The sequence below is a fragment of the Xiphophorus maculatus genome, chromosome 5 (genome assembly GCF_002775205.1).
Source record: "Xiphophorus maculatus strain JP 163 A chromosome 5, X_maculatus-5.0-male, whole genome shotgun sequence".
NCBI classification, from domain to species: Eukaryota; Metazoa; Chordata; class Actinopteri; order Cyprinodontiformes; family Poeciliidae; genus Xiphophorus; species Xiphophorus maculatus.
The window spans coordinates 4,619,488-4,761,339 of NC_036447.1; the positions used below are offsets into that span (position 1 = coordinate 4,619,488).

The 141,852-nt window shown below is 36.9% G+C and overlaps 1 protein-coding gene across 1 annotated transcript; it reads right to left on the reverse strand.

Annotated features, from left to right (window-relative positions):
* Window positions 1-4,222: 4,222 nt before the first annotated feature.
* Window positions 4,223-107,347, reverse strand: nr3c2 (nuclear receptor subfamily 3 group C member 2). Its single transcript, XM_005810711.2, has 9 exons — window positions 106,932-107,347; window positions 102,604-104,427; window positions 52,045-52,172; window positions 41,671-41,787; window positions 37,867-38,208; window positions 31,223-31,367; window positions 25,335-25,465; window positions 13,338-13,495; window positions 4,223-10,963 (listed from the first exon to the last, which is right to left on the reverse strand). The coding sequence occupies exons 2-9, from the start codon at window positions 104,406-104,408 to the stop codon at window positions 10,808-10,810; spliced, it is 2,982 nt and encodes a 993-aa protein (XP_005810768.1). The 5' UTR covers window positions 104,409-104,427; window positions 106,932-107,347; the 3' UTR covers window positions 4,223-10,807.
* Between the last annotated feature and the right edge of the window lie 34,505 nt (window positions 107,348-141,852).

Below are 141,852 nucleotides of genomic sequence, written 5' to 3' on the forward strand. Positions count from 1 at the left end.
TAAAGGTAGTACAAAGGCTCTTTTCCAAAACCGAGGAATAGTATTGCTTTGAATAAAAATATGTGACACTGGATGAGCTGAGACCTGCAGCGAGGAGCGAGGTTATCAGGACAGGCTGATTTCTATAAAACTTCACAGACAGAAATGATCGAGTTAACTACACAGTAATAAGTCGGTTTGTGATGACTCATTCGTTGCATCACCTAAGAGGCTGATTTACAGCTACACTGAGCCAGCTATGAAGTGAAATGCAAGTCTTACTTTTTAATGTCCAAACACATAAAGGCTCAATCCAAAAAAAAAAAAAACTCTCCGTAAAAGGATTAAAATTAGATGAGAAATCACTAATTCTCTCCTCAGTGAAACAAAACACCCATCCATGTTAATTCTTACGCTTCATGTTTGTAATTAACACAGCGAATGGCCTCCTTTCACAGTGCTTTGACCTTTGTTACATAATTACCAGGAGGCAGTGATTTTTAATGGACCTCCTCTATTTGGTTACATAATCACACACGTAGCGTTTCAATGTGAGGAGTTACCAGCTACCTGAGGAAACTGCGACGAGAACGTAATGAAATGAGGCAGGGCTAATGAGACGGGCAAAGTATTCCTCCACACCGCCCACCCCACGGGGCCCTTCATCATCTCCCCTCTGCCAGGATGTTGCTGAATCATAAAGACGTCCACCCCGCCTGCCTCTCACTTCGCTTTGGACTGAAAGCATGCCACGTCTCTGTCTGTCCTCATTTCTCCCGTTTCCTCTGCCTACCTGCCTATCGCTATGTAGTATTTATCCTCCTTTTTTTCTGAACTAGCTCTCATTTCTTCACCTTCCTGCTGCTCTTGTAGACACTTTGACTTGAATTTTGTTCATTCACTTCTCCTTGTGAGTTTTGGGAAGTGAGTGATAGTGGTACTTCAAATAATTCAGCTCCACTTTTTAAGCTTTTGAAGTGAAATCACTTAACGCTGTTGAATCCATGCTGATTTTTATGACCTTTGCATGCCTTATTCCAGATTTACCACACGTCTTTCATGTCAAAGCTCTGTACTTTTTCAAGTTGAAATTTCCAAACTTACTAGTCATATTGTTGAGCCCTTTTTAGAGAACAAATGCATCACAACAATTTGAAAGGTTGATGTATGCATTAATAACGGTTGGATAAATAATACATTCATTTGCAGATGGATGGACAGTTTGTTGAAAATATAAAATAATTGACAGGTTGATGGATAAACAATATTTATACAGTTTAATGCAATGAAGAAATTGAAAGATGGGTGTATAGTTAAATATATGTGGTTGGATTAACAACTATACAGTTGGAAAAACAATGAATAAATAACAAATGCACAATATTAATGAAATTATATAAAAAAGATAAAAAGATGGATGGTCAGAAAAATGAAAGGAAAGTATTGGTCAAATAGATGGATGTATAAATGGACAAAACGGTGGATGATTGGTTTGATAAATGGATGATAGAAAGGAAGAAGACCAGATAAATTGATGAATGGAGTAAAATAATAATGCACAGATGGAAGGATGATTGGATAAAAAATGAAGGGGTGCATGGATGGAACAACAGACAGATGAATAAATGGAAAGTAGATTTGATTGAAAAATAAAAGGATGGATGGATATATGGATAAACAGGATAGAATGAGATGGTTGGATGTATAAATGGAGTGGGTGTTTAGTTTGATAAATGGTTTAAAAGATTCATAAATAATGAATGGCTGAATGAAGTTAAAGAGTGATGGGCAGATATGATGATTATTATTTTCATTCTGCTCCTCTAAGTTCCAGTGAAAGAACCTTTTTATGCTCATGAGAAAAATAAGACATACTGGTAACATTGAACATCTTTGACATTGAAAGAACTGTAAAAAGCTCTCTCACTTTTTTAGCAACTTAACTACTTATCTTTAGAAATGCATATTTCTCACATAAACAGTGAGACAGAAATAACAATCTAAATATGCAGACATGTTTCCATAATACATTTCCTTTCCCCTGCATACTCAGTCTTCAGCTCTTTACTCTTCATGACTGTGAAGGAAGCCTGTATATACAGTATTATGTGTTGATTAGATGTAGGTGTGTTTGCGTGAAACTCTCCAGAGTCTTGTTCATCTCCCGCTTCCTGGTTCTGGCCACGTTCCAGCTGTCCTCTGCTTCCCGTGATGCAGTGTCCTTCAGCCTTAAAACACACTGTGACTCAGCTTGGATCAAAGATTCGGAATCCTATATCTGCTACTGTGAGAAAATGACGCAACTGGACAATATGTCTGAATTTCTCCAAATGCAACTGCAGAGCTAACGCTAACTTAATACTTTCTGGTGTCTCCCTGCGTTTCCTTCAGGGAGCAAAGCTCAAATATAATCATAGTAAGACTTGATGTATTATTGAGGATGAAAACTCAGCGGGAATTCGCAGAAAAGTGAATTTCATACATAAAGGAGAGAGTGTAGAGAGGAGGGAAGGGAAAAAAAAGCCTCGGCTCAGAAAGTGGGCCACAGAAGCTGCCATGTGCGCGGGTGCAGCCGTGAAATCAGCCTGATCCAATAGATTCTGTTTATCTGGCACGACTACAAGTGAAAGCAATTGGAAATCTGGGGGAGATTTGGAGAAGGCTGTGATTCAGAGAGAGGGGGGGTGAATGAGCAAAAAAGTAATACTGTCTGCTCTCCAGTCTGGCAGAGCAGGCGTTTGTTCAGATCAGACCTTAACAAGGTTAATGGTGATTTTTCTCCACAGGTTCATTTTAACTGTAAAAGCCTCCTGCCTTTCTTTTCCTTCCCTCTTTGTTCCTCTTACTCCAGTTCCTTTAAGCTGCCGTACCTGCTGCTGCTCCTCATCACATCCTTTCTGTTCTACCATGGTTCGCTATTTTCCTCCAGGCACTAAATGCAGCTGTTTAGAATCTACATAAAACAGGGTTATATATATATATATATATATATATATATATATATATATATATATATATATATATATATATATATATAAATTGCATTCAATGACTTTCATCTTCAAAAATTAGTCAGCCTCATAACACCTTAAAAATGTATTCAAAGAAGTGAATACCTTCTTTTAAGTGAACAATCATTTTTACGTTAAAAGCAAAAAGATTTTTCTATATTTCAAACTTGGAATAAAGGCAAAGATGATGCAATGAAAAGATTAGCAAATACTGATGTCTAAAATCAAGAATCAAATATATTATTAATGAAACAATATCTGTTCATACCTGAATAACTAAGAAGTCAACACACTTATTATCATAAGGGGATTTATTTTGCACAGAAAACAAATGTTCATTTTCCCCATGTTTGGTTACCTGCTAAAAGCAAAAATCTTTATAAAACTAGATGGCGCCAGCAGGTTCATTTGTGTGTACAGAGAGATAGCTTGAACTACTTTTAAGTACCGTATTCGCATATAAAGTCAAGTTAAAACACGACACAATGTCGATTGGGAGTCAGTATGTGGATATATTGGCGCATTGTTTGTCGCAGACGTTAATGCACAGGACCCTAATCCCAATTTACCCATATTTTCTCAAATCTCCACTTTTGTCGAGGTTTCTATAATCGTTTGAAAGGCCAAAGCGCATAAAAATGTATTTGTTTTCTTAGATATATAGCAACATGAGGCATCAGCGTTTGAAATAAGCAAAATAATATTTATAGAAGAACATACATTGACAGACTATGAGCATAACAACCAACAAAATCATCTTCATGGTTTTTCACCTGCATAGTTAAGGATTTACTTTGACTTGAAAAACAACCGAAGATTTGTGGTCAGTGAAAGTTCATCAGTAATATTCAATAAATATGTTTGTCTGAGGCTCGTTTGTTAGATGTTTTGAAAATAACAACCTTTAAAGAAATTAAAAATACTTTTTATTAAGCCCAGACTTCTGTATTTGTTGTTGTTTTTTATTGGTCTGATGTAATACTCTAATAACAAATGTCATGTTTTCTTGAGCTGTAAGCAGAAAATCACAATGGACAGAAATAAAGTCTTTACAATTAATTAATTAAGTCATATAATGTGCTTTGCGGAGTGAATTAGGTCGATGAAATAAGTTAACTTTTCAAATGTGTTCTTATTTATTGAATATGACTGTGCATTAACTGTTGGGTAGGCTGTAGGTTTCTGTTTTCTAAAGTAAACAACACACATAAATAATCAGATCACATCAATCAGTCAGTGTAATGGTTTTATTAGAATCTTGCAATATTTCTGCAAACACAAGTATGGCAATATCTGCATTAAGATATACAGTAGTATCTGGTTTCAAAAATTGCTGAAGGAGGTTTGGTGAAGGAGGTTCACTGTATGTTTGCTAAGAAAACTTGTACTGAGTAAAAAGGTATTTTTGGATCTGGAAAAAAAGCATTTCTGTATATTTTTATATATATATATTTATATATTTATTAATAAATAATGCACTGCCATGGCCGTGGAGATATGGCTTAGACTGTCTACACCCGATTCACAACTCTGAAAAACGGCAATGACATGACTCCATACACACAATGACGTAATAGTGTCAGGAACAGCAGTTAGACTAATCGTGAGACAAACAAGCCAAAAAAGGAGAGTGAATTTAGAAGAGGACTGTTCAGAAGACAATGCAGCTCCCTGGAGTTTTGGGAAAGTTTTATAGCTGGCAGTAGGTAATGACTGATGACCAAAAAATAAACTGTACATTAATCAGCTTCCCTCTCTTGGAACTAGTCTGACAGTTGTGAATATTCTTGTTTACTTTTTGCTGGAAGTTGAATGAGAGTGTCAATACAGCTCACGGGTCCGTCTGCTGACAGAGAATTGCACTTACTTGCAGAAGATTTTCTTTTCTCTCACTTTGTTAAAGTGACAGTTGGAAATATTGAATTACTAACAATGCAGCTTGAGCACAGATAGATTTCCATGCTCACTTATTTCCAACACTCCCCGTGTTCCCGGTTCAATACTTTGCTGTCACACTTTAATCCCCCCACTGTTTGTAGCTCATATTTTGCCAGTAAAAATGTAAAGAATAGTTTGGGAAAAATTTGAAGTGTGGATTTTGTGGATTTGTCATTAGTCAGTATGTTACCTGCTGAAAGCTTTCAGAACTATCTCAGTTTGGGGAAACAGAAGTTCCCATGAAAGAGTCCTACTAATGGCTAGTCCAGATTGAATTTCTGCTCCAATCTTTGTGCTTTAAAATTGTTGTTTACTCTGAGATGTTCAAGTATTTGTATTGAACCACAACTATGTAGTTTTCACAGTCTGGGGTAAACAAATTTAGAAAACAGTCAGGAGCAATCACAACTTTTTACCTGTTGTTCAGTAACAAAGCTTTGACATCTCAACATCCATTGATGCAAAACATATAAATGAAATTATTTCTAAAGTACTCTACACCAAAGCAATGCAAAATATCTATAAATTATGTTACACAGGAACTTGAAATTCTGTGTTTTACCCAGCAGAGTGAATTGGTTTGAAGTTGTTTTTGTCCTGCTTTGAAGCTTCAAATAAATGTGGCTGAATAAGCAATTCCAGATACAAAATGAATCGCTTCACATTATTGCATTTGACATTTTAATGGTTGTTTTATAACTTTGCTTTGCATTGTATTTTTAAATTTCAATGAAATTATGGCAAAATCAATAAAACAAACTGTATTTTACTGTATTAATATAAACAGGAACAATATGTGGTTCAAATTGGACGACATTTCCTTTAAGTGTTTTAAAGTTAGTAGATACTTCCTGCCTGTCTTTAAAAGAACTGATTATGTTCAAATCTCATGTTGTGAAGCATCCATCGCTCAGTCAGTAAAATGTGTTTCTTGAAAACATTACATGGTCATTTGAAATCTATATGTTCCTTAAAAGTTGTTTTTGAATCCACTTTCAGACTCTTTACTTAAGAAATTAGCTTAAGTTTCTCCCAACAGAGATTATCCAGATTACTGTCTGCTGAAGGTAGATACTGACTATAACTCCACAGACATAAAAACATAAAAAAAATAACTAAAAAAATCACAGTTTTCCCTTTCACGTTTTCAAATAGCCTAATTTACAGTGTGAAGATAATTTTGTGAACACAATGGAACCAAACATAAAATTTATTTTATTAGTTTGTTTTTTCTTAAGTTTACTCACAGCTCATAAACATGTCCTATAATGAGACATCCAGTCTCGCTTGGAGAGGTTGCAGAAGTTTCAACATCCTGCATCTACCTTTCTTTATGTCAAATTATTTTCTTTGATGGCCAAACCTTCATGCACATTTCTTTTCAATTGATAATTTGCAATAAAATAAAATAAATAATAATAACGCCAGCACAAACTTATGTTGAAGTCAGTGATTCTGTGTTAATGTGTTCACCTGTTTATATTTCAGTGCTAAAAAGTCAATAACTTCCTTTAACATGTCCCAGTTTCAACAGTATGTGACTCCTTGGTTTTTATTATTATAGTGCTTGTCATCTTTGTCACCATGGTTACGATATCAGATCAACAGCAAAGAGGATCCCTTTCTTAATACAGCTTGTTACAAAATTTTTAAAAAAGTGCTTTTGATTTTTTTTTTTATTTGTTTAAGGAAACAATAATGAAGAAAATAAAAAAAGCAAAATAAAAAATGTCCTCAGTGAGTAGATAATAAATGTACTCTCTCTAACATTCAGGTAGTATGCGCCATAAGTCTCTCACAATATATGATACATTCATTTCACTGTGCCAACCCTTACTCTGCGAGCCAACAAACAGAACATGGCGAGTGGGAAACACATTTTTTTTTCCAACTGTTTAACAAGATGGTTAAAGTAGAAATGTTTTATACTACACTCAACATAAAGACTTGCCTTATTATTTACAATATATACTGTAAAACTGTAAATCAGGTGAGATAAAAAGGCACAAGTTTCCCTTTTTTTAAGTACATGTAAACATCTCATCAAAAAGCATGCAATAACATTTTGTATTACAAAAAGGATACCATTTTTAGACAAAGTACTTAAATATTGTTTTCCTGCAAAATATAATTCTCTCAAAAATACTTTCCCATTCATTCTATGAACTGTTAGACATTTTTTATTCTTTAAAAAGGACAACAAAAGGGGGGCAAAATAAAGGATTAAATGAAGCCTTTCTGGAAAGGCGCTGAAAATTATTGCAGTGGAGAAAAAACATTGAAATAATATTTCTGTAGAGTATAATGAAAGGGGGGAAGTTAGCCCCACATTCTTACCCAATATATTTTTTTCCCATAATTTATGGAGAAAAAAACCCAACAGGATGACAAAATTTGACACATCCACCTCTGATCTCCCAATTTGACAATAATAAGAAATAAAATACACAACCCTCTCCCTTTTCTGATCCCCATCATTAAAACTATATTTACTACACCTCCAAAGACAAACAAATTCTGGCTTCTGTTTGCCTGAAGATGAACTTCAACTCAGAACAGAGCTAAAAGTCTGGTGGAACGGTTCCAGAGCCGACCCAAGATTATGTGGGGCCAGAAGCAGAATTAAATTTGGGGCCCCAAATTAATTTGTCTGGCATCTTCATTTGGTTAGGCAGCTGCCAGAATCCTGCATTAAGTGAAGGTTCATTGTTATTTATTTATTTACAGCTACAGTGTTGATGAAAGGTGATTCCCACACAGACACAAGCAGGAGAAATGACTGAACTATGGTAACTTCAGTCACGCTCTTCAAAACTATCAAATTTTATTATTTTGATAGAACATATTCATATGTCAAATTAAATTAAAATGAAACATTTTAGTTCGAGTAGAGATGCACCGATCAGATTTTTGTGGCCAATTACAAGTTTTTGTGAAGCTCTGACCTTTCGGATACAATTTTAATTGATTTTGGTTTCTATTGGATAAACTTAATCACCACTCATTAATTATTTACCTTAAGAGCAAAGCAACCACCTCAATAGTTGAGAGGGCAGTTGCCCTAAACCTGATTTTTAAGATACAGATTTAATTTTAGCCTCCTAAATGTACGATTATCAGTTTGCTTTGTAACAACAGCTTCCATGTGTATTCCCTAAAATGTGGATTATTTCAAAAGCCGACATTTCCAAAACTCACTATGTTCCATGATAGAGGCTGAAAGCTACAAAGGATAATAAATCAGAGCAACTTGGCTACAACACAATCAGTCTTCCTGTTATCTGTTTAAATTGCTCTACTCGTTTAAATTAGAATTATGCCTAACATTATTGACATTCTTATCTTTAAAGTGAAACATTTCAATGTTACCTATATTTTTCTTCTAGCTGATGAAGTGTAAGAAACATTTTGAAGTGGCCCAGTCAAAGTCCAAACATGAACCTGATAGAGTTAGCTAGAGATTAGGGTGATGGCAAAGCTGCCTTCCAACCTCAAAAGACACTGAGCATCAAAGAGAAATTTTTATTTATTTTTTTAAGTATACTCATTTGACAATGTTTCGAATATTTTGTGAGATACCCATCTAATTTCCAAACATTTAAAATGCCCGTTGTGCTTCTTTAAACTACTACAAAATGCTAATGTTGAGTTTTCTGTCCTTAGTACACCCTTCCACACCAAAGGGTGTTGTAGCTTGCGCAGTCCAGTAGCATAGCATGTTTGCTGACCCAAAAATGATCTGATGTTTTAGTTTCCTGATTATGTCCTGTCAAGTTAAAACTCAGCTGATGGTCGGTGCATCCCTTTAGTGAATTAAGTCACTGATATTGGGGGCTGCTTAGCTTGCTAAGCCTTGGGCCGGCTTTGAGAGGTGCTGGTGCTCTAATGCAGCACACCAGCACCAGGCTAAGTGGCTAATATTATGCTGTCTGATTTTAGGCTAGGTGACCATGCTGAAATCTCTCCCTCTGTTATGAGAGTTGCTTAAAGGAACAAACAGTCCCTGCTAGCTGCGCTAATGTATCATTTCACATTGTTCCTCCTCTGTGCAAATCTAAATGTGGAAACAGGATATGGTTAAAATCTATGACATGTGTGCATAATAACCTACACTGAAAGAGCAGATAAACTATTCACATGCTGTCTGAGAGAGAGAGATAAAAAAAAATACACACAAACTTCATACACACATGTAAATACACACTTACAGGGCACAATAACTGGATAACAATCACACCTCCCCACACACTTGTTACCTTCTCTGTCGCTTTTCAGTAGCATCATTGTAGTTTTCCACAACCATCCAGAAACCAGTGGGGTGTGAGACTATTAAATGGCCCAGAAGACCGTAGTGAAAGTAATACGACTTGGCCCAAATATAGGAGGAAAAAAAGAGGAATCTACATTGGGAAAATTGACCGTTTGAGCAGAATAATCTGTTCTTCATTAACACGTACCTTAAAACATCTTCTGTACATCAACTGAGGAGAATGGTGTTAATACCTGTACAAACTCGCTCGGTATTGATGTGTTAGCTGTAAGCAGAGTAATGCTCCACGTTGGATAATATAAACTTTACAGAGTATGTGTGTTCAGACTTTGAGTCCATATATATTGTAGTGTCTGGGCTGTCTATTTGTTACTGTACATGTTACGTCTCGCCTCGCTTTGTAGAAATGAAGCACCTTAATGTAAAATGACTGGCTTGTCAAAAAAAAACGAACCCTTCTATAAAATGCTTTTTTATTGTCTCTGGGAAGAGTAGATAAGTGTTGGTTCACAAAGGGCTGGTTTAGCTTCATTGTGGGTAAAAACAGACATTTGGACAGCTGCTCTGGAGATAACACAAATGACAGCTATTACTGTAGATTCACCTCAGTCAAATCCATTATCAGTCGACTCTTACTGAAATTGTTTCTGTAAATGCATTATTTCATCCTGCAAAAATTTTTTTTAACTTTGTTTATTTTTTTTCTGCAGAAAAGGTAAAGTGTTGCATCAATATATAACACAATGTCTCTGAAGTAGTCACGGGAGTTTCATGTTCAAGCTTTCTTCACACTTGAGAGATATATTCATTTCAAAACAGCTCAAGCTTTGGACTTTTGCATAATAGTCTTGATTGTTTCACTACAAATATTTAAACTTGTGTATGTGTCGATGTCATTAATGGCCGTCACGATGCAGACTTGTGAACCAAACTTGGACTTGTTAGATCTGATGTCGTCATTTAGCTTATGATGATACCTGTATAGCCCTTGGGTTATCTTCACAGAGGCCTGCAGCCTCCACATGAAGTCCTTTGCTGCTACACGCAGAGCTAACTTACTAGTCTAAGCAGGATATTTCCAAGTGTAATTATTCTTTTTAAGATTGCATAAGCTAGATTTAATATTTGCAATTTAAGAAAAACAACAACTTTTCAGTGGATTTGTAAGGGAATCTCAATATAGTGCAGGTGGAGGGCATTTACGGGAAGGCATGTAAGTGTGTTAATTTTCCATCTACTCCTGTGTGAATATATTCTAGGTGATGTATGGCTTTATCTCCACAGAATACTGTTTTCATCTTTGGGGCAGGGTTGCATGGGTGTACATCAGGGTGTTTTCGTCAGGTTTGTCAAAAGTCAATTTCGGCGTGTCGTGCTCGATGTCTCAAACTATTCACAGCTCTAAGATGCTTATGGCGACTTCAGGATCAAATCCTTCTCCTCACCACTCCACTCGACTGCGATCCGAGGCGAGGACGCCACCTCAGAGGGCGGCAGGGTGAGGGGCCGACAGATCAGGCCTTTCTTGCGCACATTCCCTTCCCTGAACCTCGTTTTCTTCTTTCTTTCTCGGTTCTTAATGCCACTTCTGCTCCGGCTTTGCAGCGAGTCACTTCTTGTGGAAGTAGATAGTGTGAGTAAGGCCCGACTCCACCTTTGGTATCTGGTCACTGATGATCTCAACCAACATTTCGGGGAACTCCACCTTCAGGGCCTGCGACTCACGAAAGGTGTAGAAGCAGAAGTCCAGCAAGTTCCCAACGAGCTGCACATCACAAACACAAAACTTAATGAAAACAGAACTCACTTTCATAAACTGGCCTTGCAAAGATCTTATTACTGCTTAGATTTTTTTTAACATTGTACAACCCAAAAATTTGTTATAAATTTAACACAAAATGAAGTGTAATGATACTTCATGCAGAAAATTTTGTAAATTTTTCAAATCTCTTATAAAAGTTAAAATGTGTGGCATGCGTTGCCATAATTATGATAATAAAGTTATAATATTACAAAAATAAAGTCTTATGATAACAAAGTCTAAATAACATGAGAATAAAGTCAGAACAATAGGAAAATACAGTCATATCACCAAAATACAGTTTGAATATTAAAAGAATGAAGTTTTAATTTTCTGAGATATTCTACACAAAAAAATATTAAAAATATAAATGTGGAATGTTTGTAAAGCTTTGCTTTGGAATCGGTTTTCCAGTTAGGAAATACATATTAGCATTAAATTACTGCCACCAGCATGACTTTAAAATGGTTGTGCATACATTGAAGAGAGAACAAGATGGACTTGCCAAGTACGTCACATCACATCCTGATTATTTTATTTTTCACCTTAAAACAATTTTTTTCTTACACTTTTACGCTTTTCTTCTGGCAATATTCTATTTTTATTTTGCTAATAGTAAGAGTTTATTCTCATAATATTATGATTTCACTCTTGTAATGTAAAAAAAAAATATATCTTAATCTGGTCCTGATACCCCTCTGTACTCTAACACCCTTAATTAAATGCTGATATTCTGTAGGATTTCCCAAACTAGTAAAAATCTGCCTGTGTGTAATTTAACCTCAGCATGAACCCAGCTGTTCTGCGTTAGAGAGAATTAGTAAACAAACAGCAGCATGAGGGCAAGTAACACAGCGGGCAGGTCAGGAGGAAAGTTGTGGAAAAGTTTAAAGCAGAGTCAGGATAGAAAACAATATCCAAACGTTGAACATCTCACAGAAACGGAGAGGCAGACAACTCAGACTGCACATCATATACACTGCAAAAACACAAAATCTTCCCACGGATTTTTGTCAAGTTTCCACTGCAAATATTTTAGTACACTTGAAATAAGACAAAGCAAACTTACAAGTTACTTTAGCAATAAGTAGGAGATTGCCTCAAGTCAATAATTTGTTAATATTAATAAAAAATATGTTCTAATCCAACTTGGTGAATTATTTCACTTATAAGAAAATTGTCTCATGTTAAAAGTGAAATAATCTACCAATGAAACTAGTACTTTTTCAACAATATTAAGGAATTACTGACTTACAATAAGCTCCTATATCTTGCTGAAAAGTTACTTGCAAGTTAGTTTTGTTGTATTTTATGCACACTAAGATATATAAATAGAAACTATCAAAAAAATACTTGGTGAGATTCTATGATTTTACAGTGTACAAACCTTACGGTAAAACATGGAGGTGGCAGTGTCATGCCATGGGCATGGTTTTGACCTTTCAGCAGGACAACGATTCTGAATTAGATGTGCAAGGCAGGTAGGGATGTGACGTGCAGCTGCAGTTACAGCAAAATCTGGTTCTCCTAAATGTTGACTCAGTTTGGCTAAACTTAAAAAATCTGATTTTTTCTTTTGTTAAAAAAAAGGAAATTATAGTTGATTGATTCTCTATTCCTCGATTACATGCTACCTTATTTCTGTCTATCACATAAAATCCCAGTAACTTGACAAAATGGGGAAACATTTAAATGGTCTGAACACTGTTGCAGGGCAGCTTCTTGTCTTCATTCGAAAACAGGAACATTTTATTTTATTTCTCCCCGTTCAGGAAAATTTCCTTCATTGCTCTATTCTGTTGACCACTTGGGGGCAGCACGTTTTTTATTTTTTTTCTCTACCCAGCTCTCCCTGAGAGAAAGGTCATTCTGTCAGCACAAACCCCAATTACTTAATCATAAGGCTGAATTAATTCTGGTCAGTTATTTTCATGACTTCCCGCTTGCTGATCTTCACCTCCAGGCTTTGCTTTTGCGCCAGCCGACCCCGTGCATAGAAACGTGACTGTCATTTAGCACATTTCCCACAGTGACACCTCAGCGCCCTGATCCAATAAACCGGGAGCAGGTATCGATTCTCCTCTGTTCCATTCACCAATACAGCGTGGCCACTGCCTCTTCCAAAATAACTCCGCCTTCCCCCTCAGGGATGCAATTATCCTCACTTCAAACCACACAATGCTATTGAACCGCTAACTAAAGCATTAACCAAAATCCACTATGTTGCCATTTTACTCAACTTTTCCGCTAAGAGCAGAAGCCCGAAGTGGCAGCAGTTCAGAAAAGAGGGGCTTTGCAGGGAAGCGTGTGCGGCGTGGACTGGGTCAGGGGAACTTACATCATGCATGGCGTCCAGCAGCTTGGTGAGCTGGAAGAAGCGCTGCCAGGTTTGGCCGGAGTTGTTGGTCGCCTTTCCCACAGAACGCCGCAGCTCCTTGATGTAATTAACCCTCATCTCCTCGAATGCAGCCTGGTTCTTCAGACCCTCTTTGGGAACTGGAATAGGAATATTATTTGGACTTAGTAAAAAAAGCAAAAGAAAAAAAGATAACACTTCCATACTGCAGCATTTTAATAATAATGAAAAAAGCCTTAATCTGTACGTTGTTGTTTGACGTGTGTCAGGATTACTTTTTTATCAAATAGCTAAAAAAATTATACTTTCAAAAATTTGTTTGGTCAAAAAACAGACATTTGATATTTTTACCTGTCATCTCTGGTAAAACAAATATTGTCAAAAAGAGTACAGCCAAGTATATATTCAATGGAAGCTGAGTGGAAGAAAAAAGTGTATAAAAAGCAAAAAGAAAAAGAACTAGACTGGTGCTTAGTGGTGCGACAGACTGGCGACCTGTCCAGGGTGACCCCGCCTCTCACCCGAAACATTCGCTGGAGATGGGCACCAGCACAACCTCCCGACCCCACTAGGGACAAGGGTGTTACAAAATGGATGGATGGATGGTGCTTAGTGGTTGGAAATCCTCTATTCAGGTGAAAATTAGGCATTTCGAGAGGAAGTCAAGATCTCAGAGTGTAGAGGAAAAGAATAGAAGTTGACTGAGGTTCAGTGTGAAGTTCGTACAGTCAGTGATGACATGGGGAGCCAGTCATCCACTATGTTTTCTCAAGTCTCAGGTCTAAAGGTAACCTTAGAGCACATCCTTCCTCCCTCTGCTGTTGAGGTTAATGGGCTTTCAGACGTCATTTTCCAGCAGGACTTGGAACCGGCTGCCAGAAGAACCAGTACCTGCTTTAATGACCGAAGTATCACTGTGTTTGATTTGCCAGCAAACTGGCCTGACCTAAACCCCATCGAGAGCCCATCTGCGCACAAGATGATAGGAGAAACTAAACCCAACAATCCAGACGAGCTGAACCCGAGCTTCTTCAACATCTCAGTAAATTCACATTTCTGTAATAAACACAGAGATTTTTTTTCAATTCAAAAACACTTGAGTGTTATTTTAATCTGTTTCCCTCATAGAACAGGTTCAAAACTTCACAAATTCAGACATTCAGAGTTTGGAGAGACCCACTGCTTCAACCCTCAGCTCCTTAAGATGTCTTCAGATTACAAAAAAGAAAACATTCACATTTGAACATCCAAATTTTAAACAACATGGAGTAAGCTTGATACAGCTTAGAATTGGCTGGCAAGCATTCGCTTAACACGATTTGCAGAAAACGGGCCAAGACATATGCAGCCACCAGTGTGCTCCTTTAATGGCGGGATGTGGAACTGCGTAAAGGGTAATTAGAGGTGCTTGGTGAATTAGGCTTCAACTCCCACACGCAAGCCTGATTTAGGGGGCATTTTCTCTCTGTTGGTGATTTAAGCCTTTTTAGCAACTCCCTATTATCACATGCACCATTTCAAGCTGTAATTAGTTCTCCAGTTTACATTTATGAACAAATTCATTCACTGAAAGTTCTCAGAAAACAATTATGTAAATCTAACTGTAAATCTTTTTGAACTTAGGCTCAGTTAGTGAACAAACAACTGCAACCTTCGCACTAAGGTTATTGGCTCAGTGCAAATAATGTATTTACATTTAATCAGCTTTAAAACAGGACAAATTCACTGCAAAAACACAAAATCTTACCAAGTTTTTTGGTCTAGCTTCTAGTGTGAATATCTTAGTACTCTTGAAGTAAGTAACTTTTCAGTAACATATATTAGCTTATTTTAAGTTAATTACTTAATATTGATGAAAAAGTGCTAAGATTCACTGGCAGATTATTTTACATTTAATATTTCCCATGTTATTTTGTTTACAGAGACTTCATAATTCATTTGATTTGTTGTTTCTTTTCTTTTGTTAATCTATTTTGGATATTTTAAATGTGGTAAATGTTCATAAGAATTAAAAGTTTATTGATCTTTCAGAATGTGATCTTGCATTATTATGCAAATACCATTACATCACTTGTAAATGGTCTCAAAACAACAATATTATTGTTTATCGCAATAACTTCTGGGATCATTTATTGTCCAGCAAAATTTGTTATCATGAAAGACCAAGTGGAAATCTTGACTTCTTAATTGGAATGTTATTAGGTCAGTCTGTTGTCTCACCCAGCGTTCCGATTTCCAAGGTAACTTGAACGCAGCGTTAGTCCCTGCTGGTCCAACACTGGATTGCCTGATCGGCATGCAGCCAAGTTCTCCGGAGTCCTGCTAATGACCTCGTTATTTGATTCAGGTGTTGAAGCAGAGACATATCTGAAAACTGTGGGACACCTGCTCTCGAGGTTTGGAATCTGACACATATTCAGCTTCTCATATGAGACCCACATATGTTCACATGTTGGCTGAGGCAGAGAAGGCAAAAACTGAAACCATCCACCAAGATGCAACAGGAAGTAAACACAACGCACCGAGACAAACGCTCAAACTGAAACCTACAAACCCGTGGCAATTGTGTTTTGCACAGTAGACTGCACTATTCTCAGCTCTAATGGGTTGAAAGAATCGACCCCAACACACACACACCCAGTCACAGACAGTGTTAAATTGGATTATATTCTTCTGTACTTGTAAGTATCCCGTGAACCTCGGGTGAACTAACACTGCTTGTAGAAGAATTTACAAAATAACACAACCGAAAGGACGTGTTTGAATTGCAAGTCTCAGAGGATAAAACACTGTAACTGTGAAGATGTGTGCTCTGTTGCCTTCTTCCCTCGCTGTGTTATCCTTTTCACTGTTTCTTTAACACACAGACACCTCCAGGCCTAATGTACATGGAGCTGAGAGCAGATAGAAAAACAGATTGTTCTCCTCTGCAGAGGCTGGGAGTCCTGCGCTACATTTCATGGCTGACATGATGAGAACGTGCTAAAACTGAGGGTCACATTCGGACCTTTTGTTTGTCTCTCACTGACCCAAATGGACCTTGCTGTGAAAATGGACTGGCATTCACAGGGTTTCTCCACATGTGGCCCAAAAATAGGGCATTTGTATAATTTGGTAGTAAATGGATTTTTGTTTCTGCATTACGCCTTCAACAAGGCTGTAGTTCTTATTTATCGACATTCCTGTAGGTCCAGTGAATTGCTTACTGGTTTTCATAATGGGCATAAAGGCCATTAATTTGGGTTTTTAATGATTTCTTTCAATGAGCAGTGATCAAAGTTGCAGGGTGTCTGAATGTGACAGAGCCGGGGCCTTTTAACTTTTAGTATGTGATTAGGATTGACTGCTGCTGGTGGTTTCTATTTATCAGAGTAAGAAGGATTTGTTTGACAGCACTCATTTGGATTTATCACTCAAAGCAATAAAAGCACAAAGAACCACAGTGTAGATCTAATAAAGAGAATTTTATATTTACACAAGATGGAAAAGCCATCTGAACTGCAAGTTAATTGGATGTGATATTATTTGGCAAAGCTTTATGCTGAACTCTAGAACTGTGCGTTTCATAGTGGCAGCTCTGATTTGTTCTTTTTGTAACTTTAATACATTATTTTTGGTAGAGCCATTGGTTTTATGGACAAATTTTTCCTTTGGTTTTGGATACTGTGAGCTGGATGGATTTTTACTCTTACTTGTTGTTATGATGCGTAACTGTGGCAACAAAGTGTTTCTTTTAACTTTTTTTTTTTAATTATTATTATTTACAACCGGAGCAGGTGGTTAGCATCTCAAAAGCTCAAATAATACCTGAACTACGACCCCAGATCCCAGAAGAGTCTAAAAGGACGTTTTGAGGATGCAGAGCAGAGAGAGAGGGAGGAGGTTCAAAGAGGAGGAAGTTCTTACATCGATCATGTCCCAAACTCTTACGTCTCTCTGTCTGGCATTCTAACCAGACGACCAGACAGAGTTAAAGTGGAGCAGCAAAAGCAAATGAGAAGGATTAGGAGTGTTTGCTAATAACCAGTGGTGTCATCCAGGACATTTTACTGTGTAATATCATCTTTTTTCCTGTCATGATAGTCATAATACTGTCATTCAGTCAGTGTCTTCCTGCACACACCATTACCGTCCGCAAACACTCTTTTAGATGACACGACTAACAACAACATTTTATTTTCCTTTGGGATAAATATTATTTTCAAATTGAACTGAGTTAAACTAAATTTCTTTAGAAGAAAGGATATTGGTTGGGATATTGTGAAACACCTGCATGATTCGCCTCTGGGAAGTCAGTTTTAAATCATTGTGGACCAAATCATTACCAGTTAAGAAATGAAGCTGCTCAAAAATTTACACCTTCAAGCACAAGTAACATTTGTTGCTATCCACAAGGAAAAGCTAAATGTTTCTACCCGAGTCATGTGCTGGTTAAGGCCATACAGAAGACAAGTGAAACTCCTCAAAAAACAAAAATGTATTAAAAACACTAAAAAACCCCCCAAAAATAGTCGTACTTAGAGTACATAGCAATACTTCATTCTGCAAACACTGAAAAACCTACCATGATTTCTAGTAAGATGTACAGAATAGAGAAGTTGCTTCTTTTTTTTTAAAGGGTGATTTTCTTCTCAGTTTAATTACTATTTAAATGGAAACAGATTAAAAAACTGGCTGTGATTGTTCACTCCATACTATGTGATTTTGAGTGATTTTATTAGCAGGATTGTTTAAAGATCAAGGTTAGAAACCTAATGGAAAACAAACTATTTTAATCAATACCAAAGAAAAGGTTAGTCAATTATCCAGACAGAATGCATTCAGAGTCAAGGGCATCTTCATAAAATATGTTTAAACAAACGTCAGTTGGATTGTAAAAATCAAATTAAAACTTCTGGGGGACAAAACTATTGTTTGTTTGAGGTTAATGCAGCTTTTTGTTGCATTATTATTCCACTCAGGAGAAAGAACAGTTCAAATAAAACATTAAAAGCCAGCAATTAATACAACATTCATGGTGACGATGACTTGTTGTAAACCTTTGACCTTCAGACTGTATGTGCACCTGAAGCAAAGGAAGAAATGTTCATTTGTAAACAGAATAAGGCTGCAGTGTAATGCATGTAAGAGACAAGATCAGCTGTGTTCAGCAGTGAATGTGTGATGATCAAAGCTCTGTTGAGTCCAGTAAAGTGCCTGAACACCTGACCCACCTGCTCTTAGCCTGATTAGTAAAAAGCACAAATTCAAGCACACGAACAAACCAAATGAATAAAGAGAATACTTTAAATGCAGACCCTCTGTGTTTGTGAGGAGACGAGGAGCTTAACTGGTTTGAACAGGCCACTGCTTTTGTACCAAATCCAAATAGGGTCATAAGACACCGCAGGCTCAGTGAAACCTTAGCCAAGGTCACAGAGAAATAACAGCCCTTGTCTCTTTTCTCTTTATCCCACTTTTCCTCTTTGTGTTTCGCTCGTTCACCTTATGTAGCATACAAATGTACTTTTACAAGCCCGCCCAAAGGCACACACACCAGCCCTGACTGTAGTGCGTCCTCAGCTGACGGGTTTTGACACCTCCTCTGTAAACAATGTCCAGCTATCACATTTGAACAAGGGCTTCCTACAATGCCTGCAGGGGAACCAAGCCAAACTCCTCTCCAGTACCAGCACTTCGTCATGCGGGCTTTGGACCATCGCAGGATGATTATTTTCCTCATCTTAATCCCTCAGATTTCACAGTTTTATGATGACTAAATTTGAAATCACAAGTAGGGCTGGAACGATTCGGCAAATTATTCGAGTATCTCAAGCATTAAAATTTCTTGTGAAATTTTACTAAATTAGCTCACTGTGTTCCAGCCAGATGTTTTTTGGGTTGCACAACACTCTCACTTCCACCAATGAGCTGTTGATGAATGCTAAGTGCTATTAGCAGCTAGCTACGGAACAAATGGAGAGGGAAAGAGAGCAGCGGCATCAAGAAAGAGGCAAAAAGTGCAATGTAAAATTTTGTCATTGGGCATGATAATTTGTTTTAATTTTACTTTTTATTGTTTTCAATTTTTGTCTGTTCGAAATAAATAACCTAAATTATATTAAAATGTTAATTAACAATAAAAAAAAAACTGGTACCAGTTTAAAACACTTCCAGACCTCTGGCTTTGCTGTCTGCATGCTTCATAATGTAACTGTCTTTCCTTTTTTTTTAGTATTTTCTTAATATATTTTAGCTCTATTTTGTTGCTTGTTGAACTTCCTTATGAAGAAAAGTAATGGCGTGGAAAAACATAGTAGATTAGAAATATCAATTTTATAACAAAGCTCTTTCATACTTCAAACTTTAGGCTGAAATTGTGTAATATAAAAGACTGTTTACTAATTCCTAATTTTATTGTTTGTTTTTAATTGTAAAAGTTAATGTGAAATGTTTAACCTTTTGTTGTTTTTGCACTTTAAAATACTTTTTTATACTCAAAGCCCGAGACTAAAATGGCTGTTTGAATGTTTTATTTTAAGCAATAAATGTGTTCTTGTTTAAAAAAGGAACCAAATTGTTTACTTACCAGCGTTTTCTCTATTATGTAATCGTTTACTAGCATAAGTAGCTACTGCAGATTATTCAATTTGTCATCAGAATAATCAATAGATACTCAATTACTAAAATAATCTTTTACAGCAGCCCTAATCTGAAGTAAAATTAACCGTCTGTGAAGCACCTCCAATCCCCCGTTTTTATTCTGCATCCACGCCTCTTTTATCTCCACTCGCTCTTACAGAACTCCAGTCGGGGTTTTAAGGAAGTGCAGAAAAATAGCAGGTCTTGGAGCTTTGCCTGGCGCTTGACTGGCCTTTATTAAGTGCAGCGGGGCTTTCTGGAAAACCTCCAGAGAACCAGTGAGGAGAGGAGAGGGAGGCCACGGCAACAGAAGGAGCCGTTCTGCCATCCCGCTGCACTCATAGTCTTTTCTTTCTTCCTCCCAGTTCATGTGCACCTGTTCTCATTTACTAACACTAACTCATCTTCTGAACCGGTGTTATTTTTCATGTTTATATATTTTAGCTCCTTAGTTTCTTTCTCCTAATTAATCTCTCCCAAAACTTAGCACTTGTGGTTCAGTAAAGGCCACATGCTACCATGACCAGCTATAAATGGATAAAAAAGATGTTACATTCAAATATGGCAAGTCTGTAACTAAAACTAAAAAATATTCAAACATGGGGATGCTGTGGTGGCGTAGGGGCAAAGCACGACCCACGTTTTGAGGCCTTAGTCCTCGTGGTGATGGTCGCAAGTTTGATTCCTGATTTCCCATCAAACTACTTTCAAACAAAGGCCACTACAGCCAACAAAACCTTTTAAAAAATATTCAAACATGATATTTTGGGAAGAAAATGAAAATACAGCAAATATAACTGGATGAAATGAAAATGCTCTTAAGGTATTTAAGATTTTGAAAAGAAATGGGAGTCATGACAACAGAAAAATAATAGTCAAAGCAAGTAAAGGTAAAATACTCCACAGCAATAAAGGACACTCATCCCAGGATCAATGATGTTGATTAGGTTGTACAATAAAGTGATAAAATAAATACAACAAAAACTGAAGAAATTGTTTCAGGAACACTATTGGATTCTCATAAAGTTCCCATTAACATTTATAATGAAAAAAATCTATCACTCTTCTCATGGAAAAAACATACTGAACCTGTCTGTGAAAAGACAAAACAATGGTTATGTTTCCCTTAATAAAGAAATTATTCCTTTGTTTTATACCTTGGTGATAATGAGTGTTTATCCATTTTGTAATACCATAGAAAACCATAAAAGTCTGAAAAACTGCTCCACCAAATGAAAATTTGTTCTACATTATAGGTATTATTATAGTACAATTCATACAGTTAAACTGTGAATACTATAATAATATTGTGAGATTAGACAAACACCTCAGCCATGCTATGAACCATGAATACCGACAAAGAAACAGTTCAATTAAGTGAGAATGCCATGATCTGCTCATCTTACATGTCTATTTTTTATGCTGTTGGTGTGTAAATGCCATCTTCATTCATATATCTGCACTGATCACCGATCTTTAAAAAGTTTGACCTGCCGACTAAAATTTTGTAGCTCAGATTTGCTCCAAACAGGGGGAATAACGACATATTCCCCCTGTTGCACATTAGTTTACATTCATTCAAAAGGACAAAAACCCACACAGTATTTAGGCTACTATGAGAAAAACAGGACAAAAACTCACGTTTAGCCTTCTGTATTTCTGTCTTAAATATACTGAGGAGAAAAGTGAAATACCTGGACTAATTGTCACCCTAAATCTTGTACCTGACATTAACACATTGTGGCTTCTGCAGGTGAGATCTAACAGCACAAAGTTTGCCTAATTTACATCTTGAAATCACAAAGTAGGAGCAGTGTTAGTGAGAGGGAAGGAATTTGTGCCAAAACTTCTCTTAGCTTCAGGCTAAAGCAGACGCAGATAATGAAGGACCAAGTTCAACATAACTCCCAAAAAGTTCTAAAAAGAATATAGAAAACTATTGGAAATGGTTACATTGTTATTCTGTGATAAAAAATGTACAAAGATGTGCAGTTTGGCACATTTAGCAGCAGTAAGCATTGTCACTTGAAAGCTTCAAACCTCTTGTGTTAGATTGATTTTAACAAAGTGCTCTAGTGTTAATAGTTAATGACCTGCATCAGACTATCCACAGATTTGCTCACCTTTTTGCACTCATAGATTGTTTTACTGTTGATTTAAAATGAGAAGGACGAGAGTGCTTATAAACCAGTGCAGTGTTGAAGGATCGTTCTTTGAAATATTACCCTCAATCAATTAAAAAATATAAATACCACACAAACTATAAAAGCTTAAAAAAATAAAATAAAGTAAAAAAGTCAGGGTCCTGACAAAATTTCAGTCTGTATTTGTACAGACATGTAGCAAATAACATGAGGCTTGCAGCACAAATGGTTCAACAAATTGCAAACTCAGTAAAGCTGAATGCAAAATGCACTTTACACATATTTATTTGTGAAAATTGTTGGAAAACCTCAAATCATTTTGCTTTCACCTCCCAGCTATGCATCTTTTTGTCTGTCACAAAAAAATCAAATTTTACATCTTGAACTTTGTGCTTCTAATGTGGCAAAAATATGTAGAAAAGGCACAGTAACTAAAACTCTTTCTTTTTTTTTGCCATTTAAGACATATTTATCTATTATAATTAAAATGACAATAACAGTCACAAAAGAAGAAACTTTATCTGAACAACTCTGTTCAAATATGGCTTCAGAGTTTGTAGGTGCACTTTGGCAGGATGTGGCATCAGGATGAGGCTTTCTGTTGGTTAAAATCAAACAAGAGCAGAAATCCTTTCCGTCACAGAGTGGCAAAATGTCGCCCTTTCCTTTGCAAATAGCTAACGTTTCTCTGCAACATCAGCTCTGTTTTCACAGGTTGGATCTTTGTTAACGGATTACTACGAATGAGATTAAAGTGTGACCTCACAGACTTTATAAAAGCATGATAGTGGGTGCAAGAAGAGCTGCTCCTGCCAAAACTGTCTCAGGTGTGCGCTGGAGCAGAACACCAAACACCTTATCAGTACACTTCCTATGTGAACAGCAGCCTTTTGGTAAAAGCAAGGTGGGAGTTTTTTTTTTAACACAGACATCCAAATTATAACTGCTCTAATTTTATTCATAAAGTTGAGAATTTTTTTTATAAAGAATTATGCATAAATTACATACAGAGACATTTTTAGGCATGATTCTGCTAAAACAAATTTAACTTGTTTCATATTCAACATTGTGATTTTTCTTCTTTTTCTATTTTGGTAAAGTGGGATACACTTGAAGCATACACCAGAGAGAAAACAATTTCTTTTTTCTGAAAGCATAATTTCTTCCACCAATGAAAAAACTGCAGACGATCCTCGTGTTAGACCATATGTACACTGTATCGCTGAAAACATTCACTAACCAGTCCAAATGATTGACCTCAGGTGTTCCAATCCCTTCCATTATGGCAGGTGTGTGACATCCAGCATAGGGCTGCGATTATTTAAGTAATCATTTATTCTACAGATTTTTCATTCAACCACTTAATCTTTTTTATACAACATTACAAATACTTTAAAAGTTGCAAATAAACAATTCAGTTCATTTTTAAAATAAGAAAATAAACATTTTGTTGTCTAAAAAGCCAAAACAGAATTTCTTTAATGAATTTGAACTGGCTGAAGCTGAAACTATGTCTCTTAAGGAGTTTTGGGCAAGCATCTTTACAGACAAAGGACTTTTTATCTTAAGTGCGAAATGTATATACATATATATTTTATACAGGCTGAATATGTCATGATTTTTCAGCAAATGGACCCTTTTCTGAGTCTGTATACTACAGTTAACAATAAATCAATTAACACATTATGTCACCTTTCTAAAATAATGGTCAAAAGAGAATTTGGCAAAACAAATCAACACCTCTTTTTTGCCAAAAGATGATTTAGTCAAAAAGTAAAAACACTTCAGGCAAAAAAAATAAAAAAAATGTCTCAGGCCATTATCTTGGGAAGGTGGTGATTATTTCAATAATTGTCATGATTAATCCGATAATCATTTCAGTCCTATTACAGCACCTTTCAAGTAGAGATGTAGATTGTTTCAACAAACTTGTCTGAAATACTGAATCAAAGCAGCCCAGTGAATTTCAGTATGGTACCATGACAGGATGCAATAAGTCCAGCTGTGAAATTTCCTCGTGACTAAATATTTCAGAGTCAACTGCAAATGATTTTATAACGCAGCCAAAGGAAATGGCAACAACAGTCTCTCAGATGGGAGTGGAAGGCTACATAAAATCACAGAGAAAGGTCAGTAGATGCCGAGGGTGTGAGTGGGCAGAGGTCACCAACTTTCTGCAGAGTCAATCGCTAGAGACCTCAAAACGTCGTATGGCCGTCAGATAAGCTCAAGAAGAGTGCACAGGGAGCAGCTGCGTCCACGCCGTACATCAGCAAGTTCAATGCAAAGCGTCAGACGCAGCGGTGTGAAGAAGTCTAGAAGGGTTTAAGAGGAGTGATGAATCAAGCTCCTCTGTCTGGATGTGGCTGTTTCCAGAAGAGCTGCAGCAGTCTGACTGCTGTCAGGTGTAAAGGTTGGTGAAGAAGGTATTACAGTGTGGAGCTGCTTTTCAGTAAAGAGTAACTTTATAGAATAACATCAATATTACAGTATTCCCTCTTATTCGCGGTTCAATATAAAAGTATTCACCTATTCACAGATTTTTCTGTGGAATATTACTCCAAATTATTTGTGGAAAATTTGCCTATTTACAGATTTTTCATAGAGCAGGTCTAAAATATTCAAAAGAAAGGTAGAGTAACTTGGTACAATCTGACTTGACTCGCTACTGGCAGCCAATCCAGCAGCGCCTTGTACTTTGCTTGGTGCTGATTGCTGTATCCTCAAGAGCAGAAATAATAAACATTGAAGATATTAACATCTGCGGTTATGTTAAGACAGTTTCCACTGAATATAATGCATATTAAAGCAAATCAAGATCTTGATGTGGTTTGAAATCAAATTTTGATTCCTCTGCTTTAGCTTCTCAACCTTTTATGACTAGCTAAGCAAGGTGGGTAGCATCAAGGTAGCCACGCCACCTGCCTTACATCTGCTTAAAAAATAAAAGCAACAGTGTGGAGTGAAGGAAAAAATTAGAACACTAGCTTAAGAAGAAATAGTTGATAAAACAGGAATGGTCACATTACAATTTTGACTATATTTCAAACAAAAAAGTAAAACAATAATTATCAATATGGGCTGATATAAAATGTTGTGATACAGTTTTCACCCATGTCGTCCAGCTCTACTGTAAAAAAATGTTCTCCCTTTTCATCAACATTATTGTACAAAGAGACAATAAATGGAGCGCGTCGTAAGGCTGGCTACCTACCTGTGCTGAGAAGCAGAAGCACCTTCATTGAGAGAAACTCGTCGTAGGTTAGCTGCAACCGAACAAACTCCTGGCTAACTTGCCTCATGCCCAGACACAAGTCGTACATGGCCGACTGCCGCATTCGCTCCCTGTGGAGGGAAACAGAGAAAGGACAGACTTACAAAAACAGTTTATTTGAACTAGGCTGCTGTGAGTTACTGTTAGTACCCACTCATCCATTTATTCTCTCCTAATTGCATGAATTATTTCTGTCTGTCTTTCCAGTTGCATTTAAAACAAAGTAGTTGAGTCCAGGAAAAGTGAATTTCCACAAAGTTTAGAGGAGAATCCTGCTTTTCTGGGCTGAGAGCTGAATACCAAATCCCCCCAGATTGCAGAGATCTGCGTAGAGTATTGCAGCACAGATGCACTTCTTTTTCCAAAGTAAGAAGACCCTATAACTATTCCTGGTCACCATGGAAACACTATTAAAGAGGATACATGTGATTGCTAACAGTAATTACACACATAAACTTACTTTGCTACATTCATGTTTAGTAAATTATGTATTAAAAATCCTTCATACAGCGCACCAAGTGTGCATGGTTGTTATACAAACACTTCCCTCCTCTCCTTCTCTTCACAGACATTTTATCAGTAAAGTAATCTTGCCAACACAGAGTCCACAAAAACAGGAAAGAAACAGCGGAGGGGATGAAGCACAAGCCAATGAGAAACGTGCTGTGCAGATGCCAAGGATTTTCTGGAGCTGCTATAAATCACCACCACATCAGGGAAAAAGTGGTTAGAATCAAGCCGTGTGTCGGGACTTTGAAAAAAAGGTTGGAGTTTCATCCACAACAATTATAAATGTTTGCAGCCAAGGAAGGAGAGATGATTCTGAAAACAGCTGCATCAAATGATGTAGATAGACCAAAAAGCATTTGATTGAAAACAAGTGTTGACATGAAGGCATTAAGTGCTTTGCAGAATTGAATGTAGAACAAACCCAATAAACTGTGACAGAAAGGAGCTGCTTCCCTGCTGAGTGGGACAACTTTGTGTTGAAGTTGGTGAAAGTCTCACACGTTTCCCTCCCTCCTCCTCTCTCTCTCTTCCTGAAATCAATTTTGCTGAATCACTGCCCAAAAACGAGCTGCTGGTTTTCAGAAGAACCAAAAGAGAAAACAAAAAAACAAACAAACATAACTTCTCTCTCCTTCCTCTGTCCTCCTCTGTCTTCCTCTCTCTGTTGCTAAAGTAAAAATATTTATTACAACACAAAATGCAACTTCAATTGAAAATAACTTTACAGTAAATCAGTGGCTATACAATTAGCAACAGTAACATCCGTCGTAATAAAAACAGATAAATGTTTGTGTAGATATATGAAGGTGTGTGTAGTGTCCAAGCCCCTGAGTGGGTTTGACTGACAGCTCAGCAGCAAAATAATGTAAATAATATTCCAGTTTAGCAGTTTTTTCAAGCATTACAAAAATATGTTTACATTTTCATCCACTGAGGTGTTAGAAATGCAGATTTTTCTGAGACATGTTTGCCAGCCATATATCTGGCTGAACAACACAAAATGAGTCATTTGGGAATTTTTTTAAATTTTATTTTCATGTCTCTCAATTCTTGGCAGAAAATGCTAAAAATCTATATTTTTTTTCCTAATTGTTGCACCCAAATAAAATTTCTTCTAAACAGTCCAAAGTTTTGAACAACTGATACCAAACAATCCATCTAACTTTATCTGTTTCTTTGCAGTTTGGTGGGGTTTTTTTTTCATTGCCAAAAGGATTGAGGAAATAAAGCTAAGACCATTATATGCTGATTATGGGTCATAAAAGCAATTACTGGTTTAAATGGTTGTTTTCAGCAACAACCATTGGTTGTTTAAATGGTTGTTGCAGTTGTAGTTGTAGTTTTATATTTGTTGTAGTTGTAGTTTTAAAGTAAAAAAAGAGAATAAAATTGGTTACAAGGTACTTGTTTCCCTTTAATTATCCTATTTAGGATATTGTCAAATCAAGGAACTAAAATTGTAACTAATGACTGCATAGTATTGCAGTTTTATGCTTACTGTATAGTTTATTATTCTTTTTTTTTTTTACATATTTAGCTTTGCATGGATCTGCATCCTATTCTATTCTTCTAATAAATGTAAAGCAAATAACAAGTTTAATAACTAAAAACTAGAGAATAATAATCCAACTGCATTCATTTTAATGACAAAAATGAGGCTAGCACTCTAAATAGCCTAGAATATAATAAAATCATGTTGGGTTTTTTTCATTGCTTGTCAGTGCAATTATACTGAAATTAGAAACGTTATGCTTAAAACCAAACCAGTGGCCAGGCAGACCTGATTGTTTTCTTTGTTTTAGCAGAGATTTGCTCTTTCTTTTAAACACATATATCTGCCAGTTAAAAGTTAAAAGAATATTGTGCAATGGAAAATAGAGACAAAAACAAACAACGCAGTCTTCCTTTGAGTTTAATGTGAAAGGATGATCTGATTATTTTTTACTTATGCTCCATCAAATATAGATTTCAGTCTAACAGTTAAATGGATCGCCTGTTAAAGGAATTGCCTTATAGCCCAGAGCCAATGCGAATGAAAGTTTGTAAAGACAAGTGGACATTATTCTCTTACCAGCAGACTAAGTGGGTTTAGCCAAATTACAGACTCACTTTGGCCCAATGTTTGACTAAAGCTATGAGTGACCTGAAAAACTCTGCTGCACATTAATCAGCATCAACGTCAAAGAATTAAAGAAAGTAGTGAAATCCAGTTTGGTTAAACAGAAACCATGTAGCTCTCAGCATCCAGCCTGCATGTCCTCTCCACCCTGCGGATAAATATTACGCTGCCAATGAGACTGACTCGCTATAAGAGAACAGGTGGTTCTGCACACATCTATAGATAAAAGCTCAGGCACACAATCACATTCAATGAAGTTGAATGAGGAGAGAATCTGACTCATTTCACAAAATGAGTGAAATGAGTCAGTTTAAATCATAAGAGTTGTTTAATTTCACATATTTTTATTACCAAAAATGAACTGCAACTAGAAAACATTATGTCTTTAATTTGCTGAAGTATTAAACTATCTTGAATACCACAATATATAGATATATCTTTTACTTTTTTTTGGTAATTTAACTGTGTTGTAGTTATGTAGTTGTAGTCAGTAGCTATGACTGAATATTGTGCACTGCATGTTTAAAAATGTGATTCTACACAATCCCAGCTTTTTATTTTCCCAGCTGGAATACTTTCCTCTCTCTTCCCACTCACTCAAGAAATAATTTAATCTATTAAACAATTCCACAAAGTATTGACTGAATTTTCTTAGCAGTTAAATCAAAACTGCTACAATTTGTTTTTTCAAGAATATTAGATTGGATCTGATATTTCTTTTGTTTTATTGAAATTCTGGACTCTCGTATTGCAGTGAGCAGTTACACCTCTGCAGCAGCAGGAGACTATTTTCAGGTCCAATAGACATAGAATAAAATAAAAGATTAAGCAACACCAGTAATGCAAAAAAAAACAAACAAAAATAAATTCCCTAAAATAATGGTCAGGTACTGGACAAAAAATTAATGAAGGATGTTGTTGCATTTTAATCAAAAACTCTAAAAATCTTCAGAAAGCCTGGAGAACTATGCTTGGAAGCATTGTAGAACATAGCATGAATGTTTGTTAGGTCATCTGACAGAATGCCACAAAACTCTTAATGAACTGTGGTTGACTTGGCAAATAACTGAGAATCAAATGAACAGAGATGCTCTAGTGTGGAAAACAACTGCTGTAATAATTCACACAGTCATAGAAACAAAGGCATACCGTTTGTGGGCGTGTTTTACAGCAATGTTTGCTCTGCCACTTCTTTTTGTTTCATTTATCTGGGACAAACTGACCCATTGACATTGACTTACACAAGCTATTAGCTGGAGCTTTTAAACCTGACCCAGACTGAGCCTCCTCTTCAGCCTGCAGAGGTTACTATTCTGCATTTTGATCCATTCCATAACATTTAAATGATCACCAGATTAAAGGCTCACTAACAGCAGCTTTTAACCCCCTCTTCACACAATTAACACATATTAAGGAATAAGGAGCCTATTGTCCAGACGCTTTGATCATCTTCACCTGTAAAGATTTAACCATCAAAAAAGAGCAAATGTTTCTAAATTTTTAATTTTTCTGTAAAGTTGCATGATTCTTTCTTTGCTTTCAGTGCATTACAATAATCACTGACTCATGCTGATCTGAACACTTTTCATGAAAAACTTTCATCCATGGTTCTGGAGGGAACCTCAGAATGTGACCACTGATAAAGTTAAGACTTATATAATAAATAAATAACACAAATGTGTAAACAAATAATCTAATACAAGTAAAAGGGATATAATGTACCTGCAAGTTGTAACTTTTATGCTCTGTAAGCTTCAGATTATCTTAATTTGTTGGACTAAAGTTCCTCTCAGGGATTCAGGATTGGGAAGTGTGGCTTAGTTAATGTTAGTGAATTAACTAGATTTTTAAAATTGAATCTCACTTTTTGATTGATGGAGAATATATATTGATTAATTATAATAAAGCAGAATTAAATCTATGACCATATTTCTTTACCAGAATTTGATAACAAGTTAGCTGTGCTAACCCTAAAGAACTAATCATAAACCTTAGTTCTGCTAATGCTAGAGCGCTATACCAACATGGTATTTAGCAGAAGCTAATGCTAAAGCATTAAAATCAGCCATATTGACACTCGCACTGCACAAACACAAAATCTTACAGAGTATTTTTGGTCTACACTTGAAATAAGACACAACTAGCTTACAGGAAACTTGTTTTAACTAAATAATTCCTTAGTATTGATGATAAAGTATTACTTCCACTGGCAGATTATTTCACTTCTAACATGGGAAAAACATCTTGTTATAAGTTAAATAATCTGCCAATGTAACTTTAATTTTTTCATAAATTCTATATGTACATATAACTTGCTAAAAAGTTACTTGCAAGTTAGTTTTGTCCTTTTTCTAGTGCTCTAAGATATTTGCACGAGAGACTATACAAAATTACTTAGTAAGATTTGCTGAATTTTGCAATGCACTGCCTGTTAATAACACAAAAAGTGTTTCAATGTTATTTTACGCAGGGCAGGATTCAGGTTGTTATTTTTATAGTTGTTGAGTTTTGCTAACTGTTGCTGATTTTGCCTAATTTAGTCAGAAAGCACACAGGACATCAATCAGAAATCAGGCCTGAGTGTGGCCAGAAAACTGGAGCCCATTAATAAATAAAACAATAATTTTAAAATGTGCCACATTTTGTCAGTTTATATTAGTCTTGTTTTAAAATTTGTTTGAGGAGCTATAACAAAAGAAATCATTAAAGGGCAAATACTTCTTTTACAGCTCTGCATTTAATGTGAAGGTTTAAACTGTAATATATAATCTCAGAAAAGATAAAGTTGTTGAAAAAAACATTAAGTGTTTTCCTCATTTATTGTATAGTAATAAATTGATTTACAGTACAGCAGGATAAGGATAGAAACGTCTGGCTCGTCTCGAAGGTCATCAGCATACAAGGTCAAATGGGTCTCAGTGCTGCCAACTCTAATGCCCTTAATGTCTAATACCTCTTAATTGAGTTTGCTCAGGACTCTAATGCTCAGTGGACAGTGGATTGACTTGGCGAAATGCACATCCTACAGGGAATAATTTGGAGTTATTCCAACATGAGACCATCAAAGGCTCCAGATCTGCAAACTGTCTTTTTAAGAGATAAAACTAAATTACAGCGGAAATCATTACCAATTCCCCACGTAATTGTTGAGATTTAGTTTTCTAAAACAAACAACAACAAAATAAAAGTGTGGTCCTACTCGTTGAAGATGAGATCTGGGGCAAAGTAGAGCATCTGACCATTGGTGTGTTTGTAGGAGCGCCAACTGAGGCAGAAGGAGGACAGACACATCCATGAGTACTGGATCAGGGTGATTTGGTCCTCAATGGGCAGGCCCCGGAAACCTAGCACACAAACACCATAATACACACATCATAGGGCAACGTCTCGTTTAAAGGAAGCAGAGATCACTTAAAAATGAGTTTAAAACATTTGGAAAACCTAATTTAATACACAGTTTGTATGTGTGTTTATTTAAGTTACTGCATTACACACTGTTTATCTTTGCTAAAGTGTACCAGCGTTTGCTTTGACAAGATACCCAGTGACAAGTATTCACCCATTCTTTTTTTTTATGCAAATCCCACAAGGCCTCTGGTTATTGGCGCTTTGTGTATGAAGCTCCAAAAATAGTCAAAGAGGAAAGTTGCCAAACTCTCAATCAAACTCTGGCAAGGATCTCCTTCTCATGCAGAAACGTAGGCCAACTGAGGACGCACAAGTGACTTATAGCGGCTGAGGGAATATTTCCATCTAATTACATGACAATCTGCATTTATTTGAGGGGGTTTGTGAAAAAGGTTTGTCGAATGGCTTGAAGGCATTTAAAATTATTACTTTCAAATTTTTCTTGAAGTGTAGAAAGTGTAACAGTTTTAAAAAGCAGCTGGGTTTTCAATAATGCAGCACTAACATCCTGAACAGATCAAGTGTAGGAGAAACACACATTGTTGGCAATGACATAACTGGTTCATGCTCCTCTGTGTTTGAGGAGAGGGCAGAGAGTCTGCTCTCTCTGAACCGAGGGCAGACTGTGGCATATCTGAAAGTCGAAGGTACTCATTTTGACCCTTCTGTCTGGCTTCTATTTATACTTCCGGATATAGCAAGCAGACACCATTGGAGGTATCAAATATTTGCAATACAGCAAATTAAACATGCTCAAAGACCTACCTGTGATGAACCTTTCCATACATACGCCACTGACTGGGATTTTAGAGGAAAATGTTTATCTCTTTCCAAACATTTTTCTCATTCTAGGTTGCGGTTTTATCCATAAAATTGAATAAGATCTTCCACACAGACAATGGCCATGTAAATGAGTTCTGTTTGGAAAGCCTAATCCTGATTCTATTTAACGGTAAAATAGGATTCATTTATAATCTTGTTGAGCCTTTGAAGAATATTTTCCTGACCTAATATTCAAAATTGAAATTGTGGACTCTGATAAAACTAGCAGTGCTGCATCTTTAATGGATAACAAGAAAAGATCTGGGAATTTAATTTTTTATACAGAGATGCAAAGGTTTTCAACTTTTCTGCATTTTATCACATTATCACCACAAACCCAAAAGTAATTTAGAGAGGCTTTAAATTATAGACCAATATGAAGTGGTGCATAATTATGACTTGGAAGGAAAATAGTACATGGTTTCCAAAAGACAGTTCCTTTTAAATGGATACCTGTAAACAAAATTCAGTCCATCTTTTCACCTTTATAAGTCACCAAATTTTGAGCAGACTTTTAAAATGTCACAAAAAGGAAAAGCCTCTCCTTGGGCTGCCACCTTATCGTGGTGGAGGGGTTTGAGTGCCCCAATGATTGTAGGAGCTATGCTGTCTGGGGCTTCATGCCCCTGGTAGGGTCACCCAAGTCAGACAGGTCCTTAGTGAGGGACCAGACAAAGCGCAGCCCGAAGACCTCGATGACGAACGGCAGCATTGGACTTCGTGTTCCCTCGCCCGGACGCAGGTCACCGGGGCCCCACTCTGGAGGGAGGACATGATGGCGAGCGCCTGGTGGCCGGGCTTTTTCCCATGGAGCCTGGCCAGGCTTAGCCTGAAGAGGAAACATTGGTCCCCCCTCCCATGGGCCCACCATCCGTGAGAGGGGCCAAAGGGGTCGGGTGCAGTGTGTGATGGGTGGACGAGAGGGTAGCCTCCCTCCGCCTATGGGTGGGGGGACAGGTCCTGACTGTCGTTTGTGCTTATGGGCCGAACAATAGTTCAGATTACATTACCCACCCTTCTTGGAGTCCTTAGAGGGGGTACTGGAGAGTGCCCCTCCTGGGGATTCCCTTGTTCTGCTGGGGGACTTCAATGCTCACGTGGGCAATGACAGTGAGACCTGGAGGGGCGTGGTTGGGAGGAACGGCCAGCCCCATCTGAACTCGAGCGGTGTTCTGTTGTTGGACTTCTGTGCTCGTCACGGATTAGCCCTAACGAACACCATGTTCAGGCATAAGGGTGTCCATATGTGCACTTGGCACCAGAACACCCTAGGCCGCAGTTCGATGATCGACTTTGTCATCGTTTCTTTGGATCTGCAGCCGTATGTCTTGGACACTCGGGTGAAGAGAGGTGCGGAGCTGTCCACTGACCACTACCTGGGGGAGAGTTGGCTCCGGTGGTGGGGGAGGATGCTGGTCAGACCTGGCAGGCCCAAACGTGTTGTGAGGGTCTGCTGGGAACGTCTGGCAGAATCCCCTGTGAGGCGGAGCTTTTACTCAGTTCTCCGGCAGAACTTCAAACACGATCTGGGGGAGGTGGGGGACATTGAGTCTGAGTGGACCATGTTCCGTGCCTCCAATGTCGAGGCGGCTGATCGGGGCTGTGGCCACAAGGTTGTCAGTGCCTGTCGCGGAGGCAACCCTCGAACCCGTTGGTGGACACCTTCGGTGAGGGATGCTGTCAGGCTGAAGAAGGAGTCCTATCGGGCCTTTTTGGCCTGGGGGACTCCGGAAGCAGCTGATGAGTACTGGCAGGTGAAGCAGCATGCTTCACCTGGTTGCTGAGGCAAAAACTCGGGCGTGGAAGGAGTTTGGAGAGGCCATGGAGAAAGACTTCCGTACGGCTTCGAGGCGATTCTGATCCACCATCCGGCATCTCAGGAGGGGGAAGCAGTACAGGACCAACACAGTTTACAGTGAGGATGGTGTGCTGCTGACCTCAACCCGGGATGTTGTGGGCCGGTGGACAGGATACTTTGAAGACCTTCTCAATCCCACCAACATGCCTTCCATTGAGGAAGCTGAACCTGGGGATTCTGGGTTGGGCTCTCTAATCTCTGGGGACGAGGTCACCGAGGTGGTTAAAAAGCTCCTCGGTGGCAAGGCCCCGGGGGTGGATGAGATCCGCCCAGAGTTCCTTAAGGCTCTCAATGTTGTAGGATTGTGTTGGCTGACGTGACTCTGCTATATCGCATGGACATTGGGGGCAGTTCCCCTGGATTGCAGACTGGGTGGTGGTCCCCCTGTTCAAAAAGGGGGACCAGAGGGTGTGCTCCAATTATAGAGGGGTCACACTCTTAAGCCTCCCTGGCAAGGTCTATTCAGGGGTCCTGGAGAGGAGGGTCCATCAGATAGTCGAACCTCGGATTCAGGAAGAGCAGTGTGGTTTTTGTCCTGGTTGTGGAACACTGGACCAGCTCTACACCCTCAGCAGGGTCCTGGAGGGTGCATGGAAGTTCGCCCAACCACTCTACATGTGTTTTGTGGACTTGGAGAAGGCGTTTGACCGTGTCCCTCGGGGAACCCTGTGGGGAGTCCTCCGGGAGTATGGGGTACCGGGCCCTTTGATACGGGCTGTCAGGTCCCTGTATGACCGGTGTCAGAGTCTGGTCCGTATTGCCGGCAGTAAGTCGGGCTCGTTTCCGGTGAGAGTTGGACTCCGCCAGGGCTGCTCTTAGTCACTGATTCTGTTCATTACTTTTATGGACAGAATTTCTAGGTGCAGCCAAGGTTTTGAGGGGATCTGATTTGGTGGCCTTAGGATCGCATTTCTGCTTTTTGTGGATGATGTGGTCCTATTGGCTTCATCAGGCTGTTATCTGCAACTCTTGCTGGAGCGGTACGCAGTCGAGTGTGAAGCGGCCGGGATGAGGATCAGTGCCTCCAAATCCGAGGCCATGGTCTTGAGCTGGAAAAGGGTAGAGTGCCTTCTCCGGGTCTGGTGGGTGTCCTGCCCCAAGTGGAGGAGTTCAAGTATCTCGGGATCTTGTTCATGAATGAGGGAAGAAGGGAGCGGGAGATCGACAGGCGGATTGGCGCAGCGTCTGCCGTCAAGCGGGCGCTGTACCGGTCCGTCGTGGTGAAGAGAGAGCTGAACCAAAAAGCGAAACTCTCAATTTACCGGTCGATCTACGTTCCCACCCTCATCTATGGTCATGAGCTTTGGGTCATGACCGAAAGAACGAGATCGCGGATACAAGCGGCAGAAATGGGTTTTCTCCATAAGTTGTCTGGACTCTCCCTTAGAGATAGGGTGAGAAGCTCAGTCATCCTGGAGGGACTCAGAGTAGAGCCGCTGCTCCTTCACGTCGAGAGGAGCCAGTTGAGGCTCGGGCATCTGGTCAGGATGCCTCCTGGACGCCTCCCTGGTGAGGTGTTCCGGGCACGTCCCACCGGGAGGAGGCCCCGGGGAAGACCCAGGACACGCTGGAGGGACTATGTCTCTCGGTTGGCCTGGGAACGCCTCGGGATCCCCCCGGAGGAGCTGGAACAACTGGCTGGGGAGAGGGAAGTCTGGGCCTCCCTTCTGAAGCTGCTACCCCCGCGACCCGACCCCGGATAAGCGGAAGAAGATGGATGGATGGATGGACAAAAGGGAAAAAGAGAAGAAATGGCAAATTAAGTGTATTTCCATCTACTGGCTCGGAGTGAATCAACCAGGTAAGGCGTAATTTCTTCAGATGTTTATGTTTCGGATGACTCTAATAAGCAGGAAGTAGTGGTTCAGCATGAACCACACATTACAGAAATATGGAGAGAGGTTTTCAGCTATGTTTAGCTATCGGACAAGTTGTAATTGTAACACTGTCTGGAGATGTATAGAAAGAAATTAAATTCTAATGATTCTTACAGCAGAAACATCTGATCAGTCATGTGAGGTAAATGTTCGAGATTATTCAATAACTTTCCCCTTTAACGCATCAACTCTTTTTCAAAAAAGTCAAAACAAACCCTGAAGTGAGCATTAAAACCTTTTGCGGAATTGAGAAAGTTTTTTTTCTCATGCTTTTCTAATGCGATACTTCAAAATACACCGGAAAATTGCTGATGTGGAAACACAGCTTTTGTTGTGTACAAGCAATATAGGTGACACTGTCAATATGTAAAAGAAGACGAAGAAGAGGGTCTGGTCACATGAGTCCGACACTGATTTGTTTGGCCTACGTGCAAAATGTAACGTCTGGTAGAAAACTAACATTCTCCCTAGTCAACCATGGCGGTGGCAGCAGCATGCTTTGGGTAAGAGCTTGAAATAATGGATTAAGTCAATATTTATTAATGTATTAGAAGACCTAAATCCCATGGAGGAGCTCTGGCAACATTGAAATCTCTAATAACAAATGCTCTTCATGCACTCTGACTGAGATTGAGCTGTTTTGCAAAGAGAAATGGGCAAAACATTTCAGTCTCAATTTTCAAAGCTGGTAAAGATGCAGCCTGAAATACTTAGAGCTGCATCAGAAACAACGGTTGTTTCCACAAAGTATTGGCTCAGGAGGGATCGACGCAATGCATGTCAAACTACTTAAGACTTTTCTTTGTGGAAGCACTTAAATACAATGCATTATTTTTCTTCCACTTTACAATTATTTAATAGTTTGCCTATATATGCCTCTGTATCACATTCCAATAAAATATATTGAACTTTGGGATCTTGCAATCCCAAAGTTACCTAAGAAGGTAAGACATTTTATCTCTTATATGATTTCTTTATTTGATGGATTCATAAAAAAAGTAATTTCACGCTTTAATAGTAGTAATAAACTATTTAATTTCATGAGCCAATGTTAACCAGGTATAAAGCTGCAGTATGTAACTTTTAGAAAGAATATATTTTTACATATTTGCTGAAACTGTCACCATGTCATGACAGTATGATATGAGACAAATCTGGGGGAAAATGTTATCTTATTCATCTCCTCCCTGAGCTGCTATTGTTATCTGAACAAATGCAATGTTCCCGACCCAAAACAACCAATCAGAGCCAGGAGGAGGGTCTTAGCGCTGTCAATCAACTTCACGTACTTACTGCTCAATTAAAGGCAGAACCAACCTACTGTTACAGGACACCCATTTATTTGCTGTCATCAATGGCCATGCCAGCTATCTTTAATATTTATGACATTCTCTGCATAGCAAAAAGCAAACGGGGGAGGAAAAGGGGGATGAGCAGCGCCACACAGAGGGTGACTGACAGCACTATGACCCTCCTCCTGGCTATGATTGGTTATTTCTAGTTAGTACTAAAAGATAGAGGAACTTGATTTTTTTCACAGATTATCTGTCTTATAACAAACTGTCACAAATTGGTGACAGTTTCAACAAATATGGAAAAAGTATTTTTTTTAATAAAAGTTACATACTGCAGCTTCAATGGCACATTTTAATCAGGATCGATAACATTTTTCCCCTCTTGGGGAAATATTTTTAGAACACATTTATTAAATGCATCTAAATCATCCTATAATCCAAAATCTGCATGTATTTGTTTTAAAAAAAAAAATCTAAATACATCAAATTGGGAGATTTTCTAAAAATATCTTTGAGCACTTTTTGAATCTTTTTTTCTAATCCCTGCACAAAAGCAGCATTTAGACCTCTGCTGGTCACTAACCTGGAAGTACTTTGGCCCACTTCACCATGCGTACCATCTGCTTTCCAGCCAGGCGGTTGAGACTGGACAGCAGGTGGTCAGTTGTGTCCGGCTGTGCGTTGTCATAGCCAGAGTACACCTCTTCGGGCTCGATCAGCTCCAGCACGCTGCAGATGGAGGGCGGCAGAAAAGGTGTGACCACCCCAGGCCCGTGGGGCACCAGGGCATTGGCAGCGCTGGCAGTCAGCTCCTTCTCTGAGGACAGGTAGCCGCCTCCAACGCCACCTGTGGCAATCTGGGCATCTTTGGAGCTCTGCAGGTCCTCGTTAACTCCCTTCAGTTTTAACTTTTTAGACTTCCGTGCTGTGGGGAACAAAACAACCATATTAACGGAGAATTTATGGCTACATTTCTTAAAGCTGCAATGTGTAACTTTTATAAAATATATTTTTTTTACATATTTGTTTTGTGACAGTTTGTAATGAGATAAACTGCAAATAGATCGATCTCCAGAAATGCACAGCTCCTGATCAAAAACAACAAATCAGAGACAGGAGTAATGTCTTTGCGCTGTCAATCATCGTCATGTACTCGCTGTTCTAATTCTAAGGAGAAACAACTTTCGTAACAGGACAACTGTTTATCTGTCCCCATTGGCCATGCTAACTAACTTAGCATTCATTACAGGATCTGCTATATGGGAAGAAGCTGCACACCAGGATGATTGACAGTGCTAAGACCCACCTCCTAGCTCTGATTGGTTGTTTCTAGTTAGCACTGGGAGAAGTTAGAGGAGCTTGATTTTCTTCACAGATTATTTATGTCATACTTTACTGTCATGACATGGAAACAGTTTCAACAAATATTTAAAATAATATTTTTCATAACTGTTACATACTGCAGCTTTAATCTGGAATTATGAGATCACAGCTATTTAGGAAGCAGAGACGTAAAAAGAAACATCCAAATATCAATAAACATGACTTTTTTTTTTGTGGAACTTTTTAATTTTACTTATCACATAAAGTACATATTCCAGGAAAGGATTCAATGTTTCTTAAAATAATTCAGTTTTGCTTGACCTCATGTGATTTTATGGACAGCCTGGTCATATTTGAAAATATATTTTTTTGGAAAATATATTCATAAAATGCAACAATAGCTGAATCTCGACTTTCACTCCGCACATATTTTCCAGCTCTCATTAATAAGAACATTAGCTTGTTAAAATTATCAATAAAAAAGCTTATATTAAATCCCCTGGAGTCAAATTAATTATCTATTTTAATGTCAGCTCATGATTAAAGTACATAAGTTTTCAATATATTTTGAACTCTATTTTGCTCCATAATTGAATTTATTAAGTTTAAGCTCTGTTATCGTGTATCAATAAAATACACCCACCAATTAAATCAGTGGAGGAACTGTGCAATTCTGGCACTCACACATTTTACAATACAGGTATAATAAATGAGTAGTATTTTGGTCTTTAAGTGTAATGGTAATGTGATTGTTTCACTGATTACTTTTCACGTATGAGACAAAGTGAGTTTATTTCACTGTATTTTCACAAATTTTTCACTGAGGAATGTCACAGCTAGAGAAGGATTTCCAATAATCCTGAATGTCCAGACCTGGTTAAAATCTCAAAATAAAAAAACAAACCCACAAAAAAACAAACCAGACATTTAGGAGATGCTTTATATCCACCATAAGTCTGAGTTAGAGTTTTTTTTTTTTTTTACAATAAAAATATAATTAAAAAAAGCTATTTGAGCACATTACTATTTCTCATTCAACTTTTTAACTGCTGCAGTAATCACAATATATATTATTACAAAAACTTTGTTGAGATTTTTAGTTTGTTTATCTTTTTATTTGCAACTTGAAACCTATTCAATGGACTAAAAAGCTGCTAAAATGATGGAATATAGACACATTCATCATCCGCTTTAAGCTTTCATAATGACTCATACGTTTCATCAGCTCCTGTTTTATCCTCATCTATCACCTCAGTTGGAAACTGACCTCTGTGTCTTGTGTTTATTTAACTCAGCAGTCATGTGTTGTTATTCAGACTTTATTCTGAATCATGAGAGTTAATTTATGAAATATTTTATTATTGGTAGTTCCTGAACGTTCAAACAGTGACTGGTGGTATAATACCAGGAGAACTCTAGCGATATACTGTCATCTGATAGTTTAATTGTTAAATAATTGACAATATAGTGTTACTTCTGACCCTGTTGCATTTTTAACATTAATTACAAAAGCTTTGTTATGACTGACTGGGACAACATTGAAACCAATCATGTTGTTGGTATTGGTTTTCTGCTTCAGAACCCACTTTAACACTCTTCTTTCTTTGTGTACAATAACTAATAGCTTTAAGATGGTTTAGGTTTTCTAGAGTCATTACTGGTAAATCTACTCTAGAAAGATTCCTCTAAAAAATGCCTATTTTTTTTTTTTTAATTCTTTGTTTGGGAGGATGCTCAGTATTTCTTACTGCTTGATTATCACCAGCGTTTTTTTCTCTTTTTTTCCATTTATCTCCCAGTCAATCTCTCCAGTTTTTCACGATTCCATGATCTCAGAAATTCACACAAAATCAACAAATTCCCAAATTTTTCCGCGCCAATGGATGCTAATATGAGTTTATTGCTAATTTTCTGTAAAATTGTAAAAAAGAACAAAATTTAAGAGACTGCAGGTGGCAGTATTTCTTACGTTTACTACACCGCTCCCTCAACTTGACTTGATATCAAGTAATAGATCGATATGGTAACAGAAACCCAGCTATTCTTTAAAGAATGAAAATGTTTGTTTTTTTTTTTGCTCATCCTTTTTCTTCTTTATGTAGACTTTGGAATAGGTTTAGTCGTATTTCTAATATATCACTGCAAAATCAGTGATTTTGATTGCAAAAAAAATCACAATAAATTGCAAAATCTTGAAGGGATTGCCTCGCTTATACTCGAATGCCAACCTTATTGGATGTGTTTTATTAAAGAAAGACTCTCCATGGAGGTAAAGAGAAAGAGTTACACTATTATTAGAGCCTTTTCAGAGATTTTAACAAGTGAGAATATTATAGAGCAACAAAAACAGAGCTGAGTACCAGAAAAGGAGTGAGTTTGTCTACTTGGTATTAGTATAAAAAAAAATCTAATCCATTCACTACTACAGTTAAATGAATTATTGTAATATTTTACCAAATGTTTATTTAAATGTAATTGCAGCTGCAACAGTAAAATAAACAGATTTTTTTCTAATTCCCTCCCAGTTCTACAACAGAGTAATAGGGCCACACTAAGAAAATAGAAAACATAAAATTGCAAGAATAAAGTCGTACAAGAATAAAGTAGAAAAATACGAGAATAAAGTTGAAATGAAGTCATGATTTTACAACTTTATTCTTGAAATATTAATACTTTATTCTTATATTGTAACTATATTCTTCTATTATTTCAACTTTATTATTCCAAGACTTTGTTCTTGTAATATTATGACGTCTTTCTTGTAATATTATGATTTTGTTCTCATAATTTTATTCATTTTTCTTTCTATGGCCCCAACACACCATCATAGGACTCTTTTCAAGCAGTGTAATTTTGACTAAAACACAACACTGAGCCTTCATCAGAACATGAAATACAGTAGACGTGATTTAAACTCATGAACATCTAATGACTCAGCATCTCTAGGCCTCCTGTGACTACAGCCAGACCTACTTTTCCAAATCTATCACTCCCTATAAACAGACTCACGCTTCCTCAGGTGTTGACATGTGACAGAGCAAATCTGGAATTTCAAGCAGCTCACCTCCAAGGTTCATCCCAGCCTGAAGACACTTCCGTACACGACAGGCTGGGCAGTTTTTCCTTCGGATCTTATCAATGATGCAGTCATTTCTGCCAGCGCACAGGTAGTTGTGCTGACCTGAAAGCATAAGCAGACCTTATGAATTTGGAGCCTCACATGATGCATCAAAGGAAAAAAAAAATGGTATTTGACAATCATGGAGAAGAATCACCTTGAATAATAATTTTAAAAAAGAAGTAAATTATCTGAAAATTCATAAACATCCTGGTGAAAATTAAATGAATTAGTTATTTTTCTCGTGCTATCAACCATATATGACTGTTAGTGCATTGTACAGTAAATAGCATGAGGGATTTGGTGGAAGCAGGGCACTGGCTGCAGCTCGGCTATTTCTGACAGTGATGCTAACATGGCGAGAATCCCTCCTGCCTCCTGCCTAGCCCTTAGCGAAACCCAATGATCTCCCATTGCAGAGTGCTTCCTTCCGCTCCACTAGCTCTTCACTGTACAGCTCCCCTCCTCCTCCTCCTCTTTTCACTCGTCTTCTCCTCTATAACTGCGTCTCAATCCCTTTTTTCCCACATGTCCGCCAGCCTCTGAGCACCGTACACCCACACACAGGCATGCTCCTGCCTATGCACAAACACAGTCATTCACTCACAAATGCACGCATGCATGAAGACACACACACATGTATAGATATTTTTTTATATTTGAAATAAAACACACATTCAAAAAACAACACAGCGCTGGCTCAGACTGAATGACACGCAGAGGCATTGTGACCTCAGTGACCCCCAATGCAATGTTTACTTTCCCCAGGCTTTTAGTTGACATTGTGTTAATATAATGTTGTATAAATGTGTCCATGCTCATAAGTACCTTCCTGTGTGCTTATTTCATAACTTACAAGATTTTCGCACTGACTGAATGTCATGTATGAGCATGTTTGTTTGTTTACTTGCAGTTATCTGCAAAGAAGACATTCTGTGACTTATCCTTACAATCTACATCATGGGATTTATGTTTTTCGTGTACAGGACGGACCAGAAGTTGTTTTCTGAGCTAGCAGGAGCAGTGCGCAGTGTGTCTGTCTGGCTGCTGCCAAAAGCCAAGGAACCGAGCTGCAGGAGGAGAGGCAGCAGCTGTAGCCCCACCACTATTTCTGGCTAAATCACATGACCGTTACATAAGCCCATTTTTCTTGCTCTAAAAAACAGTAAACTGCGACACAGGAAACACAACGGAGCCATATCCTTCCCCACCTCCCTCCTGCTCACATAGAAACACATGCACTTGGATAGGCCAGGATGGGAATTCTGAAAAACTCCAAAGCTTTCCAACTGAATTTGCTCACTCCTGTGAGTCTTGTCAATTACTGTCAGAGTGAAACACACTTGAAGAGGCCTAGTCAAACTGTGCCGCTTTGGATGGATGTGCGTTCGGCAGTGGGTGTATCTGAGAGGGAGAGAATTTGTTTATTTATTCACTGTTTGCATGCACTCACACAGCCTGTTTACCTCTGAATATATGCATTTACCTATCAATCCTGCAAGTGGCAGGGTTACAGGCAAGAGTAACTTTTTCAGTCTTACTCTAGGAAAATGAAGAAAATTGATTTTTAGGATTACAATATCAGATTTTATACTTGCAATTTAATGTACACATTATTCTTCTAAATATTATCTCTATTTCTAGAGATGATATTAATATCTGTTTTGGTCCCAAAATTTAAAACAAATTCTAGGTCTGGTATTGTGACAATGTACCCAATCCACATTCAGTCAAATTCAAATGCTTCATTAATTATTTTATGTTTTTTAGAATTCCCAACTGCACTTTCTGAACCATTTCAAAGAAGGTTTTTTTTCTATTTATTTTTACATGTTTCGCTAAAATAGTCAACTTGTTGTTTTTGTCAATTTCTTGATTATTTATTGTACTTTGGCTGTTATCCTCCTTATTGCACTGACTGAACAAATTAAAGTTGTTTTTACATGTTTCACCAATCTTGTGAAGCTGTTGATGTATTAAAGGGTGCTGAACTGGTCCAGAGTTACAAAATCAATTTGAAATTAAGTACATTTATGTCTGTGTTTTAAAAAATAAATGTTTTAGGTCATTTCAGCTGTTTTTCTGTATCGGATTGGGATCGGCCGATACTGAACCTCAGATATCTGAATCGGTAACCTCATGGTTATTCCACTAAATATAAATTTCTGAACTTTTCCTGAGCTAAAACATTAGTATTGTTGTTTTTCAATGAATATGAACTTGTTTTCTTTGCATTATTTGAGGTCTGAAAGCACTGCATCTTTGTCGTTATTTTGACCATTTCTCATTTTCTGCAAATAAATACTAAATTTTTGCTTGGAATTTTGGAAACATGTTGTCAGTATTTCATAGAATAAAAGAAGAATGTTCATTTTACTTAAACATATACCTAAAATCAAAGAAACTGATCTCTTAATTTTTTCCAGAGCTTTATATATATGGGTTGGACAATAACAGGTTTATATCAGTTGATATCGATGATTATTGATTAAGGTTTTGTTTTATATCTCTTAAATACTACCAAACTAGTGACATGACCTTCCCTGTTTGATGCAGTTTCCTCTCAAGATGTTGGACATATTTTTCTCCGTTTGCTCCACGCTGTTGTTTTTTATTTTTAAGAGGTTATGAGGCATGATGGCTGAACCCTAAACTGCTGCTGCACAAGTTATTCAACAGATTGTTGCTAAGCAACCAAAGATAGAGTGAGTTAGTTGATGCCACTAACCTAGCTTAGCTGGCAGAGAGAGGTTGAGCAACTAAAGCCTTTTCTCTGGCTACATCCCCCAGAATGCCATGCGGTCCTGGATCAGAATTTAGTGAAATTATTGAATTGATTATGTGTGTGTCTCTTGCAGTACATACTGCTATTGATTTATTGTTCAGCATTAGGTTCAAAACTCTGTGAAAAAACAATTACCAGGGCTGGCTCTCCTCAGGGATGTGTTTTATCTTCATTGTTTTTTATTCTGTACACAAACTCCTGCAGAACTTTCACAAACAGACATTTAATTAAATATGCTGACGACACAACCCTGGTCCAAAGAGGAGCATGGACCAGTCCTGGAGTTCTTCATTACTTGGTGCAAAAAAATTCTAACTATTTCAGAACATGACAAAAACAAAACAAATGACTATAGACTTCAAGAAGCTTCAGTCATTTTTCCACAAGCACCTGGGCGAGGTTCTGGACTGTCAACTAAACTAAGACTCATGGACTGACTTTATCAGCCCCAAGGCTTAGCAGAGACTGTACTTTCTAAATAAACTGGGCTCTTCAGACTCAATAACTCAATAATTTTAATATTTTATTCTGCTTTTATTGAGAGTATCTCAACCTTTTGTAACACCTGATGGTTTGGGAATGCTACAGAGGCTCAGAAGAAATCATTGAGAAGTATAGTGACCACAACCAGCAAATTTTGCCAAGCATGAAAAAATATACTTGGACAGAGTTTTGGGGAAGGAATAAATCCTCATAAAGACAATAAACACCATGTAAGATCCTCATTTGAGCTGCTTCTTTCAGGACAAAGGTACTGCCATTATCTATTCTTAAAAAAACTTGACAAATTTTTATTTCATACCCCAAGAGATTAAATCATTAAACAGTAAAAAGGTACCATAATGCCATTGTAAGGATTAATGTATGTGTAATTTCTCATGTAAATGCCTGCTAGCAATATTTTCTTTATCAATGTTAGGAAATTATTGACTTAACACAAGCTCCTAGGTCTTACTGAAAAGTTACTTGTAGGTTACCTACACTAAAAACTAGACAAAAATACTTGGCAAGACTTTGTGTTTCTGAAGTGCAGTCAACCATTGAGCTCTACTTCAATGTATGATGTAAGAAAGCTACATCAGAAAAGGTAATCCTAATCTCCATCAAATAACTGAAAAGAAAACAAAGCACCATAATGCATGTGATCAAAAATAAAATTAGTTTTTCTGGAAACCGAGAGGGCCCTCGTTTATGAAGATGAAATTGTTTTAATCTTCCAGCTTTTGAGCGTATTACCAAATCTTATAAGAAATCAAGACAGGAGTTCACTCACATCTACTTCTAACTAATGTTCTCACAATCTGGCAGAAGCCTAATGAGTAATCCATGTTGTCTGTCAGCTGCAGCATACATCAGTTATGAGAACATTCATCTAAAAACGAAACACAATACGGTGTCCCACACAGAGAGTCCACTTTAACTACTATAATCTGCGCTGTGATTTCACATTGTTCAGATAAAATACAACAGATTTACCAAGAAATGTTGAGCCTCAACCAGAAACATGCAAATGCAGAAATAGCCACATGCAACTGATCAAAGACATACGTGGAAATGAATGACAACAACGTTAATGTAAGTCTAAAAACGGATTTGGCATTGGGCACAAATATGACTGTAGCTTTGAGCTGGCACTACTGACATGAGATGGCTTAAGATATATTTTAGGCACGTGTCACCGTATGTGTGGAAGAGGATTCAAGGAAAGAAGACATGTTGGAGATGCAAAGGTCCTGAAAATTGCTGCCATGTCGATGTACTGCTACTTTATTTAATTGGACATAAACAGCCACAAAATAAGGACAATGTTTTCATGCCTAGCAATATCACAGTAGCAACATAACATAAACAATCTTTACTCCAATTTGTTTACTAGTTTATTCTCGTCTACAATATATAAAGGCTAAGGTTTTTCCATTTTGCTTTACCTGCACTACATGAAATGCATCTAGTCATCATTTCAGCCTCAGTGTGACAGGCGAGAATGTGAAATACAAAAACATTCAATGGCTCTCATACACCACTTCCAAAAAGATTTAATTTCCAAAATATGTATCTTTAATTTGAAGAAAGGAATTAGGAGTATCTCTGTTTTTTTCTCCTTTCTTCCACCAAGATTATATAATACATCCTAAAGTATATCTTTAGAGCACAACATAACATGCTATTTTACTGCATTCGAACTGTGTCTTTAAAGTAGATAAAAAAATGTAGCTTGAGTTTCAATAAAAACATCCGGTTGGTGCAGCTGATTTGGTTCCAGAGTAAAGGTGTAACCCACACTGATGTCAAAGAACAAAAGGATCACCGGGGAACAGGAAGAGATGCAGGTCAGATTATATCCACCAGAGAGACTCGTGGGTCGGTCCAGGTTAGAGGAACTGACGGCATGGAGGAAGCAGCGTTATGTTGTATCACTGCTTCTGAATCAAACATGGCAGACGTAAAGTGATCGCCAGCTTCAAATCTTTTCAGTTTAACTCTTTCTTTTTGATGAAAAAATACTTGTTTCATTGGCAGATTATTTCATGTATAATAAGACATTTTCCCATGTTATAAGGGAAATAATCTGCCAATTGAACTAATACTTTATTAGGGTATTAGATACTGAAATCCAGATCCTATATCTTACTGAAAAATTACTTGTAAGTTAATTTTGTTTTATTTCAAGTGTACCAAGATATTTGCCCTAGAAACTAGACCAAAAATACTAAAGAATTTGTTTTTTCAGTGCACATAAATAAACTGAATTGAATTAAAGCTAAAATGGAAGTAATTTTACTTGGTCCCAATCATTTCTTTTCCTGGAAAATTACAAATGTCTGATTTAGTAATGTCACACAATATATTGTTAATCTAACCTTCAATCACGGAAAGTTTTTTAGGAATATTCAAGTTTTTTTCTTGTAACTATGTGACATTAGTCAAGAAATTCTGTTTTTTGTGTGTGTGAATATTTACTCCTCTATGGTAACATTTCTTTCTTTTAACCATCGGACCTCATGCACATTTTCTTATTCACCTTTCCTCCAGAAAACCTGGACAACCACTACGCAAGACAAATTTCAAAGATTATTTAAAAAGTAATGCAGCTTGAAAGAACAGTACATAAAATTTAAAGAGCATGTCATTACTGTAGGCCCACTTTAAGACACACATTTGTCTTAAACTCCTCCTGAAGCCTTTGACTTTCTTCAAACTTAACAGCTTTGAGATTTACAAACTAACAGGGAGAGTGGTGGCATGTTGTGCACGCTTTCTATTCAAACAATATTTGATGTGAGACAAGTTAAGAGCAGGGATCCAGATATCTCTGTTAGATAAATGGCTCTTTTCCAGCTGCTGTCACGTGAGCGTCCTGCACACACAACCGGAAGAGCTTAGGCAGCAGTGGGAGGCTTCTTACAGTCCAATCCAGCGCAGAAAATCACCTTATTGGACGGCTGAGCTGCCGTTCAAGCAGAAACTGTTCTGGTGTCCTCAGACGACCTTTTATGCAGAGCCAGTTCAAAGCTGGATTGACACAAGTGCCATGGAAACCGCAGCCCAGCCAGACTGTAGAACCAAACGAGCCCATAACAAAGTTCAATATATCTGATATTAGCGTTGGTTTGAGCAGAAGGAGCTAAAAGCAGGGTCTGGTGTTATTATGAAGAGCAGACATGCCAAGCCACTGATGACATGTGAATAATAAGCTGGCACTGAACTTCCCAAATGTGCTCCACATGGAGCTGATTATTGAGTGCAGCTGTTTTACATCAACAAACTTGTCTTTTGTTAACTAGAGGAGACAGTGCAGAAGCACGTAAGAATGAAACATGGATTAATGTTTAGCAATAAAAATAAAGATCCATATTATAAGAACTGGTCTTTCTAACCACGTTTAAAAATCAATTATACATTCAGGGTAATTATTGGTTTAATGTGACGTGGATACTTGAGCATGTAGACTGTAAAAGACATGGATTTGACCACAATGAGCATGTCTTGATCCTATGATGTATTATCAGTAACTCTAGAACCTGATCCGCAGCAGATGCACCCAGCTCTGACAAACTCAATAAATCTATAGCATACCCAATTCAGAAACACCCATGGCAAAAAGAAAGTGCACCCCTTAAAGGGGACCTATTATGCTGCCTTGAACAGGTTAGCACAATAGGTACAACACATGTTCATCATATTTTTTTGAGCCATTTGTTTTGAGCTCCTTCCAGACTGACCTGCTTTCTTTTGTCATTTTAAATCCAAATAAGCTGCAGCTGGCCACACCCCCCCAACTCAATGTTTACACTCAGACGTGAAAATGGTTGCAAACAAATGCGCAATTATGCAATCACACATCTTTGAAAAGCAAAAGTAGAGCCTCCTGAACAACCACTGTCAAGAATGAAGAATTGTGTACCTACATGAACTGAAAGGCCTTCAGAGAGGAAGAAGATATTATCAAAAGAAACAAAAAATGTGATTAGAGTTTACAAATTCACACAGGGACAAAACCCTTCATTTATGGTGACCTGTTTTGTGGTTTGTTGATGGACAAAATGGAAGATGGTTGCAACCCTCAGTAAACCATTCCAACTATGACATACGGTGGTGGCAGCATTAGGATCAGTGGACCTGAGTTCCTTCAGATCTCAGTCCTGTAATAAATGAGCTAAAAATTAACAAAAAAAAGGAGTGTGAGCAAGAAAGCCTACAAAATGACTCATTGATGCCAACTTTGTCAGTGGAATGGAACAAAACTCCAGAAAATTATTTTATTAGAAGAATAATCAGAGCTTTTGACCCGATTTATAAGGAGATTCTATGAAATAATAAGACAATAATAGCAAGCTATTAGATTTGAAAACAAGTAAAAATATAAAACTTAAAAAAATTATTTTTTTATTATTCTGGAATTTAACAAACGGAAATAATTTTGGATAATGGTAACTGACCTAAAGCAGGATACATTTAATCCGATTTAGTGTGAGGTTTTAGCTGCATTTGTTGAGCAAACTTAAAAAGAGTGAATATTTGTCCCTTTGAGTGGGACTATATTTGGACGCTGAAAGGCCCTGGTGGCCAATAGATGCTCTAAACAGATGGTCTCAATTTAAATACAGCAGGAGAGTTCAGGTTCAGCTCTGCAATACGAAAGCCACCTAAAGCTAAGCTGTCTGCCACAGATAAAAGTGAAACAAGTTTTCCCACAATTAGAGCATTTTATCTGATTTGTTGTCTGCAGAATGCTAACCAGCTCGGCGGTGAAGGACTGGGAGCCATTCAGTCATCTAATGAACTACAGCCAGCTGAAAAGTTGCGTCCCCTCGGGGCCACTGTGCCAGGAGAAATTAGGCATGGGTCAGGATTGCACCCCATCTGCAGATGCCTACTCTCTCTCCTTCTATGTGCTGCATGCCAAGTCAGTGTTTTGGTCGCTTTTTAGAGGAAAGAGGAGGAGAAAGAGCAAGATAGTTGGGAAAGAGGAGGAGCAGAACGTCTCCTCACGTCCTAACTTACACCTCTCACTGCTGACACATCACTTTCCATCCCTCTCCTTGTTACTTAGTCTCCCGGCTCCTCCTCCCTTTATCTCTTCGTCTCTGTCTGACTTTTTCTTTGTCCTTCCTCCTCCCTCCCCCCTTCGCTGTATCCGTTTCACCGTCATCTATCTCCCTTCACTTTGCAAAATCCTTCTCGCACTATTTTCATCCTTTGCTTTGCTTCGCCTTTCCTCTCGTTTTTTTCCACCTCAGCAGCAGCTGTGGAGAGGTCAAATGAGGTAACAGCTCACAAGTTGACATCACTACACTGCACACTTTGCTTTCGGAGTTTGCACGGCTGCAGTTATTTGGCTGAAACAAATGCGGTTTTAATGCTATAATTACACAGATGGGAGCTCTGTTCAGGGCTTCACCTGACTAGCGCGCCGCATCGTTCACATCTTCCATGAGCTATCTGCCTGGCAGCCTTGAAGCTGCAGCTACGGCATGTCTGATTTAATAACCACAGACACATAATCTGGTTTCAAGTCTCGGCAATGAAAATGTGTAAATATCATTAAATTAGGGCATGATTTCATTGAGAATTACTGCAATTCCTCCAGTGGTCAAGAGATCACCCAAAGCGCTGGCAGGAAACGCATCTCTCCCCTTCTCCCAAACGCTGGGGTTTTCAATGTGTTTTGCATTCAAACACTCATCTAAATGAGTTAGGCCAAGGCCTCAGGCAGCAGGCGCAACATGAAAAGCACATTATGACTGTGGCTGATATTTTTCCCAAGCTAAATATAACTTAAGAGCTGTTCCCTACTGATTTTTTCCCCCGTTTTTCATTATGCTTGTATAAAACAGGTCACACTCCCAAAATTAAAAGCTTATATTTGGTTGTTTTAGGAATAATTTGGGAGAAAAAAAAGCACGCTTTCGCCAGAACCTCTCTTAAAAAATATGAACAACCTCTTAAATATTCACCTCATTAGTTTGAAGGGAAAGGACTGGCCCAAGGCTGTATAAGGCACTAAGCAGAGTTTTATTTGCAGGCCTACAGATTAGGAAGTCGGGGAGTGAGGCCAACTTTAATAGATGCTCACAAGCATTGGGCAAAAGACTTAAAGGGTGATATAATAACAAATAACAAATGTAAACCCAGATCAGACAAAGGCTGCAGAAACAAATAAATTAACATTAAAATAATAATATAAGCAAAGTCTGCTTATTACAACGGAGTATTAAGGCCACAGATATAAAGCTGAGAGACATAAAACCATTTTTGTTCCTGTTGCCAAAAGCCACCAAAATTCAGTTTAGCGTAGTTTTAATATAATTTTATTTCAAGCTCATTTTTATTCTTTACTCTTGTCCTAATGAAGACGCTGTTCTAGAGTTTTTTTCATTTGTTTATTTTTTAAGGTTTTTAATCTTTTGAAGTATTGAGACCAGATAATTTTCATATTATATTTATATCTATATTTATTGTTGATGTAAAGTTTCCTGTTTGACAAGAAGGCTGACTCACATCATTGATTGATTGATTGATTGATTGATTGATTGATTGATTGATTGATTGATTGATTGATTGATTGATTGATTGACGTAAAGAAAATAACAAAAACATAGCGAGAATAAAGTCAAAATAATATGACAATAACATTGTAGTATTAAGAGAATTGTCATAATATTACGACTTTAGTCTCGTAATCTTTGACTAATTTATGACTTTATTTTCATGCAAGTTTATTCTCATAATATTCTGATTTTAATGTCTTATAAATCATAATATTGACTTTCCTTTAATTTTATAACTTTATTCTCGTAACGTTTGTACCAGAAAAGGAGCGGCGAAAGCAAATAAGGTGGATTAGCAGTGCTAGTATTTTTCAGTTGGTCTGAATTCAAATATTCAAAAATTACAACATCAAACTGTCACAATAATATTGGTATTACGTTCTGATTACGTTTTTTGTTTTTTATTCTCTCAATGAACCAAAACCAACCCGAAAAAAGATTCAATCCAGTGATAACTTCTGTAAAGATGGACACCAGGCTTACCTTCCACGGCTCTTTTGAAGAACACTTTGCAGCTTCCACATGTCACCACACCGTAGTGACACCCGGACGCTTCGTCTCCACAGACCAGGCACACTTTGGCCGTTGAGGAAGGTTGTCTGAGTGCTGAGCTGAAAGGACACACAGAAAAATATTTTTAGAGCTTAAGTTAACAAAGGATTTTTTTTTAAACCAATTCCTGACTGACTGTTGCCTCAATTTCATAATTCAAATGACAGCAGTAGCACGATGTGGCTGGCCATGAAGTTGTCTCTTGACAGAGAGAGGAAGAGAGAGAGAAGGGTCTCTGAGATCCTCTGATTTATAGCTCCACTGGGCTTACAGAGATGATGCTGACAGAATTATAGGGGAGATTATTTAAATTCAATAGGCAGTGAGACACAGAACAGGATGTCAAACCTAAACCGAACCACTCGTCACCTTTTTCAGAATAAAATGTGTGAATTACTGGAAAAAGTGTTGTAAAATGGACAAAATCTATCTATATATATAAATATTATTAAAGATCAAAGATTATACAGCATTCTCTGTGATATGGCAGGACTGCTCTACTTTCTCATTCATGATCAATAGAGAGGTGACTGAACTAATGGATGTGTTGAATTATTTCCAGATCCAAAGCAACGTTTACTTTAAAAACATTTATCCTTTTCCTGATTGCATTTTTACAGCATCTGGGGAGGATTTCCTCCAAACACGGCAAATTTCTTGATGGTGATGGAGTGTCAAATATCAAAGTTGCTGATTCTCGGAGCCTTTTTAATATTTTCATAAATGATTCATTTGATTCTTATGTTACTATGTACCACAGTCTGTTAGAACAAGGGCTGAAATAATCACCTGATTAATTGCGATCAACCGATTATGGAAATAATCGTCAACTAATTCAGTAATTGATTAATTGTTAACTGGAGTAAATATACTCACAAACAGGCAAATTGTATTCAGAGCTGTGATGATTTCAAAACTGTACGTAAAATATATGCACATTTTACAATTGAAATGCAATTTAAAGAAATCTTTGTATGTAAATATGTTCTACCGAGAATTCTTCAAGTGGCAAAGTTTTAGCCTCACACAGTTCAAATTCTCTAAAAAATAAATAAATAATTCTCCTACTAAGCACCATTTGCTATGTCGTATTTTTTTAATTTAATTTTTTATTTCAGAATTTTTAAAAAATTATAAGTTGAAAAAGTTCTATCTAAGGAAACCCAGCAGATTGCATCAAGTCATTGACTTGCACCATTTGCTCCTGGACGTAGCAACAATAGACAAGCGCTTGCTTAGTGTTATTGAGTCTCCAGTAATCCTTGATACTGAGCATGCATGTGGCGACAGTGGAGAGGAAAACCTCCCCTTTAACAGGAAGGAACCTCCATCAGAACCAGAACATGGCTCAACAGGAGCAGCCATCACAATCAACTGGGGGTTTGAGAAGACAGAGCAAATGCACAAAGAGAAACAGATGAACTGATGCAGGATTATTCCTGTTGATGGAAAGTAAAAAGTTAAAAGAAGAGGAAGACTGATTAGTTAATGGCAGCATTAATGGTTGCCATTAATGCAACCTTTGGCTTTGACTAGCCATTAGCTTTAGCCGTCAAGAGGAACCTGAATTTGTTGAACGTGAAAATGCCTTATTCTATTATGAGATGCTCTAATTCCTATAATACCTGTATGTGCTTCAGCTTTAAAGATGCGTTTACAGATAACATCTCCTGCCATGGACACTAATGCACCCCTATATATTATTCTGTTTCACTTGTTCATCGCCCATTAGCTGAAGAGGATGTCAAACCATAATTTTCAAAAACAAATTCACATTTTTAATCATCTGACCATGGGACAGTGTTTTCCACTTGGCCTCAGTCCAACAGTAAAAAGCTCATAACCAGGGAAGGATTTTCTGGATCTTTTTCAGATATTAAAGTTTCAAGGTAACTTTGTGGCTGCAGTAATTAGCTGTGATCACAGGATATAGTCTTCAAAAGTGTTCCTGAAAGCAAGCAGTGATTTATACAACAAAAGAGGACTGTTTTCTGAAGGTAGAAAAATATCTACTGGTGATTTAGAGCTTCATCCTCCTCATACAGAAGCATCTCTGGAAGCTCAAAGTATTCTATTGACATAATGTGCCAGAGAAGATAAAGTCCAAACATTTTTTGACATTTTGTTGCATGATACATCCATGAATATTTTAGAAATCTCTCTCCATGGTCACCTACTGATTCAAGACAAGGTTGCAGATGAATCAGTGCTTAGAGTTTAGATCACTGTCCAGTAAATCTTTGGTTCTACGGCAATGGCTCATTTTTGTCAGTCTCTTTCATATGGGAACTTTCTTCTTTATATCATGAATATTATGATGTGTATCTGCAAATTTCACCAACACAAATTAAAATTTTAAGACCATTATGTATAAAATATAAGACCTGTATCCGGACAGAAATGTACAAAAAAATGACATATTTTATAAAGTTGTGCCAAGCATTTTGCACAGAATGCATATAACATTGTACGGTTTGGCAACAGAAGTAAGGCGGTGGGAATGAGAAATACTGTCCAGCCAACTGCCGATAAGCAACTGCCGATAAATTTGCACTTACCAAAGATAGATATAAAAACCTAGCAAGCCAGCTTGAAAAGGCTCATTAACAGCTAGCAGTAGCCTCAACTGCCTCGTAATGAAGATATGACTGTGAATCAAATGTTTGTCTGACAGAGAAGTCCCGCAAGAAAAAAAAATACATGTAATATAGGTAGATTGAATAGTCAGACCGTATCAAAATTCAAGACCTCTGAGTTACATATTTGAAGCCAACGTACATATTTTCTATTGAATTTGTGACATTTTAAGACTTTTTAAGGATGCACAGACAACCTGTATTACTCATGATTGTAGGTCAGGGTCAAAATGTAAATGGACTGGTAAATTAAGAACTTCCTTTTCTGTCTGTACTCTTTCTTCGAGCAGATAGACCAAGACAGACAGACAGAGCACGCAAAGCCCTGATTCATCTCTTTATCACCTCCTCCACCCCACAATCAGCCATAAACAAGACAAGATCATTCAACTCCTCTCTTGAGACAGAGTTTAACTCTTGAACAGGAGAGAGAAAATCACCTTTTGCCATTTGAGAACTTTGTAATCAGTAAGTGACTCGTATCCCAGCTGCTTTACATTCAACAAGAAACACTCCAGAGCAAGCAAAAGGTACTGGTTTCACAACAGACCACATCAGCTCCAAAAATCAAATATGAAATCCTGTAACATCTAGGTTTGTTGGCAGACTGGAGTTTGCTTTTTTGATCATCTATTTGTTCTGCGGCAGAAGAACCTAGGGAGAAGACGTAAACTCCTTGCAGAAAGACCCCGGACTTTGAACCCAGGACCTTCTTGCTGCAACGGAACAGTGCTACCAACGTCACAACTGTGCAGCCGTGGAAAACAACATATTTGTGTAAAAGTTACACACTGTAACTTTAAGAGCTTTGTGTATTTGTAGTTTGTTGTAACCATAAAGTTATAGATTAATCTTAGGTAAAGCATTTCCCATCAAGCTGACACACAAAACACACAAACGTGGATGGGTACAAGGAGAGAACACTTTGTATCAAAACATCAAAAGTGGCCTCAGCTTCTCCCTCTTTTCTGTGCTAATTACCTCTCTTCCATCCCAATCAATAACATGCAAGGTGATTGTCTGGTTAAAATTCTCCGTACAGCCTCCATCAAACCAGCTGCTCGGCTCTCTCTCCCCATCCTCTCTCTGTCTCTGCTCCCTGCAAGCACATTTCCTCCAGGGGACGAGCTGGTAAGGTGTACCGCAGCACACTCAGATACAATCACGACCACTGATCTAATTCCCTCTTGTCTGTCTACACACACATTCAATTTGTTAGGACGCTTAGAGGAGTCTCTGGTGAGGTGTTTGTCTGGCTTGATCTTTCTGGCACGGGGCCTCATGGTTTCACCTGAGGTGAGTGTTTGTGTGTGCAAATTCAGTCCATGTCAAGATGTGTTTTTCAGCATGTTAATGCACTGGATCCTTCTCTGTACTTTGGCCTTCTCACATCAACACAAAGTGGTATTAGGAAGGAGACAACACAAGCCAAGAGAAGCAGTCCTGGAAAGATTTCCAGCCAACAACAACAAGAGCAGCAAAAAACGAGGTCTGTTTCAAAGTCTGCCTGCAATATTAAGTCGCTGGTCAACTCCTTTAATAGTGCCGCGCATTAAAACCTCTTCGCAAGCTGCATGCCTGTTTCCTGGTCAACCAGCAAGGTGACTTCCCCTCCCTCAGAGAAGTATATAGGTCATTCACTTTCTGCTTATGAAACCGGAGCAGACAGGCCAGGCTGCAGTGACTGTGCACCAGGAACAGCTGCCGAAAAGCAACCAAACTAAAGTGAGCAAACAATCACAACGTAGTTATTTTCTCTTTGCAAAATGAAAACTAAAACTACAGAAAGAGGTGGTACAAGATCTCAAATTATTAAAAAGTCACCATATTTCTCATCAAAGGTGGTGAAGCACTGTCTGAACTGGTACCACGACGAGCTAATGGTTTGTCGCTAACAAAGCTAAAATTAGCATCAGGTCCTCCTGTCGACATTAAAACTGAAGATCTTTACTGAAATGTTTTTTTTTTAAAGATTCTCTAAAATACATGTTTGGATTATAAAATCTTTTCTTTACTTGTGAACCCCTGAGACTTAAAAATATTGCTAAAATCTCATCTTTTACAATTGCCTCCTATCATCAACTGGATATATCATACCTTTGTTTTTATTTGTTTTGTAAATTTGAAAAGGTCTGGTACATTAGCAGTGTTGTGCTAGACTTTTAAACTCTGTACAAATTAATAAATGGCCACTAATGGTTCACTGAATAAAAAAACAATTAAGAAACAGATCAAAGAGCATAAATGAACTACATCATATTAAATCACACTAACTGCAACATCTTTTTCCAAGCTCTTTACATTCAGTGGTAACTGACTTAAAGATGTTCGCTACACATTTCTGCTTTCAGAAAATTAGTGGAAAGGTACCAAGAATTTAAAGTTCTTAATCTAGAGGAATCATTGGGTTGAGTTTGAAAAACAGGATACCTATACTTTTTATACCTTTAAAAATAGTTTTAAGCATAACATCAAATTAAAAGAGATATTCAAAGGGGAAAACATGCATAAAAATGACATTTTTAAATAGTTTTAATGTCTCCTAGGAGAGCCCCCATTACAAATTCCTGTTATAAAGTGACTGGATTATTTGAAGAAAGCCAGCAAATCAAAATAAAGCCTCAAAGACATACAAAGGGCATGATTATTAGATCTCTGCATCACAGAGCCACTCTGAGGAAGAACACAAAACAAAAACAATGTTAAATTTAGGTTTAATTTTGTCTGAGAATAATTTAGGTAAAATTCACTTGGACATCAGCTTGAACATCAAAGCTGTACTGGGATTTTACCTGGAACTGTTTGTTTCGGTCTGGTGAGATTTTAAAAAGTATTTAGTTCCAATGACGTAGAACAACATTATACCAGCACCGTCTTCCTACACATTTGAAAATATACTATTCAAAATTGATCACTCATTAATTTACACCTTTACACACTGCTTGTACTCTGCAAACTTCAGCTAAGCTCCTTCTAGTATCCAGGTTTGCATTGCTGGATAGAGTAGTATAAACAAGCTAATAAACAATGGTGTTTTTTGGTAAGGTATAAATATATATGCAACTTTCTTCTCAAAATCATTTGGCATGTGTCTTGGAAAACCTTCCCTTAAATAGTACTCAGAAACACATTTATGATGTGATTAAATTCTCTGATTTCTACTGGCTTGGAACTCACATCTGCTTCCTATATTTACATCTGGTTCTCCTGCTGCAGACACATCTGTCTGAGAAGAACCCAAACCTCCAAAAAATGTTACAGGTTAACAAACTAATCAATTTATTCATACCAAAGTAAACAAACTACAGCTGTGAACACACCCAAAGGAGCTTTAAACTAAACTTTTTGACAGCAGGTGTCCCAATAACTGTGACACCAGTGATATTGTGAAAAACAATAACTACTTAAAATTGGATTTTTGTTCCCTCTTACTGAATAAATGTTCTCAAATTAAAAGTTGAACTTCTCCAAACTCACTGCTGCTTCCATCAACAATTAATTTATGTAATGGTTTTGTACATATATTTAGGAGAGGTGCCAATAAATGTAGTATACATTTTTGCAGCAGGTATTTGTTGAAGCAACTCCATACTAAACCTGTCCTGAAATTTTGTTAATCAAACAATCAAGTTTATTTGTACATTTCAGCAAAAGGGTTTTTTGTTCAAAGTGCTTTACATCATAGAAACACAAGAATAAGAAATCATAAAAGAGAAACCAGTGATATTATTAGTTGCAGGGGATTGGTGACTACATCCAATTCATTTCAATTCAAAAATACTTTATTAATCTCAGCATAAATACATAAGTTCTGTATAAACTCATGCAATTTTTTGAAAGAGTTGTTGTAGATGACTGTGGGCAAGAAGGATCTCCTGTAGAGGTCAGTATTACAGTGATCCATAGAAGCCTCTGACTGAAAACATGAAAACAATTATGATTGATGAAGAGAATAGTCAGAATGGCTGTTCTTCATTTTTGACGATTCCTTTATAACACAATCTCCTCCATATGAAAAATTAGTCCATGCATTTGTTACTTCAAGACTAGACGACTGTAATTGTTTGCTGTCAGTAAGACCACAAAATGCAGCTAAAACCCTTTAAGCTGATTGAAAATGCTGCAGCAATCATTCTGAAGTTCCTATTTTTCATATTTTAGCTTCCCTTCATTGGTTCCCTGTTAAAACAGAATAGGATATAAGATTTTTATCTTACATATAAATCCTTTAATAAGGATCAGAGATCTGATTGTTCCTAACAGACACTTCGATCTCAGACTGCAGGTTTACTGGCGGTTCCTAGAAATTTTAAAAGTGGAATCCTTTAGTTATAAAGATGCTCGTCTGTGGAATCAGCTCCCCGTTTTAGTCTAATAGGAAAACATCCTGTTCACTTTTAAGACGAGGTTTCGGCTGTCCAGAGCTATTTCTGTAGTGGATGCTGCTACAGGTTTAGGCTACCAGAGGACAAACTGACCACTTCTCACCTTCTTTTTCTACTACTCTAAAATTTATTTTCATTTCTGTCATTTCAACTATTAACTTTTTGTTTGCTCTCTGTATCTTCTCTCCATTGAAGCTACACCTGGTCTGATGTAGCTGTGATGGTCAGTTTTGTTTGCAGAGACTTTATTTGTGATTTTGGCTGTAAGTGTTTCTATTATTTCTGATTTATTTATTGCTTTTGATTGTCATGTTTTTATTTTCGATATTTCAAGTCTCAATTGTGGAATGTTCTGTACAAACTTAAAGTTTATTTGTTGTTGAGTGGAAAATCATGCAATATTATGTCCTTTTCAGTACATTACTTAAAAATGATCTCGAAATGCCAATATTATCATTTTTCACAATAATTACTGGGACAATTTATCATCCAGCAATATTTGTTATCGACAGGCTTTCCTTAGAATTAAACATTTTAAACTAACTTTATTACTCTACTGTTTGATAACTAGGATTAATTGAAATGTATGTCTGATTGAATTTAAATAATAATAAAAAAATGTGGACACTTGTGAGTTGGAGTATACATAAATTGAATTTAATTGCAAACTCCATAAGGAAAGAGCCCAGGCCGAGATTCAAACCTTCAGATTTTCTTGCTGCTCCACAGTGCAACTCACAAAATATTCGCCAGGTAATATTCTGCACTTTGGTTGTGGACAGTTCAATGCACAAAATGTTTGAGGTCTTTTTTTTTCTGGGCTGCTCTCCTCTATTTCTGGGTACGGTCTAAGACTCATTCACTGCGACTAACTACGCAGATCAAAGAGGCCTCCGTCTTTGCTCCTGTTGCTTTTTTCGCTCTCTCTCTCTCTCTCCACACAGAAAACCCCAGGGCAGCAGTTTCATTGTTTTCAGTGTCCTTTCATCTTTAGAGATAACACACAAAAGCTAACAACTGATTTAGTTACTGTTTATTTCCCATGAGGGTGCAGATGAGTACACAAACGGCTGTTTATATTCACCCAAATTTACAAGCAGCTGTTTTAATCTCCCAGCTCTTTGACACAAGCTTTTACTGCTTATCCGCTTAGGGGAAATATGAATGAATTATCAAAAGAAAAAAGGAAATTGGTAAGGACGAAAAACTTTGGACAGATGTTTGGGCTTAAACTGCTCTCATGTCTTTCTAGAAGCAATACAGATGTCACACTGGGGGGCATTCTTTAAATGGCTGAAATGTCTGCGCTGTCTTGCAGCAGCGGAGAGAAAGCAAAAAGCAAAACAGAGCAAAAAAGATCATCATTAAAACAGCACTGGTTAAAAAAATGAAAGCTATTAAATGTATTCATATTTTATTGCAGCAGCTGAAATATACAACTTTAAATTGAGTCCATTGAGTCTGAAGAGGACAACTATTTTACTTTTTTTAATGAAGGTAAGTGGGCTATAACATTTTGTACCCCTGCTGCTAATACTGCTGACCAACAAAAAAGCACTTAGTATTCTCTTTTAACATTTTTCACAACATGAAGAGAAAAACTCTTTTCTTTCTATTATCTTTTTATGAAGCCTTTCTGTGCTAATTTACCCATAAGTTTTAATTTAGCCTGTTGAAACTCCCTATCTTCACTTTTCTAGGAGAGCACACCTGATTTTTTTTATTAGAGAAACAGGCCCACAGCATCACAGATCCACTACCATACTTAACAGTGGACACTTTTGCTATAAAACAAAACCATTTGTGATGGTAAGACAGAAAAAAAATTTTTTCCCTTTGTCTTACTCACAAAAATCTGGTTTATACAGCCTGCAGTGCAGTTCTCTGAAGAATTTATGGCATTTGGAGACTTTTCATGTTTTGCTCTGACTGTATTTATGGAAAACTTTAATTAAGCAGACGATCTGAGATCTCTCAGAGCAAAAGTGTCCAGTTTTACCATCAGGCACAGAGTTTTGCTTCTCAAACCTTTCAAAAATCAAGACAAAATATGTGTGCATAATAAAAGCAATTAAAGCAAAAGCGAACCTATTTTAGAAATGGTTTGCTTTTGCTTTAATTGCTTTGTCCCTTTTCCCTGTTAAACAGACCAAAACAGAAAGGAAATGTTTTAATTGACCATGTGTTTATTATGCTTGCTTTCTGAAAACAAGCATTACAGGTTATTGCAGCTATGTGTTGCAGATACTTTTATTAATATTAAATGTTTTCATATCGTCTATCATTAAACTGTCATTTTTGTCAATTTAAATGTAGAATCTGTTTGATATTTTTGTCCATAATTTTATTATCCCAAACAGGTCAAATAAAAATGCCTATTGTATTTTTTTCATGCAGCCATTTTCAGATTTAAAAGCATCAAGACAGTTGCCTTAGAGTTGAATGTGATGTTTTTTTTGTCTTTCCTACTTTCAATAATGGCTAAACTGGTCATATTTGTTGCTATTTGTTGCCAAAGAGTCCTGGATAACTAAATAAAGGTCCCTGGAAACTCTGATGAACTTAATAGAAGTTAAGAATGAAATAATGAAATGCTTCAACAATATTTAATTTTTAAGACTCGTTAAGGAGTGCTAATAAATGTGTTACTGGTAATGTTGTTATTTCTTATTGAGTTATTATTGCACGGTGAATAAATGTACCCAAAATAAAGGGTAGACTTTCCTAATTTTTTCAGTGTGAGCAAATGTAGCTGCAGCTAAAGATTAATTCGCTTTAAAGGTTGCTAAAGCAAGGAGGTCTCTGAATTTATTAGGATATCATCATTCCAAGTGAATATATGTAGCAAATTGGCTACAAAAAGTTGTCATAGTTAAAAAAGAACCGAGTGACCTAAATAAGTACATTAGCATGGCGGCGTCAGTAAACAAGCAGCTGAACTGTACAGAGAGCTCTGTTGTCATGAAAAACAATGTCCTCATCATGCATGTAACACTGCCTGACACACACACATGCTTGCTAGCACATGTTCAGTGCTTTGTTTGCACTGCTGCAGAGCCAGCCGCCCACTGTAAAGATAAATGTGTGTGTGTGGGGGTGTGCGTGCGGGGGGCCGTGTGTGTGTGTGTGTGTTCGGGCAGACACACCGACTCCCTCACTGTAGAGGCTGTTATAGCTGGGATAGTTCAGATTAGGCGCCACAACCTCCCTGAACCAGCCTTTCATGAAAGAAAAGCATCCTTGACTCTGACAGGAAAACACACACAAACACACAACTTCTCCACAGTCTGGCCTGCGATTTTTATGTAATACACACTCCTGGCACACTGAGAAACCTTATGCTAGACCCGTTTCAAAGAATATTTACGTAACACACAACTTGGCATGCTGGAAAGGTAAAGGTAGATTAGTTTGAAAGAGGACAAAATGGCTTACATAACCATGAGCAGACAGTATAAACAGTAGGTTGACACCCACTCACCACCTCTCAAAGGGAGAGAGGTCTTATGGGTAGTGTAAGAGAGCCACAGGGGATTTATTTTTCCTAGCGAAGGTGACCCTGGCATTGGGCACTGCACCTGAGCATAGAGAAATATGAGATTTCCTTTTTGCATGGCTTGTTTTACACTTGTATTAGGGTTACAGTATAATCTGCGCTGATTAAAAAAAACTATAACCTTAAAGATGTTGCATGTCTAATAAATCAACCGTTTTCTGTGTAGGGTTTTTTTCCTTTCCCCTCCCACGCTTTTGCTTGCAAACTTTCAGTGACCTTCCCTTATATTGGCCAATCAAGATTACCTTTCCCCTATAAATCTCCTGCTTTGACTGTAAACAAAGAAAAGAGACAAGCTAAATACACACACACTCCTTTAAGAAGTTCATGCAGGCTCAGTATATGTGCTGAAAGAAACTAACTACAGTTTGATTCCGAGCTACACAGTACCCAGTTTGGTCCCAGCATGTCTGAACATAAACATCCACTGCCTGCCTGTCTCTGCTGCTCTTTCTATGGAGCAGCTGCAGCTGAATTAAATAATTAAGGCCAGCAGGAGTACAAGTCATCACTTTCTAACTAGCTGAGTCACTTGACCATTTTGACATAAATTATGTACTGTCATACAAAATGAATAAAATTAATCACCTGCGATATTCTGGCCGTGCTTTAAAAACTGGCAAGCATAAATCTGTGGGAGATGTGGCAGGATGTTATTACGGGGTGGGGAGGATCATCAGGGATGGGAGCAATCTTAATTTGTGCCTGCCAAGGGCAGAGGAACCGATCGCATCCAAACAGTGTAAATTTAGGCTCAAGACGCAACTGAGTGCCAAATGCTCCATTCATACTTTCCACGTAAGAACTTAACTGAGTCTTTGTTAGTGGAAATAATAACTATATACAATAAAATTAAAGAAAAGGACTTGTCCTGTTTTAATCTCCCACCATTATGTTGAACATTATGGGTGCAATTGTAAGAATATTTTACTTATCTCTGGTTCCTATAACAGATGGGCGATATGGCATAAATATAAAATCTCTAATTTTTTTCACACAAAATGCAGTTTTAATAAATTATTTTCTTCTTTGTTTTCTTTTCTGAAAAATAAATTACAAGTGGTTTTTATTTCGATCATGCCTTCTGTGAGGTCATTGAAATTATTATACCCTCGCCTCTGAGTATCTGGGCGAGGGTATAATAACGTTTGTTTAATTACGAGAATGTTGTCGTAATGTTAACAGAATAAAAACAAAATTTTACCAGAAGAATGTCCTAAAATTACAAGAAAGAAGTTGTTTCAATAAGAAAAAAGCTAGTTTAAAATTAAGTTTTAAGGGTTTCAATGTCAGAATTTTAAATTGGATAAAGTTGAATGAAAACTAAGTTGTGATGATTCATTGATCTTTTCAGTTATTCTGTAATATTTGTTTTAAATGCATCAATGGCCAATTTAGTATCTAAACCCAGCTTAAAAACTACAGGTCCAGCTTAAAATCAAGATTCACCATAAAACTGTCAGAATTACAATTTGCACGAACTCCAGATTCTTGATGTTCTATTGAACTTTTTAATTGTTCAGTACTGAGTAAATATTGCTATAGAAAATCAACATAACTTACAGAATTAAAGGATTAAAAACATCAGTCTGTGTGGAACTAATTTATATGTTTCACTTAATGAACTGTATCTGAAATAAATGAATTTTTCAATAATATTCTAATTTATTGATTATGATTGTAAGAGTTCTGTCAAAAGATTCTCCCAAATGAGTTGTGGATCTCTTCCAGAGTCACTATGACTGCTTTACAGATTTATTTAAATACATTTTGAATCCTGAAAGACGTAAGCAAAAATGTTCAATAAATGAAAACTCAGAACAGGTTCAAACAGTCCACAACAAATCCATGTAGTGTCATTTTGACTGACTGAAGCGGAACAAAAAAAGAACAGCTTCAAAATTCTTCAAGAGCTCAACTTTCCTGTTTTAGAAGCAAGTTTTCAAGATCATTTGATCTACTAAACAAAGCCAGCTGTAAAACAACGTGGAACAAAGCTGACATGCTGAGAAATACTTAGTCAGGCATCAAGTTGCTTTCCAGACATGGGAAATCGAGAAACAATGCAAACAAGAGGCGGGTGATAAACACAACATGTTTAACACATGAAAGAACATGAGATATCAGCTCAGTGGCCTAGATCACGTCCCCCATCTGAAGCTAAGCTATGTGATCACAGCAAAAGCAAGCACAGTAACTGGTTTTGATCTCACTAAATACACACAAGAAAATCTCCAATCGACACCTTTGTGGACCATCAAAGTGACACTTCTTAAACTGGTTTTGTTACACAAGCAAATCCTTGGGTTTTGGTAGCGTGGATGAACTTTAGGCCTGATCTCCCCCGCTGTTCATGTTTCAGCTGTGTTTACAGCTGACTTTGTTCCCTCCCACTAGTTTCACACAATACCTGGCACCGCACAAAATTTGCCAAAAGGCAGATTTGGATGTCTTTGCATGTGCAGGAACTGACCTCTAAACCGGGCTAAGAGGCCCTGGGGCAATTGAGAAAAACAAATCCCTTGATAGGGAGATTATCTTTAAGGGATCAGCCCTGACCTGAGCCACCTCCACACACAACTCACACTCCTTACCACTGTTCTCCGTTTTCTAACAACAGCCCACCAACACCTGACTGCCGTTTATCCTGACCTCACATGTGCCTGGAAGAATCATCTGGTCGATAAGAAAATACACAGAAAGCTAACGGTTGACATTTAATGTATCAGACTTTAAGTTTAAAGGGGCAGTATTATGAATTTTCCAGCCACACAGTGCCATTTTGTGGCACACTCCAGTGACTACAGTATGTTATCTTTAGTTGTTATAAAAATGCTGTATATATAAAATATAACTTAAGAGAAATTTGACTTCATAATTTAACGCCTCAAAATTGGGCCTCTGTCTTTTTAAGAAGTTCCTGCTCTTCCTGAGTCTCTGCCTTCAGGACGTCATCACAACATGGCTCCTCTATTAACTCTTTAACAACATTTTTACCAGTGTTGAAGTAAGAAGTAGCTCATATAATGAACTCAGCAAATTCACAGTTTCACCAGGTGTTTGCTAATTGCTTCTGGCTAGTCTGAAGGATTTGAGTGAGGGAGTCGCAGGGAGGGCTACTCTGTAAGGCAAAAGTTTGGAAGCTTGGAAACTGCAGCTCAGAGGAGAAGCTGTGTTTCAAAGGCGTGGGTAGGTCCTCCCAGGCGTTTGCACAGCTGAATGGTTGCCATGGAGATTAGGGGATTTCTCAAACATGCATGCAAGAATCAAATCAACACTCCTTGTATGTTTTTGATGAGGAAATAACATTATAACACAATGTAAAGCTCAATAAAGTCTGTCTAGTCTTACATAATACTGGTCCTTTGGGTGATCTAGGTGATCTAATATGCTTCTTTGTACGAGTTAGAATAGGTCTATGGGTGATAGAAAAGAAATTCATCACATTTTTGCACAAAATCATTCTTAGATAAGAAGATTTTAGTCACATTTAGCTACATTTAGATTTTTTTTGCTGCCAATGTTGAGGTGTTTTAGGGCCGCTTGTCACTTTAAATTCAAATAAGCTGCTGCTGGCTACGCTCCCCAAATCAACATTTACAATGGTTGAAAACAGATATGCAATTATACACATACATCATTGAAAAGCAGACGTGGAGGCTCCTGCACAATCAACAAGAATGCAGAAACTGGTTTCTAGATGGCAAGTCAACAACAGCAGCCATTGCACAGCGCACACAGCAGTAAAACCAGCTGATCAAACATGTTGTAACTCTGGTTGGGTTGCCCAGGCTGTTACCTAAAAGTAACGGTGCAGTGTGACCCAATAATTGGCAGGTTCATTTTCCAGACACCAAAAAACATTAACTCATTGCAAAAAACGGCATTGTGTGTTTTTTTAAGTGTTTGGCTTGATTTTAGAAACAGTGAGATCCAAATGGAAAAATAAAAACATGCAAAAAGTGAATTTTGCATAATAAGGTCCCTTTAGGTCCAAAGAAACAAAACATGCCAGGTAATATTTCATTCAAAAGATGACCTTTTCTTTTCGCCTGCAAATCAAAAATGGTCCCATTCTGAATGTAGGTTAATGTACACTGGCACTAACACATGTTGCCAGCAACCCTACACATTAAATGTCACATGTGATCTTCTTCAACACCCACAAGTCATTTACAATTCCGCATAGGACGAAAAGGGAAGACGGGCTCTGAGTCCAGCACATGTAGAAGGCAGCTGCTGCACACATGAACCTCAGAACGTTAAGGTATACGCCGAGGTGTGAAATTAGCTGTGCAGCTGTCAAGTAAAGCAGTTTATTATGTGTGTACTTAACAGTAAAGTGGTTCAGTAAAGTCACTGGGTATGAAACCACAACCTCAAGATGGTTGCTGTGGGAGCCAAATCCAAGGCGCCACATGGCAAAAATCCAGAAGTTTTAACTCCGCAGCTCATTTCTCCATGTGCGCTCCATCAAATCGCTCTCCAGTCACATTTTTGTAGTATTTTAGAGGCCTGCGATATGGCAAATTGTGAAAAATATTCTTTATTTTCAAAATATAATTAAGTATTGAGGGTACGTTTGAATTTGTTTTCCAAATTTGAATTAATTCTTTGTGATTATTTTGGGGGTTTCAAGCCCACACATGATTTACATTGAACAAAAAATGTCTGCAAAAATATATATATATTAAAATATATACTATATAATTACCCAAACAAACAGGGCTTAGTCAGATAACACAAGATTAGCGACAAGAAATAGTTTTTTCTTCCTCCATTCTTAGGAGCAGGCAGAACTTTGATTTGCATGATTTTATACAACCCATAAAAACTTTTGCATGGAAAAAATCAAAGGTTTATGGGGCAAGCATACTCACATATTAGATACTCCCACACACTCCACAGAGTTCACACAGAACTCAACACAAGTATAATTGCATGGTGTGTGTCCTTTGCAAACCAAACCTATGCCCACTAGAAATGCCTCGGGGTCAATTCATTGCCCCATTTCATGCCAATTTACTTTATTTTTCCTGGAACTTAGGTGTTTACAATGAACTATGGAGATTAATATGTACACAATATCCCCCAATCATAAATCTAACTGAGGGCATTTTTAAATATGGCTGCCAGTTCTCATAGTCACTTTGCTGACCCTGCACCACATATGGTCGTTCTGTTTCCTTTTAAAAACAAGAAGGTAAAAATAACATCTGTCCTCATAACCTTGGTTCAGGTGAGTGCTGGCTAAGAGGTGTAGCTAACTTTTGATTTATATTTAATAGGCTAAAAGATTTGCAGTGATGCATGTGAATGCCCTTTCACAGCTGGCACCCATGCTGCTTTTTTTTCTGGTTACGCTGCTGCACTGTTGCTGAGTGGGGCAAGGATGTGGCGCTGTGGAGGAGTGAAAAGAAAATATTGGGCACAGAATCCCTATCTTGTCCCAGATGTATTCATGGATGGATTATTATGCTGAAATGAACAGTTAGGACATAGAGACATATGAAGGCATCACGAGCAAACTGATAAGAAACTCTACTTATTGTGGCAAAGAGAAAGTCTTTCAGGACTTCCTTCCTACCCCAAAAAATCCAGGTTTGTGGTCTAAATTATTATGAGATGTCAGTCAACAGATTCTCCCACCTGAGCTGAGGATCCCTGAACTCTTCCTAACCTTGTGCAAATTGTTGTTGCAAATTGTGCAGCCTTTTCAGATTATTTTTATTTGTTTAATATCTGAGCAATGTATGATTTTTCTTTCAATTTACAACTTCACTCCAGCACATAAAATTCCAATAACATAATTTTCTTGTTTTAACCGTACTTTTTCGTTATTCACACAAGACTTGGTGTTCAAATCGGACTTTTACTGATATTCAATTTTTTTTATTTTTTTTTTGCACGGTTATTCATATTACTAATTAAATTCGACTGCAATGAGACTTCAGTGTGAATTGTTTACGACCCCAAAGTGAGACACATGCACAGAAAAAGAACATAGACGTCACACAGCAGCTCAATGTTTACATAAGTAATAACGGAGGGAGCCATTTATGAATCGATTTTAAAGTAATGAGAGCCAAATGTATTGTCATAAGATCATAACAACATGAAGGAAGCTAATAAAAAGAAAGCACAACTCATAGCAACAACCCTTTGTGGAGCACTGAGAGCAGCATCTGGACAGAAGTCAGTTTGGATGTGTAGTCAGAAAAAAGGAGTGGTAGGATTTTGATGCAAGGACACAGAATTCTTTCAGAATTTCATAGTTATAATTTTCAGCAATTATTTACTTCTGGATTTACTGTGTCTGCAGAATTATGATTCATGTCTCACATCAATGAAGTGAAAATCAGATGAAATGCTTTCAAAAGTATCAGATAAGCATCCGATTTAATACAACACGTAAAGCTGGCACAAATGAGATTTTTTGCAGGGTGAAAAATTGGATTTGGGTCACATTTGCCTGCTGTGTGAACGTAGCCAAAAAGGCACTGTATATGAAGAAAGACGGAGTAATCTTCCTTTTTAAAATCCAATTTAACATCAAAGAACTACCTGCAAAATGACTGTCAGTAACTGATGGCCTCCATGCTTCCACTCAACGTGTGTCCAACATGAAATCTGGGCACACATGAAATGTCTCCTAGTATGCAGCATGAATGAAACATTACATCATAAGGCCTTCATAACCTAACTAAAGTTCGAAATACTTTCAGAAAAATACTGTTGATATAGAAGTGACTTTTCTTGCCATCCCCTGATGCCCTTCCCTTCAGACAAAGTGTCACTGTTTGAGATGCAGTATGAAAGGGATAGGAAATTAATGTAATATTAAGCTTGAGAGGAAAGCACTAAGAATAGGAAACATGTCCCAAGAGAAAAAGAGAAGAGGTCTGAATTTATCACGGTCTAGCAAACATTTAAAATAACAGCATTAAAACAGAATCCTGATGCAAAAACAGAGTTCCTAAAGTCTCCCCATTAGAAAAGAAGTTTAAAGGTCTTTAAATTAGTTGTTGTGAACAGCAGTTAAGTCTCAAGTGACTTCTGAACAGACAGCTGTGGGGAATTATTCAGTGAACAAAAGAAATCCCTCTGAAACGCCTCTTTTGTGCAGCAGAAAACCAGATTGCAGCTCTGCATTTTGATACTATTCACTGTTCTGCTTCACGTGGCGAAACCCATCAGTGCTAATGAGTGGCTTTACAAAAGGAAATAGAGCGTAATAGCTTTTTCTGGAAAAAAAATGACAAAAGTTGAGGATGAATTGGAAAAGATGCTTGTCAGTCTTTTTTCAGTTCTATAGTTCATATGCCTGATTATAACGCCAAAGCTAGATCTCTGACAGCGTGTAGGTTGGCTCCTCTTTATGTTCTCTGCCCTCAGGATCCTTCTGTCCACAGAGGCTTTATTTGAGAGAAAACCTTTCATCATGGTCATATTAAAGGGTGAGGTATGTCCATTTGATCAAAAACACCCATCAAACCATCTTAAATTCAGAAGAAATGCTGTGATCTGCCGTCACTCCGTATATAAAACAAAGCAAGTTTTCCAGACAATTAAACTTGCTTTGTAGTGTTTGCTTCACACGTAAAGGAACATATATTGAAATATGAAATATTGAAATATAAAGGTGACTTTCACACGTGTGAAAGTCACCTTTATGTGAATTTTCAATCAGCACATTTTCATGAACGGCAACTTCAAGCCATTATATAACGTCTTGTACAAATGTTTTATCGCCAAAGTTTTCCAAGTGAAAAAGTTTATTGCAAAGAAAAGAAGATTATAATAATAAGCCACCGTTAACGAGTTTTAAATTCAGATGATTTTCTTAGATCCTAATAAATGGAAGTTTCCATTCAGAACTATGTTTTGATTTTAGTTGTTATTCTTCCTTATGGATGGTTATCCATCCATCCATCCATCCATCCATCCATCCATCCATCCATCCATCCATCCATCCATCCATCCATCATTGTGATGGTGAAAAGTTGTCATTATCTCTTAATTATGCCATCTGTTGCTACGTCAGACATGTTAGGCAGCACAAAAATATTTCCTCAGAGTTGATGTGTTAGACGTAAGAAAAATCTGCAAGCACATGATTTGGGATTTGATTATGCCTAAGTGATCGAGTCTAAAGCGGTGTTTTTGGTCTGCAGAAGTTTATAAATCTATCTATCAAATGTGATTCAAAGATGGAGGACGACAATGTTATAACTAAGAATGCAAACAATTAATCAATGATTAATTGTCAGTTTATGGTTTACTATATTCAATCAATTAAATATTAATATCTGGTTAGACCTTGTTTCAGTGTTGTAGTTTGGCCACCATCCATTAGAGGGTATCCCAGGTCATCCTAAAGCAGAGCCAGTTGATGCAGAAATAAAGATGGCAGGCCATACCAGAACAGGAAAGAGAAATGGCAGTGCTTCCTTCAGTTCAGCTGAGTTGCGGAACAGAGGCAGAAATTATCAAAAAACTGAGGTCATAATGCAGAAAAATTGTAACATGACGGGAAAAAACATTGTGCCAAATAGCACAGTTGATTTTGAGGACTGTCGGGAGTTAATGCCCTGCATGGAGCGAAGTTATAACATTCTTTCAAGAGCAACTACAGACTGTACTTCTGTATGAACATCTCTCTGTTCATGAGGAATTAAGTGTTTCACATATTTTTTCCTTTCTGCATGTTATTTTTCTATTCAGCAATCTTAGAGGTTCCAGTTCTGTTATGTTTGTATTATGTCTAAGTTTAATAATACGAGAAAACAAGCCTTTCCTGTTTACTTAATCTGTATTTAACCAAAAGTAATGTTAAAATGTAATGGTTTTACTTTTATTCAGCATATTATGACAAATTTAGCCCTTCACATTATGAAAAGATGTGATGAGTTGACAGATTAACTCAGTAATTGATTACTTACATTCTCAGTCATGACTTCTGAAGCTCACTGATCCATGGATCCTCCAAGGCCCCACTTTGCAACTTAAAGTATTTTTAAAGGACAGTATCTAATCTCCTGGCGCCAGATACCACAACATGCCTTCAGGGGTTTAGTTTAGTCTGCCTCAACTAGTCAGGGAGATTTCAACAGCAAAACTAGAACTTGATGACAGACAATGACCCTTGACCCTGACAGAACAATTAAACCCTTTCCAGCTAAGACCCATGGCGTCAGACGTAGCTGAGCTGATTCTCATCTTGGGCGATTTCACACTCGGCTCTGGCGCTTGCAAAACGTTAAAGCTTAAAGATGTTTTCAGAAAAATTTCAAACTGATACTACCATGAACATCCTTGTATTGTGCGATCTTGTTCAGCAAAAACCAGCAGTTACAAGACATATTTCCAGGTCATACCACACATGAGATTTTGTATTTCAGGACAGATCGGATTCTACCTACAAAACCCCTGTCTTCAGGTCGACGGCTAACACTGGCACGCCTCTGAAAAGTCTTTTCTCCAGCTGCTGCTTTCACAGTTCTTCCGTAAACAATCCCGCTTCCTCAGCTGTTTTTGTCAAAGCCTCCCTGCTTCTCTCTCTCCCCTCTGTTCCAAAAACAAACTGTGTGCATTATCCTTGTAATCTCTGCCTCCTGCTGAGAAACTTCCACAAATTTGAGTGGATTAAAGCCATTTGTTGCACAAGGGGAAGTTTGCCATAGTGGAGTCGAGTTGACCGACTGCCTGATTTGATAAATAGCCCCGTTTTGACTACTCAATCATCTGCCATAAACTGTATGAAAAGTGAAAGAAAATCAAAGATCCTTTAAATTTTAATACTTGGAAACATAGTACATTTACCTCAAACCAATATAATTTACATAAAATCCCATGCAACTACCTTCAAAGTCAAATATAGAAATTAAATGTGTAGTATTCTCAGAAGTGGGCAGGCTAGCGAAAGACCGAAGAAGTAGTTTATCTGACTTAATTTGCTAAATTTATGAAATTATATGAACTACCTGCAAAATGAAATTTTTTAAACAGCACATCGTTTAAAAAATGTAAACGATGTGCCAATTTGGGCCATAATAATAATGGATTTTATTTAGAACACATTTCTATTTCTTATACAGACATGTACAGAAATCTCAAAGAGCTGCAATCAATAAAACAGTTCAAACAGAATTTTAAAAAGCAAACAAAAAACCCATGACAGGGACCTTAAAATACTCTGAATAATAACATAAAACTCAATAAAAATAAACTATAATATTGGAAAACCTGATAAAGATACGCCCCAAAAGATCTGTAACCTCAGTGTTTTGCTGTGTAATTTTAAAAATGCATGTTTTTCTTTTATTCTTTCATTCACACTTAGGACACATTCCGTATTGATTTAGCACATAAAATCCCAAACTTGTAGGAAAAAACAAGAACACTAACACTGGTAAAAAAAAAAAAAACAAACAACAAAAAAAACTAAACATACATTTACAAAAACTGTGTTACCATCCTTCTCCTTTATTCAAGTTGTTTCCTTACCCACAGTTTTAAAAACTAAACTGAAAAATAAGCAGAGTAAGGGTGTAATGAAAGATTTTCACCACCGCTTCTGAAGCTGTGTTGCACACTGGGGAGCCTAGTCAAAGCAAATCTATCCTGGGAGACAAGGTAGCTGTAAATATAAACCCTCTCTGGTCTGTATTTGCAATATTAGCAAACATTTTGTTGGTGTTTGGCCAGAGTAACAAGAGAAGTCACGTTTCTCATTCAAATCAGCTGCTGCTGTTTGACAAACAAAAGTATGAGCGATACAAACTAATTCGTCTCGACTGGGAGGTTAATGTTAGACACACAGCTTTAGGAAAGGTAAATTTAGCTTTACTTTCAATATATTTTTCTCCTTTTCTTTCTTCACATTACACACAGTCACATAAGAGTCCCTTAGAGATTTTTCTCCCTTTCAATCGCTCGCTCTCTCCGACCGCTTTATTTTTCCTCTCCCACATCAGTTGTCCCATTCAATCTTCCTGGTTGTTAGTTTTTCTCTCACTACTTCTCTTTTTTTACTCCATCCTCTATATGCATGCAGAGGAACTCTTTCTTTACACGCCACAGGGACTCAGCGCGATCTGTGTTTACAGCGATAACCAGCAAATGAATGTGAGACAGGATCAATCTGAAAGGAACCAATACAAGTGCCAGCTGTTAAAGAAAGCCAGCAAACAACTTGCTTTTCCTGACCAGTGAGTTCAAGAAGAAATTGAGGTGATGTGTCAATAATTAGTCATTCGACATCAAAGAAATGTTGCTCCCTAAAGAGCGGTGGATGTGGATGGAAAGATGCTGCATGGCTTAAAACAAGCTGCATGGTGAACACAAAAGTCTGTCAGTGTTTTTTGTAAAATAGGCTTGAGTATTAATGTCCAAATGGACATTTGTGCAGTAATCTAATGGACATCTGTTTTCAGACGGTAGTGTAGTGGCGGCCTACATTCAGCAGCAGCTGAATAATAAACTGAGTGTGTGTAACTAGGATAAAGGAGCAAGGTGCTAATAAAAGTTTTAAACTCCACTGTCACTGTAGAGCAGTGACAGCGATTAATATGATTTTCCTCTAAATTAATCCTTGATAAATCGCTCTGGATAAACATCCAGATAAAAGGAGTAAAAGCGGGGAACAGTTTGGAGACTGGAGTTGTCACACAAAGGGTTTTGAATTCACCGTTTTGGAATAAACTGTCCCAGGCCATGCCAGGCCAGGGAAGATTATCCCCCTTTTTGAACAACTCTTTAATAGCCGCCGTTACATTGCTGCGCTAAAAGCGGGCAACTGAGTGCATGCCAGTATAAACAGTGGCGGCACTGTTGCTTTAAGGGCTTTAGTATGGCTCCCTTCCCAAATAGGGGCCAAAGTTTTTGGCATGATAAATCCCCATGAGGCACTAGAGGCTAAAAGCTTGGGACAGCCTAGTCTGAGGGATTCTCAAGGTGAAAGGCAGGGTTAACCTGCACAATGAGACCGGGATAAATCCTTAAGGGAAAGTTATTTAACAGCAACATTCAACAGGATGCCAATTTGCTTTTACTTCCAGCCACAACACAGTTTCTTACTGTAAGAAACTGTGTGAGTACATTCGTAATAGTGAGTACATTTTTAAGAGCCAACATTTTAAGATGTAATTGTAAGAATCCACTAAATTAAATGGAGGAGTTCCAGTTGCATGATAATAGGTTCTAAAGACCATCAACATTGATGTTAAGGTGAGTTTGACTCTAAATTTATAGAATACAACCATAAAATTAAAGACAATAACTTTTGAGTTCCCATGCATTATACAGTAAAACTTGTAGATACTCATCTATGCACACAGTTGCTCACACACTTTAATTTTAATTGATTATATTATGCGAGACAAAATCTGCGTTTCCATTACAAATATGTGCAAAGATTTGTCGACATTCTTCTAATATAGAAAAAACACAATTGTGCAGCTGTTTCCATTAAATAAAAAGAGAAATTAAAATCATGTGATCTAGTTGTTGATCATGTGACTCATGTGATGCCAAAAAGGGTTTTTCCATTGCAGTTTTGCAAGACAAACTAATTTTGATATGGCCAAAAAACCAGCTCATCATGTCGCCAACACTTTTTATCAAAAAACAAGAGTTTTTATAATTGCCATGTTTCCATATAGCAAATTTGGAAACGCAGTTAATAAAACCTTTATGCCTGCTTGTACAATGCATCTGACACTTACACACATACACAGTTTGATCACCAACAAAGCCATGCTGCTGAAGATTTTTTAGACATGTTGAAAGATTTTGCTGCATGGATGCTGCACACCTCACATACCACATGAGCACAGAGTCAGGACAACTGTCCACTGTCTTTGCAATGAACCAATCACAATATTATTCAATCTCATGCTACATTACACAGATGTTTCACTAAACTCAGGATGCTGTGTGCTTAAAATTAAAACTAGTTATGTTGCTTCCCTTCTCATTAATTCTGCTTACAATTGTTTACTTTCCCGAAGATGCTCATAACTACACGGTTTGGTGATCCTTTAAGATAAAAAAAATATACAATCACCGAGGCAACAGTATCACAGGATAGTAACATACCAGGTCATTATGCAACAGAACACTATGAATACCACAAGGCTGATCCAAATATAAGAGCATTATTTAGAACAATTATAGAATCAACATCCAATTTACATTAAAATATAATAATGAGAGATTTAAATCTTTATATTTTAAAGTGAGTTACCTACCAGTTAAACAGAGTCTCAGTCAAGTAGCTAAAAAGATCAACAAAGAGCTGCCATTAGAGCACTTAATGAATTTAATCTCGGAAAAACCTAAATACCTCCTCCCTACGTCAACAGGATTTATAAGGAAAAGTGTGGCAGCCAGGTGCTGCTATTTAAATCCACTTGATTAATTTATCAAGTTAAACAAATCAAGTGCTGCTATAAAGCAGGGTGACCACTGCTATAAAGCTAGGTGAAACAAGAGTGTGTTGACAAAGATCCAATGAGCAAAGACATCAGCAACGACCCTAGAGAAGCAACTGTTTCTGCTAATCAATTTGAGAGAGGTTATGAATATATTTCTAAATGGATAAGATCTATAATTTGACAAAGAGAAGGGTTATTATAAAGGACACAGTTAGCATGCTATATGTTAGCATGCTATATGTTAGCATGCTAACATATAGCATGAGTAAGGTTTGCAAAGTTTTCTCTGAGTAAACCACCCCACTTCTGGCTCAGTGTCATTTGAAGAAATTAGAAATGTTTAGCCATTATTGCACATGAGTATGTCTGGTGAAAACAATAATTGTTGTGTTGTGGAAGGCTAATCATGTAGACTTTTTGCACCTCCACATTACCTGAATCAATAAGCGGACCATGAACTTCTCTGTATTACAAAGTATTTCAGAATAAGATGTGCGGATGTCTCTCTGACAGCTGGAGTGTTGTCCAAACTGGATCATCAACAGAACCGTCTTTGCACACATGCACTGCATGAAAATAATATGGTGGGATGTTAAAGCTGCAGTATGTAACATTTAAATAAATATTAAATATATATTACATACTTGTTTAAACTTTTCAGTATGTTGTGAAAGTATGGCATGAGACTAAATCTGTGAATAAAAGTTAAGCTCCTCTGTCTTCTCCCCTGCTTGCGCTCTTTTACCCTGCAGCTAGCAGATTCTGTTATGAATGCTAATGCTAGTTAGCAAAGCCACCAGTGATGGCACTGGTGGCCATCCGTAACATTAAGTTGTTTCTTCACCATTACCACATTTAACAGCGAGTACATGAGGATGATTGACTGCACTAATACCCCCCTCCAGTCTTTTATTGGTTGTTTTTGGGCAGGAGCGGTACGTTCCTTCAGACAGCAGTAATAGCTCAGGGAGAAGGTGGAGGAGATCAATCTTTTCACAGACTATCTGGCTCATAGCAAACTGTCAAAACATGGTGACAGTTTCAACAAATATGTAAAAAAATAAAATTCTTTATAAAAATTACGTACTGCAGCTTAAGAGAGTTGTGCTGAAACAATTGTTTGCAAATCTCACTGAACTAACAGAAGGTTGTAAAGAATGCAGACTCCTCCACAACAATGTGACAAAGTAATTTAGAAATAAATGCTTTTTTTCTTTTCTTACTTTAATTTTTTAATAAAAAGAGTTAATTTGATTGTCTTCGGCTCTCCCTTTCAACGTGAACAAAACTTCGACACAGTTCTGAAGAAATAAAAATGTTTAGGCGTACAACACTGACTTTTTGTTGAACTGCATGTCGCTTTTTCCAGGTCAGGTGAACAGACAGCAAAGTGTGGACCACATCCAAAGTTTACCCCAGAAACCTGCTTCCCTAACTCTGAACTTCTGCTGTGCAATACAAACATTGAGCTTGTACCTGTCTGTCAGCTAGGAGCGAGAAAGGCATCGATTAAAACGTCACATCGGAGCTGACATGCAGGCCGTCTTTTTGACATCCTGGTTCACTGTCTCTGAGCACGCAGTCACTGAGACCCTCTGACTGCTTTATTTCTTCTTCATACTCTTTGGCTTTATCCCCCCTCAGTCTTTTTCACTCTCTCTAAAACCCCTTATACCATCCTACGGATTTAAGAGCTTAAATGTCAGACTTATGATATCAGTGCCACTCAGATTAAGCGTCTTAAATACGATGTAAATGTAGAAATGTGGGCCAATGAGTGGGCAGCATTCAATCCAATTAGCCATAATGAAGGCCGCCTCACAGAGTCTAAAAAGAAATAGTATCTAATCATTTTTCTTAAGTCCTATTGACTAATTCACTCCAGTTAGGAAGATGAAAATACCCTAATTTCTTAAAAAATTTTCATCTATGAGCCAGACATGTGAATACAGTGCAAAAACACAAAATAATGCGAAGTATTTATGGTCTAGTTTTTAGTGCAAATATCTAAGTAGACTTGAAATAACACAAAACTAACTTACAGGTAATTTTCAGAAAATAAAGGCAAGCTTGAGCTTGTTTTAAGTAATAATTCCATAATATTGAAAAAAAAAAAAAAAGGTTTGGCAGATTATTTCACCGACAAGATATTTTTCCCATGTTGTAAGTCAAATAATCTGCCAATGGAACAAGTTCCTTTTTTTATCAGTCTTAAAAAATTATTGACATAAAACAAGCTCCTATGTCTTGCTGAAAAGTTACTTCTAAGTTAGCTTTGTCTTATTTTAAGTGTAATAATTTATGTACACTCAAAACTAGACAAAAAAAAAACTTGGTAAGATTTTGTGTTTTTGAGCTGCATCTCCTTAAAACCTGAAAACATTACAATTAAAACAACATTTCATTTAAGTAGGGTGGGAAAGTTAAAGAAATGTGCAGCAGAATGAGGAGTATTTCAAAAATGACAACAACAATTCTTTGTCCTGACATTGAAGTGATAACGAGTAGATCCAGAGCGTTCATTTGTCCGCAGTGTTTAGCTTTGCTCTGCCCGTCAGTTCTGGCTTTCGTAACTTAACCTAGAGCCGTGAGGAAACATCAACGCTTATCTGCAAACATTTTATGTAGCAAGTGGCTCTGCAACAAAAGGGAAAGGATCAAGCCTCAAATTCCTACAGTGAGATAGTAAAACTCAGCGCTACAGGAAGATTTGACAGCGTACTGCACCAATCAGGGGTGTAACACCACATCCTGCTCACAAGACAAGAAAGAGAATTTTAAGAAGAACAAAAAATAAAAATTTCCCCTTTTTTCAGTTTTCTATACTGATTTGTAATAAATGTTTTACAAATCCCAAATTTTGCAGAACAAAAAATGCACTAATCAGAGTTTTCTAAATTGTACTTTTTGAAATTTGACCTGCTGATATTGAGTTTAGCTGATTCAACATTTCTAATTTCTAAAATATCTTTAAAACTACAAAATAAACTTTCTAGTATTCCTGCATTGAGAGGGTATAAATTAATCACAATAAGACCACACACACATGTGAAAGTACCCACTTTAAAAAGCTTTATCTAATAATAATAATAATAATAATAATAATAATAATAATAATAATAATAATAATAATAATAATAATAATAAAAACATTTAATAATTTCTCAGTTAACAGATTGATTAGTTTTTAATATCCTATATTAGAAAGTCACATCAGTTTGGCTGTCATGACAGGCTGTAAACTTTGATTAATTCCCTTGTGAATTTATTCTCTTTAGATTTACTAAATTTGCCAAATCTTGTATTTTTAAAAACGGATGGAGGTTAAGCAATAAAAATTCTCCAATGAGGTCCAAACTGTCCTTCAATGTAACCTAATATGTTTAGCCATGATGCAAAGTCAAATTTATTTTAAGTTGTTTGATATATGCAGCATTTTAATTAGAACTGAGTGTTACTTGATTGTTCTATAAAATGGAAAACATAAAGTACCTCACCCTGGAGTTTGTTTGAAATATCTCACCAACACTGAAAATAGCGTGAGTCTTTCATCCTCAGCAATAGTTTCCACACCAATGATGTGTTGTTGTTAGTGTTACCGGTTAGCACTTATGAAAAACGTCACATTTTTGGGTTTTCAATTGGAAAATATTTGACCATGGCTAAATCAAACTGAATATCAGATTTTTGGATGGAGCTGGAGATGATCAAATGCAGTATTGGTCCAGATAAAAGTGGTAAAAGTACATAAAAAAAATACCAAAACTACGTTCATGGGTTAATTAGAACATATTAAATTAGACAACTCTGCATTTTGACTTTCTTTTTCTTTAGTTTTTCCACTCCAAAATGTAGAATTGCTAATTTTATCCAACAAATGAGGGAAAAATGGATTAAATCCATTCAAGTCAACACAACTTTTCCTCCGTGGTGTCCACATGATATTCCTAGCAGAACAAATTACCTTATTTTCAATGTTCCACAGTATCTGTTGAAGAGAGTGAATCTCTCAGTGTACACTGTCTGTCAATGGGAGGCTAGGGTTGTTTTCTTTTTTTTTTTGGAAAATCAAATATTTGTAGGCTGCATTGATTTTGGAAGAGTTCTCCACACTCTTGTGTGAGCTCAGTCTTCCTGCCAAGTTTGTCTGCTCTGTCTGCACACAATTCCTTTCCAAGCTGAGGAGTCACTTACGCTGAGAAAAAACTGCTCTACGCGTCCTTTTTTCTCCCATCTTCCTCTGCAATGAAATTACTTAGCACTTGCTGAAAAAATATGCATTAATACATCTTTTGAACTAGCATCCTTTCTGTCATTTGTAAGATTAGGTGTCTGTTTGAAGAAGTTAAAAAGGTAAACCTGAAGGAGTCGGTGACGGCTTCTTCTGAGTTACTGGAAAATAGACTGTTACATTTAATTGGAACATTTTTTAAGTCACTAGCAACCAGGAAATCAAAGAAGACGACAGGAAGGACAAGAGACTTTGTCTGCCTTATTCCCCTCTCTCCCTTCAGGCATCTATTATGAAGGGTATTTCCTCTTTCAGTTTAAAATAAACACTATACAGTCTGTGCTTTAATAGTTTCTCTATTGGTGGACTACAAGAACAAACCAGCAAAATCATTCAGAAAACTTAAACTGACCAATTAATTCTCTGATTGCTGCTCCCTTATTAAAATCCATCCCACTTTAGTTTTCCCAATCTTTATCCTGTTAATCAGAATACTTCTCTAGATATTTCAGAAGTAAATACAAACTTGATCCCCTTTTAGGTGATTGTGGCCTGAGTGGAAAATATGTAATTTATAGTCAGATTCCTTAAGTAGTGTCATTTTTTAAATTTCATAAAAAATATATTATTAACAAACACTTGTTTGTTCCAAGTCTGATTTGTTGATCCTTAAAGTAGGCCTTTTGCAATAAGCAATCCATTAAATAATCATGTGATAAAATAAAGCAAGCTCAATATTTTCCATTTGCATGATTTATTGTTTTTCTCTTCTCTCTGTTTTTCAACCATGATGATAAAAGTCTTCAGTCTGGTTCTATGATCTCAACTAGCATCTTATTTGAAGGACTATTTTGTATATAGAGACTTCATAATTCATTCTATTTGTTGTTTCTGTTATTTTGTTTATTCATTTTGGATTTTTAAAACGTCTTCCAGTTCCAGTGGTTAAATGTTCTTTAAAATTTAAAGTGTATTCATCTTTCACAATGTGTTCTTGCGTTGCTATTCTATTACCATTAAATTACTTTGAAATTGTCTCAAAACAATAACATTATCATTTATCACATTAGTATATGTGACAGTTTCTCGTCCAGTAAAATTACAGACCCACGCCTACCTTAAAGAATGTTGGATATGATGCAATGTAAAGAAATAACGAAGCGTGTCATTGGGCCATTTAAGTTTATGAAGAACAGAGAAATATATTTGCAACCATAAATTTCAAACTTCATCCGGATGTCATGAGCTGGAAAAATCCTGCCACATCAGGGCTGAACCTGGACATTTTGTCCAGCTGTATAATTCAGTTTAGACAAGTGGTGAGAGTTAACCCTGTGAGGCTGAGGGTTAATTCACAGTCTGAACATTCAACAAAAAAATAAAAACTGATCAATGATGGAAGATATAGATGTTCCAATGTCCCATGAAAGTATGAAACGAGAGAATTTCACCTTTTGTCTCACTGAGACAAGGCATGCAGGCTGTGTGCTGATAACAAGGGGCATCTGGAATTTCACAAAGGCTGAAATTTCTTGCAGACGGATGTTATGTGGTCTTTACATTGATGTGATGCCTCTGTGGTTTGTTAGAGGCCTTTTACCCCAGATTGTAGTCTGCAAAACTTCCAGAACTGTTGAAACAACAATTGTGGCAAAGTGGAAAATCTAATCTTGGTGTGAAGGAAGTCATGGGTCTGATACATTCTTAAGATTTGCCAAAGAGGTCTTTCGCTGGTGTTTTTCCAATCATCCTACCTTACTGTTACTCCAATGGACTAAAATGTTTTCTAAGCATTTGTTTGGGTTTTCTGCATCTCTATGTTCAGTTTCTGCCTGGTTGTGGAAGAAGAAGTTTTGTGTGCAAATGTGAACAAAACTTTGTCGATATCCTGGCAATGTTGAATTTCACAATTACTGTGTTTCCATTAAATGCGAAATGCAATTAAAATCACGTGAATACATTTGTTAACGCAATAAATCATTAAAAAATAACAACCCAAAAACTTCCTTTGGTCTCCCAGCAAGGAGAGGTTCAGCCAATCAGCACCAAGGAAACTGAATGCCGCTCCTTGATTGGCTGCTTTGACAATAGCATATCAAGTAACTTTGCACCTTGATGTTTCAGCTTCCCAAGCTGCATTTTCTTTCAAATATTTTAGAAATGCTCTGCAAAACAAAATCTACAGATTTAATTTTTTGTTGCGTTTCATAGAAAAGTTCATGAATACTGAACTTCATGTTTTCACCATGCAATATTGGTGTTCACAAACACCATCAAATACTCTCTAAAATATCAATGCTCTACCTCTCTAGTGATGTTCTGCAGCTTTCCTTGGAGAGTAACACTTCAGTAAAGAACCTTAAATTTGTCTCATTCAGATAAAAATCTCCACCTCTTTTAGCTGAACGACATACTGAGACAAATTCAAACTGAGACAAATGAAATGCAAGCAAGAGCAATAATCAGCCAACGAAGTAGCAGAGATGTGCTGACCCACATGAGCAAGCTGAAATCTTCCCCACTGGCACACTCTTGTGTCTACCACAAACAGCCTAATCTGATTTTAATACAGTGTAGGGTTAACAGATGCTGGAGGCAGAGTGAGCTGAACTCTGTGAGGACAAATCAAATCAATTACCTGATCCACAGACAGCCACTAGAAACCGCCTCTTCTCTCTGTATCAACGGGCTGAAAATGTGCTTGTTTAATCTGCTACTCCAAGCTTTTTTTCTCTGAGTAATCAGGTGCAAGAGAAAATAATTGGAAAAGACTTAAATATTCTGGATTATTATTTAATTATCAAGAAATCTGTTGTCACATATTTACTTAGTTTAATCATGTTAAACCAGGACTTAAGATTTTGAGATATTGTTGCCAGGTGTGATCGTAAGTGAATATTTGAATGAATAAAAAGTCAATATGAAATCTAATTCAAAAAGTAAAATTTATACTTTATAGATTCATTCATTAATTTTTATACACAGAGAGAACTTGACCAGGCGAGATCCAGTAAGTTACTGTTCATTTCCCTTTTAAAATGTATAAGTAGCCATCCTTCAAATATTAATTCAAACCTCTTTCCCAGAAAGTCTTATTTAAAAAAGTGCAAAAAAGTAAAATATTGGCATTTACAACTAAAAGGTGCAAAACAGAAAAAGCATATTGAAATATTAAAATGTCCAGTTAGCAGCTGGGGTTGTTTACAAGTATGCATTTATGTATGACAGCGTGTGTGTGTGTGTGGGGTGTGTGTGTGTGCGTGCACACCTCGAAAGGAGCCACATGGGAGATAAAAACCAAAAGGGAGCCACTGATGGGATATAACTAAATCACATAGCTCACAGATGTTTGCTGAATACCACTAAAACACAAACAAGATGGTTTAAAATGGCAGATTGTTGAGCGGATATTGTGTTTATAAAATTCTGTTCTGTAAATAGTTGTCTAGAGGACAAATGTCCGTGCAGATAAGACTAAGCAGCCTTGTCCCTGACGTCTGCAAGCTTGCATTTGTTACTGGTTGGATTTAAGCAAGAGAATAGAGTCAAAACTCCAGAGTGAAAACGAAGTCTATAGTTTAAAATTGTTTCTGGTTTATGACGAAAGCATGCACATAATTCAGGGCAGCTTATTTCAATCACATTTAATGAGATTCAGTCCAGATAAGTTCAAGTTTGAGATGGCATCTTAAAAAGAGAAACTTGTTACAGCCAACGTATGCAAACATGTCTGAATGGACAACAAATCCTTAGGTAGACGAGCTACAGCAGAGGAAGATCACAGTAGAAATGTGTGCAAAACGTTGTCACTGTTCTGCTAATATAAAAACAACCCATAATTTTGCAATTGCGGTGTTTCCATTAACTAAGAAATGCAATTAAAATCACGTGAATAACTTTGTTGACATGATAAGTAATTAAAAAACATGCCATGTTATGATCATCCTCACAGTACTTCTTGGTTTGCGCCAGTTTCAACATCCAGTTGTTGATCATGTGATTAGTGTGATTTAAAAAAGTGGTACCAATCTTTTTCTGTGAAATAAACCAATTTTGATACGGCCACAAAAAAAAAACTCCCTCATCCTAGCGACGAAACTTCCTATAGAAAAATTTGTTTGTTTCAAAGTTGGCAAAGTTTTCCTTTAAGTGAACTTATTTTCAAAATGTCAAATTGTGCAATTGTATCGTCAACGAAAACGTAGATAATGTATGCCATTTCTATCAACGTAGAACAGGAAACTGAGGCTATAATTCGCACAGAGGGTCATTAGATGATAATTGATTGAAAAAAATGTGATGAGTCTCAGTTTGCAAAAAACAGAAACATGGATCCGACCCACCTTATATTCGAAGGTTATGCTACAGTTTTGTAATGTGGTGGGTGATGTTTTTGAGGCAGACTGTAGGCTCTGTAATACCAACTAAGCATCATATAACTGCCATAGTCTATCTGAGTTTTGCTGGTCACCAGGTGCATCCCTTTCTATCCAAAGTACACCTGTCTTCTGACGGCTACTTCCAGCAAAATGATACTAAATCATGTCGAACTAGTTGCTTAAATTTTTCAATAAAGTAACTCAAATGACCTCCAACAGAATTAATGGGGTGTACCTAATAAAGTGGCCAGTGACTGTATCTCTAGAAGATACATTTTTGCAGAGTTCCTCTGACTCTCTACAGTACCAAAATTACTATACTAATATAATCATTTACAGCGACTCTTGAAACACTTCAGAGTACCTGACTATTAATTTGCATTTCATGGTGTGAGTAGTGCTGCATTGTCCTTCGAGGAAATAATGCCTGCTGTTAAAAACTCTTCGATACGACTACTGGATGGGAGCTGTAATGAGTAATGCCAGTGTCAAGAGAATTAAAACAATATAATGGGATGTTGTTTGCTTTTGTTATTTTAAGTTGGCGAGGATGCAGCAAAGGCAACTATGCTGCAAATCCCAAATTAAAACTTTCTCTGTTTTTATTAGTACCAAGAACTTACTTCAGTGAGCATTTTTATAAGCTTCTTTATTTTCACCTGTTGTACTCATTTTCCTACCTATACACAACAAATCCTACGTAATTCTCACCCTCACTTGGGGTTTGGTTATGCATAATCCCCTTTGATTACATATGTTAGTTTAAGTGTGTTTTCACACCTCAAAGTCCGGTAGAATTGGTTTGATTGGAGACCAAAATTACAACATTTGTTACATTTTCAGCTGCTGTCACTTTCACACTGCACTGTGCCAATTGAACCAAACCCTTTGGCCACACGCCATTTCTCCAGCTACGGCTAGACTTTAGCATTTGTTTTGGTTGTATTTACCCAGAATACCCTGCTATGTAGTCCACTTCCTGCTTTTGGAGCAGTCTCCGGTCTGCTTGGCGTTCACATATGCATTCAAACTGCACCAGAGTCCACTTCAATTGAACTGAGAGACCAGACCAGAGCAGAGTTTGATTTTTTTAGTCCACATCAGAGTTTGATTACTCGTTTACACCTCCACAAATGAACCAAACATTCATGTCACACAAACTAGAGCTCAATTAAAGTGGACTAAACAGGGCTGGTGGGAATGCACCCATTATTCTGGAGCCCTGGATTTATTTTGGCTGCATTGCTTCGATTGGTTTCAAGGTCAGATGAAGGAAAAAGTGGACTATTAGGACACAAACCAAATATTTATCCAACATAGAGCTCTAACCCTCATAAATACCACGGGTTCACTGTAAGTTGAGTAATTAGGAACTCCAAACACAGATAATTTAAAAATCCTTTTTTGCATTTAAAACAATTTATTGCACATTTTTAACTTTAGGTATATTTGGGCAAAATACCATAGTAACTAAGCAAATGGGTGAGTTGCACTTCTGATGAAATAGTGTCATTATGTTACACTTTAATGATAGTTTGTTTTAAAATAGGCATCGATTTCATTCTCTTTAAGAAATTTATGGACTATGTCGGGGTTTTGGGTCAGGCATTCCTAACCTAAAATAACTTTGCGTAGGATTGGTTGTAAAAAAAAAAAATCCTAATCAAAATCTCAAGACTTTTTGTGGAGAGACATTATTAACAGATAACATTCCCCTGACTCCTGTTTTACAATTTATTAAACTCCAATCTTATGACGACTTGTGGCTTCAGACTGAGAACTGCATATTTCCCACAGGCAAATGCACTTGTAGCATCCAAACAATGCAAACAAGAAAAAAAGTATTTCATTTAAATAAATACAATTAAACACCCAAACTTTAACTATTCATTCACAGTGATAGTTAACTGAAAGTGGTTTTATTCAGTGGATTCAGAAGCACAGATGTTAAGATTTGATCACTGATTTGAATGTGAGAATGAAAGAAAAATGAAGCCTTGGCTTTAAATAAAGTGTTGAACTTGTCTATTTTATGACTGAACTTAATTAAAAATATGAAATACATTTCAACACACTGACTGTAACTTCAACATATTTATTTATCCAATACAAGCTGCTAACTTAAGGGAATCAGTGAAATAAAGTAGAACACCAAGTGTTAAAGTTTAGTTCAAACAAAAACTGCTAGAGGCGTATTTACACAGAGCTACAACACAGTGGCTCTAAAAAAGGTGTTTTGTAAACATCCTTTTGTTTCCATATTCACTTGTTTTCATGGCAGAAAAATGATTCATAATTACTACACCATAGATTTTCTTATATTAAAAACTGTAACCCATACATGTGTAGGTGGATAAGGTGCTACTGAAAATAGTTAAATGTTTGTGCCAAAGGTTTGGTGATGTTAAAGAGGAATATCAACAACAACAAAGCTAAGTATTTTTTTTTTTTTTTTTTTTTTGGCTTAGCACACACTTAAGTACCCAGTATAACCAGCTACTGCACTGTTTTGTAACTGGGACGTCCACTATCTACTTGGTTCTGATTTTACTTACTTTGTTTTGTTTTTGTTCAGCTATTTCATGTTTCTATCTATAAAATCAAGGTCAAGTAATTTTAATCAGATAACTGTGCTCACCGGGAGTGGGAGAACAAGTTCTCTCCTTTATAAAACCACCAAAGAAATAACAGGCCTGGCTAAAAACTAGAACTTTTTTGGTTTTGTTAAGTTTCAGCTTGGAATTGAGAAAAATTGTTTATTTAACCAAAAAAATATATATAAATATGGTTTAAGCGTTTAGTATTACCTTGTAGCAATAACTCCCCTAATAAGGTTTCTAACATGTTAATCAATCCTCTACATGAAATTATGCTAAATGTAATATTTGTTATATGTTGCACTATGTTGCTTTGCTAATATTTTTCATTTGAAATCTACAAATATTTTTTTCTAGAAACCTTGCAATGGTTTTCCATTTGGGCCGCTGCCTTGCACATCAAGGTGTTCAGCATTGAGTCCTGAAAAAGTTTTCACTTGTCGACTGCTTGAAAGAAAGGCCACAATGGCTATGAAGGGAAAGTTTAGTAACTTTTTCAGGTGTAACACGGATCACCACATTTTCATCGTATGATGATGACCTTCACATATTGTGAAGCTGGGAGTCACAGAAGGATTTTATTTTATTTTGCTGCTCTAGAGCCTGAACCATTGGGTGAGCTAATGTCTCCACAAATCAATTTAGTAAAGAACAAATTTAAGTTCTAATTTAGTAATTCGACAAATGAAAATCTGTCTAGACGCTATGCAAGTGAATAAAAACTGAGCAAATACTTTTGCATGATATAAGAAACATCTGAAATAGCATTCCCTTGAGAAAATGTAAAAATATATATTTAAAAGACCCAGGGACAGAGTTGAGTTTTCTCCATGAAAGCAATTTACAAAGAATTTAAATGAAAAGTCCATGAATTCACATAAAAACAAATATTTTAATCGAGAAAACAGCCTGAAGTATTTTGTTATTTGAAAAGGATGTTGCATTAAAATGTGAAAAACATATCAACTGGAAAGCAGTTCAACAAGTTTTTTTTTATTAAAGTAGCAAAATCAAGTAATTTCAAGTATGTATGATTATATTATATATGTAAATATTGCACAACTAAATCAAAACATAAAACAAATAATTTGCTAATTGATCAATTCATTTTTAAATTATTAGAGGACATTTTATCAATGATATTCAGAATGGTTGAATAATTTATCCTTTTTTAATGGCATACTAGACAGGTACTAGTTTGCAAGAAAGACTGTCTTTGGTTAGCCAAAGAAACAAAAAAAAAAATGAAGGTCTGAATGCGTGCTTCTTCTTTTGCTTTACAGAAAATCCAGCATTACAGCATGATGATGAGTCAGCTCCCTTTATTTTCTCCCAGGTCCAGCAGCTGTGCAAGATTAGGACCAAAAAGAGAAAGTTCCTGCTTAACAGTCAAAATCCAAAAAGGACTGACTCTCTTCTTTTCAGAGCAGAGTGAAACAGGCAGCTGTGGCCAAGTTGAAGGAGGCCAAGCCAAACAAAAAGCAGACACTGAACAGGGGAATGTTTGTCTATGCCAGCTACAGTGCTCCAAACTCTGGAGGGAGAGCTGCTACATTTGAGTGAATCCCGGACCTGCGAATGTAACCGACTTCATGCCAAATGAACAGCTGAGAGCCTTTCTAGTTTCTTCCATTTTGAGGCCACTTTGTCTCACAATGATCGGTCTCAGCATTCATTAAAATAAAATAATGATGTCTTCCAGCTTCATAAATTTGCTTTTGCTGTCAAATTCACCTTCTAAGACACTTGATTGAAATCTGGAGCAAGCTGATCAAACCTATCAGTCAACAAGATTAAAATATGGCACTCAGTTGCCAGCTGTAGGGGCTTAACAGACTCCACTACTCTGAGCCAAAGACATATTTCTGCTGGAACAAAAATAAAAAGGATGTTTGATAAAAAAGCAGTCAGTTCTGGAAGCTCAGACTAATAGAGGTAAACAGAAAATCCCAGATCTGTTTATCAAAACAGATTTTTATAGGATTTGAACAGCAAACTGTTCCTTTTACACAAAGCATTTAAAGTAGACAAACTAAGCTGAATTAAATTCAATATGTAATACGTACATTGGTTCAAAGTTTCACAGTAAAAGTAATACATAAATATTTTACAGCGTTGATTACCTGAGTGCTTCAGTGGCTTAGGAAGATATGGAGCTTTATTTAAATAGCAGTACAGCATCGCATTCCTTCAACATACAAAGTTTGATCATCATCTTAAAAAGGCATGAGCATCACAATTCTCTCACTTCTTTTACAATTTAAATCTGCTTTTCCATTAACCATAAAACTACCCAGACTGAATGGAAACACGGCAATTTAGAAAAAGACACATTTTGTTAGGTTTTTGCACTATGATGAAGTGGTTTTTCAATTGTATCAAAACACATTTTTCACGTCACATGATCAATAGACACTGAACAGGGCCACTACTGTTACTACTGGCAAAAAACAAAAAAAAGACGACAGGAGGTGGTAGGATGATGACGGTTTGTTTTTGTTTTTTTTTCTGACAATGTGCAGCTGGCTTTACCAGAGCTCTCACAGCATCACACAGTTCATAAAAAGTTGAGTCATTCAAACATGTTGAATCCACAGCTCTTCTGTAAAATCGGCAACTACAACTTCCCCAAAACGCCGCGTGCGTTCCCAAGTATAGGGAGACTGTCGCTCCAATGCCTGAATAAGATGTCGACATCTCCTCTGATTGGCTGATAGATGATGAGCGCTAACGCCATGACTGAAATACAAATATATGTCTGTTTACGTCCGTTTCTACCATTGTTTTTAATAACTTATTGCATGAACAAGCTTATTCACATGTGATTTTAATTTCATTTCTTATTCAATGAAAACACAACAAATGTGAAACTGTTTTTTTTGAGGGGGGTTCAAAATTAGCAGAATATTGACCTAAAATTTGCACATATTTGTAATGGAAATGCAGCTCCTGCTGCAGAACAAATGCAACAGAGACTAAAATATCACAGCAATGACTCGATGGTCAGGCTGCACCAAACCCAACACACCACCCTGTTCCCATTGCGGTCGACAGTCATTTTCCACCTTAACCACTGAAACGCCCTCCTAACTGGTCGCCCAGTCCTTACCGTGAAACCTCTGCGGATGGTCCAGAACGCTGTGTCTTGTCTAGCCCTGTTACTGGTTTGTACAACTCACATAGTTTTTCCCCAATAAAACAAGTAGAATAAACTCCAGCCTGGAGCAGATCTACCAGATCTCTTGGTCCAGTTCCAATAAATAGAGACAGTTTTACCAGAAGTAAAGATGCAATGGGTTGAATCCTCTCATCTGATAATTCAATTCATACCCTAAAGCCATTTATGCAGGCCTGAGGGGGGCTGAAGGGACCAGTGGGGATTCCCACACTCTATTGGTCGGAACCTGCTGATATTATATTTATTGTTACAGTCACATGATCTTTCATCATGGTTTCATTTCATTTTAACACTCCATCTTGGTACTTGAACGGAATATATTATGCTAAATTTACATTTTGTACATTTTTATACATCCATTTGGGTCTTTTGTAAAAAGAAATCACTCAGCCTTTTTTAAACAATAAGTTATTGTTTTTTGGTGTCTGGAAAACGAGCCTTTTCAAAAACCTCCACAATGTCACACCACAAATCAGCAGGCACTGCCTGTTACATAGCAACCCCAGCAAAGCCCAGCCCGTTAACCAGCAACCCAAGCTGAGCTCCAGTACATTTGATCAGCTGGTTTTACCGCTGTATGCGCTGTACAATGGCTGCTAGAAAAGACAAGTGTTTTGTGGTTGACTTTCCATCCAGAAACCACATGCATTCTTTTTGGTTGCGCAGGAGGCTCTACTTCTGCTTTTCAAAGATATATGGTTGTATAATTTGCAACCATTTTCACATGCGAGAGTAAACTTTAAGCTCGGGTCCTGACTAGCAGCAGCTTATTTAGATTTAAAGTGACAAGACGCCCTAAAACAGCTCATTCCGAAAGAACTAAGCAGACAATCTTGGACAATCTTATTGTCCAAAAATAATTTTGTGCAGAAAATGTAATGAACATGCTTAGTATAGGCCATACACATATCCTAACCTGTTCAAAGAAGCATTGCAGATAACCTTAAAACTAATCTTTATATGATTATTCAGGTTTGACCTTTTAAATGTCAATGTTTAATGCTAGAAAAAGCAAATAGACTTTTATGTATAATAGTACAAGTCAAAATATTCACCATTCCTTTTCTGCCAGTAAAGTTAACCACAAAGTTGTCCTGATACAATTTTCGAATCATTGTTTTCATCGGTATGTCTTGGTTTTTCCTAACAATTTATTCTTCACCCTTTACAATGATTCGTATCAAACATGACTGAATAAAGCGGGATGATCATTGATCATTGATGGGACTACTTATTAAAAACTCATGCTGTAAATACTTTGCAGTTAATATTTGTGCTTTTACAGGTTTTTTCCAGTGCAAGTTATACAACCTGGTAATTCTACACCAAACATAGGAGAAATTGTAAAACAGGTCTTTGTGTTTGTGTGGGTGTGGCTGCTCTTTCACCAGGTTGAGGCCACAGCTCTAAGTGACCCTGAGCTACTTTAAAAAATGGACTTTTAACAATGAACGCATGAAACTGCACCGATCTGCATGACAAGACTCAACCTCGGGTTAGGGAGGAGAAAGGAAGTTTCTTGTTTTCTTTCAGTCTGTGTGTAATTTGATCCTTGACCTTTAACAATCGGTTCAGTTTTCGTTTTCACCAAAAAGTTGAACTCCAGATTATGTTGCACCACCTGACAAACATGTTTGCTGTGAAACACAAGCACATGTCCGCTGCCGCAACAGGTTCGGCTTTTCTTCCTCGGCTTTTATAGGTCTTCAGACGCTTCCTTTTAATATCTGGGTCAGTGTTTCAATGGGTGCTGCAGGCTACATTCATGATCAGTACTCTTAGTGGTACCGAGTTCTGAATAACAGAGGTTCTGCGGGACAGTGTTTTATGGATTCAACTAAATACTTCAGAAAGAAGACCCGTATATACAGTTTTGCCCTCTAGCTGAACAGGAGACACTAACTGCTTATGTCAAAAAAATACATGTGAACAGTAATGGTTGTTATTGTAATGAATAGGCAGGTGGTTAATAAGAATGTTTCTCTTTTAGCTTGTCACGTACAGTGATATTGAAAAAATTAGAACTAAAATGTTCATTTATTTCAGTAATTCAATTAAATAACTCAAACACATTATATAGATTAATTACACAGAGTGATGTTTTCAGGCGCTTATTTCTGGTAACTATGATGACTGTCTGCTTAAATGTAGCATGTTATTTAACATTATAACATTACACTTTAAAGCAGAATTGTGAGCTTGATGAAAAGTATATTGAAAATCTGCTTAAAGGATGGTTTTCTTAAAAAGTAGTTTTAATAAAAATTGAGACACATTCTAATTTACTAAACTAATCAATCAATCAATCTTATTTGTATAGCACAATTCAGCTACAAGGCAGTTTAAAGTGCTGTACTTCATAATAACACAAAAATAAAAAGTCTTAAAACCATCATAAAGTCACCAATTCAGAAACCAGTAACAAACATTACATTTTGTTGAGTGTCATCACCAAAATCGTCAACGCACATCAAATATGTTACTCAATGTTTGATTTATAATGGTTCAAATACAACTCTACACAGGTGGGTTTTTAGTCAAGATTTAAAGGAAGTCAGTGTTTCAGCTGTTTTGCAGTTTTCTGGAAGTTTGTTCCAGATTTGTGGTGCATAGAAGCTGAATGCTGGTTCTAGGAATGCAGTGCAGACCAGAATATGACTTTATAACATTTCTCTGACTGGTTTGAAAGAAAAAAAAAACTCTTGACACAATTAATTTAACCAAATCAATTTTTCTACCATTGAGAGTTTGCAAAAGACAAGAGCACAGCTTTACCTTGAACTAGGAAAATTATAGAAACAGAGAGAGATACAATGGAATTTAGATCAAATTGTTTTTACGTGTTAGAATGGCCCAGTCAAAGTCCAGTCTTAAATCCACCTGGGAATATGTCCCATGACTTTCCAATCTGACTGATTTTAAGGCAACTTTTAAAGAAGAATAAGCAAAATCTTCAGTCTCTAAATGAACAAACATATCTCAAAATAATGCTTCTACTTTTGCCACACTGTTCAGATTTTTATTTGTTAATAAGGAGGGAGGAGGCCCCGGGGAAGACCCAGGACACGCTGGAGGGACTATGTCTCTCGGCTGGCCTGGGAACGCCTCGGGATTCCCCCGGAGGAGCTAGAAGAAGTGGCCGGGGAGAGGGAAGTCTGGGCCTCCCTTCTGAAACTGCTACCCCCGCGACCCGACCTCGGATAAGCGGAAGAAGATGGATGGATGGATGAAAAAACTTTTTTAAAACTATGTCTTCCATGCAATGCACAACATTGTGTTCATCTAACACATAAAATTCTACTATTATACATTAAAGTTTATGGTTGTAATGTGGCAAAATGTGAAGAAGCTGTGTGAATACTTTAGCAAGGCATATGAACTTATGAATATTTAAATGTTTTGTGTCTGTTTAGGTTAGGATACTTTTTTTAAAGAGAGAAATGGAGTGTTATGTAAACGGCGCAAGAGGCCATTAATTCCACCCCCCATCCCTACAACACACACACACACAGCCAAGCCCCTTTCTCTCACCAAAACACACAAACAAACTCTCCTCACTTTATTTGCGCCAACTATGCATGACCTACTTTGGGAACCTTTCAAGCAACAATTAGCATTTTTGCAAAGTGTCTTCCTCTATATTATCCTTTCCATGGAGAAACTGGAGAAACAGTAAGCTTAATTATAGAAGCTTGGCGCAAACATTTGGGTGAGTTCTTGTAAAACATGAATGATGAAGGCATGCCTTGTTCGATCAGTCAAGTGTATCAGGCACAAACTCCATTTTGACTTAATGTCTCAACGATACGCCAAGAGTTTTTCACAGCACACAATAAATCAATCTAATTGTTCATAGCTCTAATTTATTACAATGAAAACCAAATCTTTGCTCTGTGTGACTGATAAACAAAATCTCACAAGCCACATGAGTGCAGAGCTCTTGTGAGAAAACTCAGAGACTTCCTGCATGGTAGGTAAACAAAAGACAGCCATTGAACAACACAGATTCACACTGCAGCTTGCCACGGCATTCATCAGCAAACAGAAGCACGCACTATGCTTTGTTGCAGCCCTCGTATTCAGTTTCCACCTCCTTTATGCAGTTTGTTAATAACCTCGACAACATAAGGGAATGCCAGCAGTAGGTAACAGAGAGAGGATCCCCAGTTGCAAGCCAGGACTTAGAGGATTTCTGGCACTCTGTCGTCCAGCCTGTGAGTCGGGAAGAAGTTCAACTAAGGACAGGACAAGTTTTCAAATCCCAGCAGCGTTGCCTCTTGTAAAGCATCACACTTTTATTATAGTCTTAAGTTTGGCCTAGAAAGTGAGCTGTTCCTGTTGTTGGCAGCCGTGTTGTGCACTTGTGCATAAGTTTGGGGGAGGCTGTGGAGATGTTTTAAGACGCCTTATTCAGATTTACAACAAAAGCATCTGGTTATTGTATCATCTCTTAAAAAATAATACATTGTTTCCAGGTTCATAAAACTTTCTTCATTACAAAACAATATGCCTAAGTGTCACTTTTGAATTTAACTTAATAGGATCAGACATAATTCTTAAAAACTACTGTTTATTTGAAAGTAAAAAAGGCATTTCCACATTAAATCAAATACTTATACCTAATAAAAAACAAGGAGTCTACTTTTTCCTCTTTATACCAATGCCAAAATGCATTTCATTGTTTTTGTTTGATGCTTTTCTTTAATTTTTCACTGACTATGTAAAAAATTGTAAATTTGGCAACTTTAATGATTAATATTGATCAGTGGTTCACTGATTTGGCATTTGGACTTTAATGTGGTTTAAAAAATGCAGCGTATTCCCAAAAAATTACATCATAAATAAAAATGACTACCAGCTTTATATTTTACCATTAATACAACAATTTTTAAATTCATTTTGTGCTTGTAATAGATATCTTTGTGCTTAACCCAGAGATCAAGAAGGTTATTCTTGTGTCCCAAGCTGAAACGTTTGCTAACCATAACTCTTACAAAACAGTTTAATCTGAAAAAAATAATGGGATCAAAGATCTTGTGTAATGAATCAAAAATCAAAAGTGGAAGAATGCAAAGAAGGCTCACCAGAAGCACAAACCCCACATAACTTAGATCAGATGAATAAATCACTAATTTAAGCTCAACCTTGCTTCTCTCAAATTAATATTTGTAGTGGTTGTCCTTGTCCCCTCCCCCCACCTTGGCTGCCCCAGTGGAAACTTTAATAAACCCACTTTAACCTGTAATTAGGCCATCAATCAGTTTATGATATGACTTATTGGGTGCAAAATCTGTTTACTAATGTGATTGCCATTTTATCATCTGACTTGGTGTCAAAGTTGCACCTGTTAGACTTTGCACCCTATGAAAGTAAGTTCATTATTTATTGGATGGTTTAAAACACAATTGCTTAAAGTAAATTAATAAAACTACCAACGTGTTTCTGCCTGTTTTAATTTGGTATATTAACAGTTAGTGTGGTTTGACATTTTACTGCAACAAGCAAGAAAATGTGTATATAATCTCCTCATAAAGACATTGGTCAATGTGTTTGGAAAAGTTTATTCAACATATAAAGAATCAGAACAAAATAGTTAAGGACTTTTTCTTCACTCTATTTTGTTCGCAGAGAAACGGCTTAAGTGTTTCTATAGGTTTTCTGCAACAACATACAGAAAACTGTAAGCAGCTAAAAATGACCACAGGTTAGCAGGTCAGATGTTAGCTGTTCTACTAGTTCTACTATTTATAATAATAATAAAAAAGAAACTGCTTTTAAAGGAGAAGTATTGAGTATTTTCCAGGCACAAAGTGACATTTTATGCAGAGTCAAGTGACAATGTTACCTCCAGTTGTTATAAAAATACTGCATATCTCAAATAAAATGCTATCAAGTGCTCAGTAGCATTTTTCCCAGCATTTTACTGAGAAGTAGCTTGTAGGTTGCGCTTAGCAGATGTACAGATCCACCAGGTGTTTGCTAATTGCTGCTGCCGCTAGTCTGAAGGGTCTGAGTGGGGAAGTCATAGAGAAGGGATGCTCTGTGAGGCAGAAGCTTGACATGGATTCTGCAGGTCCAAGGAAGAGCTTCATGGATAAGAAAGATCTGCTGTAGTGGTCTGTATTACAAGAATTTTTTATATTTATATTATATATTTATGTTATTTTTTGTTATAATTTGTTCTATAGGAAAAGACATTCAAAAATTGTTTACTTAATTGAACTTGGAGCATCGCAGGTACGCAGAAGACTATATGAGATACTATTTTATTATAAAACAAAGGTGTAACACCAAGATGTGCAACCCGGTTGGAATAAAAAAAGGAAATTGTGACGTTGCTGGGGAACAAAGAGAGTCAGCTGGTGAGGCTATCATGAGATATCATTTATTATTGCAAAGATAAAAAGTTCTCAGATCTGGTGCAGCACTGTGCAGCAGTAAAAATCCACCTAAAACTCACCACTATTCTTCTCAGCTCTGCTTCAGGTGAAGACAAAAACAGTCTGGACATCAAGCATGACCTTAACATGCTTTCTTTAGTTATCAGGTGCAAAAAAACTTGCAAAAAACTCCAATTTATTCCTGCAAATTCAGATTTATGACGTTAGCGCCACAAATAAGTTTAAACTTTGTTTTGCTCAAGTTATTTCAAAGCATATTTTATTTAAGTAGACAAATCCTGAGCAGCTGAGAAAGCACTGCTCTATAAATGTTAAAATTTTATCCTTCAGGCCCAGTTTTAGTATTCAGAAAACCATGCTGAGGGGTTTTATGTATTCATCTACTTCAATCCAGATTGTTTAATGAATTTTAAAAGAAGTACAAAAGTCCAACACCTCCTCTTGCAATAAAAACAAGATAAAGGTCTGTTTTCTTTTTAAAATGACAACAAAAGTCTGGAAACTGAACAAGATCTTTACTCTAAATAAAGGAAGATTGTCTTTTCTGTTGAGTGGCATTAGTTTAATCAGTACAGTTTTCACAGCTAGACACAATGACTAACGAGTTAAAAGCATTTATTGAGCAACCTACTACATTTACTTATGTGCGCAAAATACGTTGGAGTGTCTGAAATGACACAGTTGCTGAGAAACTGTTACATCTACAATTATGCAACAACAAAGTCAAAGCAAGAGAACAAAAGAACACTTTTTTTTTCAAAAAGCAACATGACATAAAAAGAAAATACAAACCTGTGACCTAAAGTTTATCTCAGGACCAGATTAGCAAGTTTTAAATGATTAAATATTCTCCATCTTACACAGGAATGTGTATAATTAAAATTTAAAACGGTGGCGAGTCTGTCATTTTCTCCCTCCTTCATCTGAAAGGTCGTTCCACCAAGCCAAAGATGCAGCTACCCGTTTTAGAGTCAGGAACACATAATGCACTGGGAGCCCCTGTGCATGCCTGGTGTCGGGAATTTAATTGGATATTAGTATCCAATGGTGTCTGAATTAATCAAATCATTTCCATCCATTAATTTAGTGGAGGAACATACAATTAAAGTCTTGTTAGTGTTCTCTCAGGAGTGTGCCTTTTCATCCCTCTGCAGAACATTGAGAGTTGGCCACAGTCCAGGCGAAAGCATTTTTCCGGCTCAAATCTCATACTTCCCTGCGATGTCAAGTTGCAGAATCTGGTTTCAGGCAAAGAGCACGGAAAAATGTCAATCTGTTGTGTGGGTTGCTTTTTCAAAGGCTGGAGGACATGTTTAGATGTTTTAATTAGAAACTTTAAAACTAGGAAAATTGTTGAAAGCTTCAGTTCAAATTGTACAATTAGCTGGATTATGAAATTAAAAGATGAAAAGTTGTCTTGGATTAATTCCGCCTGGTAAAACATTAATTTGTAAATTAGAGATGTCACATGAGGAGAAACTTCAAGAGACTGGATCAGCAGGTAAAACACTGAAAAATCAGATTTTTCTTTTCCTATGATTGAAATACATCAAAACCATTTTCATTGAATGCATTAAACATCAAAATGCTCCATTCTGGTTTAAAAAGAAGGAAAAAAAACAAATAAGAAGTCATCCATCCGTTTTTGTCCATACCCGCTAATCCTTGCAGGGTCACGGAGGACATGTGTCTGTCTCCAGAAGTCATTTGGTGAGAGATCACCAGTCCACCATGTTACACACAAACACAACAACCATGCATGCACACACTCACTCCTAAATGCTAGCTAAAGAAACCAAAGAACTTCACAGTGAAAGAAAATTGGAGTACCTGGTGAGAACCCATAACCGTCTGCACAACAGGAAAAAAAAACAGGAAAAGAACAGAAAAAAACATGCAAACTCCCTGCAGAAAGAGCAAATTACTGCAACTCTATTCAGCTGAAATACCTCTATCAACTTGTTTTGTGTGTTGTAGTCCATGGACAGCCTAAATCGCTAACAAAATTGTCCATGATTGTGTAAAAAGAGATTTGCGGGTTTGCCAGGGGCCAAATTTCCTTCGTGTGATCATTTTGCAACAATTGTACTTTTAATCATCTCAAAATATGTGCATCCATTTGCTGAAATGTATCAAATTAGTTACACCAGTGTAATGCTTAAAATAAATTCTGACGTCTAATGACGGCACTTGGAAAAATGTAATGTTTCAATTGGTGATTTTTGTGTTTTTATGATGTAAAATTTTGAACTGCCTTGTTGCTGAAATGTACAAATACAATTACAATTTGATTTGATTTGATAAATGAATTCAAGTAATAAAATTATGCAAACCCAAAAAATACAAAATGACCTTCTGGCATTTTATATTGCTTTTTTTAGGTAATTACCACTGTTGGGATATAAAGATCAATAGTTGTGCTTTTAATGGATGTAGAAGCTTAAAAGAAAAGACCACAGCTGGACATCTCTCCTGAAGTTCTAACCTGACCAAATCAAAAGTTGTATATGTAAGGTAACACTTCTGATATGGACGGAAGAGGATTAGGGCCTATAGAACAATAGTTCTGATTTTAATTTCAGTATTTTGTTTTATTTTTCTCAGAACCTGCGCCACATTCTGATTTATTTCCTCTGAATTCAGACTTTTGCTGTCAGAAAAGAGCCAGAATTCAAAGACTGAATTCAGAATTCAGAGAAAAAAAAGTGGAGAGTTTTGAGGAAAAAAAAGTTACATTACAAAATTTGGAAAAAGGAGATTCTGAATTCTTGGATTTGGAGATTGAAGTCAGAATTCTGGGATTGAAGTCAGAATTCTGGGATTAAAGTCAGAACTCTGGGATTAAAGTTAGAATTCTGGAATTAAAGTCAGAATTCTGATATTAAAGACAGAATTCTGGGATTAAAGTTAGAATTCTGGGATTAAAGTCAGAATTCTCAGGGAAAAAAGTTAAAATTCCGATTTAAAAAAAACTCTAAATTTTGAGATTAAACTGAGACTTTTGAGAAAAAAGTCAGAAATCCAAGATTAAATTCTGAATTCATTTTTTTCTTCAGTGGCCCTAACCCTCTTCCATAGATATGACAAGAGACTTGTAGTAAAATAAGCTAAACATGTTGCTGTTTCACTCTACCTGGAACATATCTGTATCTATCTATAGTTTCTATATGTGTTTTATATTTGCATTGTATTAAAGTATGTATATTGTTTTTCCCTTCGTGGGCTCCTGCCTCCCCGCCTCGCTGCCATGTGGCCCACCACTTCCTGTCATCCTGTCTGACATTAGGTCTAAGCTGGATCTCATTAGGACCAAGGTGGCAGTGATCCCGTCAACATCGCTTTGGCTCCTGCCATATGGGTTGCCTCCAAGGCAACGGGGCTGTATCAGTCTCCGCAGAGCTGCAAGCCTTGTTATAGCACATGCACAAACACACACAGACGGAGTATCTACTCTTTAGACAAGTGTGCACAGCTCATATAAAGCAGAATAAACACGTCAAACCCAGAGGATAGAAAAATCATGATAAGGTGAAATGCAGTATAAATAAACTCAAACACAGATACGTCTGAGCAGCCCCAGAGCTCGCTTCAACCGAGCCACAAGTATTTTATAAGGAGCGCAATAATTAAATGGATAATCAATCAGCTCAAGATTTTGAAGACTAAGAATAAATCTAACCAGGTGAACTTGCTGCCAAATATATATTTTGCACTGCTTTGGAAAAGCATTCAACTCCTATACTTAAAATTTTCCTTACAACCACAAAGTTCAAAGCAATTTTTTAAAGATTTCACATGGTAAACCAACACACGAAAGCCCAAAATTGTAAAGTGAAAGGAACTTGAACTGGGGGCTGTAGTCTTTAGGCGAAAACCTGGTTACACCCTGAACCGGTTCATTGCAGGGCAACACAGAGACACACAGGAGGACAAGCAACACATTCATAACCCAAGGGCAATTTAGACACCAATTAACCGAACAGTCATGTATCCGGACTGGAGGAAGCCAGAGTACCCAGAGAGAACCCACCCATTATTTATGCGCTCGACAAATTTGGCCATTAATATGTATTTTCCAGCCACATAGTGCTATTTTATATCGCAATCAAGTAACTATGTTAACTTCAGTTGTTGTAAAAATGCTGTATATATCAAATATAACTTAAAAGAAAATTTACTTTGTAATTCAACATCTTGAAATTGGACCTGTCTGTTTAAGAAACTCCTGCTCTTTCTGACACTCTGCCTTCAGAAAGTCATCACAACATTGCTACTCTATTAACCCTTTAAAGTTTTTACCAGCGTTACACCAAGCAGTATTATTCTAAATATGGAAGCACAGCTTGAAGGATTCTACTTTTTTCACCCACTAATTTCACTTCTAATTAAATTTCATTGCTTGTTTGATTTTATTAATCATTTATTTTCATTTGTTTTAAACAAACCTGCTATGTTTCAGATCTTAATTATTTATAGCTCTACTTTCTATGCAAACTTCTTTATTTTACCAAAATATTTAGTTGTGTTAGTCATGTAAATAATTTTTTCTTGATAATTTTTTTCTTAGCAATCTTTTGTGACCCTCAATTACTTTCAACTTGACAGTTCTGGACCATGACGTAATAAGTTTGGGTACCACTGTCCTCACAGGACAAGCTGAATAATATGTCCAGATCAATGATTGAATGGTTCAGATTTATATGTATTATTGTAATAAAATGGCCCAGTTAAAGTCCAGATTACATTAAACCACAGAAACGTTAGTAATTTGTCCCTCTTTAACAATTAAACACTACTTTGTTTGATCCTATCACTTAAAATCTAAAGTAAAAATGTAAAATGTAAAAAGTGTATAGATATTTTTGTAATGTATTATATCTGGCAGTTCGTCCTGCTAAATCAGAACCAAAAATAACAGCAAGTGAACTAAAAGCTAGGGTGAGCAGGACAATCAGTGAGCTCTTCAGGAGAATAAACTGATAATGTGTTTATCACCTGTCCAACTTCCAGAACATAATGACCTTAAAGTTCAGCGATTTTACTGGTATTTAATACGCACCTCTTTAAACTTTTTCATTGATGTTTTTTGGGTTTAACGGCTCAGGTTACAGCTTACACATTAACACTTTAATTATGTACTTTCTTCAGGTGAATCTGGTAGACCAGAACAAAACTGAACCTCAACATCTGGGTTTGATTTCTACCATCTTAGCAAGCTAGCACAGATTTGTTTTCCCCTGGGCCTCAACGTAATCAGCTGTTTATTACACGTGTTTGGCAACAAAAGCTTGTAATGATCAGACATTTATTATTTATAATGCTTCCAACAGACTACAATAAACAGCTATTTGCATTGGAGGAGATCTCAGCTAGACGTCCTGATAAGAAACCAATAAAATGTGTCTATATTTATGGATTGCTTGCAGATAAGAGCTAAACTTTGTCTTGGTGTTGCAGTGCAGCACAGGGAAATGATGTCATGTCTGCGACCTGAACCTTGTTGTGTAATTCCAGTTTCCACTGTGTCACAATGCATTTTATGTGCTTTAAGTGTTACTGATTCCATTTTGCAGTTCTCAAGGTACACATCACTTATGAAACATTCAAGAAGAATACTCTGAAAGACATAAGTAAAGCTGCTCTTCAAATTTCAACCAGAGACTCCTTAGAGATGCGTTTTCTTCCTCTTACCTTGACATGCTGTCAGCGATGCAGTTCTGACCCGAGAAGCCTTCACTCCTGGCTGACAGTGAACCCTGTGACATCCCTGGCCGAGATTTCCACGACTCCATTAACGCCGTTACAGGTGAAATTAGATTCAACAAAGGGTTGGACGGGTCTCTCATGTCATGCCGCGTGAATGACATTGTTCCTTGCGCTCCAATCTGGTAATGGAATGAGTGTCCGCCGGAATTAACTCCAACAATGGCGGAGGTGGACATGCTGTTATTCTCTTGGTAATAGCTGCCGTCATTGGACTCCTGTTTGACCCCTTTAGACAGTACATTATTGGAGAACAAGTCTGTCTCATAGTTCCCATTCACAGAAGAGACTGGGGGCCCTAGGATCCCAGAGAGACTGTACTCGTCTATGTTGTTCCTCAGGGATAAATATGTGGTCTCGGATGCGGGGAAGAGGCCGAGGGACGGCGACGTCTCTCCGAAGGGCTGCGGGTTCATGCAACCCTCGTTTTTGTTTGGCTCACTCTTAATCTGCGTGATTAATGGCGCGCTGCTCACGTTACATTTGGAGCTGCCGAGACACATGCTCCGGAAGTCAGTTTCAGGTTCATTCTTGATGTACTTAACCATGCCCATCTGGTCCAGCCCCACGCTGAACACCTCCCCGTCAACCATCTCCACTTTAGGGAACTCAAAGTTTTTGAAATCTGTGTCTCTGGTCATCCCCTCCGCGTCCGGACTGTTGGTGTCGTTCTGAACCAAACCTATCCCACCAGCCGGACTGGACACAGGAAACCCAACAGAGGAGGGGTTCTGGGGGCTGCTGGCAGCCATAGGGCCCCCAGAGGCCGGACTGGAGATGGACAGCCTTGCTGTGTTACTGCTATTAGTAGCGGCAGTACAGCTGCCACAGGTGGGGCTGGAAACAGACGACCTAATGTTACATGTAGTGCTGCAGGATGGAGGGGATCGCACGCTGCTCATGCTTTGTGGGCTGGACATGGGGGACCTCATGACATTAAGCGGACTGGTCAGCGGAGGTGAACCGACTGTGCTGGACTCTACAGGGCTACATGTGACTGAATTCCTGCTCTTGATGTTGGCTAGAGCTGCTGCACACAAAGTCTGGCTTCCAGGACTGCTGGCAGATGAGCAAAGTGGTCCAAAGCATGTAGGGCTGGTTGTAGATGACACCATGTTGTTGCTGCCTCCGGGGCTTGAGATGCAGCTGGACGTCTGGGGACTGCAAGACAGGGAGGACACGAGCATCGACGCTGAGCTAACTACAGTCCCAGTGGTGCATTCCCTGGGAGTGGAACCTGGCTGTTGAAAGCCAAAGGGTTTCAACTTGGGGCTCTTTTTGGAGCCGCACTGGTTCTCCTCCAGCGAGCGCCCACACACTGGGTAAGGTTTCCCTGGGCTTGAGCTGCCTCCATGATGGCTGAAAGCAAAGTCTGCCTCTCTGGCAGCGTTCATATACAGACCCATAGACTCAGCCACAGTCTTGGAAAGCTCCTTGGAGTCCATTTCCTGTTTAAGACCATGCAAGGTGTTGTTGAAGTGTGGGAGAACAAATGGCTGGCTCTGGCTGAGCTGAAGCGTTGGCTGCTCCTGCTTCTTGGTATTCTTGTCTTTGCTGTTGGCTGCCAGGCTTCCAGCACAGCAGCTGACATTGACTACGTCCATCAGGATGTCGCTGCTAGTCAGACTCGAATCCTCCGTGCTGCAGGAGTACTCCATCGTGCTCGGGGCTTCAGACCATTTATTCTCTGCGTCTTCTCCATCAAAGAAACTTTGGTATCCTTTGGTCTCCATTGCTGGCTCATTGAGTCACCTAGCAAACAAACACAGCACTTATTATGGATATTAGATTGCAAACTGCTTAGTTTAATTAGACGTGTCACAATAAGCAATAAATCAATTAAATGTATGATAAATTGAAACAAACTCAATAATTTCCATTTGGATGATTGATAATTTTTCTCTCTTTTTTTTCTTTCTACCAAAAACTGGATGATAAAATCATCTATTTGGTGCTTTGTTCTTAACTAGCTCTTTTTTTTTGAAGAACAATTGTGTTATTATGTAGATAGACTTTGTTCATTTCCTTTGGAAGACTTTAAACTGTTACTGCCAGTTTCAGTGAAATGTTCATTGTAGTTTAAAGTTTATTGATAATTGAGAATGTGTTCTTCAATTATTATGCCATACCACTACTTAAAAATGGTTCCAAAACCACAATATTATGGTTTATCAGCATAACTTTTGGGACAATTTATCATCCAGCAAAATTTGTTATCGTAATAGGCCCAATGAAAGTGACCACCAAAGTGGATTAAACTGTATATTTTTTGCCAGACCAAGAGACATTTTAAAACAGTAGTATAGCTGGTAATTATTCCTGTTTTATTGATATTTGTACTGCTATTTCATACAATTTTCCCAATTCGGTTGTATTTAGGTTTTTGAAAAAAATTCCACCTTGCTTCAATGAAAATTTAATGTGCTGTCTATTAGATTTATAACAATATTAATTTATTTGCTTTCTCCTCAAAAAGAATAAATACTCGAATCTTTTAAAACAAACAAATAAAAGAAGCAGTTGAATCTGCCCAAGTACCACTAAAGAGTTGCCATCACTTAAAATCTTGATTTCTTTTTCCCCAATAAATACCCTGATTTTAAATAAACATTGCAGCAAATCACTAAATGATCCACTTTAAAAACTATTTTTTAAAAACAGTCAAGGCATCTTGAAATAAAATATATTTAGATCAAAAAAATATGCACAATAGCCTACTGTTATTGTGCATATTATGCACAATAATATGCTGTTATTGTGTATATAACAGTGGATTATATACACAATAATATAAAACATCAAAAACAGGCAACTTGCTGTTTTTGCAAAAAAAAAATGGCATTCTGAAGTTATTATTTTTTAATGCTTTTGAAAATGACTGGTACAAGTATGTGCATTAAACAAAAGTTGCACAATTTTACATAAAGATCATTGAACTACAAAGGCCATAAAACCAGGGATTTGTTATGATGGTATAGATATCTTCTTATATATATATATATATATATATATATATATATATATATATATATATATATATATATATATATATATATATGTATATATATATATATAAAAATTCTTAGAAAATGAATGCCTGATTTTTCTTTTTCTTTCTTAAAATGTGTCCCCAGAGCCATATAAAGAAATAAGACTTCTTCTCTATAAGTCTGGATCATATTTTCTCTCTCTATAAATCGTCTTGTCGCTGAACTTCGGCAATGTGCAATCTGACAGCAGTACGAAAAAAGCGCAAACTGAGGGTTAATTAATTTCCGTGACGTTGTCAGTTTCCCACCTCATCTGCGCCCCTATTGGACGGCTCAGTCTAAAGTCCCTCAGCTTCATCAGGTCGCGCAGTGATTGGACCGAAAGCTGTCACTCAATAGTTCCTGCTTAGGAGACCACAACATTGCTGCGACACAACTTCAGCTGTAGTTTTCATACACCGGGGCATCAATATGATGTTTGAATAAAACAATCTAACAGTTAAAATCAAAGCATTTGCAATCATAGCGCACCATTGTGTGATATATATTTATCGTAGGCTGCCATGCACACATTAGATCACAGCAAGAAGGAAAATTTGACTGAATTAAACTTCGATTTCGACTTAATGCAAAAAATATTCCGTTGCATTCATTTTCACTTTTGGTTACTGTTGTACCCTGTTCGTTAGCGCCCAGATATAAAAATGTGAAGACTAAAACATACTTCATATTGAATAATCCTGTTTATGGTCCGCGGCGGAAACTCTGCCTCTGGGACTTTCTGCACATCTCTCCATTTTGACGGTGCGCAGAAATTATAAAGCACAAGGAATACAGGCGATTTGCTCTTTTTTTTTTGTTGCAACTATGAAGTTACTTCTGCGACTTTTGCTACTTTATGAATGAAACAAAATATTTGAGCAGAATAGAGGAAAATGTAAATGATTTAAATCAAATTTTTGTTATTTCCAACAATCTCCAAAACATCAATTCATACATTTGAAATCTATTTCAAAATACCACTTTGCTGTTCATGTCTTAAGGATGAAACGGTGTGCATAAACTTCTCGGAGAGTTTTATTATGGAACAGACGGAAAACTGGCTGCCCCGGATGAAAGTTGTTAGATTTCTCTGTCAGAGTAATCCGACCTGGGATGCGAGTGTTTAAACATCTGACCAGACAGCGTGTTCCCTTAAATTATCATCCAAAAGCAGCGCCAAATTAAAATGCACACTGTGAAACGCGGAGCTCCGTCCTTCCTTACCTTAATTACGACATTCAGAGTTGTCAGGTGGCTGTGTTGCTGGGCAGCGGTAATCCAGAAGACAGGGGAGGACAGACGCGCACTGCAAAGTGAATAAATATCAACAAACGCGCTCTAACTACTCTTCCTGACACATCGCTGTCAGTTTGACAGCTAAACGCACACCGTAAAAGTCTACTGCGTATTATCTCTAGTAATCCTCAACGGCGAGCCGCTGCTCCTGACAAGACGAGCCTCAGCGATGGGTCGGGCGGCAGCGGCGCATAATCTCACATTATGGCTGTAATTTCGCAGATTAACGAATCTGGGGCCCTGCATTTTTTTAATTTTTTTTTTTTTTTTAAGAGGAGTAATAAAATAAAAAAACCGCAGGAGTCGGTTGGACTTGCAGTCAGAGCGACGTCATTCTGTGCACATGGACCCTCCTACTGCAACGAGTGCAACATAAACTCCGAGGAGCAAGGGGGGGGGGAGGCGTGCAACGGAGGGAGGGGCTCTCCGAGCGCAGGTAGACCGAGCAGTCTGGAAATAGGGCACCGCTCTCAGATCAGAAAAAAAGCTCCTTTTCATTACTGATCTGTTTGATTTCACTTCAACATAACGTCCAAGATTCTCTTCTGCTTCCCATTCTGTCTCATGTAGACATCACAACATGAAATGCTGCCATATTTTTTTTTTTCCGTTTCCCCAGCTTTAAAATAGATTGCCTTGCAGTTGCAGAGGAGGTGAGTCGAGAGCTGCACTTAGCAATTAACACCCAGTTTATGCGACCCACAAGTACAGAGAGAGTAGTCATTCAGCTCATGTGATGCTTTAGTTGCTGTCTCCACTAGGTGGCGCAACATTTCTATTGCAGTTCAGGGGTCTGGTAATCAGGAGTTAAAGCAGCTGATGTCAAATTAAGACACAATACCCAGACTCATTGCTAATAACTGATAAGTAAATATTTAAGTGATATAATAAACAGGTAACAATTTATATGAGGTTTCAAAACCTCATCTGCAAGAACAGAGGCTCACAATAAGTTCTGTATGATCATTAGATATCAGCCTGCCAGCACTTTTCACAGAATGACAACCTTGAAATGGTAAATGAACTAAACTAATATCAATCAGTAAATTAATCAATAATAAAAAAAATTGATTTCATACTAAAAGCATCTTAAAGCGATGTACAGAATTATAAACAATAAACTCTCAAGATAAAAACAAACAATACACTCCCCACTCTCAACATGAAAAACCACAAAAATGTGTGGAAATGTGTGGAGTCAGCAGCGAATACCTAGTTCAGGAAATGCAGTTAAAATAATTTAAATAATATTTTGTATATAATGTACTTTACAAAATGTGCATTTTTACAATAGTACTTCATTAATATGCACTGTCCCATTTGAATAAAATCAATGAAATTCATAGTTTTAATGTAAATATGTTCTTTTAGGAGAATATACCTTTTTGTTCAGTAGCAGTTGCTCATGATTTGCAAACACTAATAAGTTCAGATAACAGCAGGGTAAGTTTCAATAAGTGCAATAGAAAACTTCACAGTACTTTCCAGAGTTCAAAAGTTACTTTCTTTAAGTTACCAGGTATTTTCTTTAAATTGGTACCTTTTAAGTTTTACGGACGTTTGAGGAATGTATATGGTGCATTGCTGGTAAGTACCTGGTGAGTTCTGGAAAGTACATGTGCAAATGAAAGATCAGTACATATTTTGTTTCTATTATTTAACCTTCACTACACTCATGCCAAGTTCCTGTCTACTTTAATGTAATGCATGGTATTATCGTCATGTAATACCATGCATTACATGACAAGTGCTGGTTCTTTGGAAAGTTTTTTTGCAATTTGTGGACACAGTGCTTATTTATCTTGTGTATCTGAGAGTCCTATTGTGCCTGAATGATTCATAGGTCAAAGTTAATGGACTTAACAAAAAGAAAAAATGAAAATAGCTCCTAAAATGGTTGGATAAAGCAACAAAATATATCTGCATTGAAATATATCAGAGAAACAAACTACAAAGAGAAACAATGTTTATTTAAGTTCCACCAGTATCATCATGGATTAAATACAATTTTATGGAGGTACTTTTGCACCAGGAATACCTCCAAAAATATCTCCATAATATTCAGCCTGCTTTATTCAAAATCAATAGTCTAGATTGTAATTTGTGACTTAGTTGAGATAAGATCCTTAAAACTCATTGATGTCGACTAGTGCATTATTGGAAAAAAAACATTGTGTTTGTGCTTTTCCAAAACGTTCTTCTGATTTAGTTATTCAGATGAAATCATTGTTTACATTTTACTGCCTATATCTCATGGCACCATCACGAGTGTAGGCTTTGGTTTCACTCCAGCAGCGGTCCAATAATCAGTTTAATCTCTGGAGTTGTCAGTCACATTCAGCCGCTGTTTCATGTGGCTGCACCACAGCCTGTAAGTTGGACTTAGGTTGTGAGAGTTGTTTTCTATAGATTAGCTTCCACATTCCTCTTCACTGCTTATCTGGATGCTCCATAGTAACCTTCAGCTGTTCCCAAAGCAAGGAAGCATTGATCAGCCAAACTAGTCAAAGATAACTCAGCCTGCTAACCGAGGTTGTTGCTATGATTTACCTGTTAATGATCCATGAATAGGAACTTGATTTGGAAAATCAGAATTAATTCTGAACAGATTTTTATCTCATATTTGGCTACCTTGTTGAGTTCTCTGTCAGGATCCTGGTGGATTGATCAGTTTTTGTGTGCGTGTGTGAGATCTCCCCTAAACAGAAGATCTTTTGTTGGAGATCCTCTGTATCAAGTGTTTGCAATATATAGCAATGAGCTTTTAACATTATTGTGGGAGATTTTTTTCCCCACTCTTCCTTGCAGAATTGTTTTAAATCAGCCATATTGGTGGGATTTTGAACACAAATGTCCTGTTTGATAAACTTGAACACCACATTAATTAGATTTAAGTCCAGATTATGACTCGGACATATCTTTTTTTCCAACTTGCTGGTATATTTTGAACTATCATCCTGCTGTAAAATACTTAGCGGGTTTTAGCTTTAAAAAGATCCTGAAGTTGGTCTGGTCAACTTCAGGACCAGACCAAATCAGAGCGTTTGTCAGTAGAGCATTTGTCAACTGACAAACGCTCAGTAGAAAGGAAGAGAGTAAAAACTTCCTAAGAGATCTGCACCTGAGTTCTTGTAAGGTATAAAATGTCATGTGGAGTATCTACTTAAGGTCTCAAACTGGTGGTCAGACATTCTCTTTCAGAAAAGAATCCATAGTTTCATTAATGCAAAGGCAACAGTAGCTCCGTTTTTGTTGACCATATATTTGAGCAAATCAAAATTACAAAAATATTGTTTAATGAAAACATGCTAATTAAAAAAAACGTATGTATTTTAATAAAAAAAAAAAGGTTTTGGTGCTAGGACAAGGTAATTTTTTGCATCACACAAACGATGCAAAAAAGCACAAGGAATACAGGCGATTTTGCTACTGGTGAACTGGTGAAAACGGCAAAAGAAGACAACAGGAAGTGGTTGGTGGATGATGGTGCCGCATGTTTTTCAATAACTTATCACATGAACAAACATATTCACCTATGATTTTAATTGAGTTTCATATTTAATAGAAATAAAAAGTAGTGTCTTTTTTTGTTTACTTCAGCTGAATATCGACAGTTTTGCACACATTTGAAATGGAAATGTAGCTATTTTCTACAAGAGCAGAGGATTGTATTTAACTCAAGGTGCCAAATAAATTAAAAAAATACCTCACAAGAATAGTGCCAAACTCTTGGGAAGTCCTGATAGGTCCCTGCCAAAGTTACATTTGTACATCAAGGTTGTCAAACACAATAAAACATTTCTGCCCAGTTGAAGTGTAAATAACAAGCTGAAAGAAACCAGGACTGCAAGAACAGAATCACATGACCTCTGACTTGACCTGAGGTAAATCCTGCAGTGCTTTAGATGTTGCCATTGGAGTAACTTTGGTATGCCGGTCACCTGTGGGAAAGTTCAGCGCTGTTTGATGTTTTCTCCATTTACTGATCATGATTCTTATTGGACTTCACTGGAGTCTCAAAGTTTTAGAAATGACTTTCTACATTTCTCAAATTCAAAAATATTTGAATTAGAAAAAAGGACAGTTTCTGATGTCTTCTTGGATTTCTTTGTATCTGTGCATATTGTGTTGATTTTTAAGATCTTTGTGCCTACTTCATTATACTAGACAGGTGCTACCTTAATAAAAAAAAATATATATGATTTTTATGAGTTAGGAGGTAATCAGACATGGGCATGGCTACTGAAACTGAACCAAAACATAATATTAATTATAGATAACTGACTTAAAGTGGGGTTTTTGTATTTTCTGTTATGGATGCTTGGCTTAGATTACTTTTTTCATTTTAATAACAAAATAATCTATCCATCCATTTTCTTACACTCTTGTCCCCAGTGGGGCTGGGAGGGGTGCTGGTGCCTATCTCCAGTGAACGTTTCGGGCGAGAGGTGGGGTCACCCTGGACAGGTCGCCAGTCTGTCGCATAGCAACACAGAGACAGACAGGACAAACAACCATACACACACACACTCACACCTAGAGAGAATTCAGAGTCATGTTTTTGGACTGTGGGAGGAAGCCGGAGTACCCGGAGAGAACCCACGCATGCACAGGGAGAACATGCAAACTCCATGAAGAAAGACCCCGGGCCGGGAATCAAACCCAGGACCTTCTTGCTGCAAGGCAACAGTGCTAACCACTGCGCCACCCTAACGAAATAATATGCAGCTTTATTTAAATAGCAGTCCAGTTTACATTTCTACAGCATACAGAATTTGATCACCACCTTAGTAATGGTGCCACAAATCATCACCTTCCTACACTAATGGAAAAATAATCAGTCATTTTGTGTCAAAAGTATTTCAGACAAAAAAAAAATCACTTTTGGCAAAAAAAATGTGATTTGAGAACTGTTTTCTGTATGTATTGAATTTATGTTTAGTCTGATACATTCACTGCAAAAACACAAAATCTTGGCAAGTATTTTTATTCTAGTTTCTAGTATCTTAGTACACTTGAAATAAGATAAAAACTAACTTACATATAACTTTTAAGCAAAAAATAAAAGTCAGAAATTCCTTAATACTGATGAAAAAATATTTGATCCATTGGCAGATTATTTCACTTATGGGAAAAATATCTTGTTACAAGTGAAATAATCTGGCAATGGAACTAGTACTTTTTCCATCAATATTAAGGAATTTTTTACTTAAAATAAGTTTATATATCTTGTTGAAAAGTTGCATGCAAGTTAGTTTTGTCTTATTTCAAGTGTACTAAGATATTTGCTTTAAAAACTTGGTAAGAGTTTGTGTTTTTGCAGTGTTTAACAATAAAGCAAAAAACAGAATAAATTTGTTAGCTATTATTTCACAGTACTGTACAATAAAATAGTTCCCTCTTGTGAGTCGTACACAATTCATACCAAGAGAAAACTTTGATATCTGCTGTTCTTTTAATTATTCAAAGACTGTAGATCAACAGAATAAATAAAATTACCAACGGTTTGCTGATTTATTATCACACAGCTCCCTTGAATCTCTCCAAGCTTTTAAAAGCGCAGCCATTTTAGAAAACCAGCTTTCAAACACTCCACAGTTTATTACAGCTTTCCTTGGGGGAGGAAGAGGGGTCCTTTCAGATGAGTGATTGCTATGATAAGAAGCAGGCTTCCACTCCAGTATAGACACATGGCTGACAGCTCCAGAAGCTGAAAAGGCCAGCAGCCTACCACGGAAACGCATGGTGTGCCTCATGGGGACAGGTGAATTGGAGCGTGTTAACGCTGAAGCAAAGCACTTGTCAGCCCGGCAGAGGATCCAGTCCCCATCCTTCGTGGTAATTACAGAGGTAAATTCAATCAGTGAAGACGGTTGTCACCAGTAACCTCCTTCAGATGCTTGCTCCTGTTCTACTGGTTTTTCCCCCTGTAATTTACTTTTTTAAACAGTTATTCACATCTAAAGAAATGAAGTGACTTTACATAGTTCTGCTGCTGCTTAATCCCACTCCCACTGGTCTCCTGACGATCACGGCTCACTCAAGTCATGCATTCCTAGTTCTCAGTTTGCGGGCAGACATGCCATTGATTTAGTGCCATGCCTTGTTCTGTTACAGCAGAGAAATTTGTTTAGATGTAGGATTTTTATCTTCCTTTCAATTCAGCTAGATGAGATGATTTACCCAACGAACTACTGAACTCGAGGCATATTTATTTTTGATCACCAGTTACATATTTTCCAGCTACATAATGTGATTTCATGGCACCATCAAGTAACCATATTGCCTTCAGTTGTTATGGAAATGCTGCATTATGTAACAAGGTTTTATTTTGACAATATAATAAATGTAAAGTTTGTCAAAATAGTTTATTTATTAATTTTTGTGTAATCAAAAACAAATTTTCACCTGACATTTATTGGTGCATAAATATTGTTACGCTGCTCTTAATAGTTGGTGGTTGCCATAGCGACCAGAAACTGACAGCTCCTCCCCCTTTTTTCTGTAACAACTTTGTATTTTCTTTACAAGTATTATATTTCAGCATATATTTTAGACAAATGTAATTATATCCAGGGTTTCATGTGTAATTTTGCCATGTTTTGTATGTGTTTTTTTACTGTTACCATAATTAATGTTGCATATTTTAGCTATTTAATTTTACAAATTTTGTTTAAGAAGCTCCTACCGTTTCCCACACTCCCCTTTCTTCACGTCATCACAACAGTGCTACTCCATGTTGCCTTTGAAACAGAGCGTTGTAGTCTGCATGATAAGAACAGTATAAACTTGCAGTTCCACCAGGAGTTTTCTGATTGCTGCTGCTAGTCTGGAGGAGCAAAGTGAAGGAGGAACGTGTTTTAACTGTATGTTCATAACAACAGAACGATAAGAAACACCTTGTGAAGATACTGGTTTAAGCTAGTAAAAGAGCAACAATAAAAATGATTGATTCCAACAAATGCAAGAAGTCATTATTCCAAAAGCAATATAAAAATCCAGATTAAAATGTGAAAACAAACTCCGGGAGAGATGTTTGGTGGTCAGACGACAGTGAAACTGAAGTGTTTGGAAATAATGATCATTGTTCCACTTGTTACATTTAAAGAAAGCGGAAAAACAATCTCAACTCTGAAGTGGAGGCAGCATCATGTTATGGGGCTGTTTTGCTGCAGGAGGGACTGGTGCATTTCTCAAAATATGAGGAAAGAACATTGTGTAAAATATTGAAGCAAAATCTCAAGACATCGGGAAGTTACTGGCACAATCGGATAAAACGATCTTAAATTTTGGAGTGGCCTAAGCCACGCAAAGGTTTGTGTCCAGAAATTAAAAAAATGTGGGTGATCATAACATCCACAAACTTAACCTAGTTGTGGCAGTTTTGGTAGGAGGAATTGGGTATTTCTAAGACACAGCATATGAAACACTGAATTTTGATCAAATTTAAAAAGGAAATTCTTACAAAATTCTGTCTGTATCTTATTACTCTTGCATTTAGTAAATATTAATAAATTTAGTGTTACTTATTGATCCAAAACAAGAAAGGTCTACGAGGAAAAAATAAGGTATTTGCTTTCATACAATAAATATAAGTGGTCATTTTCAGCTGCAACAATAGATAAAATTGTACAAAAGGATTGTAATTGTTTGTATTTAGTATATTTGGTATCAGCTGGTTGTGGTTTGATTGTGTTATAGCCGTTCAGGGTCTAAGCTCTCCGCCGCAGATAAAAATCTGATTAATTAAAGCCCCCAGAGACGCATTAATCAGACTCACCTGGCACTGTTCCCTGAGCCGTGGTCTCAGTTCTCTGCCCCACAGCTGAACCAAAACCACACCAGACTGCTTCTCATCATCAATACACAACATTACGCATGCTAATGACCCATTTTACCACGTTAAACAACAGTGAAAACAGCAGGATACAGGCTGAAATATGTTGTCTGCAGATTCATATCCAGGAATCTTTTACAGCTGAGAGAATGAAAATAAAAATGTTAAAAATTTTAATAATTGCTTCATTTATTCTGATTTCATGACTTTTTCCAACTTCGTCATGATTTAACCACAAACCTTAATGAATTATATTCAGATTTTTTTGTTTTGGGTCAACAAGACATAATTTTTAAGTTAAGACATAATTCTGAAGTGGACAAAAATAGCTATTTTTTCAAAGTTTTTTTTACGAATAAACTCCTAAAGTAGGAGGAGTAATCAGTCAGCAAACTGTAGAGCAATATTTCACTATATTTAAGATTGAAAGTCTGTTTGTGTTTTGTCTCTACCAGCTTTAGCTCGACCTCTGATTGGATAAGAAGCTTCTGAGGAACAACTTTCAAAAGCTCAGATTTTGAATTGAATTCAGATCAGAACTTTGACTGGACCGTTCTAAAATAAATATACTTGATCTAAACCAGGAGTCTCAAACTCCAGGCCTCGAGGGCCGCAGTCCTGCAGTTTTTAGATGTGCCACAGGTACAAAACACTGGAATGAAATGGCTTAATTACCTCCTCCTTGTGTAGATCAGTTCTCCAGAGCCTTAATGACCTAATTATTCTGTTCAGGTGTGGTGCAGCAAAGGCACATCTAAAAGTTGCAGGACTACGGCCCTCGAGGACTGGAGTTTGAGACCCCTGATCTAAACCATCCAGCTTTCAGCGTTATTGTATAAAACCACTTACAACCTCCAATAGATGTTATGTCCATTTATGTCATGTATTCCCATTGTGGGAATTCAATGTCTTTAAAAAAAAATACTTTTATAGTTAGGTTTTAAAACAAAGAAAGATGAATAAAGTGGATGGATACTTTTTTTCTTTAATTGACATTTGTATAAAATGATATAAGAAGTCATTTAATTCCTCAAAATTTATACATTTATGACTATTGTTTGACAGACACTACAAGTTTGATTTGTTTGACTATTTGGAGGCCACATTAAAACAGTATATTTTTTTTAGTAGATATGTTTTGGTTTAACGGGAAATCTGGTTTTTATTGGGTTTGTTGGAAGTGAAGACTGACATGTAACTGAAAAATCCCACAGGTGGATGAAAAGACTGAGAATGAAGGTCAGACATGGAAAATATTCTATTGGAGTTTAGGGAGTGTTGCCATGGAAACTCATATGTTTTGACAGTGTAGGGAGGCTGCTTGTGAAAGAGTCCTGGGCCACAAAGAGGTGTTAAAGAAAATGGATTGATTATTTTTGATGATGGACTTCCTCACATTTCACAGGAACATGTTTTCCATGGATTTTTTTTTTCCATTCTTGTTAGTTTTAAGTAAACTTAAAGTTTTTAATTTCTTGCTTTTTCTGTAATTGTTACCAAATGTAATACAAACAGGAAAGCAAAACAAAGCTGGGTAATTTGAAACTTCCACTAGCAGGATGAAAGTTTTTATATTTCTTACTAGATAATCCCTCCTTTAATGCCCCCAGATAGTTCATCAGGTATGGGGACAATTCTTCAGAAACTTTACAAAAATGTGTTTTCTCCTATTTCAGAATTGAGTACTAATTTGCCTTGGCCTATTACACACAAATCCCTCATAAAATCCCCTGAAGGTTACAGTAATCTTACAAAACTATGGAAATATCTGAGCAAAAAACAAAGAAATGTAAAAAAACATTAAAGAAATAAAAATAACTTGTTTTCGTTTTCTCTGTGCTTGGACCGTGGATGTTCTGGTTCAGCATAGCAGCTTATATTAGTGTGCAAAAGTTAAAATGCTAAAAATATCAGATGAAGGAAAAAAAACTTAGGGCTTATCAATAGAAAATAAGTAAACCTGCTTGTGAAATGAAAAGAATTGGGTTTTAGTTGATATAAACAAAAAGTAAGACATCAAATCAATTAGCCTGCGGTTTGGCCTACTTGGATTGAAATGATCTGCCACTGAAGCGGCAGAAACCAGCAGAAATGAGCAACTAGCCCTGGTGGAGGTTTGGGCACCGATGAGCTGCATGTCACATTAATTATGCCAGATCTGGGTGGGCTGTGTTTCTGGTGTCTCTCTTCATCTACTTGTAAAAATAAAGTAACAACAAGGCTTCCCGCTAACTGGAAAGCAGCTCTTTGTATTATACATGACTGGATGTACTGTAAGTGCTTTCCAGTACAATGCTGTAATTATAAAAAGCTCTGTAGGCCTCTGTAGGCTTACAGTGTACCCAACTGTTTAAAATCGGTGTAAACATATACACTGATGTATCCTAGGTGCACATGAACTCCTTTACCTTTTTCTAACCAGCAACAACACCGAGGAATTTAACATTGACAAAAATAGTCAAAAATATTGCATTTATTTTCTCTTATTTATTTTGCTGTGCTTGTTCTCTTCCTATCTGCACCTGGAAATGATATTTAAGTCTTTGGCATTTATTGAGACATCAGTGTCAGCGTCTAATCAGAATTTGTGTGCATTTGGTTTATTAATTACATCAGCTGGTAGGAGCTCAAAGCGCTTGACAAAAAAACAAAAAAAATCAAAAGCTGACGCCTGTGTCATGATTAATTTCGCAGTGAACAGTCCTCGCGATGTCAGTGGTAATTAGGCATCACCCATTGCATAACACACCATGTGTCAGGGTGGGTGGCATGTGTGTGTGATTGGGAGTGAGAGGGAGAGTAAATGAGGAATGAAAAGGGAGAAAAAAAGAATGAGATTTTATATATATATACATATCTATATCCTGTATGTAACCATATATAGATATAGATATGTATATATATAGGGGTGTGGGGGGGCAGGGTGAGGGGTTGTGTGTGCGCACGCGGGGGCATGTGTGTGTGTGTGTGTGTGTGTCACAGCTTTTGAGTAAAAGTGATTAATTCATGAGAAAAAATTTTAATATGGTCTAATGGACTCTTACTGATTTATGGAAATGAAAAAGTGTTTATGCCCCTTGAACTTTTTCCACATTCTTTTACATCATAACCGTAATCTATAATGTATTTTTTATTTTATGTTACAGACCAGTATAAAGTTCATTACTATGACATCAGAACTATGTGTATTAGAATAATTTTTACCAGTAAAAATTCAAAATATTGGGTTTGCATACATTTAGTCCCCTCTGAGTCAATACTTTCCAAATGAGTCTGAGATGTATAAAAAGAAAAAGTTTTACAAGTATGAATATGTTTGCAAAGCAATGTAACAATTTCAACACAAAAACATTTTCTTATTCAATGTTAATTTAATTCATAAAATCATTGCATGTATTTATTCAAATTGTTGCAGTTGAAACACAGCGTTTGTGGTCTCATGGCTACATGAAATCTTCATTTTCATGTAATTTGCAGTGACCTGCAGGGTGCCTGGCATCCTGCAGGTCTCCAAAAACCTATTGGAAAAACAGAGAATTCCATTAAACAAGCATAACAACTCTGGGTGCAATATTTTCCCGCTTTTTTCTTCTTCTTCTCTCCCCTCCCAAAAAAATAAAAAATAAACAATGGCCCATAACACTCAAATTAACACAGATTGGGATTTGATGCGCTTTGCAGCCAGATGGCTTGCTCACTCACTCTCTGGCGGCTGGCAGAGCAGCTGAGGACGCAGGCACTTCCAGAGCGGATTTGAAAGAATCTAGGCCAGAGAGAGCGGGGCTGCTCTCGGAGACTAGCCGACAGTGCTGTCATGTTTTAGTGCACATTTTCTATTTGAGGAAGAAGCTGCTACATAGAAAGTTGTGCTCTGTGCGCATGTCTGTGTGTGTGTGTGCGGGTGTACGTGTGTGGGGGGGATGTGTTGGGGTGTGTGTGTGCGCGTGCGTGCATTGCATATTTGAGTAGTGACTGGAAGAGAAGGAATGCCTTGATAGAAATGCAGGAAAAAAAGAGTTTGTCACAGAGCCATATAAACAAGCTTAAAAAAAGTGTCAATATAGACAAAAATCTGTGCAAACACAAATAGTTTGGAAATTCAGCTTTAAGTTCTGAAATCTGAAAAATTGCTTGAATTAATAAATCCACAATCAAATAAAGGTTAAACAAAGTTGAGGCGGAAGCAGGAGGCCGATTACTAAATATGGAATTTGCATCACTGTTTAGTAACTCACTTATGTGGAGATCAGCATTTTTGTAAACACTGTAGCACAAACATTCTAAAGCAACCTTTAGAGCTAGTCATTATTCAAAAGCCAAGCCTCCATCTGGAAAGTGGCAAACTTGGCTGTTTCCCTGGCGTTGCTGTAGAGAAAAACTGGGTCTGTTAGAAATTGCAGGACTTATTGGCTGAGGTGTAAATTTGTCTGGCTTCGATGATCATTTTCTTCACAGACTCACTTCTGCCTGTGGGGAAGAGCTCGAGTTTACAGAAACTTCAGGCTGCGAATACAAGTTCTGTTACCTGTAAGGGAATGTGGAAGAGCAAGCCCACAGAGGAAGGCACAAAAACCGTTCTGTCCATTGCTGCTTTCACAAGCAGAAGTCTTATTCATGAGGTAAATTGAATTTCAGTCCTTGAGCCCTTTTCTGTCCATGACGGTATTTCTACATCAAAATAACTTTATCGCCCCCGAACAGTTCATGTTAGCTCAATAGCAGGCTCACACTAATTACAAACTGGCAAAGTTATTCTTATAGCTCACGCTATCAAAGCCAGAAGTCTGTGGGAATGACCTGAGGTGCCAGACAACACCTTCTGTTTGTATTGATGCCCCTCAGCTTGGCTGCTCTAAAATATGTACATGCTCTTCGACTTCCTGAAAAGAATCACATTTAACTAACAAACTTTCTCTTTTTTATTATTGCTCTGATTCATTTGCAACCTCATTATCTCTGTCTTTATGAAAGTCTACAGATGTGCTGCATCTCCAGGGGATTTCACTTATTTCTAAGGCTTGGATTAAGAGAAAGGAGTAAAAAGTCAACATTTTGAGTGATTCTTGAATTTTTTTAACCTCACTCTCTTTTGTCTGCATGGAGTTTTTAGAATATGAACCAATATGAACCCCTTCATCCAAACGTATATTGAGCTACTTTCACAGTAACATTGTAAATATTCAGCTTATGTAAAAAAAAAAAAAAAAAAACACAATTTCTGAATAGTGGTGGTTCCATTAAATAAGAAAAGCAATTAAAATCACACATGAATAAGTTTGTTCCCAGACATTCCCAGAATAAGACATTAATGAACATGCAGCAGAATGATCCTCCATTTATTTACTGTCATCTTCTTCGTCTTTTCCGCCAGTAGTAACATCCGGTTCTTGATCATACGAGTCATGATGAATCATTGAATTTTTGCAAAATACACAAATTTCAATACGGCTAGAAAACAACCTAGCACAAAAACTTATAGAAAAGCAAATTTTTCAAAATTTTGTACCTCCATTGAGCAAATTTATTTTTATAATTCCAATTTGCACAATGATATGGTTAATGAAAACACAGCTAGTGTTACTTCTTGTTTTGCCATGTCGGTAAGTGTGGGGGACCAGTTACTGGGGACTTTGGATCAAATATGTCACTAAAATATGTGATTCTCTTTCCTATAAATATTTTGTTTTGTAATTATAAAGCACTATATTTCCTTTGTCCAGGTTAAGTTGTGTATTCATATGCATGTTGGTAACTAACACTTTGGCTGAGAGTGAAATGAGTTTCGAATGGGTTCAGCTCAAACAGGCGTGTCTGTGGTGGAAAACGTAAGCAGTTCAGTAGAATATAGCAGCCATCAGTGTGATGCATGTCGGACTTATGAATGTTGTTTGTATTTTCAGAGAAAAACAGAAAGTCAAGGAAATTTACAACCACTATCTATATTGTCTATATTGTTCAAGTGTGAAACAAAATATGTCTATGAACTCTTTATATGCTTTTTTAAAATGTGAACATTTAAATTAAATTGTTGATCAAGTCCTACTCAAACTTCATATTTTGTATTTTAAATTTTGTAGAGTTGCAACAACAAATTATTCTTTTATTATTGTGATTTTATGCAGCAGACCGACACAGACTTCTAAAATATTTCAGTGAAAAATGAAAACTGATGCAACTTAAAAAATGACTGAATTTGGTACAAGTAATAAAATTAAGTTTATCCAAGTAGATATGTTGCTTATTATGTAAAACAAATGTAAATAAAGTAAGTTTGACAAACATAATTTGATTGCATGTATCAACTTAACTTAAATGTTTTATGTTGGAGCTTGAATATTGTTTTTCAGTGTTTAAAGTGGAAGGAAAAGGATGTTTTTTAAAAAGCTCTGAAAAGTGTCCTGTGTGTTCAAATTTAACCCCTTGCACTCTGACAAATATGAAATAAAATGAAACAAAATTCAGTTTGGGGTCAGGTATGTGATGCTTGACCATTATGATGGACGAGATGGTTTGAAATTCCTCCTCTCTCCGCTCTTTGGTCCTGTGAGATCTAGGGTCATAGTTCAGGTATTATTTGAGCTTTAGTGATGCTAACCAGCAGCTCCCAGTTGTAAAAACAATACCATGTCTGTCAGAGGGGAAAAAAGTAGGAGTACAAATCCTTCCAGCTACACAGCATCCAAGCCAGAGGGAATAATTGTCAGGGGAAAAATGTCTACAAAAGGAACAAATCAGAGCTAATGTGACAGAGCTACATCAGCATGTTGCCAATTCTAGAACATGAAAAGCAATGAATGAATGAAAAGCAAGTTTCTTTTAATGCTTTCACCGTATGAAACTAGCCAGAATGCAGGCAAAGGTACTAAAGGTTTTATGACGATATTTTGTGGCATTTATTGTGACAACAATAAAAGTGAGGATAAAAAAGTATCTATAGCTTCTTTTAAGTTGTTTTTGGGTAACTGTAGGGTCTGATCCTTAAAATAACATAACCGTTTTGAAACAGGCCTCACGATGTCAGCTACATAAAACAGTGTGACTATTGTCACCGAACTGCACACAGTGACTTAAAAATAATTAAATAAAAAACAACTCAGACAATACAGTGAGTTTTGTGGTTTTCAAACATCAATTGAAATTTATAATCGTCTTTCTAAGAGTGAATTCTTCCAAGCCTTGTTTAGTAATCAAACTTTAATTTTTTGGCCTACAAAGTCTTGTTCGTTTGGGGAGGTGAGAAATCTGTTGTGCCTAAAAACTTTGGCCTGAGTTCAGTTGAAGTGAACTCTGGTGTGGTTCAAGTGGATAATGTGAACACCAAGTGGACCTGAGACCGCTCCAAAAGCTGGAAGCGGATTATAGCACAGAGCATTCAAGGTAAATAAACCAAAACAAGTGCAGGAGTCCAGGATTAGTGGAGAAATGGCTCGAGATCGGTTACCAAAGACCGAAGAGAACTCCTACAACCACTAAAATCTGAAGCTGCTTCTTTTTTGTTTACTTTTTATAATGAAGGAAGTTGTACTCATGTTTTCTTCAGAGGTTCTCGTGTCATTTCATTTGGCTGTTCTGGATGCAGTGCCACCACATGAGAGGAGGTGAATAGGTTTTACAAACAAATGTTGGCAACTTTTCTTGATCGAACCAAGTCTGCTGGACTATCAGGCGTGAAAACACCAAAAATCCAAATTCTTCCAGATATAAACATATTCACGATTATGATAAATAATAATTATAAATGCCCAGCTCTAATGCAATGACCTGGTCAATTTTCTACAGCATACAAGCCTGTCTGAAGACCAGGCAGTTAAATACCAGTGTTTCTCTATAGCCAAAGAATATGGAGACTTGCTGACCTTTGTATTCTAGTGTAAACTTCTCCCTGTACTAATTTATATTATGTGGTAAATGGACTGAGCACATTCAGCACAATTCCAGTCATATCTGATCACTCAAAGTATCTACACAACATACAAATTCACCCATTCATACTCCTGAGCAACCTTTTTTGAACAAATTTATACTCCAATACAAAGATCTATAAGAAACTTAAAGATTTTAATCACAATTTTTACAGCATTTGCTAAGTGAAATTATCCTCCCCTCATTTGGTTTGTGCATCCTGTAGGCTTTTCAGCCTACAGGAGCATTTTGCCATATAAATTATCTTTGGTTACTTGTGTGGGAGGAACATTTACTGTAACAAGGAACCTGGGAACAGGAATTACTGTTCCATATGCCCTCCAATGACATTACTCCAAGTTATAATGATGATAGCAATAAATTGATCCTGATGGCCCACAACGGATAAAAACTACAAAAGGGGTTTATTTTTGACACACTGCTGTCAACAAAGCATTTTAATAAACTGTTTTATCATGTTCAATCAAACCTTTGCTGTTGGACTTCTGTGATGAAACATTTTTACAGCAAATTGCATTAAAAAACGGGATTTTTGTAATTTCATGATGAACCCTTGCTTTGTCCTCTGCGCTGCAGTGTTATTTACAAACTGCCAATATGCATTTCTCATACAGGCATCATTCCTCATCTACTGTGTCATGGCAGCACATGTTCCATTTACCACACATTAAACTCACTCAGCTTCACATCAGCCCCTTGTCTTTTCCCTCGGGAAGCAACAGCGCATCCACCAAATTTGCCAAATTACAATGTAGCACAATAAATGTAATCGATCTTAATGAAACTAGAAAAAAGTGTATTGCTTTCAAACAGAGGGGGAAAGTAATGGACACAACTCCAGTGTTAATAATACTTCTGAAGAAGTGCAAAAAAAGGAAATAGCCAGTGTAATGAAGTGGTTTGGTTTGCGTTTACCGATGGTCCCTTAAATATATTTCTGATGAATTTAATATTTCCATAGTTGGTCATGATGCTTTAATTCAAAAATTGCTGTTGTAAATTTGCTTCACTCATTATCCCAGGTTTGTTTTTCGCATTATTTTGCAGTCTACATCTATGCACATGTTTTAGTTAAAGCAAACACTTCTAAACCATTAGATGAACATGAATGTTTATTTTGTCTCATTTCTGGTGAATTAATTGCTCTTTTGTTTTTTCTCACCATTGTTTGTCCCTGAGCAGGTCTATAGAACAGGCAGCCCAGGATTTCCTGCTTCAGTTGGTGTGTGATGTCACTGACTGCATCACTGGGTCATACCAAATGAAGGGTTTTCTTTTTTTGTATCGTTTCTTTTTTACGTAACCTTTTGAGTCGCCCTGTATTAAATGTTTTATTTTGCAGACCATTTAGTTATGTAGATTAGATTTTAAATTAGTGTAATGACCCCGTCAAGCCGAAGGGCGATAAACAACCAGAATGAAGTTAATTAACAATATTTAGTGTTACACAAATAGGAGGGTTTCTTGTTAACTTTATCCATTTGTTGTCAATCCAATAATGTTCAAACCGAATTTAAACACCACTTCAGGCAGACAAACCCGCATAACCACTACAATGTTCACTGCAAACTTAAGATGCACTCGATTCACTGCAAGATGATCACATGCAATCCAAACTCAAGATGGATTCAAATTCAAGATCACACCAAACTGGATCGGGTCTCGGATATTTAAGATTAACAGCGACATGGAATGTGAGTATTCAGGGAAGTGACCCAGAGACAAACGGAGGACAAAACAAACAAAATAAATGGAAGGTTGTTAGACGGCCATACAAGTACTAAAGGGAAACAACCGATCCAAAACTGGGTGGACAAACAAAAAAGGGAAAATCAAACTCTGAAATGACAGCAGGAAGCAGTGATATAACTGTAAAAACAAAAATGAATAAATGCTTATTAAATCACTAATGAAATCAATATAAAACACATTAAAAACACTGCATGCCTGCATCACATAAACCAGCACTCTAAAGTCAAACTTGATGTAGCAGATCTGGTGCAGCCCTACCAAATAAAAACAAAATAAAAAACAAAAACATACAATTCAATCTGATTAAAAGAAACAAATGTATAAGCCTACCTGCGGCATCGAACAACCACACGCCCAGGTGACGCTACCACCGGAACATCATTAATAATGTGGCCCAGTATAAAAACACTACATCAGCACAAACTTATTTAACAGGATCAATTTAAAACAGTTTTCCTCCAAACCTACCATAGCCAGCAAACATGTGGGCCCAACACACACCTGGTCTCGCACACAGGAAATTAACACTTGGCCACCATCTTTCCAGCTTCCCTTTTATGGAAGCTCAGGCTGTGGAGGGAGCCACCTGGTGGTGCCGCCTGTTACATTAGATTAACTGCTGTTTCTTGGTTTAGATTTTGGTTTGACCTGTTTTATTATGGTATGGCCTAACAAAGTGCAGGTGTGTTGCCAATTTGGTGTAAGACAAGTAAGATTTCAGAAGCTCCAAATGGATGTCAAAGACTAAACAATAAAATTTACCAGAAGAACCTGGAACTTGCTGCAGATGCTGTTTTCTGTTCATCTGTTTTGAACCGTTGACTAAAAATATATATACAAAGGTCTTAATGTGGGCAAAGGTCTTTTGTTTTTTTGTTTTTCAAAAGACCTCAGTGTTTGCAAATTTAAAGCCATTTTATGGCTAGTTGAGTTTTTTTAATGTGTTTTGGTATCTGGACAATGACACGTTACAAACACATCTTGAAACCTAACAACCCAACGTTACTTAGCAACCCCAACTAAGGCCAGCCTGTTACCTAGCAACCCCACCAGAGCTCCAGCACGTTTGTTCAGCTGGTTTAAAGGATGTATCTGCTGTACAATGGCTGCTGGAAAAGAAAAATGTTTATATTGACTTACCCTCCAGAAAACCACTTGCTTCATTTTTGTTGGTTATGCAGGAGGCAGAACAAACGCTTTTCAGAGATGTACGGTTGTATAATTGCATATCTGTTTGCAGCCATTTTCATGTGCGAGTGTAAATGTTGAGTTGGGGGTGGTGGCCAACAGCAGTTTATTTGGATTTCAAGTGATCCTAAAACAGCTCAGACTAAGATCTCATCAACTGAGGTTTTATGCAAAAAAAATTAATAAACATATTTTGTACAGCCCATAGATCTATCCTAATCTGCTCCAGGAAGCATAATATATCAGCTTTAATGAAGCCACAGAAAAAAAAGTGTACTTCTTTCAAACGACCTCAGCGTTTGAAAATTTAAGATGCTTGTCCAGTGAGGCAGCGTCCAGGCAAGACCTGTCTTAGAGCTCTTGAGTTAACCTTTTGATAAGCCCTCTGGACAGTGTAGATTAAAGGTATTAAATCATCATTTTGTGGTGCGGAGGTGTGCATGCAGAGACTTCCCCTTCACAGTCTAGTGGTCAGGTTGGAGGTGCGAGGTGGTCGGTGCAGACAGGTCATCCTGCTGCAGTGACGAATGGTTTTCATCAAGGGGCCTATAGGCCCACTAGGAAAACATACATAGAGACTTCTGGCAAAGACAAACATTCACCCACCAGCAGCCCCACTCGGCAGGATACAGAGTCTGAAAAGGACGTCTTCACCTCTATCTAAGGCTTTTATTAACCCATTAACACACACATTGTGCAACTTTGCAGAGATGAACCGTCTGGATGTTATTTCTCCATGAAAACATGTATTCCTGCAGCACCACTCACTGCAGCTCCTTGTTGCTCTAATTCAGCAGCAAATGGAGACATCCTCAGATTGAAATGATGCCAATTAGCACAGGCACAACTGATTTTAAAGCAGTGATTAAAGGAGATGTGCCACACTGAATCTAGGATTTATCCCCTCTGCCCCCCTCCCTCTACAGACTTGCCTCTGCTCAGACTGCCATTAACATCCCATGAGGCATTGGGGCAAGCTCCTGGCCAGCAGCCAGATTCCCAGTTATCTGTTTAAACAATTTTGTAGGCTATTTCAGGAAGTGGAAGCTTGCTGTCCATGTCTCTCGCCGTTGTTATGGCAACAGCTCAGCTCATGTTAAACACAACTCAGAGACATGACCCAATATCTAAGCTAAGTTAGATAATGTGAGTTCAATATTTTTTAGAGAAACCCAGAAAATTACAAAGTAACCATCTCATATGATGTAGAAATGATACATATTTATATTCTATTAACAGGCAGCAACAAAACTGGGGTTAAGTGTCTTTTTGGTTTATCTAGATGTTAACTAATTTGAGCACTTTGCTGCCAGTTATCATACAGTCATTACAACAGAAGCTTTCTTGAGTGACTTTAATTTGAATTTGTTCAGCCTTATATAAAATAACTCCTTATCTCTGTAGCTGCTCCTAAATATAGTATCCCTTAATCCTTAACAAGTGTGTAATTGGTGCTGCATTAGTTAGTCCAGTATAGCAACGCATATGCATATGCATGCTGGAATGTTAATGAATGGCAGTGAGGTTAACAAGAGCTGAACTTCTCTTTCCTGTTTTAAAAATGACTAACGTGACTGCATTCAGATTTCTGACCTTCTAATGATGCAAAATCTATCATAGAATTAGAATTTATGAACAATTTAGGTTTATCTCACAAGACAGATATGATACACTATACTGGGTTCGTATGAATGAGAAAGAAATCTGATTTTAATAATACGATGCAATACAAGAATAATTTTTGTGTTTGTAGATTCCAAAAGAAGGTCCAATTCCAGAGGAAGGAAAAACAAGCTGTGCTAAAGTGTTTCTAGTGTAAAATTTCAGTTTCTTCTCTCTTTTTTGCTGTTTTTATGCTTATCTAATTCTATTTGCCTGATTTTGAAAGACTCCAAATAAACAAAGAAATTCACATGCAAAACCGATACAATTATTATTTAAATAAGATAGTTTACACAGAACTTTAACTTCATTGCATCATTTCACTGGTTCTATTGTCGCGTTTTTTTTACTGTTTTACCAATTTATTTATTTTTCATCAACCTTTCATATTTTACTTAGTAATTTAGTTGATTGTGACTAGCTTAGTGGATATCTTGATTAAAATATTTAACTGTGAGGTTGACATCTTTAAGAAACTCTCGGATTTTGAAGATAAGCTGTTTGTGTTTATTTCATATCTGTAATGTCCGGTGCTCGACTTATACCTTCATCTGTTGTTATTTTAAGAAGCTAAATTACACAAAATAATCATATTTTATAAATAAAGAATTTCTTGTATTCAAGGATTTTACCTCCAACTATTCATTGCATATTATCTTATGACACCACTAGGCTGAGCCTAGTACACTTTATGAATTTTATTACTTTTACATCCAAACCTGGGTACACGCTGTTCTTCCCAGCAGAGTTGAGACTTGGGAGTCAATGCATCAACAGCATTGGCATAACCTCGGGCATAGACCTTTGATATATTGCTTCCATATATCCTTCTGGCTGAGGTTACCATTTTGATCTAAACAGACTCTGATGAGATGATTCTCCCATTTCAGCTGAAAGATAATCCACAAGTATACAACCTGAAAAACCTTTCAATTGAGATCAGTAAGCTTAAGATTTTTTTTTGGTCATATTAAAGTGTTTTATCCAGTTAGTAACTATTAAAAAGTTACAAATCAAGGGGGGGAAATAACTTAACGAAAAAATTACAAAATCACAAAAATAGTGAACCACAATGGATGAAGAATCTGAATACACAGAAATGAAAATATAAAGTAAGGCCTTTAAAGCACCAATAACAACAAGTTTGGCCATTTATTAATGGCCAAACCTGTTGAGCATTAATAAACACAATGAATGCCAACCTTTACTGCACACCCTCCCAACTCAACGTTTACACACGCACATGAAAATGTCTGCAAATAGATGCTCAATTCTACAACTGTACATCATTGAAAAGCAGAAGTGGAGCCTACTGCACAAACAACAAGAATGCAGCAAGTGGTTTCTGGTCCAGAACAATGGTCCAGAAGCCATTGTACAGCACATACAGAGATAAAACCAGCTGATGGTGGAGCTCAGCTTGGGTTGCTAGGAAACGGTGCAGTGCTCGCTGATTGTGACTCAACGATCAGAAGGTTTTTGAAATGGCTAATTTTCCAGACATCAAAAAATATTGACTTATTGCCAACAACTGTCTGGGTGGGTTTTTAAATATTTTGGTTGTTTTTAAAAGCAGTAGAGACCCAGATGGAAGTATAAAAAAGTCCAAAATATGAATTTTGCAAAATAGGTCCCCGTTAACTAGCCATGGTCAACCATCCAAAGCAGCAGGGTAGGTGAAGAAGAGTGTAGGCTTGGTTTAGCGCATGTTTGCTTATATTATAAACAGCTCCACCCAATTTCACCTGGCTGTAAATATGGATGAAACAAACAAAAGCTCACAGTTAAAGAGGACATGCAGAAGTGGGGTGGAGAGTGGATAAAGTTTTCAAGTGAATCAAAAGTTTAGTTCCCTCACAATTGGTGAAGCTAACCACAATCTAATGTTTCAGTGAATATTATGAATGTTGTTTTATACTCAATAAATGTGAAGCGACACTGCATCGGTAGAAATTTGAGTTGAACACACAAACAATCCAAACTGTAGCAGGAAGGTTAAATTCAATTTTCATTCCTAAAACTGAGTTCCAGCAGCCCACACACAGAGAAATAAAGTACGGCTGATGCACAGATGGGCGAGAAGAAGAAAGTGTTGAAGGAAGGAAAATAAAGGTATAGAGACTCCATTATTCAGATATCTAAAGATATTCCTTAAAACAGAGTTCTAATGATAACTTCTGACAACCTTGAGATGATTATCTTATTGATTTTATAGAAAATTTAAAGAAATACATTGAGCTTCCAGAAAAATGCCTCAAAGTATTTTGAGAAATTTACCTAAAGTTAAGTCCAAAAACTTTTGGTTAAATGAAAGTAAATGTATTTTCATTTAACCCAGAACTTTGTTAATCACATATCACATATATCAATAGACTGTTTATTTAAATTAAAAAAAATACCTTCTCAATAATCAATGGCGAAATCTTTACTAATCATACCACTAAACTCTTTCTTATAGTTTCTTATATGTTGTTTGCAGGTTTTCTCTGGTATTTTGACAATTTGTTTGGGGATGAGGCTGGATGCCATCACCCTCATTTTAACTCCCTCCACAGAATCTCTGGTAGATCAATTAGGACCTGATAAGACTTTTTTTAACAAATATTGTGGTAAAATTTAAAAAACACACTCCACAATTCAATTCAAAACTACATTATTTATCCCAAAGGGAAATTAAATGTTGTAACTCATATCATCCAAGTATCTTCCAGGAGTTGTTGTAGATGGAGATGCTGAGGGCAGGGAGGATCTCCTGTAGCAGTTAGTCTTGCAGCAAATCTGAAAAGGCCTCTGACTGAAGACAGTAATCCCTGTGTAATTTGAACTTTTGATGTTCTACTTAGCTGTCCCCGGTTGTAAAAACAATATGTTGTTGCCATGGTTACACATCAGATAGTAAAAAACTACGAGTAAAAGTCCTTTCAGCTGCTCAGCATCCAAAGCCAGAGAGAACAACCATCCAAATATGCAACAAATATTGAACAAAAGTAAAAGAAAAGAGACAAAGAACTAATAACATTGAGCTACGCTAACATGCTGCCACCATAAGTGGCACAATTATAAAAATAAATACATTAATCCACAGCAATAGATAGCAGGTTTATAAATAGTTTTTTATTGTTTGAAAACTGCATTTTTTTCTCACTTTTTTGCATTTTTACCCATGTTTTCATTGTTGGATGAATTTCGTGACACGTAGCATTTTAATCTACAATTCTGTTTCACAAGCCAGCCATTGGTTGAGGGTTTTAATTATCTCAGCAGTATAATAAAAGACATCAGTTTTTCTCTTCATCTGAACACATTAATTATCGTGTAGGAACAGTATCATTTAAAAGAAAATAAAACAAACTAATGATATACAATATGAGGTTGGAACCGCACACCAACCGAGTGTTGCGTCCCACTCTCCTCTGATCAGCCCCTTCATTTGATGATTAAATCTTGTGATTTACCCCTTGCCATCTGAGCCAGACCTTGAAGCAGCTCTCCCCATTACACGAGGCCATCTCCATAATTACACTACAGAAACAGAGAGACCTGCTGCACATCAAACTCACAGCACTTAGATTGTTAAAGCACGTATGTCAGCTGTTGAATTTGACTCATATCCAAGGCTTGCCGGTAATGAAACAGAGGGGGGACGCGAGGGGTTAGTCAGCCACTGGCCTTTGTTAATTGCATGTCTCACATCATCCTGGCCAGGACAGTTAATTGGAAAAGATCAAGGGGATTTGCAGTGTTAATGAGCTTCCCGTGAACTCAAGTCATACTTTGGATACCAGAGGAGCCTTTACAACTTTTCATTTCTAGGGTAATGTGGTCATACAGCTGTAGACGACTACATCCTCATCTCCTGCGTTTGGCAGAGTCGGCTCATAAGGGAATAGACGTTCTATTATAAGCACCTGACCATTCGTCCTTCTCTGTCTCTTTGTCACTTTGCAATGAGCCCATATTTTGCTATGGTGCAGTTTAATATAAACTTCAATATGTAGTTACTTAGTAAGTGTGTTCTTTAGGGGTGCACTAATTTATCAGTGCCAATTTCCTTAATTTTTGGAGATTGGTGTTCACTGACACATGTGAAGCCAATCTTACTGACCTGAGCAAAGGTTTAAAAATCAACGACTGTACTCTTCTGCTCTCCCGTAAAAGTGGTTTTATTGACAGACCGGCCATCCTGGTAATACCTGCATGTTTACAGTTAACAATAATCACCCAACTGTTGCTAACTCAGTAGCTTTCTTGCTAAATTTAGTGACATTTCAGACAAAAAAACCTGGTACCAGCCAAAATCAGACCTGACAAGTCAGGCTTTTTAAAAATTGCTAATCGGCAACCGGCCAGAAAATTGCAAAAAAGCATAAAAAGAAACAAGATAAAACTGATCAGAATCAATAGAACCAAGAAGCAAACCAGGTTAAATCCAGTGAAAAATATTCATAAAGCTCTAAGCAACTCTTAAATGAATCTGTAATTATTTCACAAAGTCAAAACAAACCACTGCAAATATATGTTTATCACTAAAATGCAATATGGAACATGAAAGAGGATCTGACATGTACTAAAAACATTAAAATCAGCCCTGCAATAACCAGGAAGCCGTGGAGTAGATGACCCACCGCACTCTGTGCACAATGTAGAAATAATCAATCATAGCAAAAATATTTTATTCTATATAAAATAATTATAGCTTTATAATTTAAGGTATGGAAACGTGAGTGAAATGAAAGCAGTGAATTACCTGGCCGTGTTTTGAGCTGCTTTTCTCCTTCCTGTTAGGCATTGACAGATGCCAGCTCTCCTGCCAAAGGCCACATCATTCTTTGCAGCCACACCACCCTTCCTGCCAGCTACACACAATTAGGCCACTTGGTTAACAGTCATCATCAAACCGATGTAAAAAAAACAGGTTGTGAGAGCCTATGGTTCATAATGTGACTGTGACATTTGTATGGATAACAGACAATATGCAACGTCTCCCTAAATGGTTAATACACAATAAACAAAAAGAAAAATCCTCTAAAATTATTACAATTGATAAAATGATACTTTTGACTCCATAACAATGACATTTTTGTCCCTATGTGGCGGCATGGTAGGGGTCTTTTTACATTTATGTTTGAGCTTTAATTCTCTGGCTAATGTGCTGAATTGTTGCTTTAAAATTTAGAAATAATGTTGCACCAGTACCTCCTGTAGCAAAACACACCAGCCATCATAATGCTGCCCGCTACCTCCTTACTTACCAGCTATTCTCAACTTTCCCCCTACAATGAAAGCTAACTGCTTTAACACTTTAGACTACAATAATTTAATTCATTATCAATTCATATACACATTTTCAGGCAGATGGTGATAAGCTTCGGTATCTGCGTTTAAATTAACAGTAAAACTGAAATTACAAAAATATATTTTTGCATAGTGGCAACACGCCAATTTAAAAAAAAAAATAAAAACTCACGCTTTTCGATAAAAAGTTGTTGCACTAACTCAGTGCTTCTCAATTCAAGTCCTCAGGCCCCCCTGCTCTGCATGTTTTAGATGTGCCTCTATTCCGGAACAGCTGATTTAAATGATTGCATGACCATCAAGTGCTGCAGAAACCTGTTGATCACCCATAGATTCAATCCAGGTGTGTAGCAGAAGGGAAACACCTAAAACATGCAGGGCAGGGAGACCTGAGGACCAGAATTGAGAAAAGCTGCACTAACATGAAGTGGTTTTTAACCGAAATAGTTGAATTTTGCAGAACTACAATGGAAACACTTTTTTTGCATCACACGATTCACGTGATCAAGATCCAGATGTTACTACTGGGGAAAACAGGAAAGGCCCCTAGGGCCCCCCAAGGGTTCCTCCCTTGCCCCCCGCCCCCCAACTTTAAAAGTCTAGCTCCGCCACTGAATATGAGGGGCTTGTTGCTCCAACGCCTGAATAGGAAATTTGTCGATTTTATGCAAATATCTCTTAGGGTGTTAAATCATAAAATTAAGATTTGACAAGAATCTGTTTTTTTCTGCTGTTGCAAGTTCACACTTTTGATACAGTTAAGCCATAAGAGATGCTTCTGCTTGTTTATGACAGACAAGTTTGAAAATGGTACTATCAGATATTATTAAACCCTTAAAGTACAGCTCAGCAGACTTACCATTTGACATGAAAAATGTTAAAAATTATTTTTGACAAAAGCTAAAGATGAGGTTTTAACCAGACTGGTGCAACAAACACACAACCTTGAACTGGAGGGGCAGAGCAGGTGGAGAGGAAGAGACTTTGAGAAGGAGTGAGAGTGTGGGTGGGAGAAAGAGCTGAGAGAACGGAGAGAGGATTTTACTGCAAAATGGCCCAGGGGGATTTAATCACAGTAAAACACTGAACTCTTATTGGGAGTCTTAAAATGTTTTTAAGAGACCAGCTGTGCCAAACTGTAGCACCACAACAGGACCACATTACATTATACGGCCACAATAGTCCTCTAGATCACCTCATGAATGTTATGTAAACGCTGTGGAAGCTTCACAAAAAATACTTTACCTGGGAAAACTAAGAGACAAGGCAGTGCATGAGCTAGATGGACTAAATACAGCAACTAAAGGAGAGATTAATCGATGAGCTGATGACCTTATCTTTATTTATTCTTAACATCCTTGTTGATTTGTGTTTCTACTATATTTCTTATATTTATGTTTATTGAGATATACTTATTTTATTGTTATTTTATTCAATTATCTGACTTTCTTTCGAGAGTTGCTATTTTTTAAATTTCATTGTGCTTTATTCATGCACAATGACATTAAAAGGAATTCTGATTTTTTTTTTTTAGCTGAAAGGAAAACTGGTTTTGGACATTCCATCTATCCATCCATCATAAAATATAAGTAAACAAAGCATCTAGCATTCAGGAAAGGGTCCTGAGGCTGCAGTTTGTAACTTTTATAAAATTATACATATTTTTTACATATTTGCCAAAAATGTCACCATGTTGTGACATTTTGATATGAGACAGATAATCTGTGAAAATATCGATATCTTAAATGTCCCTGAGCTACTACTGTTGTCTGAATAAATGCACCACTCCTGGTCAAAAGGTTCTGATTGGTTGTTGATTGTGCTGGCAATGTACTCGCTGCTCAGTGTGCTAATGGTTGAGAAACAAATCAGAAAAACCATTTATCCATTGTAATTGGTGGCTACACTAACTAGCCTAGTGTTCATGACAGGCTTCGCTGACAGGGAAAAGCATAAGGGGAGGAATGTTGCGCACATGGGAATGATTGACAGATTTTTAGCACATTTTTTTTCACAGATTATCTGTCTCATATTATACTGTTGCAACATATATGTAAAAATATATATGTTATAAAAGTTAAATAACGGAGCTTAAAGAAATCTCTTTTTAGCAAAAGTTTTGGTTAAACATTTATAAATGTTTATCTTAACCTCTTATGTTGTCTTTTTTACCCATTGTAATTGGTTGTTTTGTTTTTAGCTCTTTCTATCTCTTTGAGATCTTACAATGAAAAGGGCATTGCAAATAAAATTTATTATTATTATTTCTTAGATGGGAATCTATATAATCTCCAGCATTACCATTTATTTTTATCAAACTGAATCTAATTCAAAGTAAACCCAATCATCATTTGGACCACTAATTGACAAAGTGAAAAGCACAACACCAACATCAATGAGCATCTTGCTTTGTTGAAATCCTTTAAAGGATGCACTTTTAACAAAAGATGTTGCTTTGTGCTACATATTAGCATTAGTCAATAAAAAAGTCTGAATAAGGCTGCATTTTCTCGTGTATAGTTGTTTTGTAAAATATGGCTGTTTGGACTTTAGTGTGCCTGCTTTCTGCAGGAAGGTTTCTCAATATCCTGAGAGTTACAGATTTCTGTGCAGTGATAACTCTGAGATTTTTCCTTTTTTTCATTTAAAATTATGGCGTTGCTTTGAGGTTTGTCATCAAGGCAAAACACATTTGAAAAGGAATACTTCTAAAACTTAAGCACTCTTTTCAAAGCATGTCAGATTCCTGGGCCAAATTGGGAAGGATAGATAGGAAATGAGCAACAGATGGCTGGAACTGATGAAGAGAAGAAAACAACACTGCTGAACAGAGTCAAACAGGCATTTTGGCACGTTGGAGGGCCGTCGTCTCCATCTTCCTAAACCATGTTTTTGACTTTTAGATGAGAACAGCCTACATTTACTCATTATACACAGACCCTACAGATGGTAACAACCTCCTTTAAGTCAGTGATTTCCTGCAGAATCAAAGCAAATCGTTAACAATTCATGCATGAAGATCACAAACTTTAGAAAAGGTGGTTTGTTCCCTTTGGGTTTAATATCTTCTTTTAAGCCAAGGAATATAAATACCCGCATGTCTTGTTCAGAAGTGATGAAAGGATGGAGGGGGAGATGGATAGAAGGATTGGGGCCTCATGTGCAGTAACGCATGTGGAGCTTCAGTCTGTGGAAATGAAGAAACTATGGAGCCAAAAATAGAGCGTTGTACATGTAGCGCTCTGTAGATACATGTAAAAAAAAGACATTATGAATAAAATGTATTATTTTATCTATGAAATAAATAAAATACAGAATGCTACATGTTCTGTAGCTACATCTATCTATCTATTTATAGATAGACAGGTAAACGTACTTGGGGTCATAAATCATGGATCATGACCTAAACTAAGTAACTGAAAGTAAATTTATATTCATATTCATATGCTTCAACTATCAAAGTCAAGATATATCACATATGTATAACATATACAGTATATATACTGTATATATATACTGTATATACTGTATGAAAATATAAATGTTTTTTATTTTATGTATATATACTGTATATATATACAGTATATATAGTGAGGATATCCTCTGTAGTCTAACATAACGTTGCTCTGCAGCTACATGTATATATAAATATAAAAAATATAGATTGTAAATACATTTTAATGAGTAATCTTTAAGTAAATTTTATAACATTTTGAATTTTTATATATTTTTATTAATTTATTTTTAATTAAAAAGTATTTTAATAAATATTTACATTTAAATTACACATTTTAAATTGAAATTTTTATCAACTCATTCCGTTTGAAAACAATTATATTTTTAAATACATGTTTTAAATAAATTTCAATGAGAAATAAAACTTTACATCTATCCATGTCCATATCCACTTGAAAAGAAATGAGTCAGCCAGGCATTTCTATTTGTTTTTCGGTATTTCAAGTTAACTATATAGAGCCTCAATCAATCAGTCAATCAAGTTTATTTGTTAACACATTTCAGCAACATGGCAGTTCAACGTGTTTTACATCATATTGAGAGGATGCTTATATGTCTGAGGCCAGATGTTCTAACACTAGATCAGGTCAGGTCACAACAATCTGAGTTTAAATTAAGTACCTTAAAATGCTCTGGCAGTGTGATCGGTAGCCATCATTTCCAATATCACTATAACAAAATAAGAAATGTTATTTCTTATAATATTTCTTATAATATTCTTATAATATTCAGAATATTCAGAATATTCTGAATATTTCAGAATATTCTATATTCTGAAATAAAATATAGAATAAATTAAACCTCTCCCTCATTTAATCTCACTCTTTATTCTAATAGGATTTCTGCAGAGCGAGGTCTTCCTGCTGTCATGCAGAGACTGACTGAGTGAGCCAACCCGGGTTGCTGGTGGTGACCCGTTACTTAGGAACCACCGTTATTGTTTCATGCTGCAGGTGGAACCTCCATTAGGACGCCAGCTGCATGTGAAACTCTGCTACTCCTGTATTTAAAGAAACTCAAAGGATCTCTGAGTTGTGTTTGTGCACTTGTGGCAACAAGCAGCTGGTGAGATTCAAGGCTTGCGAGGGAATATCATGAGCTCAGGCGGTTTTCCCTGGGATCACACTGACTCATCTATCATGCTTCTCTCTCTCTCTCTACGTCCACACGCTCATATTCTGTGATCAGTGTTGTAATTAATCAAACAACACTACACAGCAAACTTCCTGCTTACGACAACTTCCATGGCACACAACTTTTCAACAGTCAATCATATGCAGATAAAAAAAATTAACAGAAAAGTCAGCTAAAAAAGATTTTATTTCAATGTAAAATTCTATTAAAATTTATATAATCAAGGAAAGCACATTAAACAATGTTACCTGTTAAAAACAGAGCAACCGTTGTTTAATACAAAGGTTTTCTAGACAAACCGAGTCCTTGGTTGGATCTTTAATAAAAAACAGCAAAATTTAAATTAAATATTTCTGTCACACACAGAGAGAGACACATAAGCTGAATTTCTGCGACTGTAAACAAGAAAAAACATGAAAGTGGCTATATGCATATGTAAATAAAAATTTTAAATTTATGGTAAAAAAAAAAAAAAAAAACTAGACGAGCTCTTATGGCTAAATCTGGCATATTTCTGACTGACTGGATTATTTTAATGAACACAGCAAACGTCCATGGCACATGACTTTTCAAACTTTTCAGTCATCTGCAGATAACAAATGTACAGGAATATCAGCTTTTTAATATGTAGATGTCAAAATAAAATTCTAATATTTTTAAAATATATATCATAATCCTGTTCTATATAATCAAACTGATCCAAATTAGCTTATATGGCTAAATGTGGCACATTTCCATGACTGACTGGCTTATTTTAATTAATGTTAATATTTAATGTTTTTATGAGGTAAAGCACTTTGAACTGTCTGCAATTAAACTTGACTTGACTTAATTGGTTTTAATTTAATTAATTAATTAATTAATTAATGTATTTTTGAAGTTATATTACAGAAAAGCGTTTGCGTTTTCATAAGAGTTATAAGGTTAGAAGCAACAAATATTGACATTTTGGGTGTAAATGTTATAGCAAATAACAGTTTTTTACTGTTTATTAACAAACTATTCGAGGTAAATGGGACAAAAGTGGAAAATCCACCATAGCTGAAGGTAATTGGTTGCCTGAATGTACATGATTTCAAATTATGGTTCTTTTTTCAAAAAGAAACAAAAAAGTGTTTCGCCATGGCGACCTGAACAATCTGAAAAGTGTGGTGTGCATTTGTGTTCACTATCTTAGTATCATCCAGCTATTTGTTACATCCAGAAATTGGCATTTTCGCCCATTTTTATTCTGAAAAACTCAACAGTTTAGTGAGATTCCTTGGAGAGCATCTGTGAATGTGGATTTTCAAGTCTTCCCATGGATTCTCACTGATTCCCGCTGTTCTTAACACATGAGTATGCTTTGATGTAAACCCTTTCATTTCGGCTCTGGCTGTATGTTAAAGGTCATTGTCCTCCTGGGAGGTGAACCTCTGTTCCAGTCTGAAAACGTTTGTTACATTTCAAACGGTTTTCCTCCAGAATCGCAGTGAGTCCAACACATGGCGTAAACAGGAAACAGGACTTATGGTTGTCTTTCAAAGTGAATGACTAATAACATGTCTAAAGATTCTCGCACCTGAGATTAGAGATGGGAATTGATAAGAATTTATCAATACCAATTCCATTATCAATCTCGTTTATCTATTCTCATTGAGTTAAAAAATAAACTCCTTAATTCAAAATATGCACCATGTTGCATTTGATTCAAACAAAATTAATACTTGCTTAAAGAGTAAGAATCTGTCAATCAAATGAACATTCTAACACGAAATGCAGCTTTCATGTTAGAAAGCACAGCCTTTGTGCTTTTAATATTTTAAACAAGCCCCGTTGGAAAATATATTCTAATTTGTTGAATATGACTGTCAATATTAATGTGAGATGGAGATTATTCATACAGCATGGCGCTAAAGTTAATAAAATAACCAGGACGGCAGAACATGGAGGAGTTTAATGTTACCTGGGACATTCATAGCAGGAGATGCTGCGCTCAAAGCTCCACCCCCTTGAGCCAGCGCCGTTGCTAAGCAACAGATCAAACAAATCTGTTGGAGGCTGTGTGGTCAACTGTTTGAGGGTGTTAGAGGTATTTCCTCCTCTTATTAAGATTACAGATTTGAACATGTTGCAACTGGCCCTAGTTTCATCTTTAATTGTGGAATGTAATAATATTTTGGAGTGCTCCACATCCTGGACAGCATGTGCAATACATCCTCACAAATACTTCACACATTATGGGAACTGTAACCAAGTAATTGAACCGCTTGCAGATTCCCATTGTTTGAGATGTAGATCAGCTATCTATTTGCAAAGTGCCTTGAGACAAAGGAGGCATTCATAGTATCATTTATCAGTTACCAGGCTGAAACTGTCCTTATTATCAGGATTGACAGTTTTACGGTTAAATACCAATAAATTCAAAAATACAGTTACTGTGTGCAGTTTAGTGACACACTTCTTTCTGTGACAAAAGCAGCAAATTACAAATGGGAAAGCTTAAAATTTTAAGTGCATGTCTCTAATTGGGTGGACAGCCATGTTTTGGTTGGTAGGTATATAGATATTCTAATCCAGGGGTGTCAAACTCCAGTCCTCAAGGGCCTTTTAGATGTGCCTCTGCTGCACCAGAACTGAATAGAATAATTAGGACATTAGCATGGTTCTGGAGAACTTATCTACACAAGGAGGAGGTAAGTAAGCCATTTCATTCCAGTGTTTTGTACCTGTGGCACATCTAAAAACTGCAGGAGACCAGGGCCTGAGGACTGGAGTTTGACACCTGTGTTCTAATCTTTTTCCATTTTTAGACGATAGAGTGGACAGTGCTTCATCATGATGAGATATTCAAAGTTTAGGATTGTATTTTCTAACATAACCCTGCATTAAACTACGTAGCAACTTAATTCCTGCTCTTTATTGCGTGTTCTTTGTTCTTCATTAAGCTTTTTGTTCCGTAAGACATTTGAAGTTTGAGGTTGAATACAAATGCTTGCCAAACACTTCAGTCTTTTATATTTAATTTACCGATAAATATCCGACTATCCACAATAAACTGGCTGGAAATTGTAGATTTATCGATATTGTAGTATTCAGACTCAATCAATAAATTAGATTATTATTTAAAAAAAACAATATATTCCAGGAACTTTATCACGAAATAAAACACCATATATATTAATTACACACAGATGGATATTTGAAGACCTTTTTCTGTTAATTATGAATATTTTTCCTTCACAGCTAATAAAACCATGACATTTAAAATTTAAATATTACATCAGAAAAGTTATGATTAACTTAAATTTATGAACATTATGCTTAATACCTGCTTAAAGGTTGCTATCTTCAAAAGGCACTTTGAATCTGAGAAACAAAACTCATTGGTATGTATACTTTCATTTATTGAATATAACTGTTCAATAGATACTGTGAAATCTATGTATAGAAAACCATAATTGTTTTATTTAATCTTCCTTTAACCAGGTAAGTTGTTTGAGAACAAACATTATCTAAGACAATATTACACACACACATCTAACTTAAGTTCATATGATTTGTTTATAAAAAAATAATTTATATATATACAGTATATATAAATAATTATATATATATATATATATATATATATATATATATATATATATATATATATCCACTCAGTTATAGTAAAATTGCTTCAGATTTTATTTGTCCAGGAATTTTGTTCCAAGTTTAAGGCAAAATAGTTTTGACTTCAGGTTCCTTGTTTAAGCAAAAAAAAAAAGACAGGCAAAAGCCTGGGAAACACTGCCATCTATTGGTTGAATATGTCACTAGACATATTAATCAGCAGAACCTTTAGGTTGATTTTATGACCATTTTTAAAACTGATTCAGTTTGCCGGTAAATACTGAATGTTCTTCAGTGTCTTAAACATATGCTTCAATAGCTGCCCGGAGGTGTAAATAACTAAAGGTAAATACAGGCAATCTGGGTCAATTTGTATGTTGGTAAATATGAAAAGCATCATATATACTCATCAATGTATTTAAATATTACTGGACACCGTTTTATTCAAGAGCTGCTCTGATACTTTGTGGGATTTATAAGCTCTACTGGAATTAAAGAGAAAAAGAGTCTAAATGGTTTACACTGATTTGCCCTGCTAAGATCTTGCTGCCCAAGTTTTTACTTATAAAAATGTTTATAGTCTTACCCACTGAAATGCAATCATAAGCAAACAGAAAACTTTGATTTACAACAGACATCAGTATATAATCATAACACATCACTGATAGTTACATAACAGTTGTCCAGTTTTTTAAAAACAGTGGGTTAAACACCCATTTCTTCTTTCTACACTTTGACTCTAATCTAATGTGAAATAATATAATATACACACAGATATTTCAACACAATTCAAAGCGACAGCATGTACTGTTTACTGTATATTTATCTGACCTCCAAATGGCCCAGTTGGCTCGGCAGATGGAAAATACCATTAAGACAATTTAGCTTGTGTACAAACAAGAAGTCATGCTTACACATAAACTGTGTTTTTTTGCGTGTTGTGTATTT

Bases quoted from the DNA above. Each gene is read 5' to 3' on its own strand.
- nr3c2 (XM_005810711.2), bottom strand. From the start codon at position 104,408: ATGGAGACCAAAGGATACCAAAGTTTCTTTGATGGAGAAGACGCAGAG. The intron at 38,209-41,670 runs GTGAGCTGCTTG...TGTTCCCCACAG, and splicing joins GGCTGGGATGAACCTTGGAG to CACGGAAGTCTAAAAAGTTA. The intron at 25,466-31,222 runs GTAGGACCACAC...TTCCCTCCACAG, and splicing joins CCAGATCTCATCTTCAACGA to GGAGCGAATGCGGCAGTCGG.